A 101,117-nucleotide genomic window follows, 5' to 3' on the forward strand; every position below is an offset into this window, starting at 1 on the left:
AGAAATGCAGGCAGAAATTTTAACCATTTTTAGATTTGCCCAGGCTGCAGATAAACTGTTTTAAGTCAGGCTCTGTGGATTCTACATGTGCATGCAAACAGCTTCAGTGAGCCTTTCAGAGGGGCACATGCCCGCTCACATGTGCCCTTTGGTGAGCGCTGGACTCTGGCCACCAAAGCCACAGGCTCCCAGCTTCAGTCTTCCTCCCTCCCACACACAACAGAAGTGCTGCTACCAGGCTTTAAAATACCTTCTGTTAAGAGCGCTTGATGATGTACAGCTGCATGGCAGAGCTGAAGCCCTGTGGAGGTGCCACATCACAGTGGACGGGACCAAAATTGGGAAAAAACTTGATGGCAAGCTAAATGTTTAAGCTGTGGGGTGGAATCAGTCCCAAGAAAGGCACAGTGTGATGGGGACATTCATGCAGTTTTATGTGTAAAATTTCTGTTCTGAGTCACATCTATTTTATGCTATGAAGATTTTATAAATTATATAAAAATGCTTGGATTTATAAAGTATGAGCACAGGTATTTTTATCTTTTATAGTATTCACCTGCATGTGATTCATGCGATACATGTGAACTGTGGTTCAAATTTTAAAATATACCTATTTTGCAAAATTTGGTGTTTCTCTGTTCATTTTGCGTCCTCTGTGGCTACTTGTAAATGATTGGTGTAAGGGCAATGAGTTGCAGTTTAAAAAGCTTCCCAAATGCAACCACCCACCTCTCTTCCGAAGCTGGCCCACTTGTGGCCCCTCATCCCCTGCTCAGACTACCTGTGAGCTTCAGCAGCAACATCCTGCTTTTTTAAAAACAACATTAAAAAAAAAAAAAAGACTACTGATCTACTCACAACTATTACCTTCTTTGCAAATGGAAACACACATGAGTTGTTGTGTTGTTAGTGATGGGGGATGCTTGGGCACCTGGAATCTCTTTCACCTGGAATATTTACCTCTAATAAACAGTTAATTGGAAGCCAAATTTGATTTTAAATTAATATATGCAATTATAGCATGACATCCCATAAACCATAGAATATTTTGTGTTTACTGAGGGGCCTAACAAGGTTTTGTTGTTAAGGATGCATATTTGAAACTGGGTAGGGCTGTGTCCTCCCCTCAGCATCATGTCCTGCCTGGAAGTGGCACACCCATGGGCCCACAGCTGACTGGGGGTCAGCCGCAATTCCTGCAGCATCCATGGGCTGCCGGGACCAGGCAAGGCTTTCAGCTGGGTTTCGTGCTGAGGTGGTGCTCATGGGATGCTTGCAGGACCACAGCCATTCCCACGATTGAAGAGGCAAGTCCTCTGACGAGGTAAGACACATCACCCTTTCTGTATTTCCTTAAAGTGAAGCACCAGGTCCTTACTGCAAACCCATGTGTGTCTTTGCTGGCTTTGGAAATGCTCCCTGCCTCTTCATCCCCACAGTTCAGGTGCCTCTGCATCTCCAGTGTGATGGTAGAAAATGTGGTTTTGTGGCTGGTTTGCTGGTCATGTTCTGGACTCTGTAACACACAGGCATTAGCGGAATCCTCTTGAATAGGCATGCTTGGGTTTTAGAGTAAAAGACTGCTTTTGATGTGAAGAGGGGAGGAGATAACTTCCAGATAGAGAGCATCAGCCTTGGAGCCTGGGCTGTTGACTTCTCAATACTGTCCTGTATGTCCTGGTCCAGTGCTACAGCTCTCCATCCTGTGGCTTCTTCAGCTGGAGGGGTGGTGCCAAGACAACCTTTTTCTAAATTTCCTTCATTATGCTGTCACACACCACTCTGTCGCCAGCCTTTTGAGCTCATGTTCAGATCCTGAGTGATGGCCCAGTGCCCACAGCCAGCAGGAGCAGGCCAAAAGGAATTCATAATTGGGGACTGCTATGACAAAATCCAACTTCCAACACTTCCTTAAAAAAAAAAAGTTCAAAAATTGCTCAAAAGTTACCACCATCAGCAGACCATGTTTCCTTTGCCAGAGAACATAGCTGTAGAAAAGGATAAAAGCAAATTGCAATGCTCATGGCAGCTCTCCTAGCTTCTGTGTCAGATACCTTGATTATTGAACACAGCTATGAGCAAGCTGTAAATATCAGATAATTGGTTTTGGGCTACAAAAGACAATGCCCTGCAATAAATAACTTACACTTGTGTGAAGTTCCTACTCATCAGGATTCACAGCTAATCCCGAGCACAGCACTACAGCAAAGCTTGAATTTCAGAGCTACAGCAGCCTCTGCAAGGCTGCTGGCACTGCATCTAGCTGTGAGAGGGGTCGGGGGGTCTGAAGACGTTTCTTAACCTTTCTCTTGACTCTCTTCTACTTTCAGCAAATAATGCTACTTCCCTGGAACAGAGTTAATGTCCTGCTTGTGGAGCACTCAGCTACCAACACATAGGCAAATGGTATGAAAAAGAAGTGAGCCGTAAGAGCCTTGCAACACATACTACTGCAGCTCAAGTCCTTAGTCCCAGCCTAATCTGGTCTTTACACTCAAAGGACAGTAAATTCACAGGAGAATTGGGACACCCAAGGAATCAGAAAATCTTGTGTAGAGAAATATATTTAGTGCATGCAAATATGCCTGTACTCTGCTGAAATGCAAATCTGCCTTATTGTCATCCTAATACCCATGCATGACACACTAATAAACAGGGGGGTTTAATACTTACCATCTGCGTTACAGATTGCTTCCCACACTGTGAGCTTGCTTGGTTACAGTTGTGTAGGCATCACGGAGAGATATATCCCGCAAACGACAAGCTGGCTAATCCCTTGGGAGACTTTAAATATGAGCTGCAGTTTTCTCACTCTCCGTGGGCACTGGAGTCAGCCGTGCAACGTATGGCAATAGCTATATTCTCATTTCATGTCTGTCATGCAGAGATAAATTAAATCTACAGTTCCATCTGAGGGGAATTGCAGGGTTTCCAGATGGGTAACTGTAGTGCATTTTTTTGGTACTGGATTAACACTTGCACCAAAAACCATTGCCTGTTGCCCTCCCACCTGTTAAGATTACCGACAGGGCTACCACTGAAAAGCCATCATGGGTCCAGCGACAGGGGTCTGCGCAGACATGCAGCTCATAAAACTATGCACTTACCTCACCCTTACCATTGCACAGCTCTCTGCTCAATGAGATCGTCATTGTAATCCCCTGCTCCAGCACCACCCAGATGGCCACTCTTGGACAGTCCCCTCCTGGGATCAGGGGCTGTCTGGCTCTCACAACGGAAGCGAGCCACAGCGCATTGGCCTAATGCAAAATACTGCAGCATTAGCAATGGATCTAATATTGCAAATGAGGGACAGCCAGCTTCATTCGCAAGCCGGTAAAGAGCCTCCTTCAGAATCCTGAGTTGGCCACCCACTCGGTGACATTACACCAGAAAGGATGTATCGGGCATCACTGTGCTGGATGGAGCTTCTCAGTTTCCCAGATAGCAGAGGCACAATGTGCCAGGCTGTAGTGTAACTGCTGCCAGAAAGCTGCCTAGAAGGAAAAGCCTGACCCATGAGAGGTTCTCATATATTGTCAGGGGCACAACTGCAAGGGAAGTAGAACTGTCTGGAAGCTGCGTGGTCCCTGCTGTGCACCTGGGGTCCACAAAGCCACTGGTGGGGCTATGGGAGTGCTGCGGGACCACGCTAACTTCTGCAGACAAATATGTCAGCCTCAGTCGGCCGAAGGCTTTGATATTTTTCAGCTCCTCATGCAAAAGACCACTGGCATATGCTCTTAAATGCATTTCCCCAATTTGGTTTGGAGATTCAAAAACCACTAGGCTTACATCAACCATGAAAAAATTTAATTCCACCCCCTCCCCTTTCGGAATTTAGAACGATAAAGGATCAACAGTTATGTCTGGAGTAGGGAAGCAGATATTACACACATCTTGCTTACAAAATAGCTCTGCTTTTCATGAAACAAGTTTATTTTCCTCCCCCAGCCACTGATGAGCACATGACAACCGTACAGAATAAAAGCTCAACTCCTTAGTTCTGCTCACATTCACTCAACGTTTGCTCTAATCAATTATCTTATTTCATGCAATAAGAAAAGAATGAGATTCCTGTTCTGCAGCCATAATCAGTTACAGTATGAAGCTGTGTCTGTGGAACATTTCTGATTTTGAAAACTTATCATGTGCTCTGCCATTACATTTCTCTTGTAAAACACTGGGCTTTTACCCAACTTGTTTCTACCCCCACCTCCCCACCCCTTAAAAAACACTGAGGGCATGGTCTAGTCTGAGATGCCACATTCTTATCCTGCAGAAGCCAGCCAAATTGCACTGTAAGGAACTTATTTATCCAGGCTCTGTTTTTCTAGTTTATTGGAACATGAAAGCATAAGCAGATGTCCCCTGCAAAGGATGACAAAGGAGCAGAGAGTGCTGCATGTAGGAGGCTGTAGGAGGATGAAAGTCCCGTCTTCACACGAAGGGCTCAATATTGATCTCTAGGGCAGAGCATGGCATGGTGAGCTCAAACTTAGTGATAACATCGGGGTGTAGGACTCCAAGTTTCCCAATGCTTTGACCTTTGGCAAAAATCTCAGCACAGCGACCAGGAAAGAAAGCAGAGCCTGTAAAGAAAGTGAGAGAAAAATCAATATTTCTCCGGGCCAAAGAAGTCAATAGGCACTTAACATGGAGAACAAAGCTCTCAGTATTAAACTGTTCTCTGTGCTGAAACGCTAAGAAGGGGCTCTCATTTTCTTGCATTAACAGTTGCCATGATTGATAGAGAATGAGGAAGCACTTTGAGTTAAAAATAAAACATGAAGCCCAAAGCACAGGCATTTTTCATACTCCAGTTGTTTTGACTAAGTTACCCCTGTAATAGAAATTAGCACTGGTAAGTCGAGTCAGAGCGCTACTGAAATGAAGAACTTTTGCAGGCTCTAGGCTGTTTAGCACCTGAAGGTTTCCACCTGACTCTTTAAGGAAATAAAGCTTGCTGTCACCTATGGGGTAAGTAGGCATGTCACACTTGATTACATGTCACCTAATTAGAAATAACCTACATTCCTCATCTGGAGAAGAGCTTTCAAGCATTTTCATATACACTGTAAAACCATGGAACAATGAACAACTCAAAGGAAGTTCAAGATCATCTTCCTCTTACCTCAAACCATGCCTCAGGTTTTAAATGTTATTTGGGAGTTTAAAAACAAACCAAAACAAAACCAAAAAAGTAGCTGAATCGGCCATGAAGAACTTGGAGAAGCTGTGCTGACTTTTTCACGGAAAGCCTTTCCTACCTTTCCTACCTGTGTGTGGTGGCTATACCAGCAACATGTTCAAGCTTGTCTACAGCAGCTACACTTGCAATTTTTTTGTCTCTGTCCTGTGGTGAGTGGCATTTTGACCTGATAGCCATTCAAAAGACAAAACCAAACCAAACCAGCAAGCTGCTCCAACAAGCGTGGGAAAGCAAGGCACAGTACACAGGACCTTCAGTCAGTAGTGCTGCAGACAATGCTGTGAACTTGAAGAAGGAAAGGGGAGAGGATGACACAAGGCCACTGAATCCTACAGATCCTCCTATAGAAAGGTGCCTCCGCCATGTTTTTAATGCTACTGCCCTTGCAGAGAGGGAAGGGCTCTTTGCTAGATCTCCACTCAGAAGTTAAAGAAGTTGGCAGGGACAGGGACCAGTCAGCTTCCCTGCCCTCACCCCTTGCTCTGCATCTTTATCTCAATAGCCTAAATTCCAGCAAAGTTGAGAAGCTGCTTCCAGTCCTGCTCCCTGCCTGCTCACGACATGGCACTCAGCCCTTCAGCATCCTCTGCATCCTGCAAAGGGATCGCAAGAATTTCCTAACGGCAACTTACTCTCTGGGTGCTCCAAATGCTATTTAAGGTTCAGGATCAGCCCAGGACATTTTACTGTGTTTACAAGGAAAGCAATAAAGGGCCAAATTAACCTCAAACCTCAGGAACTTTTTCATGATGCTTTGATCACTAGTGGCCAAGCCCAGAGATACATTCTTTGTTAGCTCCCCGGTGGCAATAGTTCATTTAAGGAAGTGTCTCCCATGAGGTTTGTAGTCATAACTTGCAGCTACAAGAATAACAGCAATTAGGTCTTTTTCTTGTCCAACTTGCTGCAAGTGCAAACTAATTTAACTGTGTACTTCAATTTTGTCTGCCTTGTGAAATCTGACGGCAGTAGTAAATGATCACAGTAACGTTAACCTAGAGGCTGTTTTAAAAAACACTCAGAACCAGTATCTTTTAAATCATCCAGTTCCAGTATAGCTATGAGCACAAACCAACTGCTTACACTGGATGTACAAAAGTGAAATGGTCTAGCCCCTGGATGTTACTGGCACATGACTCTAGCCAAACAGCCACTTGCCGCTGCCAAGCTGCACCATTCAAAACAAGTGTTAAAATAAAACTTAACAAAATTAACTTAGAAAAGAAACATGCCACACATACAGATCACTCCGCAGATTGTGGGTGAAAACATAACCTAAAAATAAAGTACCCTTGTAGTTAGTAGTAAAGGCTTTCCTATTTGTGAATAAAGCTGGTATTGTACTAAGGATGGGAGCAGCACACAGTGACGTTCTTTTAGAAACTTGACTGTAACCTTAAACTGGCACAAGAGCAAGAACTATGCAGAAGTTAATAATGTTGGCATGGTACCGTACTATAAAATTTTAGGGAAAAAGAGCTTTGACAACATGGTTAGTTAAAAAGCTGTGAGTCTGACTTGTCTGTTCTGAGCTGCCTTGTGTGTAGCCTTGGGAAAGTCACTTTATCTTATTGCACATCTAGGTCCAATCATATCATGAGGCTTAACTATTTTAAAACTCGTTGTAGACATCTGGATGGGGTCTAAAATGATACTGCACTCAGTCTATCTACCCAAGGCAGTTTCTGTGCTGCTTCCCATTGTGCGAAACAATTTCATGTTTTCAGGCACATGAAATGTTCTGCTATCTGGGCATCACCGCTTGTTGGTCTCCCAGTCAGAAGTAAGGCAGAAGGTAGAAAGGTGGCGGGGGGGCTTAAAGCCTCACATCCACCACTACTGACCTCCCCTACAAGGTTAACTGCAGTAGAAGTTCCTTTCCATTTAACTAAATAATATGCATTTGTGATAAATTTTGAAAACTGATGGCAGTTCATGACGTAATATCAGAAACTATGAAACGGCTTAATGATTACAGCATAAAGTGTAGAGTTATGTTAGCTAGGATCTTAACACCGATCAAATTTATCCATTCTTACCACCAGCTTACAGCACCGCTTCATAACACAAGTGAACTGAATCACCAGAAAAAGGGAGGTGGTGGCTCTCCACCTGGAAAGGGGAGGAGAGTGGGACGAGCTGTTGATTTGGCTGCAGCCTTTACTATGAAACCATACGTTCACTGTGGCTCTGAATACACTGCTCCAGGCTACAGGTTAGACATTCAGCCATTCAGCGTCTCGTACGCAGCAACCGATGCTGGACCATGGTGTTATTTTACTTTGCGCTTCCTTGCAGCAAAGAGGTGAATATATAATTAATATCAAGGGGGAACATTTAGCTCCCCAAAGTATAGGAAGCAGGACCTTCAAACCACCTCTCTGTTTCTAGTTAAGCTAACTCTGAAATGTTGGTTACTTCACAGTGCAGTCACTACTGTGCCTGGTGCTTTGCAGGCATGGCACTTGTAGGGTATAATTCTGTGACTGGAACAGATGAGACAATAAGCAAATAAAAATGAAAGAACCTGTTAAAAGCTTTAGGGTCCCCATCTGTCCAGCTAACACTTGGCTCTTGCACCAAAGAAACATGAGCTGAGGAATAGGTTTACAGAGAGTTTATGAACTCTGGTTAATAATGAAACTATTATTATGATAATTGGCTGCACTACAGAATGCTTCAAAGTATACTCCTGCCTGCCAAAAGGGCCTCTAGACTGCATCCCGCAGATGGGAGATCTAAGGTCTTCCTCATCCTAGGGACTCTTCCTTTGACTGCACACGTGGTAAGGCAAGGAGGTTGGCTCACACCTGAGACTGGGTGTTGTTGGTCCATGTATCTCTGCCAGGGCACCAGAGTTTGGAGTAAATGTAAATTTCAGATAAAAAAATTCAGACATTAAAAGGCAAGGATGTAAAGAAAGAAAAAACGCAGAAGAAACATAAAAAATCTGAGCAGAAAGGCGGGGGGGGGAAGAAACAAGCTTTTTGCAGCTGGGGGGAGTGCTTTGACTGAAGGACCAACCATGACTAGAAAAGGAGACTTGAGCCAGAGGAACCTCACTGTGCTGAAGACAAGCCATAGGTTGCAGGAGGACCTGAGCAACCCACAGAGCAGGACAGCAAAACAGAGGATTTGTCAAAATAACCAGGAAACAAAGGTAAGGATTTTTTTTTTTCCTGATTTGCATGTTTCTTGTATCATCAAGTGAATAGCAATGGTGTTTTAGATTTCTAGCAAAGCTTGTGTTACGGACTGGACTATCATGCCAGCTCTTGAAGTAAAGTATAAAGCTTTAGAGTGAGAGTCAAGGCTGTGTGAAAAACATGTGCTTATGTTACTTGCACAAATCGGCAATCAGCAAAAAATGACCATACTATTATCTTGTTCGAATAAATCACATCATAAGCTGAAGCCCAGTGCTCTTAAGCTTCAATAAAGTCTTGATGCCAAAAGGACTCCAAAGAGTGCCTTACCAGAAAAGTTAGCAGCTGCAACCTGCAGCTCCTGAGCAGGAGTTCAAAGTTGATGACAGAGTTTGTCGTATCCATGTACGTAATATCACCAAGAACAGTATAGCTGTGAAGAGCACGGTCTTCTTCAAGAAAGCTTTCACTAGTCAAACAGTCACCAGAGCACATCTGGAGGTGCCATTATTAGCAGGTGCCGATAGGTGCTGTTAGGACAGAGCTCAGGGGGTTGTGATCAGGGGTGCTAAGTCCAGCTGGAGGCCTGTAACTAGTGGTGCTCCCCAGGGGTCAGTACTGGGTCCAGTCGTCTTCAACATATTCATCAATGACCTGGATGAAGGGACAGAGTGCACCCTCAGCAAGTTCGCTGATGATACAAAGCTGGGAGGAGTGGCTGACACGCCAGAAGGCTGTGCTGCCTTTCAGGGAGACCTGGACAGGCTGGAGAGCTGGGCGGAGAGGAGCCTAATGAAGTTCAATAGGGGCAAGTGTAGGGTCCTGCACCTGGGGAGGAATAACCCCGTGCACCAGTACAGGCTGGGGAAAAGCAGCTCTGAGGAGAAGGACCTGGGAGTCCTGGTAGACAACAAGCTGACCATGAGCCAGTGATGCGTCCCCATGGCCAAGAAGGCCAATGGTATCCTGAGGTCCATTAAGAAGAGTGTGGTCAGCAGGTCAAGGGAGGTCATCCTCCCCCTCTACTCTGCCCTGGTGAGGTCACATCTGGAGTGCTGTGTCCAGTTCTAGGCCCCCCAGTTCAAGAGGGACAGGGAACTACTGGAGAGAGTCCAGCGGAGGGCTATGAAGTTGATTAGGGGACTGGAGCATCTCTCTGATGAGGAAAGGCTGAGAGACCTGGGGCTGTTTAGTCTAGAGAAGACTGAGAGGGGACCTTATCAATGCTTATAAATATCTAAAGGGTGGGAGTCAAGAGGATGGGGCCAGGCTCTTTTCAGTGGTGCCCAGGGACAGAACAAGGGGCAACAGGCACAAACAGGAGCACAGGAAGTTCTGCCTCAACATGAGGAAAACCTTCTTTACTCTGAGGGTGGCAGAGCACTAGAACAGGCTCCCAGGGAGGTTGTGGAGTTTCCTTCCCTGGAGATATTCAAAACCTGCCTGAATGCTGTCCTGTGCGACTTGCTCAAGGTGAACCTGCTTTAGCAGGGGATTGGACTGGTTGATCTCCAGAGGTCCCTTCCAACCCCTACCGTTCTGTGATTCTGTCCTAGGAAGGGACTGCTGCTGGTGCAATCATATTAAAAGGCTGCTCTTGTAGGTCTGGTTGGTTGTACCACCAAGCACATCGAGAACAAAAATTCATTTAAAAATTGTAGTTTACTGTACCATCCATTTTTAAGGATAAGAGATTTATCGTTCTTGATATAGTTAATCCATTCTGCTCTGCACACAAATACTACTTCATAAACTTCACCCTGAAATCGAGTCCGAGATCGTATTGTCCTTGCTGATAAAGACCTATACAATGCCAGAGGAAGCCAGAAGGTCTAGCAATGGAAAACCACCTTTTAATATGTCAACACTATAATTGGTAGTTACAAGAAGGGGTGGGGTGAAATACAATATGCGTTCCTAAAGAGGCGATGCCAAAGCCAGACATGTCTTATGCTGACACACTACATGCAAGCAAAAAACAAAAGCTACTTCTCGTGGCTGCAAGTAAGAATTTAATTTCCAATGTTCAGTGATGTAGAAATAATACCTTTAATTAAAGCTTCTGTAGCATATCCTCAAAATCTGTAATTGCATCTCTGTATTCAGGCAACAGGGCCACTTTGATTGCTTTGGGGTAATTCTTTGACCAATAATCCAATAGAGCATGTAGTCTTTAGCACATTTTTCTGGCTAATTGACTCTCAAAGAGCTCCGAGTTCCCTGCACTCTTTGTTGTCAAACACCTTGCACAGTTTCTTTTCTCTACCTTACTCTCCCCCCTTTTCAAAAAGAAATAGATTAAAGCAGTATTACAGGCCTACAGTTGCACTAAATCTTCAAACCCACTCGTTTGGTCCTATAATTTGAAGGAACATCGGAAGCTGAAGCTTAAGAAGGTAATAGAGCAGAGCTCATCTGGCCTCCGAAGTCTTTCATCTTAATTCTCCATTCCCTTAGTCACTCCAGCTGCCCTTTCACTACATCACCTGATGAAGTATTTTACTTGTGCTACATTGGATGGAATTTAGTTTTGTGAAGCTAGATGTTGTTTTTCTTTTTAGGATCAGGTTCTTCACATTTTTGACTAATCCCTTCTGTTGGCAGATATGCTCAAATGCAAAGTCAGAGGACACTATCAGACAGTCAGTATTTGAAAAGGCAAATCCCTTTTATTGCCCATGTATGCAGCGCAGTGAGGCTCCCAGAACCTGATGCAAAGCAACAGCAACCTCAAAATCATACCTTGGGATGATTTACCTTCAGCTAATTTTTAAAATCTCAAGTCTTGCATGATTTTTGGAACACACTGAGAGACCAATCGCTCTTTCAAGTTGCACACTGTCAGCAGTTCCTTCCACCATATACTCTCATGCCCAGAAAATAACATACTTTGGGATCAGTGAGATATTTATTAACTTTAGTTTCCTGGTTTGTAACTCCTGACTACGGTGCCAGAACAACCTCCACTCCCCAGATCACACCTAGCTGTATGACATGTCAGGAAACTCAAATCAGTACAATGAAAAGTAAGGTAAGCACCTTAGATTTATTTGTTCCTCCAAATAAAATAATTAATGCTTGAAAAGATGACACAAGAAGTATCTGTATGATATGAACGAACATGTCTTCTGTCTAAAGGAAATGTAATAGGTTTGGAGCTCCTCTTTATTTGCCCGTGTTACTCGGGATTACAGCAGTGTCAGACACTGAAGATTATTTGGGTAAAATCACTCTGTCCCTGCCTTTCCTAATGGAAGGTAATGTTTGGGTGGATGCTGAGGCTAAGGAAAGCAGACATTTCGTATTGTTGATCTGGATAACAGGATTTCATGTATTCAGTGCTGGAGTACCAGGGTGGCCACTTAAATAATGCGTACAGAAAAACTTAAGTAGGAAACTTAGAAATCTAACAAATTGTGTGTATTTTTCTAGAAATCAGTATTTGTGTGCAAAGCACAATAAACTTGCATTTGTGTGGCAGCTGTGAGAAAGCAATTCTACGCTGGAGTTTAGTTGCACTGTAGAGTTTCCATTACATACCTAATCTTTGCTTTTAGGCCAGTTTTATCTGATTCCTCCAGATTTATCTGAAATGTTATACTTCATCCTGTCTAAAAGCCACAAATATAAGCTGATATTGTGTCACAGCTATTTAGAAAACTAGAGAATTCCTAATCCCAAATAAGAGTGCCTTTTTTTAACAAGACATCCTGCTATTTCACTTGATTTAGAGAACACAAAGCTTTGAATATTAAAAAAACCCTTAATTTCCTTCTGTTCCCTCTTTACTTAAAGCAATACTTCATCCTTGCAAACATCAGAATCTGTCAGAAACGAGAAACAATAAACCATACCGTTTATGGTAGGGGGTATAACATACTCTATGTATGTACAGAAGGCATCAGATTTTAGCTTTTAGGCTCTGCTTTCATACAAGCACTAGAGAATAACAAGAACCAACACTAAGCCAGTCTGCAAGTCTACTTTAGCATGTCATATTTAGTTTGCTTGTTGTTTATTCACTTCATGTCCTGGGCCAAGCTGTCCTCCCATCCCAATGACTTGACTTTACTCACCGAGATAAATAACAGCCACCTGATGTTATGCTTTCACAGCTACCACATTTCATGCCTTTCAGAAATTAACTTGACAAAATAGCATGGAATAATACATAATGAAATGATGAATCTCAGCAGTCACTGGAACTGTTAATCACTTAGTTATAGCAACTACAATTTCTGTGGCTGAAGTGCATGGCTGCACCACCAGGAACAGGAATGCTTGAAGTGGCTGCGGGTGAGCCAGCCCAGGACCAGAAGCAATACTGTGTCTCCAACAAATATGGCTATTCTGCTTCTGGACCAAACGAGGAGTGTCTGTGCCCAGCACATGTACTGCGTTGAGTCTGCACTAGCTCAGTATTTCTTTGCTTATCTACTGTTTTCTAATACATACACCACAAGCAAAGGTACAGGCAATTCCTCCACCATGGGCGACAGAAATACTAATCTTGGGATTCTGCATTCACAGGGATCCAAAAGTTTGAGCCAAAATCTTACAAATTCCTGTTTCAAATTTTATTGCATAAATAAATATTAGAAAATGTATGTAGGATTAAATTTGAAGCACTGCCCCTGTGCCTTTGTATCACAGGTCAAAAATCAAACCAGATCAGAGAACTGCTTAACTATGATTAACTAAAATTGCTAGCATTAATGTGGTAGTGAAAACAAAAGCATGCAGACACTTAGTGGGCCTCTACCCATAGCAGGCTGTGCAGGAGGTGAAAGAGTCGAAGGACGAAGCTATGTCACTGGTCAAGCGTAGCACTTTCCCAGAGAAGCTGGTGCAACCAGACCTGTACCCTGACCCTCACCGCTTAGATCACTGCCCCCCTCCACTGAGAAAGGAGATGTGCGATTTGCTGCTATTTCTGCTGCTGGCTTGGATGAACCATTTCTCTTCTAGAGAAGGCTTTGCAACATTGAAAATACAGTTTATGATTAAGAAATAATTTTCTATTTCAAAATGTAAGGAGACAGAAAATATGGAAATTACCTAATTCTATATTATATAATGTAAGCTGTGCCAGATGTTTAAAACTCTCGATGCAAGGAAGACTTTTATTGGTTAGACTTACCATGATGTATGACTAAAAAAAGATAGTTGCCTTTGGGAGGAAAAAAAGAATTAAATTCTGAAGAGGCCTCCCCAGTAAAGGAACAGCAGAAGAGCAAAGACTTAGTCAGTAACCTTGAGCTACACTTTGAGCTCAGGAACATGAATGTCAATGATTTAGTTGGTTCTGGGAGTTGACAAAAACTGGTAGAAAATGGAAACTGTGTCAGGAGAAATGCTACTACTTCTTAAAGCATCCCTAATCTGTCAGAATAAAATGCAATAGGAAGAAAAACATTGTATTCTCTATTAGTTAGTCTTTATTAGCAAAAAGAGCAAGATAAGAGAAGATGGCTTGTGTCTCTACAAATTGACTTGACACACCTCCCCAGAATATTTTTGCAGTTACCATAGATTTTTTTTTTTTTCCTCCCACTATTATACCACAGGAAACAAACTTCTAAACGAGCCAATTCAAAAGCATTTCTCTCCTGAAATAATCTTCTGGACTTGAGAATCAAGTATTTTCTTTGTTTTCTTATTGAACTTTTTTATTTCACATGCGGAGGGAAAAAGTATGTCAAACATGATTTGGTGACGAAAGTTTAAAAGACAAAGAAGTCTAAGCCTGTCAAACCTTTTATTATCCCCTACTGTGCTAAAATAATGTACTTTTCCTCTCACTGACACACATTGTTTGGGGGTAAGGTTTGTGCAAACAGATTATACTTGAAGGGTATTGGGAAGGAACATCCAAAAACATTCAGAAGAGGAGCTGAAATGACCATAGGAATGGAAAAAGTCTTGCTCAAACTGACTTCTGATAGCCTCTTTTTTCATAATAAAAATCAGTTGTATAACATGAAGGTAATGAAATTAGACTTATTTCCAGAACTGAACTATGGGTTCTGCCACAAACTCTTTGTGTTGCTTGGACTAACTGCATCACTTGCAACAGCAAGACACCTCTGAGATGTCCAGTGGTACAGTGTGCTGTCAAATTTTGATAAACCAGGTTTATCTGGAGAAACTCCAAACACTGCAGACTCCCACTTAGGCTAATTAAATAATATAAGCAATGCTCTTGGTTCAGATCGTTGCCAGGTACCTCCTTGGGTGTTAATCCAGTTACAACCAAATTTGAGGCATCAGCACTAGTGTGGGAAAATACTTGATAAGACAGAAATAACTTGGCCTAAGTTTGTAGGGATTTAGCTCCTATAAATCTGAAGTCCTGTATTTATAGGAAAGGAAACAGAGCAGTCACAACAGACAATTAAAGGGACATTAAGTGAGCAGCCACACTCACTTTATTAGAGAATTTGATTTTAATTTAGAGTTGTTAGAACTGTAGTTCTTCACATAACTAAGCTTCCTTGATGCTGCAAGAAAAATTGCTTAAGAGAAAAAGATGAGAAATTTATTAGAAATTTGTTAGATCTTGAAATAGTGGCCAATGCTGGAAAAGCCACAAGAACTGTGACAAGCATCCAGTTTTGCAAGATGCCTATAATTCAGCAATTGTAATGATCAGTGCTGGAGCTCCTGAAACCCCTTGCAGAATTAGGGTAATATGTTGAAAAGTACTAAAATCAGTCAGATTTAAAAAAACCAACCCTGTCCTTAACTCTTAGTGTTGTTAATTCATGAAGCCGACTAGGGGGGGAACTAAACAGAAAAAGAGGAGTGGAGGGTTGGGAGACCTTCAAGAACAACTTATTTGATAAATGAGTAGTACTAGTTTCACAACAAAAACTGGGAATGTTTTTGGCTAAAACACTATCCATATTTAGTGCTGAAGAGAAAGTGCTTGAAAGTCAGAAAAGCTACTTACAGACAAAAATGAGAGAAATAAATTGCACTTCATAAAATGTAACAGTGGCTGAAAAATCACCAAGGAAACTCAATAATTTAGGAAAGATTAATGACTGGCAGCAGTAAAGACAGCACTAGAAAGATTTTTAAGAATATTGGGAATAAATTGTAGGTAGAGTACCTTCATCTACTAACAAGACTGGTTGAAGTTTTTATATGAGACAAAAATGTGTAAGTTTTTAATAAATACTTCTTTTCATCTGGGGGAAAAGAGAGGTATTCTTGAATACTTGTCTTCCAGTCCTCTGAAAAAATGAAGAATATGTTTGGCTACATCTACCAGGACTAGAATGTTTCTATGATGCTAGGAGTTTTAGGCTCCACAATTATGGTGCAATGCTCAAAGCAAATATCCTGCCTGGTGCTGTTAACTTACAGTAACAATGTTGGGAATTCTTTAGTGCTAGAAGAATGTTAATGTGGTGCCAGTGTTTCAAGGTGGGTGATCTACATTGATCCTGAGTGAGAAAAAAAATTATTTGGGAATTGGCAAATATGAAATTCAGAGGACTTGAAAACAGTCAATTAGCAGCTGATATGTTTCTACCGAAAAACAGATGTTGTCAAACAAATCTGATTATCTACCAAACTTGTAATTTGAGAGACTATAAATACAATTACAAGGATGCAACAGCACCTATAAATTATCTATTTTTTGAATGCCAATTAAATGGATTAAGAATTAACCGATATCTTCTAGTACGTTACAGATGATATTTGGAGGCTTCACAGTAAAATTGGCACATTTCCTTCAGTTATCTATGAGTAAATACACAGTTATTGACATTCATGAACAATGCAATGGCTGCCAAGGCAGGCAACTGAAAGGCCAGGATTGCCATTAAGAGCAATCAAGCTACAGTTCCTTAACATAAAGTGGGTATTAATAGTACAGGTACTAAACATCTGTGTATACGACAGTCTCCCAATTTAAAGCGATCACCAGAGATAGATGCTGGGATTCAGTTCTATACAATGAACTCAGAATTAGTACCAGACTTCCCTCTTCTTGTCCTGTGAATTGAGGCTCACAGTTTAAATCGTCTATTAAAGTCGTTTGCTGTATAACTACTGTTATAAAAGCAAATGTTTACTGATGTTCTTAGTTATGGGAGATAACTATTACACCTCTAATTTCACAGCTAAACCTTACTAAATGAGAAGCTATTACTATGATTTACTGTGGAATTAAAATTTTCTACACTTTACCACACTTTTCATTTAATTAAATAAGGGCAATAAAAAGAAGGGAGTGCAATCTTTCTTTTTTTGAAAGACAACTGTCAGTTACTGAAGGAAGTAAGCATTAATATGCATTTATTAAGTATCTATTTATGTTGAACACAAACACGCTGACTTCCCAGCTTTACTAAGCTGTTGATTACCCTAAAAGAATGAAAGGCATGAACATTTACTTAACAAAAAAAATAAATCCAAGAGTTAACTGAAATTCACAAGAATCAATAATGTACAAAAAAGTAGCTCATGTCACAAGCTCACACTGTTCAGGGATTGTTTGTTTTCACATGAATGAATACTATTTCATCAAATATCAACTTTGTCATAGAAGGGGCAGACAGCGAAGCAGTATCAATGCACAGATTTACCATTAACATTTTCTGTGAACCTGTCAAATTGTTTCATTTTCATAAAATATGGATAATATTTTCCCTTTTCAAACAGTTTGTGCCCAATTAACTTCCATTTGCAAAGCAGAGACTCAGAAGGTACTGCAAAACTACGGTTTCTTTCCTTAAATAAGGGACAGTCATTCTAAATGTTACAATGCAAGGGAGGATAATTATACCTTATTCTTCACACCACTCCTTTGAAGACTGAGATATAGAATCCACTGTCAGTATTTACTAAGCCCTTTTTTATTCTTTTTCACCCTAAGTAAGACTTCACTAGGGACCCAAATGCCATGATTAACATCACCTCCTGTGATCATGGTCCTGATTTCTGGAAGAAAATAGTCATCTTGAATTGTCATCCAGAAGCACAAAATGACCAAAATGTTGCAGAAAACATACCCATTCCTGCAGAGATTAAAACTTGAAATTAAGAATATCTTCCAATATAATAATTGGAATGCCTCTAGTTTTCAACTCAAGGGAACAGAAACTCATGAACGTGAACTAAAAAAATAAATAACTTTATTAAATTACCGACAACATATGAACAAATTTGTTGGCTTTCTACACGTTTTTATTGTTTAAAAAGTCTGATTTTATTTCATTTACCTCCTAATCATACACATCCATACTGATCTTTAAATTTTATTAATGGTATAGAACTGGCCAAAATTTCAAGAGTTTTATGCAAATATTTTTATTATGGAGCACATACAAATTTGAGGATTGATGCAATAATTGTACTTTTTTCAATCCACATTTGATTATGGATGCCTATGCCATAAAACAAAGACAGAAAAAAACAAAATCCTTTTCTAGTCAGTAACTGTAAGAGTCACTAACATATCAGAGTCCGTTCTGTGCGTTTTAAAACAAACTTTTCAGAGTTCTGTCTTAAAACTTTGTATTTTTGTATATTTAGTGGTAACAAGAAAAAAAAATCATTCCATTAGTAACTTTAAGAAACTGAAAACCATTGAGTATGTTGAAATCCTTGAACTGAGTCACTCAACCCCCTCTCTTCCTTAAGGCTGCTCTAAACAGCTCCTCTCCATTTATTACCTAGCTCAGATTACATCAAAGCGTAGTGCAAAGGGCAGGGGAACATCACAATTTCACCCCTATTTTCTAGCATCTGTACTTTTTTCACAGGTGTTGCTATAAAGGCAAAAAGGCTCTGACCTTGAGGTCAAATCATAGGGCACTTAGGTGTTGGTAGAACAGAAGGAGCTTAAATAACCATGATTTGCACATATGGACCAACCAGGACTATAGTACAGGCATTTCATTTTTCAAAGTGAATTTGGGAAAGAGGCAAATATGTACCAAATACATCTCTATCAATTCTTTGTTGCTCATTTAAAAAACCACATTTTTTCCCTGTATTGTTCCCAGTAATCACTGGAACTATTTTAGTCAGTTATACAAGGAATAAAAACAACTGGGCTAAAACCCTACCTTTACACTGCATTCCTTACTAGTCTCAAGTTTTGCTTAAGATCACATACAGAAAAAGTATCTAGGATCTTCCTAATTCGGAGTCAGGATAAACCCACTTCACAGTGTACAAATTTTAATTTGGCACAGGCAATAAAAAAGCACGCTCCATAAAGATGCATCTAAAAATCCATGCCATGTGTGATGTCCTGATTTAAAACCTCTGAAGTAACGTGCACTGTTCTTCTGAACAATTTGAGTATCCTTCAGTCTCTTACGATGTTACAGGATACCTCTTTTTTCACTCGGCAATTGACCTTACTCCATCATCTGCTGACATTTTCTCTCTTGCACATGCTTAATTGACAGATTGTGAAGCAAGTTAAAAAAACCCCAAACAACAGAAACCCAAACAAAATCCCCTAAACTACTTTGACTTCCAACCATTTCTGCAGTGAAGGTCTTTTAAGTAACTTGGTGCAGTGACACTGAATTCACTATGGCACTAGAGTATCAGCCATCTGCACTGTTACCAAGGTTAAATTCCAATGTCAGGAGAACTGCAAGGCATCTACTTGCCATCCCAGAAGAGTTTCTGAATCACTGGTGAAATAGAAAGTAGTAGGCACGTTTTTTTGTCTACAGCCAAAAGCCACAAACTGCTTGTAATATATTGCATATGACAAGGCATAATCCACCCTTTACACTAAATGCATTGTGGAGTAATGTCATGGGAATGCAGGCATTTTTGAATGGGCATTACAAATCTCACATCATCAGGAATAAACAGCACTAGTATCTAGAAATAACTTCTCCACTGTGTTAGGATTATTTTTGAGGTCTTTTTTCCAGTCTCTTGAAGCCAGCCATACACCATTGAAATGCTACAGTACAGAATATAAAACACTTGCAAATATTTTCAGTATTAAAGTAAACTCTTGATAGGTCTATTAAAAATGAGCTACAGAAGTGTTGAAAAGGAATCTAACAGTTCAATTTGACTTCAATGACAGCTGAATACCCAACTCCCAGAAGCTCTTCTAACCCACCACTGTACATCCACCCTTCCAAATGAGAAGCTTTGCTGTTACCTGTTCTGTGCTTGGTAGAATTAGGACAAGAAATACAATTGCTTAAACACTCCTCTGGTTAACCTGGGAATCCTGCTAACAATATTCTAACAAACCCTTGTAAAGTCTACCTAAATAATACTGAGCAACAAAGTTCTTTGTCAAAAAAGTGTCAATAGATATGACACAAATGTGCGTTGAAGTGTTATTTGGCATCTTGGCAGTGCACTGCAAACCAGAGAGACATCTAACAATTTTTCATTAAAGTTCTATGAATAGGCAAGCTCTGTCAGGCTGTCAGGGACTCTCTGTCAGTGCCACTTGTTCCAGTAAGTGCAAAATAGAGGCACTCCCTTCAAGCTGAGTCAATTTGAGTCAGTGTCTCATATCTGTGAACACCAATGCATGATGTTTAAGTAGAATCATAGCTGCTATCCCTGCGGTCTTGCTTTTCTATACTGTACTTACTACACTGTTATTTTAGGTAGTGGAATAGATTAGTTGCTGGTGCTTGCTCTCTTGCATCAACCTATGCTCTCTCAAGGAAGTAATGGGGTCAACCTGCTTGCTTGGTCTCTTACATGCATATGCACATACACAGAGGAGGTTTTGCACTTAAGGATGTTATGTTTAACTCATGTGCAGTTCACCCTGTACGGAGAAGGAAGAGGGCTGTTATACAAATACTTGTCTAAGCAGCAGGTTGTCTCAAAGACAGCAGCTCTTTGAATAAAAGATACATAAGCCATGTATCTTCATGTGAATATACGAACAAAAGGTACACATGAAGAAAAGCTATAGCTAAAGCTATAAACTAAAAGATCAGGTGTAAGGAATTGTCTTTTGCAGGCACTGTTAGCCAAAGAGAACACAGTGGGTATCTGGCATATTCATCAATCCAGTGAATTCCTACCTACTCTTGCAATCAGCAAATTAATTCATCATAAACAGGCCACGAAGCTCACGGCATACATTTTACTACAAGTCTCCTTAAAAAGCTGTCAACTTGCAATTCATATAAAAATACTCAGAATAGCTCACAGAAAGACAGCAATCCCATTTTACAATCAGTGAATGCAGTTAATGACTTTACATATGGTTTCATCATACCACAGTATTGTAGCATATATAATAATATTAATCCTTAGTGCCTACTGCTGAGAACAACCAAAAATTCACCTCAGATTGTAGGGGAACATTTGAGCTCCAGAACAACCTCTGCTGTACAGTGCAGCTCTGTATTCCTTACCTTCAGTTGCCTTGATCGTGTAGCCATTCTCTTCATTTGGTGGTACTTCAAGAAGCTGCATGACCCTGTCCAGCAAACCATGGATAATCTCAAACCCTGGGCTCTTGTTGTAATAAACTGCACAGAAATGCCTGTAGTTTTTTGCACCTACATCTGAAGAAGAAAATAATTATGTTATCTGGGAAACTTTATCACACTTTCAATCTTGCCTTTTGCATCAGTTTTCTTCTACTGTACTATGAAGCACTTGTGGCTGATACAAGAAATGAGTATGTAAAACGGCTTCTCTGACACACTTGTCATATAATCTAAGGAAATAATGGGATTTCTGTAACCCACTGCACTCACAGTCAGAAATGTAAAGAAAGATTTAAAGTATCCTATGCCTTGGACAGGAAACAGGGTCGTTACATAGAAGTATCTTCTACACTGTGACAGGTACCAAGCATATAGTTAAGTGTCACAGAAATTAAAAAAAGACTGGCCAAAATGCAAATACTCAGTAAGCACCAAGAAACTTATGATGCTGGTGGCAAAGCTAAGTATTTATTGAACTCAGCTGCAGAGTAACTACCAGTACAAAACAACTAGCCCACAACTTGAAATGAGTAATGACGTTAGCATGGTGATCTATGAAAATATCTAAATTCACACAGGTTTCCAAATCACAACTGATGCTTTCCATGATCATCTTGGACAACCCCACAACCAAGTGACTAGGAAAAATATGCTACATTGCACGAACTCAAGACTGTGACATGAGTGCCTCCCACTTTGGACAGTTCCTTTAGTCAAACCCCTGCCTGCTCCCAGCTGTAAGTTTTCTTGCATTATTGATTTAATCAAAGTATGTTTTTCTCTTTCAAACTTTCAAAATGAGTATGTAGTAGTATGTTGTTATACTTGTACCTTTAGGCTACACCATTGCAATATACACTTTCAAAGAGTACTGTGGCCTACTTCAAAGCTTTACTCATTTTACATCACTGTGGGTTTCAACGCTTTCACTTCTTGAGAACAATCTAGGAAGAGAGTAACAAGTTTACTGCCACGGCTGCCAGAGGCGGTGAAATTCAAAATACTCATTAATGTAGTAAACTCATTTATTGCCTTCAAGTCTTTACCTTCTCAAGGTTAAAGTTCACACATGTGTTCAGTGAGGTTGGTGTATACAAGGGCAAAGTTTGCTGAAATCAGGGAAGGACTCATTATGTCACTGTCTTCTTCTTGATGTTCATGTGCTTTGAAAGTATCTTAAGTAGACACATTGCATTTCAATTTGGACCAGACCTGCACTTCTGAAGTAAATCTCCTGATTGTCCCCACTTACTATGCTTCTGTTCACGCTGTAAAGCAACTCTGGGGCATATAAACCTGACTCCTTTCAGCTGCAGTTCAGTCACGACAGGTGTTCCAGAAGGGCACCTGAATAGCTTCAACCACTCAAGGGCATTCAGCACACATAATCAGACTAGAGCTAGCCAAAAAGACATCTTACGTGCATATAGCATGGACTGTGAGTCACCAGCTGATCTCCTTCTGTACTGCACAGCTTCGTAATATTGGCATATAGTGCAACAAGTTATAGCCACATTTTCATGCATAGATTTCTGCCCTTTCTAGAGTCCTCTGGCTTCTGTAGTCTCCAAGTTGCTCATGCCTAGATGGGCAGTCTCATCTTTCTCTTCCACTTAATGGTGATTAGATATAGGGAGGAAGTGTATGCACTGACAGCAATTGCATTTCCTTTAATAAAAAAAAAGTCCTTCTGATCTGTAAATTCTTGTAATGTTTGAGGGGAAAGAGGGAATAAGAACTTTTTCAGTAGTGAAGGAATGAAGACTGAATGAGTAAAAAGAGCAACTCTCTCTGATCTGCAAGTTAAGCTAGGGCACCAACATGTGACATAGTTGTATGCGTAGGGCTTTCATATTTCTTTCCAGAAATTAACCAAAAGAAAGGCATATGAAATCCAGCATATGCCAGGGTGAATTATGTTTTTTACACAGTCAACTCGTGTTCACATTGAGCATGTCAGGACCTCTGGTCATGAAACACTGGACTTGGTGTTCCCAGGAGAAAAAGTACCGCAGTGCATACTGCTCACACGTAGAGTGCGGTTAAAGATCCCGATATGGTTACTGACTTCATAGGAGTTATAGCTGCACCTATGGTCTGAACTGTACTTCCACATAGCTCTGGATGTAAGTAACAGAACTAAGAACCTCAGACCTCAAGAGGCGGTTCTTTTCTACAGGCACCAACTGTTTGCTGCTGCATTCAACACAAGAAAATAAGGGACATCAAAATCAACAGGAGTCAAGCTCAAAACAAGAAAAGGAGGGGGTTCTTCAGGCAGCATAAAGTTAAGTAGTGAAACTTCTTCCCCACAGGATTTTGTGGATGCTAGGGGTTTATGCAGCTCTGAGGAGGCAGAGGAAGTCCCCAGGAGATAAACCTATTATTACTTCTTACTACAAAGAACCATGTTTGAGTTGGGAAGTCCCTGTGCTACTTGTGGCCAGAGAACAGGGGAGCACTCTGGAAGTATTATATGAACGTACCTGCTCTCGTGCTTTTCCCTTGACAACCACTTTTGGCCAGTGTTACAGACAGGTTCTTGGGCTAAATAAGCCTTTGGTTCAACCCACCATAGCCAATCTCTGAGCTTGACATACAGTGAGCTTAAATACAAGCAGCAACTTCAGCACTCACTGAGTGTTTCCTGAACTGTTAGTATGTACCACATAAGAAACTATAGATTATTTTAAAATTAAATTTACATATTGTTTGTTTGCTCCAACAAACCATTTAGTAACAAAAAATCTGTCAAAAACTAAACAGAAAAACTTTTACCAAGTGACTAGAAATACTTGGATTAAAAAGGACTGCAAAATACTGGAGCAAGAGCCTACACAAAAGATGAAAGCGTAGCCTTTTTGAGCCAAAAGTCACTCAAAACTTGGCAATACACTGCAAGTTCTCTCATCAGTCACTGAAAGCTGAACTTACTGTGGCAGTAAGTCTGCATTTTGTCACTCAGGATCTTTTTCCTGTCATTATAATAATTTGCAGCATTAAATAATGCTGGAGAATCCAAACTTGAAGTTAAAATGCAACACAGAAAAGTAAAGGCTACAGAGAAAGTATCAATAAATGCAACATCTGATTTCTGGTCTGAGCACGCTGGCTGTTCAATCCCACCATCTGTAGCTGTGTTTCCCACCTCTACTAAAACACCAACCAGTAATACAGTCATGAATGGTGGATAATTTATCTTCATGTTGTACTGAACACTAGAAAAGAAGAAAGTTTCTCCCTTCCCTAAGACAGCATATTCTTTGGCTAGACATTCAGTAGAACAATTTCCTTTTCTTCTGTGAGTCATTATGCCAACAGAATTTGTGACAACTATCTGAATTTTAATTTCATTATTATTCAGATAGTCAATGGTGTCTTCAGATCACTATTCTTAACTAAAGCATCAGAAATAAACATACACAACGATTTTTATACCTCGTGCTTTCAACTGTAGAAATCCTTGGTAAAGGAAAGGATGCCTTTTCAAGCATTCAAAAAAGCTGTGTTATAAAACTTACTCCTTTACTGAGTTATATTACAGCACAAGAAGTTTATTCACTACAGGCAATAGGAAGAAAAAAAAAGTATTAGGAACTGTAGGCAAAAGCTGGCAGATGTTAGAAATGCTTCAGTTCTTTATAACTCACTTAAGAGATCTCTTGTGTCATGCCATGAAACATTTCTATTTTTTAAATGAGCCTGCCAAGTATGTCAACCTAAATTATATATATATATATATATATATATTTCTGAGACTTCAAAGCACTTCCTGGGGATGCTGCTGAAAAACAAACCAAAGGATAGGCAGCTGGTTAGGAATACATGAGCCAAAAGAGTGCAAAGGAAGATAAAGCAGTGTTGTACACTGCTCCCCCCCCCATTAGAGATGCTTCAGAAAAATGACTTGGTGATGTGAAAGGGGGCACCTGCTCACTTAAATTCATCTCTTAGCCTCACAAATATCCTGAACTATTTTCTGCATATAGCTAACACTTTCAGACAGTTTGGAAAAATGCTTCAAAATATGGCAGCAGCTGTACTCACAAATGATATATATTGTGCTAAATGTGTGCTACCATAAGCTTGCCAGATTCTCCAAGATGACTTGGTCAGAGGTGATTTTCTAATGGATTAATTTCTTTCATTGTGGTAAGGGAGAAAAAGAGTATTATTCTCTGTTAGGACTGGTGGTGTAAAGTGATGATTTATATGCTGAACTAGTGTAACTAACTTACCAGAAGTGACTATCTAGTGTTACAAGTTAACCACACAAATGCTGTGTAACTATTCAAAATCAGCACATTTTCTCCTGTCTTGAGAAGAAACATTTCTGCTCAGATTTGGTTCCATTTAGTTATAATAAATCTGGCACACGTTTTGCTAATTTAGCGTGTCAAACCTTTCTGCCAGATATGTCTGAAGAGAAATATGTTCAGTTCACCTTGGTAAGCATGAGTTCTATGTAAGAAGTTATTTTATTGAAAACCAGTGCATTTAAAAGATCTAGGTTCATTCACACATGAATGACTACAAGATGTCATTTCATATACAGTTAATGTCAATACTCTTTTGACCCATACTTTTTAAATTATTAATTGGAAATTCTGCATGCCAAAATCATGAAATAATAAAATTAAATTAGTCAGTCTGATGACATAAGCATTCTGCAGGAAATCTCATTCCGTATGTGAGAGGATGACCCCACATTTTTCAGTGTTTGCAGAGTTACCAGTTATTTCTTTCTCCCCTCCCCTTTCAAGCTGTTTATTAGGCAAGTTTAATTTTGAATTTTGGAAGTAAATTTGAGAGAGACAGTAATTATTCTAAACACAACATCAAAAAAATTTCAGATACTGTTCACAGTCTGCAAGTGCTCAACCCATGAGGGGGCTCCCCAAGAGCATAGGGTACAAAGCTGCTACCTCAGAAGTCTTTTCATCTGTTGCAGTGATTCCCATCAAAATGAAGTACACTACAAAATCAGTCTTTACAAAACCGTTAAGCAGCCATCCTCATAAATGAAAGCTTTCAAGAGCTATGATTAACACACGTGAAATAAAAGTAACAATTTAACGTGCAAATTTTATAAAGCCAGAATAAATGCACTCCTTAGTCAAGGTTAAATAGCCCCACTCTTGGTTCTGAAGAATGCTGATGCTATTCTGCCATCTGTACCACATTTTTTGCATTCTAGCTAACTGCATGCCCAACAAGGAATGAGCTGCACCACTAAACTGTCTGTATTTAATAAAAAAAAATCTACAAGGTTTGCTAAAACTGCTTATTTTGCTTGGCAAGGCTTGTTGCTTTTGGAAAAAAAAAAAGTAATCTACAAATTAAATTCGTCACCAAAGCAATTTACTTGCCATTTTGTTTATACCTTATATAAACCTTTGTTTTGCAGATCCCACATACCTTAAACACAACCATTAAAATCTGAAACCAGATAAAGAAACAACAGAACAATTTCTGCTGCTGAATTTATAGTAATGTCAGCCTTTTTCACTGAGAGGCAAAACTTCATTTGGAGTTGTAACTCCATGTACATGCACTTTGTCCCAAAAGTCATATCTTGTGCACTCCTTTTCCCCAGTATACCATATAGAAGAAATTAATTGGAAATTTTAGACAAATTTTTAACATATAAAAATCCATTTTTACAGTTCATTTTACTTTGATACATTTTTCCAGACAAAAAATGATAAATTGAAATTTTGATCCTGTACAGTGAAATCAATGCAAAGAGGCACCAAGACACAGGAAGGATTTCACTGAAGCTTTTGAAAAGTGAACTAGCTGCTCTGTTTCACATAAAACAATTAAGGTTACAGAACAATTCAAAGGCAGCCACGCTTTCTTACCATGGTTGGATGAAGTGGAAAGACAAGGAAAATCTTTTTATAGATGAGAGGGGAAATTTTATACTCTTGAGCTCTTTATTTATTTATACATTTTTATATACAGACTTGCTCTACTCTTACCCTGTATCTGTGCTACCAATCTAATTCTTCATATTGGTTGTCAGTTTTCCAGAAAATAATTTTGGAGAACAACAAGCAATCCTGATGGAAAAGGAATTCATATTCAGACACTGACCCCAAAATTTTCCTCTGAATTACAGCTCTCCAGAATAGAATGTCTGCAAATACAACCTGCTATTCCCAGGCTTGAGACATACCGCTTTTCTGTTGGCAGAGCACTGCACACCTGTGAGACCACAACAGTTTAAGCAGGCTCTAGTACTGTAATAGCAGCGTGCCTTCAATATTTACTACTGTCCAAGGTTTGTGCCACTTGAGAACACTACCAGCAGGTAGTTTCTCTCATGAGTTACATCCCTGATAAAAGTACAAAGGAGCACTAGGTTAAGAGCAAATAAAAATGGGTGCATCAACATAAGCAATTTAGAGCATGTTCTTTTTTGGTGCAAAATTGCCTTGCATTTACCCTTGCAGTCTTGCAGTACTCTTAACAGATTATAAGGGACATTTAGATGCCTAAAAATATTTGCAACGTACCTACTTGCACTTGAGAAAGCATTTAAAATGAAACTGTATCTCTAGCCACTCTAAAATCTAGCCCGTTATGCCAATTTCTTAACTCCTGTGCTGTGCACATAAATAAAGAAACCCAATGTATGTAACGACTATTATATCTTTAAAGAAATACAGATTTACTTACTATTACCATTTGGTATGTAAACCTATTTCCACTACCAAAGATTTCGAGGAACTTTCTCTTACCTGTATTACGATCTTTTATGACAATGTCAGAAATCTCAAAGAGTTTGAGAGGCAAGGGCATCTTTCGGTTAGCAGCTATAGTTTTCAGTAGCCCAGGAAGGAGGGTTGTACGTGCCACCTGCAGGACAAACATAGACGCTGCAAGTGAAACACTTTCCAAAATAGCGTTAGTTTTCTTAATTTTTTGTTTTTCTCATTAGTAACAAGAGTTTAAAAGTAGTCAGGTGCAATATTGCACTTATCTCTTATGTTTAAGCATCTTTGCTTTAGAAATATTAAACTTGAAAATGTACATTCTCTGCATGTTCTTTATACTACATTTTCTGAAAAAGTACATGTGAGCTTAAGAATAGGTATCACTTCACAGATGCCCGAGCCGCAGCGCAGGGTAGAAAACCAAATAATATAGAAAGAAGTGCAAAAAAATTCCCATACATTTAATCTCACTTACGCAAAAGGTAAATACTAACTGTTACTTTGGAAATATTAAGTGCTATCTGAAATATTATCTTGGTACCTCTTGATATTAATCAACGGTAGAGGCAGAACCCAAGTAACAGAAACAGATATATTCAGATTGCAGTTGTGGACAACCTGAAATACATAGAAAACATATGCAAAGAACCAAGAAAGAGGCAATCATATCACTGTTCTTCCAGATACCTTCACAAATATTCCTGTGTTCTCCGTTCAAATACTTCCTTAGAAGTGCACCATTATGGTTTTTTTTTTCAAACTGGAAGACTCTGATTCAGTAAATCTAATAGAAAAGCGATGGGAGTGACTGTCTGCTGCTTGACTGCATGTAAAAAGTTACCATGTGCTCAGCTACAGTTACTTCTTCTCATTGGTCATGCAGCGTTTCTGTCTATTTATCCTACTTTTCCTACCCAGTGAAGAGTTCCAGCTGCACACTCAGCTGGAAGAGGGTCCCTGACATCATCCTGCCCTTGTCTTGCTGGCAGGGAATACGGGATAGGAGAAAAAACATCTTGAGAATCCCTTCTTGAGAAGATTTTGAAAGATAAAGGTTATTTTTGCCACAAGGAATATTCAGCCAGTAATACAACTCCTTAGCAGCATTGCTACTGCAAAGGTCTGCAGTCTTTGAAGGACAAGAATCTGAAATCGTACCTGGCTAGAGGGGCTGACACTTTTTCTCTTCTTGTTCACACTCAGTATTGTTTGTTTGTGATACGCTCTATATTGCTCAGTTGTAATCGCCATGCCAAATGATGTATATGAACAGGTGATAGCAGTCTAAACAGGCTACAACAGTGTCTTGCATGACTGCTTATTTGTGGTACCAAATAGAACAGAAAATACATGAAGGTACCCCAAAATTCTATTCTTGAATCTCAGAGCAGCAGAAGACTATTTTTATTATTAAAGATCTAGAAAGGTAGACACTGGGAGAAATCAGACTTACCGAAGATCTTGAGGTAAAAAACCCCACAAACGACAAAATATTAATACCCACAGACTGATGAAACTTTTCTAAACCTTTCTAGAGTGTTTACCTTTGTATTTCTTAGGTTAGAAACAAAAGAAAGCCTCTAAATTCACCTTCCTTAAACTAAACAAAGCATCTTTCTAAAAAAACACTCTCTAAAAGAAATACAAAAACTATGGGTACACTTTTGGGTATTTTCAGAACTGTTGAGAATACTGTACTTGAACTCTCACTCTCTGCTCTAGCAAAGACCAAATGATCTAGAAATGGGTATTAAAATACCTAAAGAGCAATACAGAATTATGAAAAAAAGAAGAGTAATAATGGTTAATAATTTTTTTTAAAAAAAATTTCCTATCCAGAGCTCAGGAAGTTTAGGGACTGACAGGTCTAGTAGTTCTATTTATGCTGAATGGCTTTTCTAAATGCAGGAGTTGATAAATCAGCTGGGATTTTCTCCAATAAGATGGCTCAATTTTGCCACATGCTGTCATACAGAAAATGTTATTTTACTTTATTAAGAAGCTAATAGTATTCCACAGACAGATAAGGTACTTCTCAGCGGAGCAGTAACAAAAGATGACTGCTAAGAAGTTTAGCACATAAGCATCCGGATCATCTTTAATGTAGAAAAAGTAGCTCTACAGTTTATAAATTTTGTTTCCTGTTGGCTCCTTTCTCTCCTCTTTAAATACAGAATCCATGACAACGTTGCCCTCAAAATTTGACCTGAATTACCTCACCTGAAATTCTGCAGTTTTGGGGTTTGCTATGCGCACTGCTTTTGTGGCAGAGATATCCATGCCGAGTTTATCTGCAATGTCATCTTGAGAACACTGAGGGGAAGAGACAAAAAACCACCATGGTCAAGCAGTTAAAACAGACAGTAAGCCAACAAAGAAATTTGATATCAAGAATGAACAACGCAATTGTAGCGCTTGCTCTGAGGCCCCATAATATATGTTCTCATGTGCAACATACACTCGTAACAAAAATCAAGGCCCAGTCTTAAGACTAAGTAGGTAAACTGGTTTATCTACAAATGTAATTACTAACCAAAATAAAGCTAGTTTTTTTTTAAAAAAAAAGGCAAGTGTTTATTTAGGCTTCTTGTCATGGATGGCTGTCATCTGTTTTAAAAACAGAGGCTTAGATTCTGCCCCCTGACTTGCAGTGGGTTTTTTATTCTGAAAATAGCCCTTGTAAAGGGACTGGTTCCTGAGTTTTCTCACAAAGAGAACAATCCCTTGGGGCTACTTAGAGAAAGTAAAACCAAGTCATATGGCCAAACTGCATTTTCATAGCTGCATAGGATTCTCGTAGTTCATTGTTTTTGTTTTTATTTTTTTGAGCCTGGAGTATTTTTAAAGCCCTTATTCTCAAGATGTATTTTTAAGCTGGCCAGTAAAGCAATACACATGCACTTTATCAGGCACATACAGCAACAGATGCTACTGATAAGATCCACACTACAGATTTCCAGAATTTATAGCTTTATTAATGTATTAAAGAAACCAATAGCAGACTGGGCATGTAATTGAGGATTTGCTAGTATACTGCAGTCTCCCAGAATTGTTCCCTTTGCACTGGCAGCACTCTGAAAAGCATGTTGATAGACCAAATGTGAGGAAAATGAGCAGATGATACCATCTGAAAAAGTGGATTATTGAATAAAAAAATAATTTTTTTTTAAAATATCTTAAATGAATGCTGACCTTAGGAGGAGAAAATTGTGTTAAACAGTTTTCAGATGTGTATCTGAACTACAGTACGCTACTGTGATTTAACTAAATACATTTTGGCTAAATTGGAGCACCTCACAGAAAGCAATGTTATTGTCTAAAAGTATAATTTGGGGCTTAAACCAAGAAACAGACTGTATGCACAAATACAGAACCACTGTTTGTCATATAACACTGGGATACAGAACGTTGTAGCATAAATTGTATTTGTCATAGGCTTCACATTGGTGTTTTAATAAAGTGTTGGTGACACAGCAGACTGTGAGTTGCATCCTGCCACAGCAGCAATACAAATATGTAATGCAATAACATGATACACTGCGTGATCTTACAAAGTGCTGCTGTTGCAGTTCATAAAGGTCCTCAGTTTTACTGATGTAATATATTCAATGTTTTTAAGCATATTACATATTCAGTGCTGAAAAAATCAAATTATATCTACTCACGACTAAGGAAAATCTACAAAAGCTTGACCATGTTATACATGTTATTTCCCCAACATGGTACTACCACGGGTAGTCTGAAAATCTTTGTCAAATACTAGCACTGCAGGAAGTAATACTAGTTATTGTCCTGGTTACTTAAATGAGCTTGTAACAGAATACTAAAACTGGAATATATTTTTCAGACTTTAGAATTAGTCCAAATTTTTCTTTTGAAGCTCCATTAAGTCTGAAGGTGTTAAAATTTTATTCAACCCATTTGGATTACCAACTTTGGTTGTAACACCTGAACCCTTCAAACATGTGGAAGTGTTGTAGGAGCCTGCATCACTGTATCATAAAATCCTTGAGTAAGTTACCAAAAAATAATCTGTGATCAGGTAACTATCTCTTAAAAGGCTGTGTACTTTCAGGGCTGTACACTTCTGGCCATCTAGTAAGTTTTAAATTCAGGAAAAGGTAGAGAAATTCCATAGAGGTTTTAATAGAATATGTGATTGTAGCTCCCCATATGCTAAAATGTCCACAAATTGCACTTTAAGGCAAGGGCTCTGAGCAGATCTTGCAACAGAAAGGATTTTCTAAAATGCACAGTGTATTTTCAATAGATAACTATGGCAATCTTCATGTATAGACAGTTACCATATACATTTGGAGGGCATGGGGAGGTACTTCTTTTTTGAGTAGTACATCAGGTTCTCTGATTCACTTCACAACAATGGCAAAGGTGTACAAACAAGTGGCCATGTCAAAGACGGTTTCCTACTGAACGTTTTACTTTAACAAAACAATCCTGCTGCAAAATTTCAGTATTGGAAATTAGGCCAGCTGGTAGCACTGGAGTGGCACATGCTGCTACGGAGTCCTAAATCTTAGTAAAAGACTACTGGCATGGATGTAACAAATAATATGACTAATACTGGCAACCAGTGGTAACAACAATTACTATGTTTTCATCTATTCTTCCATGCAAAAAAACCCAATTTACAGAGGAATTTGTGTCCCCTTAGCGTGCACTATAACGTTTTTACAAGTATTCTGAAAATAAACTCTTTGCTGACTGAATAACTATGCATCAGCTTGGTATCTAATGCAAGGAATCATTGGCCAGTGACAATACTAAAAAGAGACAAATAGAAATAGAGAAATTTCTAAACTGTAGTAATATCCACCAGAAAGTATTAAATTTTTATGTTTGCTTTCCAGATTATCAAACTATGATGAATTTCACATCTGGTAATCAAAGTCTCGAGAGAGACTTATTGTCTTACAATTTCATCCTATCAAGTTAAACTACAAACAGTACTTCAGCAGCTATTTTCACCTCTATACATGCCACATTAACAGTGACTCATTCAATTTCTCCAACCTACAAACTCACAAAATATTGTAATTCCAAAGCACTAGCAAACAATCATCTGCCAAAACAGTAAAGGATAATACTGGTACATTTATACAGTGACTCCTCAGTCCATCCTCTGCAGTTTTGGGTGCACCGCTGTTCCAATACACAACTAAGAAAAACATGAAATCAACATCATATACCAGGGCGAAAGTGAGTGCTTCAGTGAATCCAGCAGCTGCCAAGTCCAGTCTCAGAAGTTCTGTGAGCTTATTGAGGGGGAGCTAAAATGAAACAGAAAAGTTTTCAGCTTCCACCCAAAAACATTTTTCTATTCTTTCCCAAGGTGACTCTGCCTGTTACATTATGGTGAATTAACTAGCAAGGTACTATGCTTGTGTGCTTAAAAGTTTTGAAAGTGTCAGCCAGCTGCCTTTAGGCTTGCCTGAGGAAACGAATCTCCCAATTAGAGATTTAACATGGGCTCCCTACTTAAACCCTGTCTTTTTTCAAGTATCAGCAACCACTGGTCTTAGACTTATTCAAATCAGTGGGGCATCTGTTTTGTATCCTATCCATGGTAAATACTTCTCAAGGCAAAGCATGTCAAAATATTTAATTCCTAGGTTCTGTTTTCCCCAAAGCCCTTCTGGCATGCACTAGTCATTTACTGACAACAGAGCGTTTATTTGAAGGGGCAATCTTACTTGATTAGCTATGGTGTACGTTTTCGGAACAGTCATCTGAATGTTGTTATAACCATAAGCTATTGCTGCATCTTCTACGATATCACATGCATGGATAATGTCCGCTCTGGTAGGAGGGATTTCAATCTCTATATTGTTCCCATTCCCTGTGACGTGTGACTTCAAACACATCCTAGTCAGCAGCTTTGCAAGGCTTGATGGAGTTTCACTGAAACAAAATAAGACAGTAGTAACTTATGGATCTTGCACTACCTCAACTGGCTTTTTAAAGTAACCGGTGTTTCTGCTGCATTGCCTTCTATCCCGAAGAATCTCCAAGTGCTTTATGGACTGTACATAGACTGAGCATTCCATCAGAACCAGCTCAGATTCTGACTCCTGAGACACTCATTTTTCTTTACTTCGTAACAGTTGTGTGAGGCCATAAAGAATCATTCACTTTCCTTGAAAACTTCCTTGAAAAGGGGAAGAAGTCTTACAGAGTTGATCTAATTACCCAAGATAACCTCTGAATTTTTGATAAATTAAAAAAAAAGAATCATAGTGTAAGCATTTTTAAACAATGCAATAATTAATGTTTTCTAGTACCTTTTTCATGATTAAAGAAAACTATGTTTTCATTTGCAATAACACACCTGATTCCTATTTTCTTGTTAATGAGTTCAGGTTTCACCTTCTCTTTTCGGTAAGCCAGTTCCTAAAAAGGAAGACAAAGCTTTTCAGCATACACGTTGCCTGCCATTTCTACCTAAGAGGATTCAATTTTGACATCTTAGTAATCCAACTTCTTCTCATTACAATACTAAAATGACATCCACAGAAGACAAATGTGGAATATTAGGCTAAACTTAGTATTTTAAGGTAACAGGATTTTTGAACACATACTATAGTGGTGCAAAAGCTGTTCTTGGTTAAGCTAGGTTGAACACAGCATGAAATCCCTGTAATTGAAACTTCTGATAATTTCTGATACATGCAAGCAACAGAGTTGCTGAAAGTTTCTAGTCACCAGTTCATCCTAAGTCAATGCCCTAAAGCGGTCAATCGTCATGCATGAGATCTCATGGTCTAGTACACATCAAATGACTCTTTTAGGAGGAAAAGGAAAGAAAACTTTCTATTTCCATATTGGCACAGAAATATCTACCGGTATTTTACTCAGGAAGTTTGCAACATATTTAAGGAAGTTATTTTGTATGTATTTACTTAGGTGTTTCTAAACTTCTAGATACACAAATCCTTAAAAAGCTTAGCATCTAAAACTTTGGGTATTTTTTGCTCTATTTTATCTAGAGAAGCTACTTCGGTTACTGTATTTTGTTTCATTGGATATCTCTTCAGGATTCTAGGTCTTTCCTCTGTTGATCAAAGCTGAAATTGCTAAAATAAAAAGCTAAAATACCACTAGAAAAACTTTTGGTAAAAATAAGTTTCTTTCCCTCTAAACAGTTTGTACTTGCTTGACACATCTGATTTTATGAACTCAACCAGATGTCTGTGTGTCTTCAGACGTTCAGGAGACCGGAGGCACTGCTTTCTTAATACTTACTAAGAGTACAAAAAAGTAAGACTCCGTGACTGCAAAGAGGTCTGTCTGGGACACACCTGCACTTGGAGGCAACATTCTGCCTCATACACCTTTGGGTGTATAAAGTGAAAGACTGAAAAATCCAGTGTTACAAGGTTATTTTAACTGAAGGGCATTAAAGCTTCCAGATCTGACAAGTAAGTTATGCTGAGGCTGATTTCGGTTGTCCTCTGGTTTAAGCCTGAAGGACCTCTTCCTGTGTTCATTTCTCCTCATTTGGAACATGCAGGTTTTAAAGGCTTTAGACACAGATTATGACCTTTGATTGCAATCTTTACTTGTTCCTGAAAAAGTTCATATCACATGAACTCTAAACCACAATAGCGGTTACCATTCATAACTTTAAACCCTACCCTTCTTTTTGGAGTATCAGGCTACGTCAGCGAGACTGTATTTTTAGCCTTATCATAAATTAGTGGAGCTTCAGAATGAGTTTCCTAGATAAGGGGAAGCTGGAGCTGCATTTGTTTTGTGGGGCTAGAGAAGGCTCTAACTTAGCAATATACAGACAATGCCAAGCCAAGCTTTGACACTATACCTCATAACCAGTACATACTGCCTCTGCACAAAAATGTCACACCAGACTTTGTGTAAATAAAATCCTTTCCCCAAGGATACTGAGATGTGATATAGTAATATATGCTTACTGGATAGATGTGGGTCTTTCCATTAGGATAAACTACTTCTGCTGCTTCAACACTAAGAGAGACAGAAAAACAGAAGTAAAAATGTTTTTAAGACATGGTCCAAATATAATGTCTCTCTGACTGGAGATTTATACTCACCTGAATGGCTTCTCACAATATTCACTAAACATCGTGACTATAATATCAAGAACAATTTTTGCCTACAAAATAAAGATAATAATCACATTGAAATTTGTCATCTACTTGTGCTGAAGTAGACAAAATATCTTAACAAAAAGTGGGGAAAAAAAAAATCTTGTCTTACACTCTCTTCATTCTATTCTATTTAATAACAACCAAAATTCTAGCAGTCTAGAACACTAGATTGAAATTTGAAAAAAGTTTTTTTGCTGCTGTACAGACATTTATGCAAAAACTTGAAATCTTCAGTTTTCAAGGTTCGAAAGCATTTGTATATCTTTGCTAAACCATGTTCTGAAGATACACAGAGGCTTTATTACCAGTTGGAACTGGGTCTTCCCCACCTTCAGTCTAATTGTCATTTCACTGAAGTTCAAATGAGAATGTAGAGGCTGAAGGACTGTGCATTGTTTAGTAATACATTAAATAACTTCAGCTGCAAAATGTTTTGTTTTCCAGTCAATATTTTAAGAGATTAGTATAACAGAACATAATCATGAGATTCAGATCAACTTCTCAATGCACAAGGGTTTTTTTGATGCTTCACAGTACAATTACTTTCATGTAGACAGAACAGCACTATTTTTACTTTTACTATCAAGGCACAGAGTAGCAAGAAGCAGTTACTTTAATTAGTTTGCTTAGAAGCCACTCCCCAACATCCAAATTTATTTGTGTTGTTAACATATCATTCTGTAGTAGGGTAAGTTAAAAGCGGTTTTGCTCCTAAGCATCAAGATACACATTTTAGGGAAACTATCAATAAATGCACAACCTATATTCAAGAACAGGCAATTATAACTGCTAGGCTTTCATGCTTTGGCTTTGAGTTACAGAATTTGCATATGGAAACACTTCGATTTGACAATTACTTGCACAGCATCTCTGCTTGAAAAAGATAACGAAGAAGAAAAAGTGTTGTCTTCCTTCCCTCAGCCCAAATTTTAAGTAGGAGACAAAATGGTTTTTTACAAGGAATATTCTGGCAAAATAGGCAGTCTTAGTGAAATTGACTCTTTTCAAAGCTTTTCAGATTTAGAAAAAGAGCTCAACAACAAAAAAAGCCTCTAATTTACTTAAATTACTTTCTTGTACAAACTGAACACTTAGTGTCAACATAAAGGCACAGTAAAAAAAAAAAATCCAATGAAAATACATCACTGTCTACACAGCAAGCCCAAAACTGTGCTGAGGGAATTCCACATAGTCCTACAACTTATCCTGCCCTTTTGAAATGGGAGGTTGAGTCCATAAAGTAAATGCCTGGCTATTGTAGGTCTTTGTATTGGAGCCCTGTCGCCCAAAGGGAAAACAATGATATTACAGCATATCAAAAGCAGTAAAGATTAATTTACCTTCGTAATATCTGTGCCTGTACATTCAATAAACACGTTTCTGGTGTTTACGCTTATTTTTGTATGATCTCCTAAAAGATGTGAAGACAAAAACATGTTAAGAAATGTTATTACTTTTCTTGCAATTACACTGATACTGACTCCTTTGTGATTCAGAAAGATCACTGTCATCTTAAGCAGCTTAAAAAGCCACCGTCTACTGCACCAACATTCACAATTCTAACCAGAATAGCAGCTCTTTTTATTTTTAAATTTATGAATCAAAAAGAGGAAACAGACAGATCAGCCTCGCCAACCAGGTTATGCTTTCTATTGAAAGATGCACAAATCTACAGGTATCTTGGTATCCAGCTGAAGAAAATGAGCAGAATAGTGGCCCATCTGCTGGTTGCAAAGTGGTTCTGCACTTCCAGAGTACCTCATCTTTCCTGGTTTTAGTAACACACTGGCATTTGATGAGTGACGTGTGTAAGAAAGAAGCCTTGGACAGGACTGTATGGAACGTTTTTTTTAAAAGTGATTTAGATTGTTGAATAACCATAGCTGCTTCTGTGAATAACCAACATCTCTTGACACTGCCTGCTGATACACTATGCGTTTGTCTACATGAGCGATGCAGGTCCTAGTATAGGTTCCTTTTGGGCATGAATTTGGTTTGTGTCTGCACTGGCAGTCATGATGTGTGCATGGAAGCACATCACTGATGCACTCAAAACTGTTTCTCACCTGGAAGAAGCAAGGTAGAACATACACTTAGGGGCATCATCTAAAGTATCTCTCTTGCAAATTGGATGCAAAGCCCCCCAGTAGCTGGTTCCTTACAGGAGTGGGGTTCTGTTAGTAAGCCACAAGCAATCCAGAGCAGCTGTACAGAAATCTGCCTCACTTTTCCTGTTCGGTATAGATATGTAGTGCATACCTTGAACAAATTTCATTGCTGGTAACCATGCAGCACGGACATACACAGTCCCAGAACTGTACAGGATCATGCCAAATCCATGCTCTTTGTCCTTCTCGCCTTTCATTGCACCACTCACTAATGCAGATGCACCCCACAGGAGGCAAAGGGAAGCACACACTTAGACACACATGGGCATTCTTGCTTCCTTTGTTTGACCCTGAGCAAGTAATTCAGCTTCTGTGTTTTAGTTTCCTACCTGAGAAACTAGGTTACAGCTAGACTGAAAGTTAGGTGCACTGAAGATCTTACGACTGAGGGATCTGGTATTCCCTTCCCTTTGATGCTGTGCTGTACCTCCTTACAGACAGGATGTATTTGGCATTTCTGGACTCACTTCAAAGCAAATACAACCTTAAGTGCTTCTAGAGATAATCCAAAAAACCAATACAGATGTTTACATTTCATTATCTGTTTAAAAAAACCCTGGAAGCTTCTCTCAAGCACTGTTCCTTAAAATAGACGGGTATTAAATTTAGCTGAACCTTTTTAATTGATAAAATGTAAACAATATGCAATGCTTTTACATGGAACACTCCAAAGTTGGAAGGAACCTAACAAAGAAGGATCAGACACAGTGGGTGACATCACCTCCAATTCAGAACAGTTGTTCTTACCAGTCCCTGCCAGAGTCTGAGCTGCCTTTTAAGGAGATTTGGGTTAGCTGTTTAAGATATGGATAAGGTCAATCAGGACAAACGCATCCAAAGAGATTATCACTGCAGATTTTGTTGGTCAGTGTAGGGGAAGTTACTGATTCTTGACCTAAATATATACGTATACTGAAACATCTTTGTTAAAGGAGTAATTCTTGCTATGTCATCAACTGGCTTCAGTAAACATGGTTCTCAAAAATCACCCATAGTTTCTTTTGCATTCAGAGGAAACCCATGTTTAGAAACAACGCAAAAAAGCCTACATCAATTTAAAGCCACTACAGTCTTCCGGAATCACTTGTGTGATAGCAAAAGGCCCCACAAGAACTGGTTCATGCTGCTGATAAATACGCTTGGCTTCAGACCTAGGTGAAAAGTTTCCTACTGCTGTGACCACATAAAATGGAGTACAAAGCAGACTGTTACAGTTACAGGCTTACAAAATAATTTCACAGAATTACAGAACGTTAGGGGTTGGAAGGGAGCTTGAAAGATCATCTAGTCCAACCCTCTTGCTAAAGCTCTTACACACTTAGCTGAATGTCTGATGAACAATGTTTATGTATGCAAACAAAACACTTTCCTAACAAAGTTTTCTGTCACAAGGAACCTTTCTTGATTTCTACAAGGGTATAAGAAGCTAAATACAGAGGTTTGCAGTGGGACTTTTACATCCTCTTGATGAGGATGAGACGAGGAAGACTAGCAGCCTAGGGAGGGAGCATGTAAACTGAAAGAAGGAAAGAAGATTATATGAAGTTATAAGTGAAACAATTTTAAGAAAAAAGAATAATCCTTATTATACACCAATGTTTCTGTTAGACACTCTGACTAAACAGCACAAAACAGCAGTGACAGCATAAACTAGTCATAAGTAATCTTACCATTGATGACTGGTGGCATGGACAGAACAACCCCGTTGCTGTCATAAATGACAGGATAAAGTGGCTTGTTTTCAATTAGGTGTAAATAGTGCCGAAGGTGGCTGTCAGTCTGGAGAAACAAAGCACATAACCTAAATTTCACATTAGCTCACTTGCGAACTTCCATAGTGCCACAATCCTTTGCTGAGAGATTAACGGGGATTTTGAAAGAGGGAAGGATTTGGCTTAGAGCTAAGTACTTCACCAGCAAAAGCTGTTTGCTCTCAGAAGCAGGAAAACTTTGAAATGAGAGAAATGGATTTTTGGTTTTCTTCAGAAATGTTTAAAATTATTTCTTTAAGGATTCTCTCAAAGATGCATAGGCCATGCTGTCCAAATGATGCCCTTGTTCACCACAGCAGACCTTTCATTACCAAACCCATGGGCACACATCCTCAGTTCATGGGAGCTTTCCCTAGAAGCGATAAAAATTAGCACTACAATACTTTTAATTGTAAATTGCTGAATACTGACCCATTTATGCTTAAATTTACATCTGTTCCAATGATGTAGGTATAAGCTGTACCAAAACCATCATTTACTTTTAGTCTCTCTGATATCCCTCGTTTCCCAGCTCTCTTACTCATCTTTAGTCACAGATCTTTGAAAATTCATCTCCATAACCATCATGTGTGCTCCAGGACTGTATACTGCAATAATAGTATCATTTTCAAATGCTGACATTTAACGTGGCCCACATAAACACTGTAAAATTAGACCTGATGGAACCTTTTCCTAGCATTTACCTGGATTCATCAGGATGCTGGGCCAAGAGCAGTGCCACTCTTAACCTGAGCCTTTTACATAGTTACACTTGCCTAATATGTAGTTGGGGAACTAATTCAACATCTTTCCCAAGTAAATTGGCCAAACTAAAGTAACATTAAAAAAATCTGGTATTATTTACCCCAAGCTTTTCTCAGCTTTGTACACTGAGTACCTTACCAGCGTAGATAGATAAATATACCACCCTTTTACAGTATTACTAAGAGCATCATGAAAAGTAGTCTTCATGTTGATAAATCAGAGGGTTAATATCAAAGCCAGTATTCTAAGAGTTACATTTAGCCACAAAACACCATGATGTGCCTTTCATGGACAATAAAAATAAAGTACTACCATGCATTTCTCATCAATAAGCAAAACGTGGAATGTTCACTGTCTAGAAGCTACAGAAGATTACTCTGTTCTCTTTGTAAGAACAACTCTTAATAACAAGGATATGAGAGACGTTAAGCCTTGGAAACCTATCTTCCTGCATTTAGTGCAACAAGTCTGAAAAATCCCACCTACCCTATAGAGATCCATAATTTGTGAAGCTGTGTACTCCTGGGATTGATTCAAGGGCTTGAATTTAATTTCAGAAGGTGCTTTAGCTGTATAAGTAAATGGACCAGAGACGGTGTCCAAATCATGGGTACCTATGGCTACCAACGCTCTTCTCCTAGAAAGAAAGAAGGCAAAGAAACAATTTTACTAGTAATATTTGGAGTTCCTTTGAGATACTATCTCATGATGCTCTACACTCCTATGCATCCAGAGAACTTAATGAAAAAGTAAAATGGCAATTTCCACAAGCCTAGAAATTATTTTCATGAATAACATTTTAACAAATGTTAACAACACACCTAACAGTCAAAGGCAAATCCAATGGGACTGTTGCAAAACACTTTTCAACTGTTGTAGGAGCTGTAACAGCTATTTATGTTGAAAAATGTTGAGAGCAGGCAGAAACAGGCAAGGAAAGGAGAAAGACCAAGATAGCTGCTATAAAAGGTTTTCCTTAGCATAAATATAATGCCTCTCTGCAATAGGGATGTGTAGTCTTAACATGCGATAAAATCATGTAGATACTATACACTACTTTAAATTTAAGCACTAACCTGCAAATATTTTGGTGTAGTTTTTCTTGGAGGTCAATGAAACTATCATAACGTTCCTTGGTAAAAGTTATATTACGAAGGACTGCAGCTACAGCATGAGGGCGGACTTGGACAGTCTGCAATTTACAACAGCAAAACATTATAAATTTCAAGTACACAGAATATACAAAACTAAAACTGATTAAATGTACACTTTTCTTCATAAAATCCTCTTTTGTAAAGCAGTAATCAAAAGGAAAATTAATGGAAATACTTCAGAACCCCAAAAGGGAAAAAAACCCAAACACACACACTCCAGGTCTGGTAGAGACAAGGAGTTTCCAACTGTGTAATGGCCAGAAGGTCAGTGCAATGTAAGCATCTGAAACTTTGATTTCATCTGCTACTAGGTTCACCGAAATAATTTGCCTATTGTTCCTCCTCTTCCCTAAAAAAAACTATCACAAATTGGTACTGATAGGTATCTTGCTGGTTCAGAAAGTCTCAATAAATTTACAAAGGTGCAGTAAACACTTTTACCTCTTCCGTGATAATCAGCCTCTGACCTTCACCCTGAGCTGGTATTATCTTTTCGTACCTAGGGAGATTTATCCTAGAATAAAACCAGAAATAAGTGTGTAACGGAAAGAAAGTTAGTTCCCCAAATGCAGGAAACTTTAGAAATGTAGCAAATTATACATAGAAAACTTTCTCAATAACATTTCTTGGCACGTACATCAGCTAACTGTTTAAAACTCGTTTTCTATGGGATGGTAAAACAGATTACTGAACTAGAAAGGCAGGATTCAAAAAGATAAAGTCATAACAGAAAAGGGAAATAAATGACTGTTTTGGTACTTATGAAAGAGGATCACAAGGAAGTTCCTCTGCAGGAGTTCTTTACAGAGGGTAAGCCTCAAATGGAACAGCAGTTGAAAAATTTCTAGAACAGATCCAAAACTCCGTAACATTCTAGCCTAGTCTTTTAAAAATGTACAACAGATCATCTCCAGATGAACATCTGACAAGTCTGATCTACACATGAGATAGTACTCAAAATCCATGCAAGTGGAAAGTTTGTTTACCGACCAGAAATGGACTCGTATTTAAACAAATAAAAAACCACACAAAAATCTTCCAACTCTGCATTACCTTTCTTTAAAGACCTGCAGCCCTCGGACCAACCCTTCAAGGCAAAGAAGATCATAACGGTTGGCAGGAACGTCAATTTTATAGAGAATGGTATCAGATGCACCCTTTGCCTTTTCTTCACCTTTTTCTTTACTTATAATATCCTTCTCAGATGTCTGAAATTAAGCAAAAATGTGTTTTTAACCTGAAATATCTTAACATTGATAGGAGTATGATAGATAATACAATACAAAAAATTGTATTAATCAAAAGTTTAACAATGGATTATACAGCAAACGGACACAGCAAATACCAGAAATTATGTAAGAGCTAAATCTTATTCAGAGATTGTAATGCAGTATACCAAAATCAAATTCACTATTAGAATTTGAATTTTTTTAAAAAAAGAGATTATAGTAGCAAGAGTCTCCAGGCCAGCAGATCTCAGTAGAGAACTGAGACCTTATTTTTGGTAATAGATTGACAAATGACTTGTCATAGCAAGTCTATTCTGAACTAAAGCATAACATATGATGTTCAGACGTCTTTTGATAAACATCATTAAAAGACCAATGAATTCGAATTAAAAAGCAAAACCAAAACAGGTCTACTTGAACAAGATGTACATGGATACAGTTAACATGGCTAGCAAATTTTCACAAGTATAAAATCTAAATCAAAACTTTCAAGTCTTGCCCACACTGCTTCATGAGGATACCTGGGACATGGCATCCGCCAAACCTTGCCTGGACATTTTCTTGGTACATGCTAGCGGGTATTGGCCAACACTGTACCATGGAATATTCTGGAAATAATGTAGTTCAAGCTGTTAGCAAATAGTACACTACATCTACTGACAAAGTAACAGAACATTACTTACAATTTCATCAAGCTCCAAACCAAACTCAAAGCAAAGCTCATTAAATTCTTCATCAGCTGCGAAGAAAGAATGTGAAATTTGGTTAATAAGCAGACCTCAGACTTTTAATTTTGTTGTGTTTGTTTTGAATATTTTCAAACAAGATAACAGATGCTATTTTGAAAAAAAAAAGTTAAGAGTATTTAAAGAATTTTGCTTATACTTGCACCTGAGTAGCAGTTTCTTTAGTATATATTACGTTTATTACCACATTACAGTCACAGCAAAGGCTTGTGAGCCTTGGAGTCTAGCTTCACTACCAGCTCCTCATGCAAGTTCGTCAGTTAACTCTGGCCTAAACATAATGGAAACAGGAGGGAGTAACTGGACAGCTCCTGCCAACAGCTACTTTTTTTAATCTGTCAGCTTGTCATACAGAGGTTGCATCAACTGCGTTATGACGAGTAACACAACCTGATCTGAAAAGGAGATTTTCACCCATGTCTTAAGAGCCTACCAACTCCAGTGTGGGCTAGATAAACTGCTGCATGTCCCTAAACGCTCTTTCAGCCAAACAAACAGTTCTTAAGTCACAATTCTAAAAAGCTGGAGAAGGACTGAATGAAAACATTATATTAATTGTTTTCTTTGCCTGCTCTTACCCCTCCTTTTTGACTTAACCAGTTCCTAAAACAGACAGTGAAACTCCAACCAGAAACCACCATTTGGAAACGCATGGTTCTGATTTCCCCGAGCGCCCTAGACTCAAACAGCACGCATCTGGGCCAAAGGCTGAAGGGCCCAGGTAGAATACATGGCTTTCGTCTGGCGTGCCGTGGGCTTATGAAGAGCAGACGGCTCGGGAGAGCACCCCTGATACAGACACCACGGCTGGCCTGAAGCCTGGGCTTCCCCCGAGGGGTCGTTCGGCTCCGTGGACAGCGGATGAGCAACCAGTGGAGGGTGCTGCTGGTGGGCGGCTGGGCTGGCCCACGTCCGCCGCCCGTGAGGGGTTTGCCGGGGCGGGCAGCCAGCGGAAGGCGGCGCGGCCGATCGCAGTCCAGCAGCCGCGGTGACCGGAGAGAGCCCCCCGGCAGGGCCCCGGACGCCTCCTGAAGCACAACCGGAGGATCCCCGAGACATCTCGGCCAGCAGGCGCTGCGGGCGGCTGCACCACGCCACCTCAGCCGCCGCCGGGCACCCCGCGGTACGTGGGCACCGACCTCCCGGGGCGGCGTGAGGCGAGGCGCGGCCCTCCGCGGCCCCCGGCCCGCCCGCGGTACTCACTGTAGGTCCTGCCCAGCGCCTGGAAGAGCAGGTCCCGCTTCACGCTGACAGTCGGCATGGCGGCACCCCGCTCGCCAGCGCTGCGCCTGCGCCACCGCGCGCCAGGCCCGCGCCGCGCCCCCCGCCGTGCTGCCTGAAGGCCGCTCGCCCTTCCGCCGGCCCGTGCCCGCCGCCCCCCGCGCTCCCCGGCGCGGCGGCAGGCCAGCCGGGCGCCCGTGGAGCGGCTCCGCCCGTCTCCTGCGTCCGGGGAGAAGGCGGGCAGCGCGCCGAGCACCGGCAGCGCGGCGGGCAGCTACGGCGGTGACGTTAGCCTGCTGGCCGGGAGACCTCGCGCCCTGTCGGCGGCGTCCTTTGGGGTGGGGCGCGCGGTGCCGCGGCGTGAGGAGCCGCCCGGCAGCGGCGGGAGCGGCCCGCGTTGGACGGCGAGCTGCGGCGTCTCCGCTGTCCCGACGGGGAAACGGGCGCAGTTTTGGGGTGGGTTTTTTTCATAGCGGATTGGGGTTTTTTGGCGATACCTGTCGCTGACGCCCGGGTTAAGTGCCGGGAAGGGGAGGTTGTACGCGTGCTGGTTTAATTAAAAACGAGCGAGTTAAACCCAAATACCGCGGGAATTCTGAGTTCTTGGCCGACCTCCGTGCGCTCTCTAATCGCAGGGGCTCTAAGCCCGAGGCCCGCTCGGGCGGCCGGGGGCGAGCCGGGGCTGGCGGCGGCCGCTCTGAGGAGCAGGAGCCGCCGGAGCGCTCCCGCGTAGCCCAGGCGCCTCCCGCGAGGGTGCTTCCGCCGCGCAGCGCGCCTCCGGAGGCCGGCGGCTCGGACCCGTGAAGCCGCGGGGGCTTCCGCCGCTCTTGCTGCTGTTGCTGATGCCAGCCGGGGGCAGGCGCGGCGTGTCGCGTCCCGGAGCCGCTGCCGGGACTGTGGGAGCCGCGCTGGACGCTTCGGCGACGAGGCGGGTGTAGAGGCGTTCTCAGACGCGCCCCACCCGTAGCTTCGCCCGGGCTCTGACCGCTCCCGATTCAGGATCGGGATTGCTGTGGGGTGGCGGGGGAGGAAGGTGCCCGCGGCTCGGGGCGGGCTGCGCCGGGGCGGTCGCCTCCCCGCCCGTCCCCGCCTGCGGGGGCCGTGCCCGGGCCCCGCTACCGCGCCGCGGCCGTGGGCAGCGCCGGCGGCGGGAGGGGGCGCGTCCCTGCTCCATAAGCCGCGGCAGCGGCTGGCGGCGGGCAGGTGCGGCGGGCAAGTGCGGCGGGCTGGGGCTGGGGCTGGGGCTGGGGCTGGGGCCGGAGCCGGAGCCGGCGGGGCCGTGCCGTGCCTCCCCGCGCTCCTCTCCGTCAGCATGAAGGTCCAGTTTGCCCCCATCAACATCCCCTTAAAGAGGAGGATCCAGACAGTCGCCGTGCTGCAGTGGATCTTCTCCTTCCTCCTGCTGGGTAACAGCCTTCCTCCTTCCTGCCCTTGCCCCAGAGAGAAAAGGGAAAGAATCGTCTTTTTCTTTAACCGGCGTCACCCGTGGGCATCAGTCTGTGTCACCCTGTGGCTCCACGTAGGAGGAGAGGCGGCCGGGCAGTGAGCAGCTCTTGCCTATCCTTGGGTGGGCAAGAGCATTGGAGTTCTGGGCTTGGTCCTTCTGTTCCCTGAAAGCTTGGGATGGCTTTTTCTTTTTTTGGGGGTGTGTTTCTTTCTGTGGGTTCATTTTCAGATATGATCTTAAACTAGTGACAGCGTCTTCTCACTGAGACTCTCACTGGGTTTCTGACAACTGAGCTTTTTATTGAGCATCAAGGCTGGTACATGACTAATGCTGGTTTTGTTACTGACTTTGTAAAATAACTTTATAAGCTGTAGTTCAATAAAATTATTTAACTATGTGATGAAAATTATTAAGAATCGACAGTGAACTGGCTTAAATGCAGCTGCTTCTGTAAATTTATGAAAAATGTTCTCACTTGCCTTAGGAATGTGTTGCTAACAATTTTACTTGGTAAACTTTTTGCACTGATTATTCCTCTATACTGAATTTTCCTAATATCTTAATAGACTTCTCTCACTAAACACCTATTTACAGCAGCAAATCTTATTCTCATGGGTAGTTACCTTGAACCTGGTAAAACAAGTCACTTAGTAAGGTAAGCTAAGCCCTAACTCTCCAGGACCAGATCCATGGATTGTGTAAACTGGCAAGCAGTTGTTGAATAGTCTGTGTGGAACAAAACTGTACTGAGGTATAGAGCAACTAACTACCTGTATGTTACTGGAAATGCTGGAACGCTTTACGATCGTCTATGCTTTAGGACTTACAAGGAGAAAAGGAATGCACATATCTTCCTTGTATATCTTCCAAATATAGTATCATTCAGATGGTGGCCTGATGTCTTTCAGACGATTTTTTTTTTTTTTTTAGGTTGTTAGCCCACACAAAAAACTTGGGTATGTGGGGAAAGCATGGAGGGTATGAAGCACTTTCAGAGATTTACCCTTAGTGCTTAGCTGTTTTGTTACCTCTACATTATATGTGGTTGGACTATAAACAGTTCATATTTGTGGCTACATTGTAAATAGCCTATGCTTTTAATTTTCTGTTATTGAATTAGATTTTGGCATATCCAGTCTAATGATAATGCAGCAGAAGTTCAGTGGCAGTGAAAGGAAATTATTTTTTTTTATCCTAGCCTGGTTGTTAACAGTGCTGCTGCAGAAAATCATGTCTTTCTGTGCTTACTTGAAGTGACAGGGCTGCAGAAAATCCACTTCTGCAGTTCAGTGGGAGAAGTAGGCAGCTGCTTTCTGGGAATAAATGTCAAGGAAAATCAACACAGAATTGGTCTTACAGCTGGTTGCGTTCAGTGTAGTGAGTGCACATGATCATGAAAAAAATCTGTTTGCAAGAATGCTTGAATTTTGGTGGACAAATTGAGTCTAATAATAATCCTCTGCTTGTGCTTTCATGGGGATGTTTATCTTTAGAGCTATCCAAGGTGACCTTGTCATTTTGTAGGTGTACCCTTTCACTCATAGGACAGTCGGAGGGATCTGGCCAAAAAGTTTCATGTAGCTCCAGGAAAATTCATATGGCTGAATCCTAAATGACTTAAGGAAGTGGAAAATGGGTTGGTTTCTGGTGTTCTGGATTGTCATTATGTCTGGATTTTTTGGCCTTTTTTTTTGGCTACTGAGAGGACAAATTGTGGAAACATAGTTTGTTTGTAAGCCCTTGATTTCAAATCATGCAGGGCTTGTCCCAGTGCAAGTGAAATACTGTGTGAGTTCATCACAGGATAGGCTGGAGGGCTAGGTGTTGTTTGGGGGTTGGTATATTGCTGGAACTAGTTTATACCAAGCAAGATCTTCTGTTGATTAAGTCTTTCTTATGTAAAAATACCTACATGTGAAAACATGAACAGATAACACCATATGATAACTAACGATTCGTATTATAGATATAAATAGGGATTGTGTTTAGAGCAGTGAATAGGGTACTGGCTTAATTCCTGAAGTTGTCCGTCTAGGTATGCGGTGAGGTGCCATAGCTTAATAAAATGGACCTATAGGACTAACAGGTAAAGTAAGATAACTAAAAATCAGTACCCTGAAAGACAAAAGCTGAATTGGGTAGTGTTATCCTTCAGATCAGGGAATGACATGTGGAAATGGGATTTGTCACACAGAGTAAACTGTGAGGAGAACGTGAGTCTATTACAACCTGGAATCCATGATGTGACTTGCATAAAAAACTCTGAAAATCGAGCATTGGTTTTCTCTCCCTGGCTGAGACCCTTAAGAGCAGCTGAATTTAATGTAAAAAGCACATTGTGTTTGTCTTTGCCCCTTGCTCCCCAGGCTTGCTTTGTCATAATGCTGCATGGTTTTCTGAGGCCATGGAACTGATGATTGAAAATGCTCTCTTGCTTGTGTGGCTAAAGGCTACTCACAAGCTGGCCTGAAATATGTATATGCAATAGCTGTTGAAGACTGTGAATCTCATCACCACTTGTAGAAAGAGCGAATCGGTTGTCAAATACTGAGCAAATAGCTGCAGTAGCATGATACAAACAAGAAAGTTCTGCTGCGTCTCACAGCGTACTGGCTTGGACTGGGTCTGCACTACAGATATATTTCTTCTGCATAGACAGAACAAACACGCCTCTGCCTCAAAGAAGCTGTACAGATGTGCACAGAATTTCATTATGTACAAAAGGAACCTCTTTAAAATTCCGGGTGTAAGTTCCTGTGCTTCCCTGCTCTGTACTGCAAGCTGCCAAAGTTCACCCTCAAGCAGAGAAGCCAAGTTTTCATTGTAGCAACAGTTCTTCTGTTAGTTATCCAGGGGCATGATGCCAGAAGCAAAAATAAGTTCTGAAATACTGTGATCTGTATCTAAGAGCTTCTGGATTAGATGAGAGAAATGCCCATTTAACAGTTTCCCACCATGTGGCAGCTGAAACTGCCATATGGTTTCCTATCTTTTGTGCTCAAAGTGCAGCAGGCTAAAATAGTTTAGGTAAAGTTCCATGAAAAAGAAAAGTGGCCTTCCTTCTTTTTCAGGAAGAGTGGTATCAGTCTGGAGTCTGGAAAACTGAAGCTATGAAAAACTGAAAAACAGGATATGCTAAAATGATGCTGTTTCTTGCAGTTTTAAGCAGAAATCCAAAACAGCTTCAGGCTGAAGCATAATTTTGCGTTATTAGTGTTTCACTGCTGAAAGAGCAAATATATGAAGTTTTTAAATATCAGAGTGCTTACTTTGGAAAAAAAAAAAAAGCTGAAATAGACAATTTTGATAAATGTAGTTTTATGCGTGTAGTTACTGTTATTAGAGGTTCATTGGCTTCACCAGGGGCTGACAGTCCTGGGGCAGGTCTGGCCCTGTTCCAAGCTCATGCAGTACCCACATTGTGTCCACCTGTGAAGCCATGTGCTGATACTTGCTTGTGATCTCTCTGTGCCATCGTCCAGCTCAACCCCAGGCAGCAAGTCATCTGGAGAAATGAAATCTCCAAGCCTGTAAGTGCTGCTGGACCGACTGGGGATGAGAGCAAAGATGTTTCATCGCTCCCATATTTGTATGGTACATTTCCTGGTACATGTACGCAAAAGAAATCGTCACTGTCAATGAAGGCAAAAGATGTCCCTAGTATTTAAGCTTGGAAATATTTTTCTTAAGAACTTAGACTGAATTACTTTTGCTGCAGTTAATAGTATGTCGGATATCCTCCTGTTAGGAACCAGTGTACGTTTTCTGTTTCTTGCACAGTAATTGAGCAGCAATTTACCCTTGGTTTGTAAGCGTGCTGCAGGGGTGAGCTGTGTGCCTCAGCACTGCGCATCTGTGAGTGAGGTTCGGTTTGTATTAGGAGGTGATCACTACGTAGACAGGAGGTAGATCACAGGGTTCATTTAAAGGCAAAACAATTTAAACAAAGAAAAATCAGTGAGATTTGGTTTAAGTGCTGCTTTGCAGGTGCTTTAGCCTTTTGTTTTTCTTCCTTGCTAATGTACACAAATCAAATGACAGCATTTTGGAGAAACTAAACCTAGAAGGTGAGTTGGTGAGCTTCTCCTCTAACAAGTTCTGTGCATATGATATGAAAAGGGTCAGTGGAATTTGATCATGTACAAAATCAAATGCAGAACTAGGTAACTTGGGTGGAGCAAAGGTGTCTTCCTCCAGACAATGAGAGATGGAAATGAGAGAGAGTTTAACCCTATGACAAGGATACCAGGTTTTTGTTTTGAGACAAAGTCGTGGTAGAGGAGAGTGGTGCATCTTCTACAATTCACTTTCTATGTTCAGCAGTGGTGTACTGGTCTCCTTACTGGGGACCTAGGAAGTGACTGTTGTGCATGCATCCCTGTGTTTGTTTGCAAAATACTTAATAATACAAAATCAGTACATAGTAAAAGGTATGCTTTAATATGCACAAAGCCACAAAATAATATGCTTAAAGACATTGGTGTATATTAAAGTATATCCTGTTCTCTAGTGATTAAACTTCTGTGCATGTAGGATGAAGCACTCTGTTAATTGGACTTGGCTAGAGACAGTTTTGAGCTGTGGGTCTGGCTTCCCCAGAAGTACAGAAATGATGAAACATTTGGCACTGAGTAAGATATTTCTGCTGGAATAGTAAGTGACTTAATGTGTTCAGAAAGCAGGTGTCAGTGTAATGTGCTAAAGCGAAGAATAACCTTTTCCCCAAATATGTCATGATGTTTTGTTATCTGGTGCTGATTTAATTTATCAGCTGTAGCTGGCTAACTGAAATGGTCTCACTGATCCTCAAAGACTTTTTTTAAAAAAATGCTCTTTTGATCCCTAAGAAAACTCGGCTAAGCTCTAGGAGCCTTTCCTAGCAAGCTGGCTGGTATTGCTGCTTGTTTTTGTCAGACTGTATTAATCTGACATAATGAAGCTTATTGCTGGCCCATGGGCAGGGACTGCTGTGTGATCATAGAGAATAACCTACTGATGCTTGACTGACTAGTATTTCTAGGAATGCGACCTCTGTTACCTGCATCTTAGGGAGGGAATTTAACCATGTTCCTGTGTGTATTTGTTTTTATCTCTCAAGAATAAGAAGAGAAAAATGTCTGTGTCAATGTCAGGCCAGAGGCCCTGGCTTGGCAACCTGTATGTGAATGTAACTGATTGTGGATACCTAAGAAGAAATAAAAGAAGCAGGAAATATGTAGACTAAATTTGGCATGGTGTCTCAGGATTTAGTAATTAGTAACTCAGGGATTTACTGTATCCAGACAACTTTATCTACAAGTCGATAGTGCCTAATGATCAGTATCTCTAGTTTATCAGTATTTGCCAATGGAAGGTCTACTTGCTTGGGAACTGGAACCAAATTCCAGAGTAAACAAGCCTTTAAGGCAGCCTCCAAACCTTGTAATCTGAGGGTTTGTAGTTGTTATCATAGTAGTGTTGAAGTATAGCTCCTTTGGTAGGAATGCTCAAATATCCTTGTGACTGAGGCTCCCAGTTCTGACCAATAAACTGGCAAAGGACCTCCGCTACAGGAGACTGATAAGTACTCAACAAATGCTGACCTCATTACCACCTCAGTCCTGGCGATGGCTACCAAATTCCTGTGGACTGCAATTATTTTCCAGTGCAGTTAGTTTAAATAAATTCCCAGCTTGTTCTTTGCTGGGGAGACCATATCTGCCATGGGTAAAAAGTGGCGGTAAGTTCCTGTGCTTCTGGTGGAAATCTGTGTATTGACAGAATTGCACAGACTAGTAGGCTCTACACAGGATAGTAGTAACATTATGACTATTTTTTAAAAAGAGACTTTCTGTGTGAAAGCTGCAGAGTAGTACTCTACAGAGGTGTGAATTAGCTTGCTGTTGCCTTGGCAGGTTGCCTCCTCTCAGGTGTTGCCTGTTGTCTCAGGTCTTCCTTTGGTGGGACTGTTGGAGTCCATTTGATATGTGTGATATTTCATTTAAATTTCTATCCCTTTCTTTACAATTCGTAAATAATTTAGAAAATATTTCCCGAAATTAAGGCTGATTTTTAATTTTTTTTTCTTTTCTCCTAATGAAAGAATCCACTAAGCAGGGAAAATATTTTTTTTAGTGCCAAAATCAATTTCTCAGTGGTACCTTGAGAGATAATAGAGAAGAGCAAATGTTCATTTGGGATGAAAACATCACTGTTCATTCTCCTTATGTGCTTCCTCCAATGTACTCTCCCTGAGGCACCCAGCGTTGCTGCTCTGAAGATTAAAGGTGAGGAAAGGACTGTTCTGTTGTAGGTACATCAACGTGGTTGTTGAAGAATAGGCCATCTTTCATTTTTTTCCCCTGTGGCCATAGGTGTAAGAAATGAGCTTTTAACCTTTCTTTGTGTATTGGTATGCACATGTACTCACTCATAAAGCCCAGAGAAGTACAAAATTAAAAATCACATCTCTGCCTGTGTATTCACTAGAATGTCAGTGGGATAAAGATGTCTTGTTTATCACATCCTTTGTGGGATGAGGTTCAAATTGCTGAACTCTGAAAGTCTCTAGCTCATTTAAGACCTAGCAGCACAATGTGTTTAGAGGAACCTTTGCTAAGGGCATGTGGGAAACAGCAGGAACTGTCTCATAATTCAGACCTGTCTGAGTTGTTGAGCAGTCCGGAGGTCTCAGTACAAGCTGCTTTGCATGGCTTTGTGGGGTACTACAGAGAGCTTGTAGTGCTGGTTGGATTGAGACGAGCGCCCTGGCCACCTAGGATACACCTGCACTGGCCAGACATGGTCTGTGACTTCTCTGAGAGTAATGGGAGGCTTTTCTTCTAGTGGACAATCATAGATTTGGTGGCCCTCACCGTAGGTATTACTCAAATATTTTTGACTCCTGAGTCACTGCATATGCATTTGGAGCTTCCAGTTCCCGGGATCACCTGTATTTCCTCCCCCAATGTGCTGGTTTCCTACTTCCTATCTCTGGTATTTAACTATTTTGTGACTTTGGTGCCCACAGCTAAAAACTCAGAGCCTATTTAGTAAGTGAAGCATGAGATGTTGAAACATCATTGAGCAGGATGGCTGCCAGTTCTGCTAGTTAACATTATATATATTTTTCATCCATTTCTTGCAACAGCTGAGTATCCACATGTTGTAAATGGGGAAATGGAGGAAAAGGGACTTGCTGATGTTGGCTGGCAAACTGGATATTTAGAGTCCTGTGGCAGTGATTTGTCTTTTAATCCGTATTTCCTTTTTCCCCTCACTGTTCAGATACACCATAGAGATATTTTCAAAGTTTTAATTCTAGTTCAAGCAAAAAATTATGCTTAGAGTGTACACTGGAAGAAAGTACATCCAAGGAGGCAATGATATAGTAAAGTGATGAATTCCTTTTGCCTGTTTATGTTTATGACTGTAGGTAAAGTGGTTGCCATTTATTTACTCACTGTCTTGTCTGAAGGAGAAAACACTGGGTTTGTGTTTATAGACTCATTGGTTTTGAGTCATCAGTGTTTAACACCTCTTGCAGGCAGTTAACGCATTGAAATAGTTAGGAGGTAAGGTAAAAGGGGTTTTCTTTGCATGTCTCATTGCGAATGCAACAATAAATCAGCTTTGTCCTACAAAATGCTGAGCTCCCCTTAGGAAGTGCTGACAGCATGCTTATCTCCCCATACCTTACCTGCACGCAGGAACATGTTTTAGCTAAAGGAAAGCAGTGAGCTGGTTGATCTCATGTATGTTTGTCAGCATGTTATTAAATACTGCTATCTGGCACTTCTCACTGGTGATTTAATTAGCTTTCACAGTAAGGATGCTTTGATCCAAGCCACCTTTGAGCTCTTTGGCTGGGAAACTGATACTAAAAAGCCACGTGATTCTGCACTGATCCAAAAGTCATTCTGAAAGGAAGGGTAGGGAATATAAATACTTAAAAGTTTTGCATAACAACTTGAGATTAATTGATTTATGTCAATTAAAAAAAACTTCTCATACTTATTCAAACTTAGACCATGAACCTTGGCATCCTGTCCAGATTAGCGTTCCTAGAAATTGCTATAGTTTCAGGATCTCTTCTTCAAAGCTCAGATAATGACTTTTCCTCAAAATATTTTCATGCCTTATTTTGAAGTGATGGTGGTGTGGGATTCCCAGTGAGTTCTCCCTCCTGAGCAGTGTAACTGAGTGTCATCTTGTACTTTGTATTACTCATCCTGCATTAACCATGTTCCCTAGAACTCGTTGCAGCTTTTTGGAGTTTTCCACATCAACTTTGGAGGTCTGTAAGCTGTGGTATTTTTCTAGAACGCTTACTGAGGTGCTTCTCTGTGCAAGACCAGGGTTGCCTGTTTAAGTGGGACGCAATGACCTTCTGTACTGATGGTACTGAAGAACGGAGTATCCTTCAAAACAGTAGATTTGATCCTGCTTCTGGTTTTGTGTATGGTTTTTCCCTTCTCCCATTCTCGGAGCAAATGCAATTCCTTATTTTTCTGCTTATTCCCTGCCAGGAATGGGAATATTCATCCCTTTCTTTTCTACTCAGTCTAACCAGCAGCTTTGCTTACTCTGTCTGCTTCTGGATTCTGCAGAAGTTCTCAGTTATCCCATGGCAATATATCTGTTTCTACTCTGAAGGCACAAACTAGCACAATGGCAAGTTGGTTGAAGTTCAGAAAAAATAAGTATTTGGGTTGGAGGAAAAAAAAATAGTGCAAATAGGCCAAGTTAAGCTCTGAATTTCAGCGGATGGAAACCTGCTTGGTGTAGGGAATCTGCTGTGAGTTTGCAACGCTCAAGTAATCTCTCTCTTGACTGAAAATCTTAACTAGGATGAGTGGCTTTTACTGTTGGTCTGTCTGCTTATTTCAACGTTTTAAGTTCTGATAATATTTACTTTGTGTCAGCCAAATTACTGCCTGGTGTACTTCTGTTAATTTTTTTACTCAGCTGTATTTACTTACGTATTTAGCTCAATATGTTTCACTGGTGTAACTCCTTTTAGGATGTAACAGGATCTTGCCCTCATGAAAGCCAGTCAATTGTGGGACATACAAAGTACTACTTCTGCTTTGTAAAATATAACAGAACTACCATCCCTATTTTATAGGTATAGAAATTAAGAAACAAAAAGGGAAAACGATTGCCTGACACCACTCCTGATAGAAAAGAGATCTTGCTGTGGCCCCCTTTCCCCTCTCTCTTTCCTTAGCTCTCTTCCCTTCTTGCTCACTGGACCATCACATGTTTCTTAGCTCTTGCTGTCTCCTTTTATTCTGCCTTAGGTAAACCAGATGCTCTCTACCAAACATTAGTGTTCCCCCTTACCATGGGGAGAAGACAAGTGTGTTGGTTCTCAGCTTATGCTTTTGTTTTATTAAAGTAAACCAGCATCATAGGCTTATTCATCCAGATGTGCAGTAGAGTAAAAAAATACAGACTGAGGTGATGCATCCTTCCAGATCTTTCACCCTCAGTGTAACAACATTCACACAATGTGGAATTAGCTAACTTCAATTTGCATGCATTTTGAGTAGCATCCATAATAAAAATATCAGGGCTGGGAATTCAAGGTCTTTAAAGGAGACAGGCATGATTAATACTTGCTATGGTTTCCTTTTTTGTCTCTTGTAGGAGAGTTTTGCTGTGGATTCTTTGTGATCCTGATCCTGAGCAAATTCTGGTTTCTCGCTGTTCTGTACCTGCTGTGGCTCTACCTTGACTGGGAAACACCATGCACAGGGGGCAGACGGTCCCAATGGACCAGAAGCTGGACTCTTTGGAAGTACTTTAGGGAATACTTTCCCATTCACGTGAGTAAAAGGTTTTTCACAGAACTGTAAACATTGGACAGAGACATCTTGAATAGCCATGAGCGTGAACAAGCATCTTAAGACTCGTCTTTGGTAAAATTCTAATACTTGCTCCAGGGTGAACTTAACTTCTTTTTAAAAATGGGAAGTCTGAGATCTAGTGACAAAAAAGGGGCAGGGCCTGATTTTTCTACTTGGACTGCTGGGTCACAAGATAGCACCTCAGCGCAGTAAATGCTAGACATGGTATCTTCAGACACATGTATTTAAACTTTGTTCAGCTGTAAAACAGGACTTGCTGGTTTTGGGAATCTTTCCAAGGTAAGTATTACGATGTCCTCCCCTGTCTCTATTTTTCAGCTTATAAAAACTTCAGATCTGAGTCCCAATCACAACTACTTATTTGGCTTTCACCCTCATGGGGTCCTGGTAGCTGGAGCCTTTGGAAACTTTTGCACCGGTCCAAGTTTCAAAAATTTATTTCCTGGGCTTACTCCATATCTTCATATCATGCCCATCTGGTTCGGCTGTCCCTTCTTCAGAGAATACGTAATGAGTGCTGGTAGGTAAAAGCAGAATGTCTCAGCTGTTGCTCTGTATTACAGCTTCTGTTTCAAATGTAGGGTCCATTCCTGTACCTATAAATGGTAAGTAATTTCACTTCAGAAGGATCAGCATTGGTCCCATATTGCAAATTTATGTAATTTTAATGGACACATAAACTCTAAAGACAGGAACTTCTCTTCTGAGCACCACTTGTCACAAAGGGGTGATATTCATGACTGGTACTGCAGTAATAAGATAACAAGCAAGAAAGTTTGGGGAACAGAAGAATGTATAATGAAATCAGGACTAGTGTTTCCCCCACTGTGGTTTATTACAGGAGTTATTTTACTTAAATTTGTTAAGCTAGAGCATTTAAGTAAGTACAGTCTTGTGCACAAGACTAGGTCTGGGAGACAGAGATCTAGCTCTTATTCCTGACTGGAACACAGATGCTGTGATTTCAGATAAACTATGCAACAGTTCCATTCATAGAAACATGCCTAGGATGTTGTTCAGATTAATATCAGAATTGCATATCCATGTATACTTCAACATACCAGAGAATGCCCTTCCACGCAAATGTTATTTCTGAGGGGATTCTTTCAAGCTTGTAAAGTTAAGGATTGGAAGTTGTGGAAGATGATAATTTTAAACATTGCCTAGCTTGGAAGTCAGCTTTTTTGGCATCTTGACCCATAGGAACAAATATTTACCTGCTAGATGAGAAACAACTTGAGTAAAAAGCATGCTACAGAATAGTGAGCATTGTAGCTTATTTTTCACTGCTGTGTAGCTGATAAACCAGAGGGGACCTTCGGTATAATGCAGGTTATCAGTCAAATCATAAAACACTTGCAAAGTCTTCCATGTACTGGAAGCCATGCTCCTAGCGCATTGTTTCATATCCTAGTCTTTTGCTGCTTGTCTCCAAAGTCTGCCAGTTGTCACCAGGAAGAGCAGTTGCAGCACTAGTGAGCTGCTGTGTGAGCGAGTGGGGAGTGGTGCCCTGCATGCGGGCTGACATCTTGACTTCAGCAGGCAGATAAATTTGTCCTAGGGAAAGACAGTGGCTCTTGCTTTCTCTTCCAGAGAAAATGCATGCCGACGGATGAACAAGTATCACTCAAATTATTTGTGAGTCTCAGGTCAGCTGCATTTTTCAGAATAACAGTGACTGTGAAGACTTATATGGCAAATGGAAGTAGCTTTTTATTGAGGTCTGAACTTGCTCCAGTACCAAGCTGTTCCTCTTGGTGGCCAGCTCTCAAAATTGGATCACAATCATTTTCCCTTTCTTGTGAGATTTTCATAATCCATATTGTAATGTCACTAGTAAGAAAAAAAGCAAGCAGGTAACAGGAGATGAATTCTTTGCTTAGCATCCGAAAGAGCACACTTTGATACTAGCCTTATAAAAAACAACAATGTAAACTAGACTCAATGCCTGAATTGTCATTTAGACTGCATTAATTCTACACAATGTAATTAAACATGGCTTCTGGGTAAATGGTACCACTATGAGCCTTTGAAGTGAAACTTACGGCACAAAGGAACTCTGGAGGGATTAGGTGCATATCTGTTAGAAAGGGGATTTTTCAAAGTGCAAAGTTCAGACCAAGGTCTAAGTCAATGTTAAAGGCTTGTACAGCAGTGTGCCTCTGATTAGAAGTATCAGGATCAGCAAGAGTACCAGGAAAGCTTCATACATTCTGTTACTTTAGCCTAACTAGATTGATGAGCGCCAGATCCTGGTTACTCAAGAATGAGCTGATGCAGTCCTTGGGAATAACCCAAGTGAGCCTTTTCTGCTTCTGATGCTGTCATGCCATTGCCTTAAATGGAGCTGCTGCTTTATAGCTTTGGAAAGAGTGAAGGGGATCAGCTTGGCACTGTAGATCCATGTTTGAGTTCACAAGTCCTCTGTTCATTCTGTTAAACCCTCTGTGCCTGTGTTTATATGCACCTGCTGTATAGCTTTAGCTGCTGCCTCTCAACAGTATCTGCTGCCATTCAACTCTTCTGTTCTTGGGCACAGAATTTCTTTGAGGGGAAGTTGACAGAAAAGCACACTCTTCCCTGAAGATCTCAAAACTCCTGTGGTAGGCAAACAGCATTTAGCTCATCAGTGTGAAATCAAAGGACCTGAGACCAAATCTGTTGCAGAGTGAGGGGGCTGAACCCAAATTTTTGAACCTTGTCCTGGGCTGTAATAATTTGGAAACATCATTTAGATATTTAAAAATATTTCTCAAATTCCATTGTACTTGTACATGAAGATCCAGTGGTCACTTTTAAAAATGTTTGCTCCTGAAGGAATGGTTTCTGCATCCAAGGAGAGTGTCTCATACGTGTTGAATAACGAAGGAGGCGGCCATGCGTCCATCATCGTGATCGGAGGAGCAGAGGAATCTCTGAATGCACATCCTGGAAGTTTAACTTTGAACATCCTCAAGAGGAAGGGCTTTATTAAAATGGCCTTGAAACATGGGTAGGTTTCCCATCTGGGCTGGTGTAGTAAGCATGCTTTGAATACAGATTGATTCTTAAATATAGTTCATATTATATATAGTAAACTCATATAATTAGAATTTGAAAGAGTTACTTATCTAAGAATGTGCAGGTGTCTGGCATAGGAGCCAGTTTGTCCACCTAGATCCAATCTGGGAGTGTTGAAAACTCCCTTTGACTTTCATAATTTGTAAGCAGTGGGTGTTATTAGTATATCTTAGTGTTTTGTTTCAGTTGTTTTTTGCACTAGCAAAGAGTAAGAATTATGAAACAATATTAGTAAACCTTGGCAGTTATTGTTGAGTGGAGCAGATGTTGTTTTCTGTTCTGTAAATTGAAGTTATATTAAGATAGATTTTTCTTATCATTTTAAACAAACAAACAAAAATATCAGAAAGCTAGGCTGTGTTTTATTAAATCACTGAAAATTGTTGTCTAGGAAGATTTGTTTCCACCTTTATTCTAAAGGCTTTCTTTTGTGGATTTTTATTTGCAGAAGTAAGTTTCTGTGAATTTTTGGTGAAAATCTCAAGAAAAACTAGCTTACTTTTTACTATCAAAGAGCCATCAGTGTGTAATTAAACAGAGATGGTATTAACATCTCTTGAGCGATTTATACAGTATAAGCTATTGTGCTTCTGTTGGACTGGTCTAGATGACTTGTATACTAGAAATACTGGAACCAATGCCTTGTTCCTGCTAAGCTTCTGAACAGCTCCCAGAATTATACATTGACATGCGAAGCAATGAGAAAAAAATACTAGTATTGAGAAATCTGTAACAGATTTTTAAGCTATTAACTGGAAAAAAGGTGGTGTCTGAGAAGTAGAGCTCTCTGTTTTCACACAGGATCCTAAGGTCCATTTTTTCTAGAAACTATTCTGCATCAAAATTCTAAGAGGGTTTGTTATACATATCACTAGGAGTTTCATAAAAGACCTGGTCTCTGATAGAAAGTACATTTTAGTCTAACTGGTACCCAGAAACAACACTTGTGTGTTTCAATTAGGACTTTAGTGCCTAAATTGGTCTTTACTCAATTTCTGCTCAACTGCTGATTAATCCAGTGGGATCCTAAACACTATCAGTAGCTTTTATTTTTTAACCATAAAGCTGAGAAGAATAGGTGCACTTTTTTTTGAGCATGTCCATAAATGTCTCACCTGTCAGATCACAAAGTTTGATGTTTATCTCTCATCTGAAATTATTTGGATTGAGAAACTGGGTACACCTGTGCCTCTCATGGCCTTGGTTTCAAAAGCATCCTCAACACACAACAAAAAAATTAGGACACTTACAGAACACAGCAATGGCCACTTCTTTCCTTACTAAGTCCTTTGTTTCAAATGATGGTCCTCCTCTTTCTTAATGAGGCTTAGTTGTCTAGAGCCCTCTATTAGGGTGATAATGCCTGTCTATGCCCATGTGGCTCAAAACATACACTTTGCACATCGTTACCTTAACCACCATGCTAAAAGTCATTCTGGATCTAAGCAGTGGCAAGAAAACACCCTTCTATGTGAAGCGTAGGAATCCCGACTTCATTTCTGTACAGTAGGACTGTGGGACAGTAGGACAGTATGACTAGCCGTTAAGCTCTTGCAGCACTGTCAGCAGTCCTGAGCTCTTGTGCAAAGACTCTGCATGGAGTAATTGCTCCTGGTTTTAACATTTTGCTTGTAACAATTAACAAAATGTGAAACAAGCTTCCAACTCGCACAGAAATGAAAGGGTGAGGGAGGCTTGTGGAGGTGGATGAGAAGAACCACCTGCCATCAGTGCCTGCATATGTTTCTGGTGCTTTTGACCTGCAGCATCAAATACCAAGAGAGGAAGGGGCAATGCGGAGACCTGTGCTTTCTGGCCCTGGCTTCTGTACTGCCAGCACAGGGAAGCTGTGGTTCCTCAGCTAGGACATTGTCGAATGTGGTCCGATTATGTCAGCAAAAGTCCTCTGCTCTTCTGGAAAAGATGTTTTGGTCCGAGGTAGTACAGATACCTGATATGAAGTGAAGAAATCCTAAAGACATGAAACTAATGAATCAGCTAACTTATCTTTAGTTTCACAATCATAAGTTACTTATTTCTCTGTCTCAGCCTCCTACAGAGCATCTTGCAAAAGCCTTTACTAGATTAAAACAAATCCCCGAGTCTCAGGGTGTTATTACACCACAAGATGTTCCTGTTTGTCTTAGTGTTGTAGTAAAAAAGGGAGTATTTACACAGCCACAGTATGTACCAGGCTTTCCAATATTTCCTTTACAGATGGCTGGGTGATATATGCTCTATTTGAGAAAGAACCTTTGAGCAGACACCAGTCAGAATAGTGAGTGGGAATGATAGTCTTTGGGGGTCCTTGGGCTTGAGAAGCTGTAGAAGCAGGGGTTTTTTCCATACAGGTGGGTTTTGATTGTCCACAGTACTTTCCAGCCAGCTCTGTCCTCAGTGCATCCTCTTCAGGCATTCAGAGCTCTGCAGTAATTCATCCCAACAATATTATAGCAATGCTGCTATTTTACAGTAAGGTTTTTCTCAAAGACAGTGTGAGCTCAATGGAGCTAAGATATAGAAGCTAAGACTTAAGTAAAGACCTCTGTATCCTTCAGAGACTGCTTAGGATTATCCTGCTCTTTTTTCTTTAAACTGTGTAGAATACCCTTTAATGAAACTAAGCATTAATCAGAAAGCATACTGCAGTCAAGGTTTTACGTGTAGTGGTGGTTTTGCCTGTTGGAGACAACTGCACTGGTTCCATCAGCCTAAGTAGTTTGTCCAGAAGCTAGACAGTGCCTTTCCCCCCTAGCCAGTTCATAAGCTGAATGAGAATTCATTAGGTTGTGCAGGAGCCAAAGTGAGTTAGTATAATTTCTGTGGGTAGGATTTGACCTCTGGTAATAATGCATTAAGGCTAGTGTTTTCGAAGAAGTCTGGAGGAAGCAGGATTTCACTGGGAATTGGACAGCAGAGGAATTTGGCATTGCACTCAAGTCTGTAAGGATGTCTGTTTTTTATCATGGTTTTTGTGCTGAAATCAAGTGCGTGCATTACTTTGGTCAAAAGGCAGATGAAAGCCAAGATCTGTTTTTGACGCCACCCAGCTGGAAGCATTGTAAGGTTAGCAGTGAGGCTTCTTTGCTTGCCAAGGGAGAAACTTCAGTGGAACAAGAGTGGACTTGCTGAAATAGTGGTGGATAAGATCATAATTATGATATATACAACTATTCATTTTTATGATTATGAACAGTCATAAAAAGTTGTGATGGGTAGCAACCAGCGAAATACTGCCCAAAAGCCAGTTGCTAGATATGTGCCAATCACTTTTTAAAAATATTTTGAAACCAAAGAAAACCCAAAGCTGCTGCATATCAGAACAGTTGAATGCCTGTTGCTAATGAAGTCTAGGGCTGCTGAAGCTTCCTGTGCTGATTATTGTGAAACCATTTCCACACTGCTGATGAGATCCACAGTAAAAGTGCAGGCTGATCTGGGATTCTCAGTGTGTTCGTTGTTTTACAGGGCTCATCTGGTCCCGGTGTTTTCCTTTGGTGAAAATGAACTATTCAAGCAAGTTGCAAACCCCAAAGGTTCATGGCTTAGAAATGTACAGGAGAAGTTGCAAAAGATAATGGGCTTTGCTTTACCATTATTTCATGCTAGAGGAGTATTTCAATACAGTTTTGGCTTCATTCCTTACAGGCAACCTATTCATACTGTTGGTAAGTTCCCTGTGCCTTTTCTAATGCTTTTGCAAATGTTTAAATACGCATAAGTATGCTACTAATACCTGTGTAAATTCATAAATCTGTTCCCAAGGAAACTATTGGTTACTGTGCATCTAAAGCAAGTGTGTGAAATTTAAAAGAAATATTTCCTTCTTTTATTTATTTATTTATTCCTGTCCTCCTCCAATTAAAAGAGGGGATTCTTTTCTCCATTTCTCCATTCTGCACCAGGCCAAATCTTATTCTTCATTTGCAGTTATTCACAGGCTTGTGTCCTCAGCAATCCTCAAGGAAACCCAAGGGGTTGTCCAGTCCGATACCAGAGAGCTGCCACAGCTCTGCAGCTGTTGCTGCAGATCATGGATGCTGCGGTTATTTTGTAAGATGCTCAGCACCTTAATTTCTTAGCCCTGCAGGGACGGAGCAGTTGGGTGTTTCAGGTGATGCACGGCCACTGCAAGGCTGCTGGAAGGAGCTGATGCAGTCCTGACCCAGTGCTTATCAGCACAGGGGAGAGACAAGGAGAGAATTGAAAGGGCAGCTGGTGGCAGCTCTGCTTAGATGGCATTGCAGCTCCCTGGGGTGTTTCCTTCCCCATGGAAAGATCTGTTCATGTTTAATTGAGAGCATGCATGTCGCATCAACAGGCAGTTCGGAAGAGTTTTTTCCCCCAAAAGCTTTCATCCCTGATTGTCTACACTCACTGGAGTGTAGGACTGCATGTCTTTTGATTTTTGATGACTATAACTAGTCCTACTGACAACCATACCTTTAAAGAAGTTGTGCTGAGCATCACATAAAGGGAATTAGCTGACTATCTCTATATATTTTGGATAAATAATTTTTAGACAGGTTCTGAGCTCAGTGAACTAATGAAGCCTTTTACAGAAAAGTAAATTGAGTTTTTCTGGTATTCCACAAGGGACAAAGGGACATTTAAGAAGGCTCTCCCTTTATTGGAGGGGTGATTTGATTTTAGTATGGATCAAATAAAAATGTTTAAGACAGAAATGTAGCTCTTTTAATGTTAAATTTCATGCAGCTCTGTATCTAATCAGTGCATATGGTTAATTCTTAAAGCCCACACTGTGCACAGACAGGCTAGAAATGTCAATTGACTTATTTTAAAGTCAAAAAGTTTTCAATGAGAGCAACATATTTTCTGCAGTTTTTCTTTGGGCTGATGACATCGAGACTGTTCTGAAGCTTAAAATGTCTTTCACTTTGAGGCAAATCTTCATTGTTGTAATATTTACTGCAAGAACAGAGGTGGTCTATGGCTAAAGCACAGGAGTGCTTTAAATCAGCAAGACCAGAGTCTTGCAACAGAATTTGTTGTGTGATCTCAAGAAATCCCTTACCTTTGGTGTCTTTGTTTCCTCATATTTGAAAACTATCATCATGTCCCTGCATTCTTGGGGGAGGGGGGTCTCAATATGGCTCAACAGGGCTTTGAAAGTGTTAGCTCCGCTCCTGAAAGCTGCAGTCATGCTGAGCTCCACCTGAGCCCGTTAATCATGTAGACAACGTGGCCGGTTATTGGCAAGTTTACTCCTGGTTCAGAAGCCGTGGTTCCTAAAGCAAGGAGATGTGATTCAGCAAAAACAAGGTCTCTGAAGTCTGAGTGGTTTAGGCTTGACAAGTGAAGTGCTTGTGTTTTTCCTGAAAATTATTACTGCTTTTCAAAAATAGAATCAACTCTAAAATATCAAATTAAGCAGGTTGCTTAAAGCTGCACAGAAAATTAGAGAGATAAGTGTAGTTTCCAATTCCACAAGAAATATGCACTCTTAGGAGAAGAGACTGCTGCAGAAGATCTTGAGGGATGCTTGGTGTTTTGAGTCATGCTTCTGGAAATCCTATATTGGATGTGTATTGATTTCATGCCCCCTTAAGGTATTGCTTAATCCAGGGCTGGGTTCCCAACCCCAGCCATGTAAAGTCTGAGTTTCAGCACCCTGTAGGGCCCAAGAGCTGTTGGCAGCCTGAAGCTGCGGCAGGAAAATGCAGAATCAGCCCTTTTGTGGTTCTGGCTCAACTTCCCTTCCCTCTAATTAACACCATCCAATTTGAAGTGGCAATATCTGTTGAAAGGGATTTTCGGGTGCCTTTGTAACAGCTCCTGGGGGGTGCTTTTAACTCTCTGCTTTTCTACAGACTTCCCCTGTAGTCTTAGTCTGGTCTATTAAGCTCTTGGTGCCTCCAGTGCAAGGACAGCTGCCAAAATCTGTAATGATTGAACAACACAAGGAAGACTGAGATCATGGGAAGCTTCTCTTAGCATATCACAGGCTTTTTAGCGCTAGCTTTTCACAGAGGAGGAGGCTGCCCTCTGGTCTTCCTTGGAATTACCACCCATGCTCCCTCTTGCTCTCACTTCAGCCAAGCAGGTAGCAGGCTTTGTGCAGTGCCTGGAGAACATTTTGGTTGGAACGGTATTTGTGGGCAATGGATGGTTCAGAGACACATGGTTTGGGGGATTTGTGTGCTACCACTCACGAGGCTGAGATAGCCAACAACATTTCTGGTGCTGGTGCAGCAATATCCATCTTAAATAAATTGGAAGATAACTGTATTTCCTTCAGTTCTGTTCACATGGCTGTGCGCTTGAGGGCACCACTGTCCCCTTAGGCATGTCCCTCACATTGGATGCCTTTAGTATTCAGATCAGAGCAGAAGATGGTGAGAAGGTACATTTTTGAAATGCTATTTATTTTTATGGCAAGACAGCACATAGCCCATGGGATTGTATGTTGAAGTGAAAACTGCTCCTTCAAGTTAGAGCTTAACGCCCTTCTCATTTGCTCTTTTGCCACCAAACTGAAATGATGGGGTTTTAAAATTAATTTTATCTGAACTTGAGCAAAAAGAAGTGGAGAACCAGACTCAGGGCTCAGGTTTGTGAAAGGCAGGATCAGGCCCCAGGGCAAGAGAATTGTATTGCTATTCTGCCACCTCAGTGGGAGCTGTGGTCGAGCTGTTACAGGAGGGAGAGCAGTTCCACTTCAAAAGACACATCAATGAAGGTAATGCTGCTGTTGTGTTTGATTTACAGTGGGAAGCCCCATCCCTGTAAAACGGAACTTGAACCCCACCACTGAAGAAATTGAACAGCTACACGCATTGTACCTACAGAAACTGAGAAAGTTATTTGAAGAGCACAAAAGAAATTACGGGATCCCTGAGCATAGATCTCTCATCTTTGAGTAGCAAATTACAATTTGTAATTCCAAACCTCATGAAAAAAACAGTGTATGCTGAAAGATGCCTTTCTTGCAATCTGTATTTTGCAATCTGTAATTATTCTTGTGTAAGGAATAATTTTAAGAAGGGATTATTAGAGGATTTATTGATTTTTATCTTGCTGTTGGGAAAAAAAATAATCCTTAGGGTGTGAGCCTCAAAGCCAGTGCTGTTTTGAGTTGTCATTTTAGGTTCATCCGTACCAGAAATGCTAGTGAGAGACTCAACACAGATGTTCTTACTGCCGTGGTACCTAACCATAGCTTGAGCAGAGGAAGCTGCCCCAGCATGAGATCACAAGCACGAAAAGTATAAACCTGAGGTATCAAACATGACATCAGGTTGTTCTCTGAATATCAGAAAACCCTGCTGCTCTTCCACAGAAATGAAGATGTGTGCTTTCAGCAGATGGCTATTATAAGCCATTTACATGTGAATTTAAGAATAAAGAGGAACTTCCTGCCCTGAGCAGGATATCAGCAAAAGTGGTTTGTCCGAGTTACAGAGCAGAGCAAACCCTCTGTTTGGAGGAGAACAGTGTGTTGAGTTTTCTGTGTGCACGTATATGCTGGCTGGTGGGAAGCACTGAGTGATGTGACTTTTTTGGACAAGCTGTGTTTTGGATCATCAGTTTGGAAGATGAAGCATCTTTGTTTGGTAGTTCCAGCCTTAAAAGAGATGGCAGGCACAGGACGGGAGAAGTGTACCAAGGAAGCTACCAAGGGAATCACGTGAACTTTTACATCTTGTGTAAATTAAAAATGATCATATGCCAAGCACTTCCACAGAAGGAAGGGGAGCCCAGTTTGTTCAGTCTAGTTCTGAAACTTCACCAAAGAAAGCGTACTTAGTACATGCCTGTTTCTTCCCCACAGATAGATGTGAGGAAATACGTGGAAAGCTGTGCTGCAGTGTGACACAGCTGTGATTACCACGGCAGTGTGAGAACAGCTCTAGGGTGCAGTAGGTTAAGAGGATGCTTTGTATACAAACCAGATGCCTAAATTTGAGACAAGGTTTATCGTAAATGAGTATATTCATTTAAGAAAAGGAAAAAAATCTTAGCCAAATTCTTTTTCAGTTAAAATGCCTAGGTCTTGGAGTTGATGTTGTGTGAAAAGAATTGTAGTGTAGTATTGAATTTTTTACGACATAAATCCTTGTATTTGTAAATGCTTTCTGTCTGCACATAGACTTTGCAGATCTGCTTTTATTGAAGTTTTGGGTTGCTTTAAGCAGTTTTGGTGCCTGAATATTACATCAGTTAGGTGCTCTGACAAGACATGCACAGGCTTTTTAGGCAGCCTGAGGTATCTGCAGCTGGGTCAGTTCAGCACTGTGGTGCTCCAGGAATAGCAGCACTGGCTTCAGAAAGGCACTGGACTCATTGTGTGTTTGTTGGGCTGGAGTTTCCTTAGAAGAAATGCAGTTGGGATTTTGGGAAAAAGTTAAAACTCTGGAAAGAAAAGATCTTGGCAAGATGAAAGTGTTTAAAGAACGAGTGGAAGTAGCTCGACTCCCACGGAGTGGACTCCTAATGAACTAAAGCCCTGAAGCTGAATAAATGTTTCCCAGACAGAGTGGATGTGTGTTGATCTGATGTGCTCCAAAAAAACCTCCAGCAACAAGTTGGTTTCCTTAGGAGGGCTGTTCCTTCTAGTGCCTATCTGTCATTCAGAGGTGACCAGCACTGAGCCAGTGAATCCTACTCTTACTTTCTCTAGGAAGACAGGTATCTTTCTGGGGGCCAGGGCTGGAATTTGTAATGCTTGAAGAAGTAGCCTCCTCTTCCTGACAGACTGCTTGCTGCCCACAATTCACCTCTACTTTCCTGGCACCATATGTGCTTGCCCTCCCTTCCCATGCTTTTGCTGCCTGATGATCACTGTGGTGTAGACATCTTACTTCCTCACTCTCTGTCCATCTTTCCCTGGGTTAAGATCTCTGTGCCTGTGTATGCATACAAAATACTGAGCAGTGCCTTATCATTCAGCAGAAATGGGGTTTAGGAGCAAGGATTGAGAAGAGGAAGCACTGTGACTCTGCATGTTTAACATGAGCTTAAGATCAGGATTGTTTCAGCTCTTGGAAGGGCATGTGTTTAGAGAGGTCAAACATGGCAGGTTTGATACCTGGGAAGAGGTCTCAAGGGTCCTGAGGACTGTAGTATGTGATGAGCCCTGAGCAGTCATTTTTGTTTAGTCAGCTATGTGATATTTCCTTTGGATTTGTTTGTGTTTTTTTTTTGTTTTTTGGTTTTTTTTTGTGTGTGTGTTGTTTGTTTTTTTTTTTTCCTGTGTGCCCTGATGAGTAGTGCTGATAATTCATGAAAGAAGAATTTGGAGTCTGTGTCAGACTGTCCTCTCACAGATCATCTGCTCTAATGAGATATTTCCTCTCATTCTCAGTGTGCTCTTTTGCCATTACCTTAATGATCTAGAAGCTCAGGATGTAAATTTAAAAGCATTAGTGCTGGGTTGAGGATAGGAAGTAACAATGGATTGTTGTTGATCAAATTAGCCAAAACTTCTAGGGAATATGCAGATACTGATTTTTGGGGCAATATCTGGTCCAGAAAGTACCCTACAAACAAGCTTACCTCTGAATTCCGTGAGAATATTATCTGTGGGTTCTGAATACCGTCCATAACTGGCATAGTTAGAACAAATAGGGATTGTGATACTCTGGCTACTGAAATTTTCATTGCTCTGTAACACAGGAACATGGAGGGGAAAAAAAAGAAAACAAAATCTCCAAGCTACTTAACTATATATTGTTTCTCAGTAACTGCTGCATATTGCTTATGATGGCCCTTCCAAACACCTTTTATTAACAAATTGTCTAGTGTATCTAGGACTATTTTAAAATAGAGTGTCAGTCTCTAAACCTGATAGACATGATGTCATCTAATTTACCTCTGTGCTATTATGTGGATTTGTAAAACAGCCCTGCAATACTGAGCTTAAAGGCCAGAGCCCTGGAAGCTGTTGACCTGTTGTGCCTAGTGCAGGCACCAGTCCTACCATTGCTGTAGCCACGAGGAGATTTCTCATGTTTGTTAAAGTATCAACAGAGTCTTCAGTGGCAATGCATGCTTGACAAAGCAAGAGCAAGCAGCTAGTAGGAATGGTGACACCCCCCGCCCCCAGCTGTGATTAGAAGAATTAGGTAGTGGTCAGACTTCTGGTGGGATGTCCACACTTACTGGGGCCAGCCTTGTCCTGTGTTTCTCTTTGTGCCTTTTAATGACATGAGTAATCCCAGGGAAGCTAGTCATCTAGCAACAAGATAGATGCTCTGCCTCCCCACCATGCAAACACTGCCTCCCCCATGTGCTTGAGATGACAACGTCTGCCTGTTCCCTTGTGGGTGAACATCTCTGCCAAATTTTGTTTACAGAAAGTCAATCCTCAATAATTTTTACCTTGTGAACTACAAAGCATATTTCACACTTTGTAACTTTTTATGGTACCTGCAGAGTATGAATGTCAGTTGTTTCAATAATAGCTGTGGCACGGAGGTGTGAAATAATAAAGGTTTGTACCAAAGTGTGCTTGTGTTGACTGGATTTCAAATGTGTATCACCGCTCTTGGTAAGGGCTTCACTCCTCAGACCTTAGGAGCCTGACTGAACTCAAGAAGTCATATTAAATAGCTATAAGGCCAGGGTCATGACATGCTGAGAAATTGGGGAGCAGGGAAGATGGATGGCTTGCTTGCTGCAGTCTCCTGAAGGGTCACCTGAAGCCAGGTTCCTGCTGGCAGTCCCAGAGGGTTTGAGGAAGGAATGATCCATGGTGGGGAAGGGCTGGGCTGCAGCAGCTCATGAACAGGAATGCAGTGCCAAGGGGGAGCAGCAGGGAAGCCAGAGCATAGAAGGGAGGGTGACTCCTCTGAGGACCTAGTGAAATAAGAGCTTTTGGAGTTGAAGTCCACTTAATTTGAAGGATAAGTATGAATTTTAAGTGGAACTTGCATCAAGGAGTCCAAGTCTTAGTATCTGTACACTAGAAAGAAGAACAAACCCTGCAGAGGCTCTGCTTAATTCTAGGAACAGGGGAACTAAATATCTGCTTGGAGTAAAGTGTTGCATTTGTCTGTTAGGAAGAGGAAAACCAGCCATCTTAAAAAAAAAATTTAGGGTTTTTAAAAAGCATGGCAATGTTTATACTAACAGCTGCAGTGACAAGTATGAAGTCCCAAGCCTGGGAAAAGCTAATCGTGTTTTGTTACTGTTTTAATACTTTCTTTATGGAACAATCCCACCTTGCATCTCAGTATACCATAAAGGGGAAAAATGGATAAAACGTGGCCTTGGATTGCTTTGAAGTATTGTCATTATACCTCTGTGGGTGTAAATGGGAGGTGTGTCATGGTGTATCAATGGATCCACATCACATCCTGGTTTTGCTGCAATACTAAATAGAAGCAAGTTAAACATGTAAAGCAAGAAATGGAGAAAAATGAGAAATGGAAAGCAACTGAATCTTCACACTTCTCAAAGTGCTGCAGCAGCACTAATCCTGATCATGGCTGCTTGTGATAGGTAAGTGATGCTCCCTCCATGCCCAAGTAGTTGACTCTGAAGGGAATCGGGTGGCCTGAAGGACTTAGACGGTTCTTCAGCTGATGTTTCTTAAGGTTGGTATCAATTTCATGTCAGCTGAACTGCTGGAGCACTGCCTATACTGTAGATACCAGCAGTCCCTTGTCTTTTCTCAGAACAGAGCTGTTGAAAAGGAAGAGAAGAGAAAAAGGAGGAAATTAGTTTACTTGATGTGTTCATATGCTGTGGAAACACATCCATCTGAAAAATCAACTAAAAGGAGGTGAAGAACCATATCCTTTGTGGTTGCCTTCCATACCGTAACAGCAAATTTCACAAATAGCAAAACCTTGGGAAGAGCCTTTTGCAGTGCAAGAGGAAGAGGTTCCCTTAAAGCGTGCTGGGATCAAGAAATACTTGTTGACTCTTTATGCTTGGTTTGGCCAATGTCTAACCTGGGTTCTTTTCTGTCTTGGACAGTAGTAACAATTACAACTGTTAGCCAAACAACACCTCCTGTTTGTGCAATTTATTTTCAGTTGAATTTCCTACTGACAGGAATAGAGCCCCGTTGGTTTTTTGAATGGCTATGATAAAATTTAATGAAGAGACAAAGGGTGAGCCCAGCATGTTGGCTGTGAGGTTCTCTTGGGCAACATGAATCAACAGTGGTTTAATCTTTTCCTTTGGCAGTCAGCAAGCAATATTTAAATACAGAGGATAGGTTTGTTGTCTGGAAAACTGGCATTCTCTTTAACCATTTGTAGGGCAGAGACTGTCCAGTAAAGAGATGAATCATAGTGTTTTCTGTAATAGTATGGACATATATGTTCTTTAAAACACATTGAAGTAAAAGTCCACATTTAAATAGAACCTAAAAGTTTTATTTGTTGCTAAAAGTTGTGCTGTTTCTCTAAATTTTTTTGCTGCCTATGTACAAAGTAAAACCTAATTTTTCTATTTAAAGCATGGTTTTGCCCAAATTACTCCTGCCCAGTAGAGGCCTGTTTAAACAACGAGTGCCGTCACCACAGAGCAGCCTGGCTACTCGCACCCCTGCAAGAATGAGATGCCAGGCTGGGCTGAGTTGTGCCTGTTTGCTCGTAGGGACCCCACGCCCCGCGCAGAGCATCGCTGACCACTGCTACTTGCTTACCCGTGACCTCGGTTCAGCTCTGGAAAAACGCGTTTCAGGTGAGGATATTACTCCCTCCCCCGGGGCCTTGACCCTGAGGGGAAGCCGGTGGCCGCAGTGACGGTAGCCGGTGGCCGCAGTGACGGTAGCCGGTGGCCGCAGTGACGGTAGCCGGCGCAGAGTGGCTGGGTGCCAGGCTGGCTTTGGCTGCAGAAGAGGGCTCGGCGCCATGGCTGGTGCGTGACGAGCCTCACCCTGCCGCCTTGCTGCGTCGCTACGCGCGTGCTGCGGTAGATAGGCCAGGCGCCCCTGTGCTGATAAACGAAGGCCCAAGCCTCGACCGTCTAGAAGTAGCTTTTTTTGTAAGCCGCCTCGTATCGGCTTTTGTGGCAGCTTCAGCAAGGGGCGCCGCTGCCCGCGGCTCTGCTTGGGCCCGCCGCTCCCCGCGGGGCCTGGGCGGCCACGGGCTGCGCGGGAGGCGGCACCGGAGCGCCCGCCCGCGCCGCCAGGGGGCGCCGCCGCGCCGCGGCCGGTTGCGGGCGGGTCGGAGCTGCGTGGGGTGGTGGGCCGCCGCGCCCCGCTCGGGGCCGGGGGTCGCCGCTGGGGGGTGGCAAGGGCCGCTGGGGGCGGGGCGGCGCGGGGCGGGCGGGCCTCTGGGGGCGGGGCGCCCGTCCTGCCGGCGCCGTGGCTTCCTCCGCCGGGTGCGCTGCCCTAGGAAAGCTCAACGCCCGTAGAATCGGTGGCTTTGACGGCCGGGCGGGTACCGTGTGCAGTGCTGGGGTTACAGACGTACAGACCAGCAGTGCTGCCTCCAGCCCTGGGACCCCCAGCACAAGATGAACGCGGACCTGCTCGAGCGGGCCCAGAGGAGGCCATGAAGATGCTCAGGGGGCTGGAGCACCTCCCCTGTGAGGACAGGCTGAGAGAGCTGGGGTTGTTCAACCTGGAGGAGAGAAGGCTCCAGGGAGGCCTTACAGTGGCCTTCCAGTGCTTAAAGGGGGCCTACGGGAAAGGTGGGGAGGGACTCTTGATCAGGAGTGTGGTGATAGGATGAGGGGTAACAGTTTCAAACTGAAAGAGGGGAGATTTGAATTAGATATTAGGAAGAAGTTCTTTACTGTGAGGGTGGTGAGGCACTAGAACAGGTTGCCCAGAGCAGCTGTGGCTGCCCCCTCCCTGGCAGTGTTCAAGGCCAGGCTGGATGGGGCTGGGAGCAACCTGGTCTAGTGGGAGGTGTCCTTGCCCATTGGCAGGGGTGTTGTGACTAGGTGATCTCCAAGGTCCCTTCCAACCCAAACCATTCTATATAAGAACACCTCAGGCAGTTAATTGTAGATGCATGTACCTTTTCAGGCACTCAGAAGCTCAAACAGAGGCGGGTGCTTTGGCAGAAACATAAGGCTGAAGGCACAGCAGGAGGATTAAGGCACTGCCCCTAACCAGCCTTACAGAGAGGCCTGCTGCTCAGCTGTGTTTCGCCAGAGTGTATTTTTAGAGGTGTGTGCAAGGCAGATTTCCAGAAGTGCTCACTGCAAAAACCTCCAAGTGAAGCCAATATAAAGTATGACTCCTCAGAATCTGTGAAAATTAGGACCTGGAAATCAGGCTTTTCTTATGAGCCCATCTTGTGGTTTTTGTTGGGTTTTTCCAACATCGGTGAAGAAACTTTCAAAATGGTGCTGAATTTTGGTTTTAACCTGGTCACTAGGGTCACAAATATGTAAGTATTCTGGGGTGCTGAAACAAGCCAACTACCAGTCCTCTGTACCAATGGACAGGAGAGGGTGGGACATTCTTGAATTTCTGTCTATGGGTGCCAAGATTTAGGCATGTACTTGCTTCCACTTCTAAAGCGGGATGAAATGGTGCCCAGGTGGGGTTCCCTGCCATGCCGTGTGTGTGTGGTCTGCAGTGCCTGGCTGCGGCATGACTCCCTGGTCTCCTCACTTCGCCAGCAAGCAGCCAAAGGCAGGTGGCATGAGAGGGAACAGCGGAGGAGGTGAGTATGTCTTGCTGCTCCTGCTTGGGGGACCTGTGAGGCTGATGCTTGCTTAAGCTTTGTACAGTTTAGTGCACTGACTGCCTCTGGAGTGCTCTGGACTTGGCGTGTTTGTGTTCCTGTGCTAAGGAAGGTGCTGCTGCTCAAATGCCTTCATTCCCTGCTACTATCTCATCTTCTCCTATCTTTTTTCCTTCTGGTTCAGTGTTCAGCCTGAAAAATTTCTCTCTGTATGTGACTTTGTAGCTTTACATTTTTATTCCTGAGGCTGGGAGGAGGAAGGAAGGTAAAGAAAAGGTATCACAACTGTTGCTGCTCTGGAAGCTATTTAAAATGTATCATCACTTTTTGATCTTTGACTAAAAGAAAAAAAAGATCCTGTGAAAAAATATTTAATATTCTCAAGTTGGAAACTTGTTTATGTTATATCAGGGTTTATTTTTCTGTGTGTTTATCCCTTTGAGCCTCTCTCCTAACCCCCATTGTGCTGTCCTGTACTTGCCACATTTTCTCTGTGGGATGCTTTTGTATTCCTCATTTGCAACTGTCTGTTCCAGTACTGTGTGAAGTGAGTGATTTGGCTAATGATTGACCGATATGTGCGCCTGCTTTCCCTTCCTGTGAAGTCAGAGGTAACCCCCCTCTTTGTTTGGATACCCACTGTCCTTGGGGACAAGCAGAGAAGTGGGGTTTCCAGTACCTGAGCTGCTGCAGGTCTTGCCATGGCGGCTGAGACATCACCCCTCTGCCACCTGCCCCATCTCCCTGAAGGGCGTCAGCACTCCCTTGGCAGAGCTGGTAGGACAAGATGTATGTCCACATCTCAGCTTGGTATCTTACCTCAAGCCATCACTGAAACTCAAGTCGTCACTGAAACTCAGCTGCTGGCAGCCACTGGCAGGCAGGAACATCTCTGGCTGCTGCCCAGACTCGTGCATGCTCACCTGTGAGCATCGGTCCTGCAAGCATCACTGCTGCGCTGCACATGGGGGTGCTGTCAGGCAGACTTTAAGGGAAACAGTTTCAGCATGAGGTAGATGGCTGCAGGTTTAAGAGAAACTTGTTGATCCTCAGGCATTGTGGTAACAGCCAAACCATGCTGAGTGCGAGGTTAAAAGTTTGTAGGTGTTCGTTCCTCCTTTAATCTCATGTCTCTTTTGTTTGCAAAATCGCATTTTTTTAGAATACAAAAGACTTATCAATACTTTTTTACATTAGAAATATGTGATTTATATTTAATTATCTTTTTAAAAATAATGATATTTATAAAATATTATATATATATATATAAAATATATAAAAATAATGCAAAAGAGAGGCAGATCCACAGCATTGATGGCTGCTACCATCGCCATACAGAGATGATAGATGGTGCGCAAATATACTGCAGTGAGGTGTAAGGATTTACCCTTTTACACAAACTGAAAAAAATGAAAAGCTTCAGGGCTTGCTGATGAAGGACAAAATAGGAATATGGTTTTATTATATATTTTTTTATTATATATATTTTATATATAACTGCATCTGTAAGTCCTGTGGAATAAGAAAGGCTTTTAAAACATGGAAGTTTAATATCCTCTGCCTTGACTCTCAGCCAGCAGTAGACAGCCTTATCATGTGTTCTGTCATTACTACCTCCATCAAACAAAGTTTTGTCAGCTGTGAACCAGAAAGAGAAAAGTCTGTAATTTGACCATAAAATCTGCTGAGGTGGAAAATATTTGCTTAACTGTCATATAATGCATGGGTGGAGGAAATGGGCGTTATTATTGTAGCTCAGTTACCAATGGTGTCGTATGAAATGCTGTAGTCCTTGCTGCCACTTATAAATCAAGATAACCAGTATTACTTACTCTTCCAGAATAGGAAAAGTATTGTTGGAAATCATGAAATATTACATGCCTTTAATTTCTGGAATTACCCATCTGAACACATTATATTTGCACTCTTTGGGGAACAAGCAGGCCCTATGTAAACACACATTGATGACAAAGGGCATTTTACCCAAGTAATGACTGTAAATTAATCCAATTAGATTGGACTCAAATTGTGAGAAGCTGAAGTTCCCAGGAAGCCCTCCACCTTTCCACCTTCTCCTGCCCGTAGGGATGACTAGCCCTTCAAACTGGACAGCTTTCTTTGGCCTATTGGTATTCATTTTGGTAGAGGCATCTGTTAGGTTTTTTGGTTTGATATGAAAATAGTGGCTAGTGGCTTGACTTAACTGTGGCTCATGTCTTGACGTAGGGATGTCTTTTGTGGGACTGTTCTCTGAAACTCAGAGGTTTTTCATCTGAATGTGCAGAAGCGGGACATGGGGTCAAAGCTGACAATTTTGTCTTGAAATGAGGTGTGTGATACCTTCTTTAAACCTGCCTGTGTCATATCTAGCTTTTGTGTCTGCCTCCTACATTCTGACAGCAACCAGGGAACAGCGCGAGAGGTTTCTGTTCCCAGCGTTGGTCAGCTTCTCTTCACTTTAAGCGACTCTGCCACTCTTGAAGGGAGCGGTTTCCCTGCTGATGAGCCAGCCTGCTACATCTATTGCTCCCCGAACAGTAGCTGACAGCACTAATCTGCATTACATGGGATTAAACAGGCACAGTAATTAACTTGCATAAGCGCTTTAGCAACTTTTGGCCTTTGAATTGCAGTGTGTCCTTTATATTGCGGTGCAGAGCCTCTGTAAGGTGGGGACAGCATGGTGGGAAGGTGAGGAGAAGAAAACAAAGCTGAAACTTCAGCCACAAACAGTGAGAAGGAAAGAGAAAGCACACAGAGCCAAATCAAAATAGCTGTTGTGATTTTTTGAGGAGTCAAGGTATGCTGAATAGCTTACAGGTGAGTTGAAAAGGCAGTATGGGCACTGGTATCCACAGTTTTCACTGAACCCAAACTACTATGGATGAAATGGCTCCATTTCCAGTCGTGTGATAAGCATTATTCCCAGGTGTGAAGTGAAGCTGTACCTAGGAATTTAGTCCTTCGGTTTGATAATGTTTACTTGTCACAAATCATACCTGTAACTAATTGTTACTGCTATGCTTGGGAAATTCAGTTCAAATGTGCATCCCTAAGCTGAATTAAAATGTAGATACATCAATAATTTTCCCCAGCCGCTATCCTCAGGTTCTGGATTCTGCTCAGTGACCAAGCATCTGTACCCTTTAAGGCATCCATCCTGAGAAGCACTACAGAAATAAGTCCAAAGTAATGTGTCCTTTCCTGGTATATGACAACTCTTAAATATATCTGATGCAGCTAATTCAGATCTGCTTTGAATCAGGCGAACAGCAGAGAAGGCTGAAATGCATTCACCTGTAGCATTTTCTCTTTCTTTGAAAACATATGGTGCCAGGGGAAGGATCTTGAAGTCAGCAGGAAAACTTGAGAAGATTTCAACTCCCCCAGTAGACAGCATGTTATCCTCAGTCTTACGTGTGAAGCTTTACATGAGGTGGAAGTGAGGAGTCACCAGGAGGTCATCTGAAATTTGTAGGGCTCAAGGAAAAATGTCTGATCCAGTCTGCCTCATAGACCATGTGCGTTTCTTGTTTGTTTGACTTCCAGGCTCAGGGTCCTCTTGCAAGCCTCACAGGAACCTGTTCTCAAGACCTTTTTGCCTTTCAGGAAGTGTTGTCTTTGGAGACTGGACATTTCAGAACAAAGCACTTGAAGTTTTCTCATCCCCCAGATAAGTCCCATACCACTCCAGATGTCTTAGGAACCATTGAGAAAATGCATACTGCTGAAGTAAACAGAAACCTGAGGTATGATGGACTTCAGAGTTATGCCACAAACCCTATGGGAATGCAGCATTTCAGTCTTAAAAACTTGTAGTAACCTTGGGAGAAGTTACTTGCGCCAATGGATAATCAGCTCAAGAAGATTCCACTTGTAGGTACTGACAATGCAAAAACTTCCCTCATGCGTTTAAAACCAAATTCAAATGGAAACGTTGATCTTCTGCTGGCTTCACAGTCCTTTTAACCAGGTAAAAGTGGGTCTGATCTGTAGTCTGACACCTGAGACCCCCACTTCTAATAACTAATCTGTACAAACACTGTTGTGAAAAGCAGAAGAGAATAAGGTATTTTAGTGGCCTGATCCCAGCAAATGCTGAACTTCCTAGTCTAATCCAGTGCTGAAAACCTGGCCCTCACTGCAAGATGAGTATCCCTACCCATACTATCTTGAGAAGCTCATCTCCCTCTGGAGAAAACCACTCATGGGTGTGAAAAGCTCTGATTCTTATCTCAGCCTGGGCGTGCTGTCAGTGGAGGTAAAACTAGTAAGTGATATTGTCACCAACTTTTAAAAGTATTTTTTAGTCTCCTTTTTTAAGCATTGAATTTTACCTTCATAGAAGAGACAGTTCCTAGATTCCTTCTTTAGACAATAATTGTTGTTTTAAAAGCTGGTATAAACTCCATAATTGATCTTTTCTATAGCAGATTGGAAAATGAAACAGATATTGTTTATAGAAAAACATTAGTAAAAAACAAAGCGTGTAAGAAAATGATCCACACTTGAAAGAACAAAACCAAAAGTATCAATGTAACAACATAAAACAACATTGAAGTTCAACGAATTTTTTTACAAACTAGAATCGTAAACCCCATGTCTTGTTTCTACAAGAATCTCTTCACCTGATTTTGTATGATGATAGCCTGACACTCTAAACCTTTGGAGAAAAGGTTACTGGTTTGGATACCTGCATGGAAATCCACAGTTTTAAAAATTATTATTACACTATTTGTTTACAGTCCTTCATGACAGCAGCTGGATATTAATGTTGACATGCTTAATACTCATATGGCATTACTACCAATTTTGCTAACATTATATGTCATGTATCCTTTTCAGTATTGGAAGGATATTCTTCTAATACTGCTTGACTATATTGCTATGTTTGCTGTGTAGGATTTCACAGTAAGATGGTAAGAGCTGGAAAAAATAGAGAAGAGCATGAAATTGGCTCTTTCTGTGTAAAATTGCTAATCATGTGCCATTGCACTTTTTGCACAGTTGCATCAAAAAATCTGGTATTCATAAAAGGGCGTAATTTCAGCTGTGTGCTGAGATTTAAGATGCTCCTCAAAGGCAAAGCTGTTGGGTACAATGTTTTCAGCTTCATTCACTGTTCCTGTTCAGCTTGATGCCACTCCTGACCCTGTCTACACAATGGGGGGCTGTTCTGCCCCATGGTGGTGGAGAAGCAGCCAGGCACAGCCTCCTCAGCTTGGCCTATCTATGAGGGCATCAAGATTTCACTTGCCGAGGTGGTGTCCTGCTGGAGTCACCTGCTGCTCGCAGTCCATGGGTGGAGTGAGAACAGGGCTGAACCAGACACTGACATCGATGGGCAATGGTCTCAATGGGTTACGGAGACTGATTGGCTTTAATCTGTGAGAAGGCAAAACCATCTGTCACCGGGGAGTGCAGATGGACAGCTGTGGTTTTAATCACTTGCATTTAAAAAATACATGCAAATGAATTGGAGTGTAATGTATAACTGTCCCCAGTCATGGTTCCTGGGCTCCACCATGACCAGGAGCAAGCTTGTTCCCTCTCTAGCCCTGACTGCAGAGAGGGTGATTCGATTCCTTCTCTGTTTTAAGCTGTAGCCTCGATTGCAAGTGAAAACTGCACTCTTGGCCACTGTCCAGAGTTGTAACCCAGTTGCCAGAAGTTATTAAAAAAACACCAGCCAACCCTCTGTATCATTTCGTCTGTTCTCTGATCATGAATGGTACAGAGGTACATTTTTTTATGCACCAGGCCTGACATCTGATGTAACGCAGGTGCTGCTAACGTTTTTCATTATTACTTGGGATAACTTGCAATTACATTTTCAACAGAAAAATAACTTTCTGTTATATGTTCACTGGCAATACGTTTTAACATACTGGCTGTTGAAGTAAGTGGTATGGTTAAAAGAGCAGGCTGAGCTTAGGTATAATGTGATCTCTCTACAGCATGGTTCACTAGATCTCCAATTTTAATAATCTATAAACATCTTAAATAAAGATAATTGTAACATAATGTCCAGGTCTTGTTAATGTTTGAAAAGGGCTTTGCAGCCACCCATAGGTTTTGGTTAGGGGCTCGCAGCAAAGGAGCTACCATAGATGGGAGTTGTAAAAAGTTAATTAATGAGTACATAAGCAGTTCCACACATACATGTACATCTATATATGCGTGTGCATGTATGTAGTAAAATGATAGAACTTTCTGTAGCTAATTTTTGCTCCTAACAGCTCTTAGAAATTTTGAATGATGGCTTTTCTTTTCATGAATTTTCTTAGTTCTCTCATAAAGGACTTGAAGTCTAACTCAGTGGTGTATAAAGCAATCTGAGGGTTGTCATTGCTCTGCTATATCCCAGATCAAATTAATACTGAAGAGAAGGGTTTTATGTTTTAAATGTGCACTAGTTCCACCAACACTCTCACCATCAGTCCTAGTCTTGTTCCACCTTTTTATATGAAGTGCATACCTGGATTCTCAAAAGTATTGTGCTTAGTATAGCAATACTGATGAAATTAAGTGAAATCTTTCAAAATATATATATACACAAAATTCACCTGGATTTCTGTTCTGGTCAGATTCTTCAAAAGTTTCCTCATTCATCATCAATTCCATACAAATTTTTGCAACTAAAGAAATGGGCACAAAGAACTAGAGAGGAGTCTGGGCTGGAGTTTTCACCTTTTAAGTCTGAAGCGTGCAAATCTGGAACCTGACTTCACATCCAAAGCCCCTGTATAGTTGAATGCGGTGACCCAATGCCATGATTGCAGCTGCTTTCGGATCATTCCCCTCCCATAAGAGCAAGTGAATGAGGATTGAACAAATTAAGTCAGTGATGCTAAATTGCAGCCTTAATTACAGGAATTTAAGGTGATGACAGTCTTAGGCTGTGACGGCAGGTTGCTGGTATTCTTGCTGCTCACCCGTTGCTCATGCCTCTCCCCCAAGGGGGAAGCTCCATTTTTATTTATTTCCTAAACTGAATCATTTCAGAAACCTGGCTGAGAAGATGGACATACCCAGAGTGAGCTGGAGGAGCTGAGGGAGTTAACCAGGGCTGAGGGCACAGCAGCTGAGAAGGAGGCTCCAGATGAGCTCGCTTGGCTTGGCTTAGCTTGGCTTGGCTTGGCTTGGCTTGGCTTACCTTGGCTTGGCTTGGCTTACCTTGGCTTGGCTTGGCTTGCCAGAGGAGATGCTCCGTGGAGCCGCAGCCTTTGATGTGGGCCAGTAAAGCTGTGAGGAAGCTGAGGAGCAATACCATGGATGTCAATAAGACCTGAGTGTCAGCCCTAGATCCGCATCCACCTGAACTCCAGAGGTATTTGGATATAGAGTGAAGTTCTCACCTGACCAGTGTTAATAGAAATGGTCTGACTTGTGGGGGGAGGGGGATTTACCCACACTGCTTTAATTTGGTGCTGAGAAAAGGTGGGCCTGGTGTCACTCTTTGGAGCTGGCTGTCACAGTCCGGTGGTATTGACAGTATAAATGTCTGTTGGGGCCTTGGTTTGGTGCTTAACTGTCCAGCCCAGCAAGAGGTTTCCTGAGCTAGGCCTGGCAAAAATAAAGATGTTGGGATTTGATTGTTAGCACATACAGTATGTCTTTTTATTTTGGTATGTAAATCTTTTTATTTAATGGTAAACAGTACTGTATAGGTGACGTAGTGATGGATAACTCCCCTCACCCATAACATAGCCTGTTTTAACACAGTTGTGTTAAGAGCATTTTGGTTTTGTTTCTTTTCCCTGGTGCAAGCGTTTTCATGTTTCTATGACCTTGTCTGCAATGGGCTTTCTGCCTCTGCTTGGATTAAGGCAGCGTACCTGATGCAAACTGCTGGTGCAGATACACTGCTACTAAATACACGATGGCCAAACCAGCACATACCCACTGAAAATGTGGAGTGTGGACAGCAAGGAGGGAAACGAGCATGCATGGGACAGGCTGTGAAGTGTCAAGAGTCTGGTGATAGTTTTTGTCGGGATGTGTATGTTTGTTTTTGCTCAGGGGATGAGCTAGGGAGAAGGCAAATAACTACCACCAGAAAGCAAGGTGGTGCCAGGCAGGTGGTAACAGAGATGGTGTGGAGTCACCATCCCTCCTGCAGGCAAGGATGGCAGTAATTAGCACGCAGAGTAGTGTCTGAAATGAGACTGCTGTGCTTCCCTGGCTGGTATCCAGCTATGCAAACAGGCGCACAGGGCACATCACCCTCACAGGTAGTTACCCACATACCTATAGCCAGGCTGGGAATTCTTCAGTAGGAGCCAACATCCACCGAAGCCAACAGGAGTCTGGCTAGAGCAAAAGGGATGTAATTTTCTTTTTAGTTACCAAGTATTGCATCTAATTGAACCTGCTGCAGGGGAGAAAGGCTGATCTTAAGCTGATAATTCCTTGTTTAGATGTGACTTAAAATAACTGGCTTTGGGGAGCAGCAGTGCCTCCACTGATCCCAGTGAGAATTGTCCTCCTGCCAACACAAGCTGCAGGTCCCAGAATTACCACTGAGAATGACATCAAAGGCCCACGATCCCATCTTTTCCATCACCCATTGAAGAACTGAATGAAAACCAACAGCAAGAACTGCTCTGAGCCACCAAGAGCTGGAGAAGCAGACTTGGCTTTAACTCCTCTCCCTGTCTTGTTTCAGCACAAGGGGTCAGCCACCGGTTAGCCAAGCTAAGGGGCAGGGAATGCAGCCGTTGAGAGGTGATCATTAAACATGTCATGAAGAGGGGCTATGATCACAATTAGTGCCAATGAGGTGGGATACAGATGCATGAACTTCCCATTGTTTTTCAAATACATCCAACTTTCTGTGGATAACCACTTCTTTGTCAGTTCAAGACATCCATAACTAGCTCTTACTGTCACATTTTGAAATTTTAGCTCATGATGGAAAAATAAAAGCATGCAGGGGGAGGTGTCACTAAAAGCAAGCGATGAATCCTGGCACTGTCAGCATTTCAGATGGCATGAACACATCTCTGTGCACTCAAGAGCTAGTAATCTGTATCCTTGTTACTCATCATCATGTGTCTAACCATAACTATGTTTTTAGTTACATGGCAGCAGAAGTATGCATGTTGTTTTCCAAGTATGAAAAGGCCTTTTCCTTGTGGCTGGAGTCTCCCATGCTAATTTCACAGTCTCTAAACTTTGATCCTAGTCTAGTTCAACTGCTGTAAGATCAAGGGCTGTGTTCCATGTGCCACAACAAGCGATGAAGATAAAGGGCAAAGGTGATGGAGAGCAGGGGTTATGGCAGCTGAGTCACAGCATGTGAGTTATGTCCTGGGAACAGCCTGCTCCAGATGAATTTGTACATGAGGACTACAGTTCTTGCAGGAAGGGAAAAATTTGAATTTTCAGGGGACCGAAAATTTTAGTTCAACAGGAGCGTTACCTGTGTGTTGGCCTCTCCTTCCCCAGCACCAGTTTTGTTGTGCTCTTTTAAAAAAGCTGTCATTGAAATATAACGCCACCTTTTTGAAATGCCAGTGGCAATTCTCCTGCCTCTGTTTCCAGCTGGGCACAGCTGGGCTGCTCTGCATCTGGCACTTCAAACATGACTTCTTTAGGACTTAGGTTAGCCAATTCCCATGATATCACAGCATATATATATATATATATGTCTTCTAAATGAAGGACTGGGTTCTGTAGGCTATAAGTGTCTTTAGAAAGCCACATTGTAAGCCTAGATTTAAAAAAAAATGTTTACTTGCGCCACAGAAAATCTAAGAAATGTTAATAGTGAATTGAAGATTTCATCCTTTGCATTCTGGATTCAAAGCCTGTCAAGATTTCAGGTTTTGTTTGCACAAGCACTGATGTCTTATTTGCTGGGGGCTTTTTTAGATGAAGACTAGTTTTTCTTTTGTACTTTACTCTGGTAAATGAAATGTAGGAAAACTACAGGCTGACTGTGAGGGCAAGAAATGCTTTGGGAACTTTCCAGCAGGTTGGGAGATCATTTGGTGCCTTAGAATTAAGAACTATTTAGTATTCCTCCAGGCAAAAGCTGTTACTATATATTACATCAAACTATTAAATAACTGCGATGGGGTGTAATCTATTCCACACTGCATGATTCTTTGTGTATTTGCAGAATGGTACTAATCAACTTTTAAAATCAAACTGCAGGCTGGATTTTTTTCTTGCTTAAAAAATAACTGCTTTTTTCATAGTGTAACAACTGTGATGTTGATCATTACCTTCAGTGCTGTGAACTGAGGAGGAGATGGATGAAGTAATAAAAAAATATAAAGGGCTTCATTAATTGGTGTTGCAAACTGTTAAAGATAGAAATAACGATGGATTAGTTAAGCATCTTTTTTTCCCAGGAGTTTTGTTCTTTGAGATAGTCAGAGAAAACTTAATATTGCTATAAAATCTGGTATCCCTTGCACAAGAAAAATAAGGAGGTAATAATGAGAGTTTAAAGCTTTTTAAAATTAGTTTCTTAATAAATATTAGTTCTCAGTCTTTTGTGTCATCCTTACTTTGCCTCAGCAGGAACAAAGCAAACGACACTTAGCGACAGTTCTTCTAGCTGATCAAATCCTAAAGGCATCCAGATTTCACACATTGATTAGATATTCCACAATTTCAGTAACTACATTCATTATTCACTTACATTTATATCACTGTTAATTACAGTATCACCCATCTAGTTGTCTATTGCAGACTTAAAATCTTGAAAAAATAGTGCTCTAATTTATTCTAAGAATACTGTACACTAAACCAGCCCTATAGTTTGCAGACATTTCTAACTCATCAGCATACTACAGAACTATTGCTCTTATTACTTTAACATAAGAGAGGAAATAGAACTTTAAGTGTGTACTGACTTAATATTTATCAGGGCCAAGATTTTACATCTATGCATATTTTCAAGGAATTAATAAAATTATTTAGGCCACCAGAAAGCATAGTTCTTTTCTACTTGTTTACATAAGAAGCAATTATTGCCAAACCCTCCCATGGTAAACAGCAATATCTTGCTACAAGCAAAAATAATGCTGTTACCTATGTTAACATCCTATTCTGGAAGAAAAGGGAGCTGAGTCAGTACATGCAATTGAGCTCTTAGAACTGTCTACCAGGAGCAAAACAGGTTATGTGAGAACATGACCTTGGTGAGCTGTGCTAATGACTATGATTTAAAATTCCAGGCTTTTGTCTCAAGTACAGAAACAGATGGGACAAAATGCCTTTAAAAACAACCTAAATAACACTAAACAAAGTCCAGATGCAATTTAAAAATTTTACAGTGAGTAACTAGGTGATCACTGGCTAAAGTACGATCAGTTTTTCCCAAGCTGGCATAAGCGTGAAAGCTTAATGTATTAAAACCACACATTTTTTTTGTTTATAGGAGGTCTCTGTGAATACCTGTATTATGGTGGTGTTGGCTGACAGCTGGCTGTGGAGGAATGCAGTGGTCCTTGTCCACACTGAGTACTGAGCATATTGGCTCAGTAACTTAACTGTCTAGCAAAGACCAGCCCCAAATGTATTTTGTGAATGATTTGTAGTTTGAGAGGATAAAGTCATGTTCCTTGCCTTCTTGCCAAAGGTAATGGATATTTGGACTGGGGTTAGAACTTCTTGGCATGGGCTGTCTCCAGAAAGGTGTTCAGGAGGAAATGCTGCTCATGTTTAAACTGGACTGCCCTTTCAGGACTTAAGACTTCTTTGAATTATGGTGTTCTGCTGTGATATAATAGAGCTTTGGTCTCCTAAGGGAAAGATTAAGGGGAACAATCCCTTGAAAATATTCACTGCACATACAAAGTATTTGTTGTTTCTAATTCTTATACACATTTGCATATATTCTACTTTAATTTCTTAGAAACACTCATGTCTTTGAAATATCAGAGGAGTGAAGAGGTACAGAATGCAGTGTTTTGAAGAACACGCATATGATCCGTTAGCTGATGAAGCAAACATTTTGCAGTTATGCAGATCATGGTATGCAGATGTCTTTTTGTGTGTGGTGTTAGCCAGCGTGGTTGTAGTCTTCTTCATGCATGAACTGTCTTCCTTAATCTTAATCCTTCTAATCCTTAGACCTTTCCTGTGTCAGGTGAGGATGAATGCTGCATGTGCTCCCAGATACCACTGGCCTATTTTCCCTAAACCCAGACCACCCTATATCTGAACTCAGTGTTGTATCACTTTAATCATCAGAGAGATCACACTCTCTTCAGTTATTTATGCCTTTGTACATTTACTTCAGAATAATGCCAAGACGTAGGAGGATTATAAAATCATGCTTTCATTGTTGCACCTTCAACCTTCAGCTATGAATTCTTGAATGAGACCTTTCTTTTAAATCCTTCTGTCTTTATTCTCTGCATATTTTCCTTTTATTCTCTGTATATTTTCTGATTTTACTTGTTACTGAGTGCTCACTTCTATATGCTTTCTAATGCTTTCTATATGCTTTTTATGCTTTCTGATATGTTTTCTAATATGCTTTTATAATACAGAATAGAATGTTAGTGTGTATTTAAGTATATTATTATTTGATTTAGTATTTTTTTTCTTTGTCTTTAAACCAGTGATCCCTTTCTGTGGTACTGCAGTGAGCCTTAAAATGTATTGAATTATTCAATTACTTTTTATGAGGCATATAAAATCTAGCTGCCAGCAAAATACTATTTCATTGCCTGCTGCTTCTGATACCAGATTTTTGAAATCTAAGTAATTGCTATGCAGCAAAGGAGTATGTCCATCAGTCAAAACTTAAATAAGCCACCTCTTATCATCACTAAGGAGTAACTTGAAGAGCAAAGGTTTCCTTAAGCAGTAGGTTGTATGGATTGTCTGATGCAATCAGTAAGGAACGATGTAAATGTGTAATTTAGCAGATCTGACATCCTGCTCAGCATTGCCCAGAAGAACCCATGGACATACCCCTGAATAATCTTTGTTTTTACACATGTACAAATGTCATAAATGAGGCTTTAAGGAAGTTGTTAAAATTTTTCCCCTCCCATCCACTACCAGTGGGTCTCAGGTCTAGTACTCTGAAGGGCCCTACAGAAGTGTGATGGACAAACTGCACTAAATACAACAAACCATGGCCTTGCAGATGTCAAGCAGCAGACAGCCTGGCAGTGAGGAGCACAGCCTGCAAAACCAGACACCTCTGCTATATCCCTAACTTTTTGAAGGATTCCCTAGTTGAGCTTAGTGAAATGAGTGGGATGGCTTCCTTTCCATATTGCTGGCAGGGGGAAAGGACTTGCTCCCTCCTGTACAAAGCACACTTAAAGCCATTCTTTTGAAGTTTCACAATTTTATCGAAATGTTGATGTACTGCACTACAATGGAAATCCAAATGTGTTCAGTGAACTTAATTTTTGCAGGCTAAATTTCACGGGTATTAAAACAATTGATTTGTTTTGCCAAAACAAAATCAGATGCAGGTGTCAGGATTCAAATGGCCCCAGATTCAAAATCAATTTAATGTATGAATTCATAATGCAGTTTGAATAATCAGACTCAATGAGTGTATTGATCAATGGCACCTTGGTGTCTGTGAGTCAGAAAATACTTCATTTTTGCACACCAGACCTGGGACTTCTTACAATAGCTTTCTTTTTTGAAATATATGCTATGCTTTTGGTTCTTACACTTCACAAGATAGACAGCACAACCACCTTTGCATACAGAAGTTGCCTCTGGTTTTTTACAGGAATAACTTCTGTATAGTTAAGAAGTTATCTTCTGATGCACCTGTGCTGTATGCATCCATGGCTTGAACGATTTTACAGCTTTCTTCATAGTTTAGTCAGGACTCTAAATCTTTTCACTCCTACCTTTGTAATTCTGTATTAATTTCCAGTATAACTGAGTTCAGTATAAATTAGTTCAGTACTGTTACACGTAGTCACAACTTTTTGTCTGAAATTTGGTCTGCTCTGAAGCATCTTTGTCATTTATCTCCACCTAATATCCCTGAGAAAGAAAATGCATTCATTCACCCTCCTGCTTCTCAGCTTGGAACTTTTCCAGCTGGTTAGGATTCTCAGTTTTAAATGTTGGAAGTAATGTTATACAAATATGATGGGGTAGTAGTGACTTATTTTATGAAAAACTGTTAAAAGGCCTTAGACCCTCTCAAGACAAAAAAGTGCATTGCAAGTGTTAGGGAGAAGTTCCACTATGAATGCAGTTCGCACAGGAGACAGGTAAATGAGGAATGTCTTCCCAGAACATGTCTTGGGTACATTCAGGCACCTAATTAAGTCATGGTGTTTCCCAAACTGCCAAATACCTGGTAGTTTAGCTCAATTTTTTCAAATAACTTCAAACACTGAACTTGCACAACAGCTTGAATTTAAGCTGCTGTTTTTGTAAACCCTTGGCCATGTTTGTTTCCTGGCTGAAGTCAGTAAAATGGTTTTGTTTTATGAAGACATTGCACAGTGGTTGACTAAACAAACCCCATTAAATAAAAGCAAACTACCACAATCCTTCGCAGCCTTCACCTGCTACAGCAGGAAAGGGCTCCTGGATTGTTTTAGCCATTCACTTTCGCATTACAGCATTTATTACTGCTGGCTTTACCTGTAACACTACTTCTTTACTGTGTTTATTTATTCAGAATTGCAGAAGAAAGCAAGTCTGTCCTGGGAAGTGGCTTTTTTCCTTCTTCCTTCACAAATATCAGACGGACACAGGGGTAATCCAGACGAGCCTGGTGAGTTTTACTATGGCAGTCTAAAAAGCAAAAGGGCTCTGTGGCTGCTGCTGCTTTAATGAAGAAGCGATCTTAAATCTGTGCTGTGCCCAGAAGACCTGAGGCTGGAAGGGGTGTCGGTGGCCTGGGCTGCAGCATGCCCGCAGCATGCCCACAGCGTCCGTGCCCATGGAGTAACACCTGGGCATACAGCGAGGTGCCAGGGAGCCCGGTCTGGGCGGCCGCTGGTGTACAAGCAGTGCGGAGGGCTCAGACATGGGCTTGGACCTAGGTGTGGATGTTCTTACGGTCTATTTGATGATTAAATTGTGTTGTAAGACACTGGTTGCTCAGGACATCGCTGTCTTCGGAGTGCACAGGGATCTCCTTTTTTCTGCAGGCTCAATCCACGGTTCATTGTTTGACTGATGGTTTTGATTCCTCTTGGCTGCCTTTGATGCTGTCAGCTCCACTGTAGCGTTTTGTTGGCCTAGAAAACGACAGGCGGCTTTTGAGCAAGAAAGTCCAAAAGCAGAAATAAATTCTATTTTTAATCCTGCCTCTGATTTTCTGGGGGTGACACAATTTCTCATAGCGTGGCGGTTCCAGGGTGTGGCAGTATTGCAGAGCTGCCTTGCAGCTTATTTTACAGATCCTAACCCATTTATGTGCTTCACCCTAGTTGGAAATTTCAGGTTTGGGTGGTTATCATACTGTTAATCCCTGAATGGCACTCTGATTTATCACAGTAGGTTGGCAACGTATCTGTGGTATGAGGAAATACAAGCGAGGAATTTAAAGAAGTACTCAAGCATTAACAAAGCTGAACTGTGTCAGGTGGTGATAAATTTTACACTATACCCTTGATCACCTTATTATTAATGTCATCAATCTCTCTCTGTGAAAAGTGGCTCTGGGCATGACCATATTACCCAATGTTCTCCTAAAGAATTAATCATTTGGGGCATGTTGCCAGAGTTTGCTGCTTTCCAATTTAATCTTAGCAACTTACTCATTTGTTCCTTTACTTGGAAACAAAAAGCTTCACGGATAAAAATGAGTCAAATGTACTGATACGTACGTGGAGACTATTTAGCATTGAAACCTCATGCTGCTTGCTCTAGAAATGTTTTTACATCTTTTAAAACACCCCCAAATTAACAGTTCTGGGAATGATCACTTTGGGAACACAAGCTGTTTCTGCTGCCAGCACCCGCATCCCAGCTGGCTCTCCCTGCCCCTTCAGTATTAGCCCAGCACTCCCTGTGTTTTAAGAGGGCATTCAAAATGCCACACTACTAGGATATCTTTAGAAATAGAACATTACAATGCCAGTTTGATTGTTTAATTTAAACTGTCAAGGGGTATGAGTTGAACTGCTTATTTTTTGTAGCTAAAGCAAAATAAGTTCTAAGCAAACAGTTAAAAAACATCTTATTTTTAGTTAAAATTCATTTAATTTAGAGTAATACTTTATTAATTTGTAGTGTTCAATTATTTAATGAGTCACAGAGAAAGTTTGCTAATTAGAGTAATTTATTTTTCACAAGTTCAAAGGCTACAATGAAATATATTCTATCCAGACCATGTGCTTTGTCCTACACAAGCCCTTCTTTGTCTCTGTTAGTTCACATAAGAAGTCAATTTGGTTTTAGTTTAACCATATGTACCTTCTTGAAGCACTTAATTTTGTTTGTGTCCCTCCAGGGATTTTTAGCTAAAAGCTCTCACATCTGTTGTATCTGTGACACTGTTGGGTTTTTCCCTCCACTATCTTCTTCCCAAGTATCAGTAGGCAGCAGCCTGCTCATCAAAGATTAATGCCAACCCTCCACACATATTTACCCATTCATAGACTCTCCTCTTTGAGTGTGGCTCATGGTTTTGTTTTCATTCATTCCCCCTGGGTATTAGTTAGAATTGGCCAAATATAACATTGGCTTTCTGTTCTTTCCTGATGAGTCAGTTGACTGTCCTTCCAAATCAGTATTTTCGTAAGATCACTTGCAATCTTCCCTGCTATTTACTACTTGCTATTCATTCTGTTGCTGATCAAAACATATGGCAGTGGGTTTTTTTCCCTTTGACTGGATGCCTGAAACTTTTTAAAGGGAAAGTGAGAATAGTTAATGAGCTTTTCCTTTGGAGAATTAAAAAAAAAATAAACAAGCATTTGTGAATACATGAATGTGGTTAGTAGGAGCCATGGATATTTTCACAGATACTCTTTCCCTGCCTGAATGCTCTAGGGTGATACAAGAACTTCTTTCCTGCCTTTAATTGTGCTATTGTGCTTTTTTAATTTAAACTACTCTTTTAACTACTATTTTTTATTTAACTATTATTTTTATTTTACTATTATTTATTTTTTTAACTACTATTTTAACTTGTCATTTCCTATCATTGTGTGTAGCTTGTATAGGAAAGGTCACTGTCTCCCACAGTCACTAGCGTATGTGTCCTGTGCAGTTCAAACTTCCAATTACAAACATAGGTTATCAATCATTTCATAAGTGACTTGTATCTACTACAAATCCCCAAATTCTTTGGTTCCCTTATGGGATCCTCAGCATAGATATATTATAAAGTATATATCTTCTTCATACAAGAAAAGTGTTACAGTGTAAATGACACATTACACCAGCATCTTCCAAAGCCCTGCTCTGTAAAAAAACCTACATTTGAGGAAAAAGATGTGGTAAAAGCCCATATATCATGAAAAGCTTTGCCTATGCTCTATGTGAACGTCAGGAATCTATAAAGAAGCCTAGGAAAATACTGAATACATGTAGGAATCTGTTTAAATCAGTATGCTGTTGTTTGTGTATATATTTGTATATTTTTAAAGCTTAGTGTGGGCTGCAGATAATCTTTCGCCTCCGATGCTGAGCTGAATTAGGGGATGGCCAGGGACCAGGCTATCCAGCCTCGGGTGCCATCTCCAGCGCCACCAGCACCAAACGGTACAGGGGAAAATTTAATAAATGTCATTGTAGACTAATGGGTTGGACAGAGTTTAGTCTTTTTAATCTTAACTCCTTAGACATTGGTTTAAACACTAATGAATGAAAGCTTCAAAACCCATTAGCATTTACTAGTGAGTTCTGAGTATTTGAATGGCCTACTCCTGTCTGAATTATGTTAAGATATGGAATGCACTGGACAGCTTTTTGGGACATAACAGATGCTCTGTGATGAATATCTGACTTCCAGTCCAGCACACAGGAAGATCCTGGCGGACTTGGACAGTTGGTGTTCGCAGGGCAACGAAAGTGCTTCAGCTGCTTTGGAGCCTGTAATGAACTTGCACGCTCCTCAATAACAGGCATGAAGTACCAGTTTGGGTAACATAGCTGTTACCTCCAGACAAAGTCAGTAAGAACTGGGGGACATCAACATCAAAGGCCTTAAAATTTTTCAGAAAAAATCTCTTGCTGGGGTGACATGTCATCATGAACTCCTCATTTACACTGAAGACTATTAGGGATACAGCCAATAGCTGTCCCTTTTTGGAATAAATACAGTTAGTTACACAGTTAGCTTTTGGATTTCTAAAGTTCAGGCAAACATAAAACATGCACCCTATAATAAAGGTAAGGCTGAAATACAGAGTTTATAACAGATCCATATTTGGAGTTAAAGTTTCTTTGGAATCTCCTGCTCATAAAACTTGAGAGTATTCAGATCTAGCAGATTAATAAAGGTCACATTTAATTTCAAGTTGTGGATTCCATACATTTCTGAAAGCGAAGCTTTTGCCAAGGTATTTTACTGCTCAGTCACTGGCGATTAGCTGACAGCAAACAAAAGAACAGGCAGTTCAACATGAGATCTGATGCCGAGCAGATGAGCTCTGCGCTGCCCAGTGCTTTATCTCCCTTCTTCCTTCATGTAAAATCACTTTTGTAGTTTTGTCCTGAACCTTCCTTGCCTTGAATGAAATGTGAAAGATAGCATGACACAAATCTAGGACTCCTTTCCTTGTGCTAATATTCCCATTGTATTTATTAAGTTTACTCTGTCTCTACCGATGTAAGTGAATCCTTTGGCAGAAAAGTCACCTGAATTCCTTCCTGTTGCAGAAATGCCCACATTTTCTGTCTTTGAAAAATGAGTTTCTTCTCCTTCTAAGTCTGCTTATGCTTTTTCACTTTTTCCAGTGAGTGTGAAACTGTCTTAAATATAACCTCTCCATACTCCTACCCATGTTTCAGCTAGCATCACTTTTGCTTGGGTAGCTCAATACCTTTATAGCTCAGATAAGCCCTGTGGATAATGTTTTCCTGCTTTTCAGAATGGTCAGTGGCCATCTCTTATCTTCCAGTTCTCAACACTTGTAGGTGTTTTTTCCAGTAACTGAGGTGACTGACTGAGCTGGTCTTTGGATTAGGACTACGTACCCTGTTAATTTGCTTTTAGTAAGAATCAGTATGTTCCCTGCCACTTGAGGACTCTGCACATGACCATAGCTGCAAACAGTGCTTCTTTCCCTGCAGCGTCGTGGCCTGTGAGGGGAAGGAGGAAGGACTCTTTGTGGGACACACGCCATGCACGGGGGTTGGCCGCACAGTTTGTAAATGGTACAAAGTAATTCACTGCCTGATGACCTGCGGGTAAGGTTGTGCTCAGACCACCACTCTCAGCATTGCAACGCGCCTCTCCCTTCCTTGGGCCATGCCGCTCGGGTCGCAGGGCTATTCAGCCCTAAGCGCTGTGTGACGGGAGCACTTGACCCGCACAAACCGAGGAAAACAAACCTGATCTTTGCGGCAACGGTGGCTGCCACCACTGCAGGCACACGACCCACCACAACCATGTAATTAAATCTTTCTTCTGGGCTTCGAAACCTTCCTCCCATTTATTTTTATTTTGCTTATCTTTGGCAGGTGCTCATTTATTTTGTTGTTCTGTATTTTATTGTGCAGGTTAAATTAAAACCTGTAATTCTGAAGGAACATTTGCAGGATCTGGATGAGTGAATATTGATAAAAGAGGTCCTCGGTAATTGTTAAATAGGAACCTGGCCTCGAGCAGTACGAAGCCAAATGTGCTCCAAGTGACGCCAGCTTTGAGGACAGCCGCTGTGAAATGAGCGGTCTTTGTTCACTTCTGTCACCAGAGATCCACGTCACAAACCTCTGCAACTGCCACTAATGACACCTTCACTTCAACCCTCAAACTCAGTGCGATCTCAACGGCGGCCTCAGACCGCGGGGTCCTTGCAGCAGCGCTGGCGTGCAACCCCGCGCCCCAGGCAGGCGGAGGCGGGCAGCTCTCCCAAGGCCCGGCTCTGCCGCTGCCTCACCCCGGCCTGTGCCCGCGCTGTCCCAGGCGCTGCCCACCACCTACCAGCTCCGGGCCCGGCGCACGCCCGCGGCCACCGCCGTCCCGGCGGGCTCCTCAGTACCGCTCCGGGAGCCCAGCGCTACCGCACCTACTTCCGCCGTGCATCGGCACGGTCAGGGCTCCGGCCGGAACCGGCTAACGGTGGACGCTCCTGCCCCCGAGCCGAAACGACCATTTTGCACCAGTTTACGCAGCCGCCCACCACCGCGGGAGCCCCTGTCAAAGCAATGAAACTAACGGCGGACCAGAGGTATTTAACAGGGGTTGTAACAGAGATGATCGAGGCGGGAGCAGACCGGGTGACTTCTCACTGCCGTGCCGTGCCGCGCCGCGCCAGGGCCCGCCGCCGCTCCGCGGGGCCGGTGCCAACCCTCGCCACAGCGCAGCGGCTAGAGCGCACGCGCAGTGACGCTGAAGCGGGGAAGGCTGCGGCGGATGACGCGACCCGGCACGTCCTCTCCCCGCCCATCTCCGACGTTCGGCACCGCCCACCGCAGCGGGTGACCTGTAGTAACCCCAGTCGGGGAGGGCGGGGAGGGGGGGGGAGCGGTCCTCCCCATTCCTCGGGAGCCCGGCCCCACGCACCACACCGCTCCGGCCAATCAGGGCGCGCCGTGCTGCATACGGAATGAGGGCGCCCGGCGGCGGCGGGCTGTCGAGCCGCGGCTGAGCCCAGCCAGTGGCGCGGCGCGGCCGAGGGCGCGCACTCGGGCCGTGGCGGCGGGAGCGGCCGCGGGAGCGGCCGCGCCGGGGCGGGTAGAGGCGGCCCGCAGCGTGCGGACGTCCTCTGGGCCGGGGCCCGGTGAGTGCAGGGCTGCGGAGCGCGGGGAGGCCGGCGCGGGGGTGGCTGCGTGGCCCTGCGCCGCCGGCAGCGCGCCCGGCCCCGCTGTGATGCGAGGCCGCTAGAACGGGCGGGCGGCGCCTCGCCGGGCCTGCCGGGGCCGCGACCCGGAGCGGGGGCGGCGCGGCCTCCCGCCGCCTCTGCGGGGGCGAGCGCGGCGGCCATCCGGACCGCCCGTGGTGCTGAAGCGGCCCAGCGGCGTGGGCAGCAGTGAGAGCCGCCCTCGGCCCAGCTTGTGGTGCGGGACGGCCCGGCTGCGCCCCGCCGGTCCCCCTGCGGCGGCCGGCCGGCTTCCCTCCCTGCCGCTGTGAGGGGATGGCTGCCCTGCCGGGGCGCCGGAGCGCGCGCCCGCGGCTCGCTGGCTCACAGTGAGATAATGGGCAATAATGGGTGCTTTTTTCTTCTGTTTTTCTTTGTGTTTCGGCTCTTGTGTCGGAGGAGGTGGAGAAAGCACGGCGTGAGTCACCGAGGCGGCCGGGGCTGAGGGAGAGCGCTGCCCGCCGCGGCCTCGGCCCGCCCGGCAGGTAACCGCCCGTCGGGGCGGGGGGGCCGGGGGATACGCACGCTGCGTCCCAGCCGCTTGTTGGGATATCCCGAGTCGTGGGGTTAGGTACTGAAAGGGCGCGTGCGTGTCCTCTCCGCTCTCGACGTGTGGCTTGTGGTCTGTAAGCACGTGTAACGTGAAACCAGCACGGTTGAAGGAGGTACCGGTCAGCGTTTACAGTCCCGTTTTATTGTTTCCGTTCTAATTCCCGGGGGGCTGAGGGTAGGGGTAGCGCTGAGGTACCCTCTTCGGGGGCTTGCTCGGGAAAGGTAGCAGGGGGACATTCTTCGCTCGAAGCGCGTGGGAGAGCAGCTAGAGTGTAAAGATTATTTCAGATAGTTCCGTAAACAGGGTGAGGTTCACTTTGTGGGACTGATACAGAATCTTGGGAAATAAACAAACGTAACCTTCAGAAAAATTAAAACAGTGATTTGAAGGAAAATAGTTGTAAGGTAGTCTGTGAGCGCTGCTAGATGTTTTTTAACTTGCTGAAGAAATAACCCCCACAAACATGTAATAATGATGTACAACAACTGGTATATCAAATTTTTGTATGAGAAGTACTGCATTTTGTTTACGAGTACCATGGCATTTTTTGGCCTATGAAGTGGATTTCATAACACCAAACATGAAATTCTTGTGTTTCAATAGCCTCACTTTCTAACTTTAGAAGTGCTGTTATCAATACAAAATTTGTGAAAAAAAGCAAAACCAACAATAAAAGTTTAAGGGTGATGGCACTCATTTTTACTCAGAATATTTTAGGATATTACAGAAGCCTAAAGGAATATTTGAGTTGACATGAAGTTTTTTTGTTAGGTTGTTCTAAGTATCCTGTAAAGGAAAAACCAAAATGAAACCACAAAGACTTAATGGGATTTTTGTCTGTTTACATTCTGCTGTAGAAATGGTCTTTCTGCAGAGTGGACTTAGCATCTCATTGTGTGAAAATTCAGTGTGGCATATGACTTTTTTTTTTTTTTTTTTCCTGGGGGTAAAAGGTAAAAGTCAGAAATGGTAGATGTGTTATCAGGTCTTAATTATGTCCTAAGAGAAAGATAATCATCTGGGTGCACTCATAAGACTTTATACTCATAGCCATCTGCACCACCAAGAGAGCAAACCCATCTCATTGTGTTTGCCTATCCTGTGTGCTTTGAAAAATTAAGGAAAGGCGTTGTTAAGCCTGGTAATTCTTCCTTGTCCTGTGGATTTATGCTTCAGAAATGGTTGAAGCTAAGCATAGTGACTGAAAGATTTGATTTTCTTTGTAGTTGTTCAGCATGTTTGTTATTGTTAGTCCCTAGAAACAGGAGGTAGGTCCAAATTTCATGCTTTGTGTATTCAGCTTTGATGGCTGGCTGACAAACTTGAGTGAATCTGGTGGATCTGCTCGTCTATATGGTCAAGACATCTAAAACACATAACATGTGCAGGCTGTGGTATGGATGCAGACCCTATCAGCTCGTCAGTAGAGCAAGCTTCTTGCTAATGGAAACAGAATCCTTTGCAGAGAAGCAAACCTACCTAATTTATTCTGAAATAGCCTGTTTGCTCCTCAACAACCTGTTACTTGGTTCTGAAAGTTGTGCCAGCTCAGTGTCCCATTCCAGTCAAAATAATCATGAAGATAATAAACCTCAGCCTCAATATTGTTCTGTATATTTCACAGTTGTGTATCCGTTGGTGTACTGTGGGGTTTTGAGAGATCTGTTTTACAGCTGGGGAGGCTATCCATACCTGTGCACCTGGAATGCTCTGGGGCTTTGAGGAAAGCACTAGTAATGCCCTGAAGTGAGGTGTCAGGACTGTGGTGTGTTGAATCTGGTTCCTCTTGTGAGAAGTATTATGGGTAGTTCCCATCTTCCCTCCTCCATCTCTCTTGCTTGGAGGATCCTGATTGCCTAAGACCACTGTAGAGCATGGTGCATTGAGTATGCTGGTATGTGTAACTTTTCAATGTATGACACTTATAAAACCATGCTGTTCGTGAGAAACAATTTCTCAAATCAAGAGATCTGATTCAGCCTGAAGCTTAAGAAAATCAGAATTATATTTATTGTAAAACTGATAGTCTCTGAAGAACTAGAGGAAATGTCTTCATGTTTGGCTTATAGCATGGTGTGCTTTTGCTGAACAAGTGAGTATTTAAGCCATTGATTCCCCCAGCCCACATCTAGTACCACTGTAGGGTTTTTACTTTCTGTACACCAGTGAATGATATGAGCTGCGATCATACTAAAGACCGAATTTCTATCAGTGAGTCATCAAGACATCTGGAACAAAGCAGTGCACATGGCTCAGGACAAAAGGCAAGAGAACTATGGATAAAGCATTCTTGTTCAAGGAGATCCAGCTAAGGAGTAAATTTCCAGAAAGTAGCAGGAAGAACTGGATCCTGAATTGTTTGGAAATCTACATTTTCTTTGAAAATATATATTCCAGTGGAAGAGTAACTGAACTAAAACTGGTCCTGACAAACAAGCTGCTGCTTACTGCCATGGTGAAAAAAACAAAGGAATAATGTAGTCTGGTACTGTAATGTTACCAGACCTTAAAGACTTAAGTTCAAGTGGCCTGGCTTCCGCTTGAGCCCCTTTTCTCAGTCAGTGGAGAAATCTATGTGGTTTTGGAGATCCATTCAGAGAATTTATGTAAGATGCTGAATGGGGAGCTGCCTGAAAGCCAGCTAATAAGAAATAGGAGGCAGAAGGATTTATGTGGAATTTAGGCCATCTGAATATGGCCCTAAGATGCGACTTAGTACTGCTAAGTAAGGTGTATTAACACTAAGAAGACTTGGCTTCAATTTCTATCCATTTCATCTGCTGCTGATTACTAAGCAAATTTGCCATTTAAACAGCTATTTAAGGGTGGGGGCTTCCTGGCTTTGTTTTCTGGCAGGAGTAACCAGCTTGCACCAGCACAGCCTGGGGCTATCCTGGCTGGGGAGTAGCTCTGCTGAGAAGTCCCTGTCGTGGTGGACAGCACACTCTGCATGGGGCAGCTGTGTGCCCTGTATTAACAGGAGCACAGCCAGTAGATAAGTGAAGTGTTTATCCCCTTCCACTCAGCACCTGTTAGACCACTTCTAGAACATGGCATCCAGTTGTACTGCCCTCCAGGACAAGGAAGATGTTGATAAATTGGGGTGAGTTCAGTAGAGAGCTACCAAGATTGTCTTGAGGTGAGAGCTTTTGTCTTGTGAGGAGAGGCAGAGGAGCTGTGCCTGTCGTTGAGTCTGGAGAAGAGAAGGCTTGGGGGGCCCTTCCGGCACCTATGGGGGGATTTTCAAGAGAGTGAAGCCAGGTTCTTCACAGTGGTGCATGGTGGGAGGACAAGAGACAGCAGGCGCAAATTGAAGTCAGAGAGGTCTGTGGCTATAAGGCATTTATCACTATGAGGTCAGTCAGACAGTGGGACTTGCTTCCCAGAGAGGTTGTGCGGTTTCCTTCCATGGAAGGATTCAAAATCTGTCTGGATAAAGCTCTGAGAAAGCAGGTGTGATCTCATGGGTGACTCTGCTTTGAGCTGGAGGTTGAACCAGAGGCCTCTTGAGGTCCTTTCCCACCTGAATTATCCTGTGGCTCTGTTAGTTTCTGCCTATGAAACAGTTGCAGTGGAAGCTTCTGAGCCAGCTTATTTAGGACTGCATGCAGTCCAGCAGTGCAGGTTTACTCATCATACTTGGAGAAATATAGCAAGCACTCAAGCCAATCTTAAGCAGCTCTCAAATGGCAGGGCTTTATTTGTTTAATTATGTGGTTAGACTTGGAAGAACTGTTCTTCATCCTGAGATCCTGATCTACATCAGGGTTTGCCATGTAGTAAGGCCTGAGGGTCTCTCAAGGGTTTCAGTGCTCTGCTTTGAGATATGGTTTGAGGTCTGGCGATCTTGAGGAAGTTGAAGGAAATCACCTGGACATGGCCATATTCTAATCTCACCTCCTGAATGGCTATTACTAAATCCAGGACTGGGGCGGGGGAAAGTGCAGCGCTCTGAGGGAAGCTCATATCTCATTCTGTATTACCTTCTAAATCAATTAGAGAAAAGTTGTTCAACATTCAAAGTGGTTTTAGAATCGGCCCATTTCAAAACTTGCAACAGTCTTTACTGATCCTTGGGAAGGAATTACACACACGTGTGTCCTCTTGTTCCTTAAGTGAGCCTGCAGCTCATGGGGAGTCAAGGTGCTGACTTGGTGTCTGTAATCCCGTAGGAGGAGGTGGTGGCAGTTTGTCAACACATGTGAATTGGGAAGTTGTTTCCCTCTGTGTTCATGAGCCTTGTGAATTCCGAAGCTGTACTAGTTAATTACAATATCTAAAATGGGACAAGCTAGCTTCCCGGTTTTATGAGCTTTACAAAAAGCAGGGAAGATAAGGTTATTGAAAGTTGTTGAGTTATGGAGTTTCATTGTCGATAGTGGAAAGCAGAAATAACAAACTGCAAGTCTTTTCCCATTTTGCTTGAAAATTGGAAACATGGTGCTTTGGTTTTTTAGGTACTGTGTAAATGTCATCCTTACCCTGAATACTTATATCTACTAGATGAAACCAGTATGAGACCTGAGAGGGGAAAATAGATAGTAAAGATTAGAAGTGACTTGCTGAAGATTAAGCCGCAGAATAGCAGTAGTACTGCACTGCCAGATCCAGTTTCCTGTCTATTTGCTATGTTATGTTACTGTCTGTGTAGAACATTCTCTCCTCCTGTGATAAAACTCATAAGGGTGCTGTGAACTGAAGACTATATAAAAACAGTTTTTATGCATCGTTAGAGGAAAGACCCTTCTGCTTTTCCCTTACTGCTTTCCAGGACAGGGTATGGAATGTGCCTCGTTTTGTGCAGGTTGACTACTGATGCATTTGAGAAACCTCTGCAGGAAGGTTTTGCATGGGTTCTTTTGCTTCTTGACCAGAAGACTTCAGAGCAATAAGTGCTTTATCATACATCAGTGTGCATGATGACACAAGGCTTATTGGATCGGGCATACAGTGTGATTTCTACCAACCAAAGTTTGAAGACAGTACCAGAATATAGCCTGTGGAACAATGGAGCACAGTTTGCGGTTGTTTAACCAAACTGTTATTAAAATCGAAGTTTATGGGCTCATTCTGAGAACCTATGAAAAATGTGGAAAGTGGAGCATTCGTGGTTAGTTTTTAAAAGTTAGATGTGCATGTAATTTGTGTTTGGTCTGCAGTCTGTGTTTTAAATATGTGGGTATGGAGAAAGGCAAAAGGGAATGGGAGAAGCAGGAGGTGATGGCTTTGCAGGAGGATTTAAGCGGCTATGTAGAGAGATGCATCTGCTTTTTTTTTTTTCTTGTGTCTTTGCAGATTTTGAGAGGATTTATATGTTTGGTGAGTGCTGAAGAAGACAGAGGTAAGAAAACAGGTGTAGGAGGGAGACAGTGGTCCCAGTAATGCTTGGGCACGGAGCTTGATTGTCTATGTGGCAAAATGTGGGTTCAATCTGTTCCACAGTAAGTCCACAAACTGCTTGGAAGGTTCTGTTGCCAGGGCTTGTCAGTCGTTTATATCTGCAGTTTAATTGTTCTGATGAAGTATTACTGCACTGTATTGTTCTAGGGAAGCTGTGAACAGAGAAATGATTTTCCTAATGGACAGCTTTAGGATGCCTAGAAAATATTTTCCTGTTCTGCAGTGCTGGTAACTCTGTAGATTTTTTGTTTGTTTGTTTTTGTTTTGTCCTTGTGTGGGGACGATACTTATGGAGATTTTTATCTTTTTCTCTTACAATCTGCGGAAGTAGCTTAACCTGGTAACATCCAATACTTCCAGGTACAAGGTACAAATCCACTTGCCAATCAGGTGTAGCAGGGCATTCATAAAGAAATGTGTGACAACTTCGGTTTTCAAAAATCTCTCATTTACCAATAAAATAAGTTTGGGTGTTTTTTTTAAAATAAATATTCTGTTCACATCCTGTGTTAGCATTCATATACACAGCTGTGACC

General features: G+C 41.7%; 2 protein-coding genes across 2 annotated transcripts; one reads left to right on the forward strand and one right to left on the reverse strand.

The window, feature by feature from the left end:
* Positions 1–4,244: 4,244 nt before the first annotated feature.
* On the reverse strand, positions 4,245–44,756 carry FARSB (phenylalanyl-tRNA synthetase subunit beta). The gene is made up of 17 exons (XM_086467986.1): positions 44,699–44,756; positions 43,433–43,488; positions 42,574–42,728; positions 41,962–42,034; positions 41,443–41,558; positions 40,853–41,003; positions 39,521–39,629; positions 37,023–37,093; positions 35,626–35,687; positions 35,488–35,539; positions 33,888–33,949; positions 33,253–33,460; positions 32,749–32,829; positions 29,762–29,854; positions 27,566–27,683; positions 20,742–20,894; positions 4,245–4,592 (listed from the first exon to the last, which is right to left on the reverse strand). The coding sequence occupies exons 1-17, from the start codon at positions 44,754–44,756 to the stop codon at positions 4,441–4,443; spliced, it is 1,770 nt and encodes a 589-aa protein (XP_086324112.1). The 3' UTR covers positions 4,245–4,440.
* Positions 44,757–46,028: 1,272 nt separating this feature from the next.
* On the forward strand, positions 46,029–65,958 carry MOGAT1 (monoacylglycerol O-acyltransferase 1). Its single transcript, XM_009957087.2, has 6 exons — positions 46,029–46,122; positions 55,794–55,972; positions 56,333–56,534; positions 58,832–59,006; positions 62,543–62,742; positions 65,804–65,958. Exons 1-6 carry the CDS (start codon positions 46,029–46,031, stop codon positions 65,956–65,958), a joined length of 1,005 nt encoding a protein of 334 aa, XP_009955389.1.
* Positions 65,959–101,117: the final 35,159 nt, after the last annotated feature.

The sequence above is a fragment of the Leptosomus discolor genome, chromosome 7, assembly GCF_034619465.1.
Source record: "Leptosomus discolor isolate bLepDis1 chromosome 7, bLepDis1.hap2, whole genome shotgun sequence".
NCBI lineage: Eukaryota > Metazoa > Chordata > Aves > Leptosomiformes > Leptosomidae > Leptosomus > Leptosomus discolor.

Excerpts from the sequence above, each read along its gene's own strand:
- FARSB (XM_086467986.1), bottom strand. The coding sequence starts at position 44,756 with ATGCCGACTGTCAGCGTGAAGCGGGACCTGCTCTTCCAGGCGCTGGGC. Across the intron at positions 41,004-41,442 it reads CTACACCAAAATATTTGCAG|GAGAAGAGCGTTGGTAGCCA; the intron begins GTTAGTGCTTAA and ends CTTTCTTTCTAG. Across the intron at positions 33,950-35,487 it reads GAAAGACCCACATCTATCCA|GAACTGGCTTACCGAAAAGA; the intron begins GTAAGCATATAT and ends CTTCCTTTTTAG.
- MOGAT1 (XM_009957087.2), top strand. The coding sequence starts at position 46,029 with ATGAAGGTCCAGTTTGCCCCCATCAACATCCCCTTAAAGAGGAGGATC. Across the intron at positions 46,123-55,793 it reads CTTCTCCTTCCTCCTGCTGG|GAGAGTTTTGCTGTGGATTC; the intron begins GTAACAGCCTTC and ends TGTCTCTTGTAG. Across the intron at positions 55,973-56,332 it reads GGGAATACTTTCCCATTCAC|CTTATAAAAACTTCAGATCT; the intron begins GTGAGTAAAAGG and ends TCTATTTTTCAG.